General features: G+C 41.4%; 1 protein-coding gene and 1 pseudogene across 1 annotated transcript; both read right to left on the reverse strand.

The window, feature by feature from the left end:
* Positions 1-593: 593 nt before the first annotated feature.
* On the reverse strand, positions 594-102,500 carry PSME4 (proteasome activator subunit 4). Its single transcript, XM_075536006.1, has 47 exons — positions 102,237-102,500; positions 86,566-86,706; positions 82,189-82,305; positions 70,514-70,558; positions 69,402-69,551; positions 68,331-68,394; positions 67,651-67,725; positions 65,936-66,058; positions 64,458-64,550; positions 63,729-63,994; positions 60,908-61,094; positions 59,900-59,989; positions 59,092-59,156; positions 58,687-58,837; positions 57,264-57,362; positions 56,981-57,050; positions 56,551-56,618; positions 55,745-55,960; positions 54,038-54,195; positions 52,000-52,095; positions 44,969-45,024; positions 42,006-42,062; positions 41,769-41,824; positions 41,583-41,681; positions 40,260-40,322; positions 40,024-40,119; positions 38,846-38,977; positions 34,120-34,329; positions 32,765-32,901; positions 32,081-32,134; positions 31,660-31,789; positions 30,664-30,745; positions 23,837-23,990; positions 23,114-23,183; positions 22,021-22,146; positions 21,355-21,507; positions 16,797-16,901; positions 16,180-16,271; positions 15,416-15,547; positions 14,521-14,729; positions 14,053-14,138; positions 8,790-8,918; positions 7,562-7,717; positions 4,456-4,618; positions 2,567-2,700; positions 1,672-1,811; positions 594-1,239 (listed from the first exon to the last, which is right to left on the reverse strand). The coding sequence occupies exons 1-46, from the start codon at positions 102,476-102,478 to the stop codon at positions 1,677-1,679; spliced, it is 5,532 nt and encodes a 1,843-aa protein (XP_075392121.1). The 5' UTR covers positions 102,479-102,500; the 3' UTR covers positions 594-1,239; positions 1,672-1,676.
* On the reverse strand, positions 31,258-31,431 carry LOC142431270 (U1 spliceosomal RNA; annotated as a pseudogene).
* Positions 102,501-144,179: the final 41,679 nt, after the last annotated feature.

Raw genomic sequence — 144,179 nt, forward strand, 5'->3', positions numbered from 1 at the left:
GGCAGGATGACATTCATCAACTTGTGAATTACCCCAACCTAGGAGATACTTTGCATAAACTTGTCACAGGCAAACATAGTGCTACCAGTTAAGATGCATGTAACAAACCAACAAAAACCACATAAAACCCAACACATTCCAACAACAAACGAAACAAAGTCTAACAAAACCTCAACCTCAGCTTTTGTAACATGATATCAAGAAAATAATTAAAACAACACACACGCATACACAAATGGCATCTATTTGGTACAAAAGCCCAAATCACTATTAATAAAGAGCTACAGGTGTATCTCAGCGATGAATGGCATGAGGGTATGTGAAGGGTTGCAATCTGTACACAGGCTGCCAGTGCTGCTGCTAGTTTATACAGTCCTGCACATCTATGTGACATGTTACACACGTCAATTAAATAGCAAAACACACCATCTCTTTAACGATTGATTCTGCAGGCAAGGGGGTAAAAAGAAAAAGAAAACAAATGAAGCATTTCCACAAATACAGCAGTCTTCCATTCAGGTAAATTAGAACGGTTTCAAACAGGGTTAAATAATATTCGTAAAGAATACAGGTAAAAACCAACCAGTCAGTCCTTTAATGTTGTTGTTTATTTTCAAAATCAGACACTGTTTACACACACATCAACCAACCAAAGATTATTCACCATGCCCCGATCTTTCAGCAACCGGCTCTACTAAGCACCAAAAACTCCAGTCTGTGGGAAGCGTGTAGACACAGACTTCAAGCCTGTGCCTTGGTCTAGCAATCTATCAGGCCCTGGGTGAGCTCGGAGACATGCCCTGTTCTCCTCCTCTCTTCATGGCTCTCCAACAAAGGCTCTTCGGGCTTCGGGTGTATGGGCCACAGCCTGACCACCATCTAAACCCAAGAGCCATTTGCAGAAGAAAAAAAATCAAAATAGTCTGAGAAGAATGAAATGACAAGACCTGTTTTACAGATGGAAACTCTCCATTCCAAATCAATGGTTTCTTACTGAGTTCTTAGACTCGGTCTGGTCTAGTCTAAGACTTTGCCTGATGCTCAAAGAAAAAGTCATCAATCTTCTGGACACACAAGTGAGGAAATGGAACGGCAGCGGGGAATCTGTGGAACGCAGAGCAACGAGACCAGACACCAAGGCCACAACGATGCGCGCTCGACGGGCAGGGAGCCGCCGCCACTGATGGAACCTGAGGATCTGGGAGTGCTGATGGGGTGCGCCACTTGAGGACCACTCGTCTGCATCCAAAAGGGAGAGAGACACTGCAGTTAGGCAACACGATAGCCAACTGAGAGGCCAAGAAATGGTATTCTTTGATTGCAGTAAAAATGCTTCCTCATTATTCCCGATGGAATGTTCTCACACATTTGTACAATCCAGACACCTCAGGGCAACTGAAAATGCCCAGAAGTTACCCATGAGGCAAATGAGAGTAAACCTTCTTGTTTTCTTTGACCCAAGTATGGCCAGGCTGCTGAGCCTCCCCGCCCCCCTTTATAAAGCCCTTGAGCACTGCAGCACACAGGAACCTCCCAATGAGCAGAGCGAAAGCCTTGGCCTTCAGAGGCATGTGCGACAGAGAGAGGCAGAGAGAGAAAGAGATCTCTGAGTTACGACATTTGCCTGAGGTGGTCAGATTTTTTTTCGCCTCAGAACTCTTGACGACTTGCCTGTTCTAAGCATAATAGCATGGGGACACCAGGAGATCGGTCAGAACAAGCAGCTGGTCGTCTGTGAACTGCTGTTTGTGTTCTTGCCAGTTGTCATGGTGCGTCCTTCGGAAATTAGATAAGGTCTTTTTTACAGTCATCTGTGGAGTAGACAACCCATATACATTTTACTTACGATATGGCCAGTGAGCCTCTGGGACGTAGATCTCACCCATTCCTGAGTGTTACAAAACTACCCTGCCTTCCCAAAGCTCACTTTTCTGAAGTACTAGCAGCCAAGTACGGCCACATGATTAAACCAGTTTCAATACAAATTGAGTTTACTGAAGCAAAGAAGGACAAAGTTAGTGCTATGTAGATGACTGCAAACAGTAACAATTTCCTGTTGAGTACTTGCTTCTAATTAAACCCATCAAGTCCACTTCAACCGACATAGCGCCACTGCCCTGGAGGGCTGACAGAGCTGGCACCTCAACCGAAGCCGCTGGCCACGTCTTGCTCACAGAGCACCTGGTGGGCTCACAGCACTTTGGTTAGCAGGTGCACACGTGTAGCACTGTGCCGGCGGATAAAACACTTTACTTCCATTCGGCTGTGAGAAGGAAGGTACAATACGGTCCTGTCTACCACAAGACCTCCAAAACACACTGTAGCAAGGTCTGTGCAGGATTTTACTACCCGGTGGGCATATAGTGGACTCCAGGTATTGGGCTGCTAACCACAAAGTCAGCGGTTCGAACCCACGAGTCAGTTCATGGGAACAAGATGAAGCTTTTACGCCCCGTCAGAGGCAATAGCTTCGTTATCGGAGGTTTAGAATGTACAGAAAATGAATAAGCATGATTTCTCAAGCACTGACATTCAAGCCATAAACAAAAACACGTCACCGTTTTACCTCAATGGGCTGCGGGTCATTGAGATGTGCGCTGAGATTCATGAGGAGCTGGGGCATCCAGGTGGGCACGTCGTATGGGCTAGAAAGAACGCAGGCACCAAGTCCAAGCACTCCAGCATGGCGCCTGACCAAGTCTGCACAGAACACAGCAACACGCATGCCAGGCTCTTTAGTATGTGCTACAGCAAAAACACAAAGCTCATTTTCAACTATGCCGCCAGCTGTGTCCCGTGTGCGAACTTCTCCATTTAAAATGGGAGGGGGAATGAGTCGGGGAGGCAGATACGACTCAAAAGGACGGTGAAAATGGCCACACAAGCCACAGGATGTCATTAATGCCACCAAGAGGTACATGTCGAAACCGCTGAACCACCTGCTGCCTTTAGAACCAAATAATGAAAAATATCTGCAAAAATAAGTGAACAGATCCACATGCCCACACAGGATTTTGATGAATTCAAAATAACCCACCATTTCAGAGTTTGTCAAGACAACGGGCAGCTGCCGTTCAGTGCCACCACCGCTGTACGTAGGCCCAGAGAGAGGTTCTTGATGTGCTAAGACTGGTCAACAATGGCTCCTCTGGCTAACGCCTGTCACTTGGCATCTCCAGAAACAAAAGCAATCTTTCGTTTTTTCTCCCATCAATCCTCGACAGCACCTCTGAAAGGGCCTCCTGCACATAGTGAGTCCTTTCTGAGGCGAGCAGATCACACCTGAGGCATGTTTGTGTTTCTCAAGCCACGGGACTCCCTGTCTGCGTGTCCTCCACTCATCTTCAGCACTACAACTAGCTGACCCGGGTTTGCAGTCTCACTGCTGCTTCATAAAGATGTTCCGGGAAATGTATTCCGTGTGTACAGCTAACACGCCGAGAACCAGACGGAATTTGGAATGGTAAAAATGGTGAACAATGTCACGTGGTTACACAGAACCAAAATACTAGAGCGGTTAATCACTTAAAAGCACAATTCTCACACACAGAACCGAGGCAGCACAGCCAGGGTCGGGCTAGAGTAGGCCAGATGTGAGGTCTTCGGCAGCAGAGTGGGCGTTTTCTGGTCAGGGTACTTAGCACTCCTGCATCATGATTTCTTCCCCGGGCCACCAGATGTGCGGGTACAGTTTCAAGGACTATGTAAAGCAGGCAGGCTTTGAGCACCCTAAACACCTGCTTGTTTTGTTATTTTACAAACAGTTGGGTGTGTACAGATTCAGGTTTGGCATTGGCAGACTTTTTCGATTTTGCGGAGTTGTGCATTTAACAAGCTCTGAAGTGCCTTACACGAGAAGTCTTAATTATGCCATGTAATTGACCAAACTCACTCCTGCCAAACGGATCGAGACGTACAGCAACCCTGCACAACAGAGTGGAGCCACTCTGAATCTTCCTGGGAGCAGCAAGGCTCCTTTCTTCCCAGGAACGGCTGATGGGTTTGAACCACTTACCCTGCTGCGCCACGGGACTCCCTGGCTGACGGACAGTGAGCGGGTCGCTATGAGTCAGCACTGACTCAATGGTAGTGAGTGTGGTGTGGTCCCTTTGTAAAGCGATCTGGATGTGAGTGCGTGGACTTAGCTTATTACACTAGTTAGCTGTACGCAACAATTAAAATGAGCCATGGTGGTAGCTCTGCCTAAACAAAAGGTCTGCAGTGTGTGCCCACAAGCAGTTAGTTCCTCAGGACAAAGATCACAGCTCAGGAAACGTCGGAGCAGCAGTTCTAGTCTGTCCTGGAAAACAACTGATCCGACACAGTAACTTCTCGCGGCTGTACAAGTTCGCTTGCACCCATCTCACTCTTAGCGTTGATGTAACAACAGAGCTTGTCTTCACAGCCCTGGCTACTTCCCCAAAGGGTGAGGCTGCCTCCTACCAACAACGTTACCTGCAGAAGGAATGGTGTCTCCCACAGAGCCAGGGTCTCGTTTTCGCTTCTTGGGTAGTTTTGTTTTGCAAAGTTGCTCAAAATGAATCTGCATAGGACCATCCATGGTGAGGAAATTGCACTGCAAGAGACCGCTTAAGGTGGTAGCGGCCATTTCTCGAACCTGTAGAGACAATGGCTTGTTAGCGCCTCAGCCTGGTGGAGGAGCACAGCGGGTGAAGGGTGGTGTGGGGTTTGAGGCAGAATACTCCGAGATTTGTGGGTAACACTTTATGGTGTGCTGATGCGCAAGTTTTCAAAAAGGACTCTGGACTCAACAGGAGGTGGCAGCCGGCGGTTTGGGGCTATAGCGGTGAAGCTGCACTATTACCCACGCTGCTGGCCGACAGTGCTGACCAGGGCTGTCAGTCATCACCACCGTTCCGTTAAAAATGCAGGGAATCCACTCCAAATTTGTGCTTCAACACCTAGAAGCTCTAGAGCTGAAGATATTTTCCCCATAAGATATAATCGAAAACCAAGAATTGGTTGCAAGGCCCCAAAATTACACTTACAAATTCCATTTTCTAGGGCTTTAACTCAACGAACAGCCCCAAGGTGTGGAAATACCCCCTAAACCATCAAAACACAGTAATTACAGGACTTGAGATATCAAAATACAGTACTGTATATTAAGTGTCAAAATGCTAACTATAACACATCGACCTCATCTTTATTTCCCGTGCCCAGCCGCTCGCATTTCCCAGCCTCGAACACTCGGGCCTGGTCCGTGCTTGCTCCCACGTCGGCCATTCACTATGGGGGCTTTTAGCTGGCTTTCTCCCGTCACGGTCTTGGATTTGCTAATGCCACTGGTTTGTTTCTGAGTCATCGAAATTCACAGTGACCTTCCAACCTCTTCGATGATCTGGGTGCTTGGTTTCATGGTTAACAATGTCGCACCTTTGGCTCCATTCACCGCTTAAGCACCACCCCCTCCCCAAATGTTGATCACATCCAGTTAGCCATGTTGTATTCGGCTGCGCAATCAGACAAGCAGTGACAACCTGATTCAAATCTCGCAACGATTTCTTTCTTTAACTCTGTCCTGATTCTTGGTTTTCCCCTAGGAAAACGGCTGCTGTCACTACACTACCTTTCTTTCGAGCCATGGTTACAATATTTTACGCAACAGAAGCGCAATGGTGGATATTTTCATGCACTAAGCACTCGGCACCCCTTTGTGTCCGGGGCCAGGCTCAAGTCAGATGGTTGGTTTGACTGTGAGCAAAGTTATACACACCGAGCTGATTTTTTTTTTGCGCTTTGCCGTGCGAGCAGTTCAAACTTGGAGCTGTTGGACACCAAGGTGAAGTGCAGAGGACAGTGCAGTTTCTACTCTGATACACCTTGATGACTTCAAGCCCAAAATGGAGAAGCACTTATGCCAAGTTCTGCATGATCACGCTGAAATCTAGCTTGTTTCTAAGTCTTGTGAAGACCCGACCCTTCCCCAAGATGAATGGATGCTCAGTTCGACCTGTTCACATGTCCCATGATGTCAAATATGGAAAGAACTGCCCACCAGCCACGCCCTTCCCTCTGACCCACTCTCGGGGCTTGTGACATCGAGACAGGATAGGTCCCCTATTTATGAATCGAAAGATAAAGCATGTAAACTACTACGTGAACTTTACCTATGGTGGAAATTGAACAGATCCATCTCCAGTGGTCAGACTAGAGATACTGTTTTACACAAGTACAAAATGAAGAGTTGTAATACTCAATCTCCTACAACAGAACAAGAACTTAAGGTTTAAAAACATGTTCTTATATAAATATCCAAATTTACTTTCTCCTAAAGTTTCGCTGTAAGTCTTTCCTAAGTATATCTGAAATACATTTGAGTTTGAAAATGGGATTTTTCTCCAGATATTAACTGCTCCAACACCTCCAACTGGATGACTGTCCTCACAGTGGAGTTTACTTCTGGGACATGTTGCAGGGTTGGCCTGCACACACCTGCAGTTGATTTTACAAGGGGATGGGTTAGCTTAGCTACTTCTATCCACTTCTGTCTATATATCCACGTCTACATTTTCACTTAAATTCAAGAAAACTTTCTATAAATGCTAATAATGTAGACTGCACATGGTGTTAAAAAGTGCTATCTGAAACAGGGCTCAGCTGATGACTACAGTTACTCTCTACCACAATGAGCCCTGCAGGTGGGTTGCTGAATGCACCTGCCGCTACCTCAACGGTCAGCTGGTGGAGTCTGCTGGCTGAGCACCATGTGACTGTCAACCTAGTGCCGCGTGGCCCCAGAAGCCCCGTGGAGCAGTATGATAGGTCTGCTAAGAACTAGAATGGCTCCAGCAATGGGTTTGGTTTGGGGATTACAGAATATCACATGTCCTTTAAACAGACAATGGCATTTTCAGAAACTGAATTTATTATTAAAGCATTCACAAACATACTACTTGTGGAGAAATTTGCATTATTCCCTTTTCCTTTGGGCACAATCTGTTTTCTGTGCCTTTAAAAGTAAAAATCTCACAAATACAGTGTTTTCTTTACTAAGACTAATTTAACTGGCATCTTATTCCGTGCAATATGCTATTTTCTTAATTAGGTTGTTTGAATTAATAAATTACCTTTTGCACAAAATCATAGTGTCAATCTCAGCATCAGATGACCTTTATCTACACTCCAAAACCAGAAGAGGACAACACCGCTATCTTTACGTTTTTCCTGAATAAGAGTATCTAGCATTTATATGTAGAATTTCATTCTATTCAAAGTGTCTTTATGTATATTCTCAGTAGTCACAAAGGCAGGAAGCATACCGATTCACAGATAAAACATTTTGGTTCACTAAAGGTAACTTGTCAAACTAAACATAAGTCAGAACAAGCATGTGCCAAATGTTTTTTCCTAGTCACACTATAGGTAATCATGTTGGGCATATTAACACTACTCTCCTCAGGCTCTGTTCAAATTAGAGCAGTTTTTTTGTGACTTAGACTTCAATAGAATACATCGCTTATCAGTGTGCAAACACTTTCAAACGGGTACAATATGCTGTTTTAAAATTTAATTTCTATTTGTTAAAACAAAATTTTACCTCTAGCTGTTCATCCTCCAAAAGACTTATAACCAGCCACCTGATATCTTTAACTGCATCTTCATTATTTAGGAAAATAAAGAGGTTATAAAATACCATGGTCTGGAGGTAGGTCAGGACTGTATATCTAGCATGCCAAGAACTGCTTCTTGCGGTCTGTGAATTAGAAATAAGATGGACAGGTGAGACATGTCGAAGAGCACACGAGATGATGGACAAGGGCAAGGGCGCACCGACACTGGAATGTTCTGATTTAATCTGCTGTCACAGGTGCAGTTCTAGCAGGCTCACCTTCTCTTCCTGCCTACATCAAATGCTATGAGCTCTGTCCGGTGACGTGAGCTCTTCAGAACGTTTAAATGGGTGAAGGTAAGAATGACTCATCATGAATTGACTACACGGTCTTCACTAACATTGTATCAAAGTGAGCATTTCGGTGGTCCCAAGGATGCGCACATTATATTTCACTGTGTACAGCAACAGGAAGGGTTCTGAAGGCAAACAAGATTGAGAGCTACTACCCTTTACCACGAAAAACCACCATTTTTTCAGTGGTGGCCAAAATGAATGATTATCACCAATAGCCATAAATCATGGTCATTTCGGTATTATATAACCCATATTTATGCTAATCATGCATCCAGAAAACATATGACTCCTGAAGATCTCCCTAGGAGCTCTGGTGACGTAGATTAGGTGCTAAGCTACTAAGTGGTCATCAGTTCAAGACCACCAGCCTGTCTGCTCTTGTGAAGATGTACAGTCTTGGGAACTCAGGAGGCATTCTCTCACTATGAGTGGGAACTGATTCAAGGGTGCTGGGTTGGTTTGGTGCTTTTAGGGGTTTTCTTGGTTGTTGTAGGTCTTTCTAGCAGGCTGTGGTGACTAGGGGAAAAAAAAGGAGATGGTAAAAAGAAATCACCACCATCTTTCCTTATAAGCACTTATTCTTAAGAAGCTTAAACAATTAGCTCTTAGCACATTCAGAGAACATTTTTGGCTTGCGACACTGTGTCCACCATGGTCACAGAAGTCAGTGGCAGAGCCAGGGACACAATCTAGGTCTGTTTCTTTGATCTTTTTTCTCACACTAAATAGAATTGAAACAAATAAACAAACACCCAGATGATGTGCTGTGCACTGCAGTTGGCTTTGTGGAATTCTTAGGCTGGTAACCCAAAATCCCAACTGAAAAAACTTCTGTATTTTAACAGATGGCCATTCTTACTTGTTTTAGCACCTGAAGTACCAAAGGCACTTGATGTGGATAAAGCAGCCCCTGAGACATCAGTGACAAACATAACTTGGCATCTCTTTTCAGCTCATCGTAGCTGTTGTCATTTTCCACCGGGGCAATCTAGAAAACAATCAGACCAAAGATGTAGATGGAAATCATTTTATTTTAACAACTTCTATGAAAAATTCTATACAAATAGTTTAAAAAATATTAGTATATGGAATAGTTAATAATAACAACAATAAAATAAACTCCTGAGTCAAACTCCTCCTTTAAAAGGAAAATCATCTGGATAATCTTAATTTTTGGCTCACCATTGGCTCTAATAAAATTTATGAAACTGTGAATTTTCCTAACATGTGGTGGTTTAAATTCACTGAAAGTACTCTTCTATGGCTCCTCAAATTTCCTCTTTGCCGGGTAGGAGCCTCTCAGCCCCAGCTCCTATGATCGCTCGGCTGGCTGGCCCACATCACCCTGAACACACCGGGCTCCCACTTGGGAACACCATTTCTCCAGCAAACCTGCTTCCCCAGGAAGACTGCGAGCGGCTTACAGATCTTCATGGCGGAGAAAGCTAGGGAATAGCACAGCTTTCTAAAGAGGCCCAAGCTCAGATTCAGTTTTTATTCCAAACTTATATTTCTAAGGTTTTACCAAGGGTTTCAGAATTTTTTAAAGCAAAAACAAAAACATGGAGGTAATGAAAAACTTCCATAAACTTTTGAAGTACTTCATACTGTATTTCTAGTAACTCATGATAAACTTTTTGTGTTACTATTAACAGTTACTATCTGTCATTTTATTATATAACACACAAGACACTACCAAAGCAATATATTACTATCAACAGCGTATTACACATGACAGGTATGAATTTGTTTTACAAGTCACTGTTCTGGTATTTGTCCCCTAGACAAGATACATAGTGAGGTTCGTGTATTTCATTTTGTAGCTTCTTTCTGTTAAAGAAGTTAAATTTGTCATTTAACTTTGTTTGATGGTTATGTAAAATACTTAAACTATTTATGTGGGTCCCCAAACAAGCCCACAGGACAAGACATCAGATAATCTTTACCTTCCACGACTCCCATTTTATAGCTTCCATTTTATTGATTAAATGGGAGCAAATGGAATACACTTCTAACTGCTTTTGTCAAGTAACAATGTATCTTGAAGAACATGCCATATCAGTATGTACAGAATGTAGCATAATTTATCCAGAGTCCTTCCTGACACAATACTTTGTTTCTACTTTTTTTGCTTTTGCAACAGTGCTACAATTAATAGCTTAGTGTACAGTCATACACACTCAACTGTAATTCTGATGGATAAATAGCTTTGATGGTAGTAATTTCACTAATCAACATTTGCTAAAATGAGGCTTTCCCTCAATTGGTTACAACCAAACAGAAGTACAAGGCCATTTAGTACACATTCTTATTCAATGTATGTTAATCACCCAACATACCAGATTTCTTCATATTTACTATTCTCTATTCCTGAATAAATTGTTACTTCTGCCATGCTATTAAAAACTCATAAATTTAACTCCATCCCAATGAAAAACCACCAATGGGAATTTTGATTTCATTTGTGACAAGGAGACCCCTGGACAAGGAGAATGAGTGAAAATGGTGTCACCGCCCCTCTCTATGGCAGATCAACCCCGTTAATGGAGTCTACAAAGCAAAGGAGCGCAACAAGGGTCAAGCAGCCCGGTGGGTACACACTAGGCTGCGAACTGCACGGCCAACCGTCTGGAACCACTGGCTAGTTAGTGGGAGAGAGAGGAGGCTTTTCATTCTATGAAGATTTTACAAACTTGAAAACCCATGGGGACAGTTCCACTCTGAGAGATGGAAAAAACAAGATGCTCCCTTTAAGTAATTTTTTCCCCTTCACTATTTATATTTTAGCTACAGGTAGGCATTGTGTACAATACATTGCTTCAACTTCAGTATCAATTTTTTCCAACTACATGAGAAAAATGGAAGCTTCAACTGAAACGTAGTTTATCCTTTATATGCAAGTTGCTGTTAGGTATTTTTTTTAAAACACATTAAGTGGAAACAGAAAAACAGGGAAGAGGTATTTATGCATGCTATCTGGTGGGGTAGTGGTTTTAAGCTATGTATGTATGTACCAGAATCAACCTATTGCCATTGTTACAAGTTTATAATGCATTTTCTATCCTATTTTGTGTGTGTGTAGGAAACACTCAAAAAAATTTTTTCTTGATAAGGTGTCTCGTCTTACTTGGGCTTTTAGCTAATTTTTGGATTTTAGTTGGGAATTTACATAGCCTCTATTTTAGCTCTTTGATTCTTAAAACAAAACAACTGACTTGAGACCGACTGGTTTGATGTGCCTGACACGGCTGTAAAAACTTTGCATGTGTCTCATTTGGTGATCCAATTCAGGCTTATGATTTTAAATGTATTTGTTCGTTGATAAGCTCCATGATCCAAGTTTACATTGCGCCAAACTGGTCAACTCCAATCCACACTCATGAGGAACACTGGGGATTTTTCATCCAGGAGGGTTTGCACCCAGCTCTGGCACCCTCACACACTGCCGGCCTAATGCAATGACCTGGAGACACTTCTTCCTCTTTGGTTTGGGAAACTGAGGGGAAGCGCTGTCGTCAACTCTTCTCTCAAGTCCTGGGTAAAATTCTCCAAAAGTTATTTTATGTTTTAGTTTATAGTTCAATCACATCAAGGAGAACTGTACAATTGCTACCACAATCAGTTTCCAAACATTCTTTTTCTACATGGACTCCTTGATGTCTTCTCCCCTCCACCTCAACACCATCGCCCTCACTCCCCCACCAAAAAAAGCCCAAACCCTTAGTCTACTTGCTTTCTCTAGAGGTCTGCCTTCCATCACTTCTGTTCTGGGCTTTGTTTTTCCTTTGTACTCATTTTAGGTAGATTGTGTTTCTTGGAATTTGTCCGTTTCCAACTTCTGCAGTATTGTTTAGCTCTTATCTCACTTGGATGTTATAATGTCTAAAATGGCATTTATATAACCAACTGTCTGATACAGCCAGCTGTTTGCAGCTTCTCATGTTCCTCCGACAGTCTTGACAATTCAAGTCTACCTTATCGAACCTTTTAAAAACACTGCTTTCTGGTCTTCCCAATTGGCTTTTATGGTTTCCTTTCTTCCAGGAGTTTTGCTTTTCTATTTGAACAAGTTGTTGACTGTGTGTCCGGCTTTTAGGCATTTGCTATGAAGGATACCCTCAGACCACCATATTTGCTGTGTCCCGTGTATTTTGGCATATTGTTAATTTTTGTTTAATTCTATGTATCCCCCCCCACTTAATCATTATTTAAGTGGGTTTCCATGTATTTATTTTTGTTTCTTAAATTCCCTGTTACTGTTTTCTAATAATTTATAATTATTAGATTTATAAATCTAATCATTTATAATTATTGTAAGTCTACTTCACCTCTCATCATTTTATGCCATCTCCCAGCTCTTCCAGCAGTTTTTGGCTTAGATAGTAAAATGGCCTCTTCCTGCTCCCTTTCAGTAATTGTTTGCTGGGTAGGGTTTTTTCCTTCCATTTTTTAAATCTTTAACCAGCTTATGTTTATGTATCTAAGGTCCTGCACCCCCATCTCCCACTTCTGTCTCATGACTGGGTTATTTAGTCCAAATAAGATTCAAGGGAAGTTTTTTTTTAATCTTTTTATTGGGGCTCATAAGGCTCTTATCACAGTCTGTACATATATCAATTGAGCAAAGCACCCTTGTACATTCGTTGCACTCGTCATTCTCATAATTCACCTTCCATTGGGTTCCTGGAATCAGCTCAGTTTTCCTATTTTTCCCCGACCCCCTCCCTCCCCGATCCCACCCCTGGTCCCTTGATAGTTTATAAATAATTATTAGATCTTATCTTACACTCCCCGGCATCTCCCCTCACCCACCTCCCCCTTGACAATCTCCCAGAGAAGAGGTTACACATAGATCTCCGAGATCTGTTCTCCCTTTCTACACTCCCTTCCCTCCTGGTGTCGCCACTCCCACCGCTGGTGTTGAGGGGTTCGTCTGTCCTAGATTCCCTGTGCCTCCAGATCCCCACTGCACCGCTGTACATCCTCTGGTGTAACCAGGTCCGCAAGGCAAGGTAGAATTGGGGTCATGATGATTGGGAGGAGAGGAAGCATTCAGGAACTAGAGGAAGATTTTGAGTTTCATTGTTGCTACACTGAACCCTGAGTGGCCCATCTCCTCCACACTATCCCTCTGGAAGGGGTGTCCAGCTGTCTACAGATGGGCATTGGGTCCCCATCACGCACTCCCCCTCTTTCACGGTGATGTGATTCTCACAACCACCCCACCTTTGTTGTTGGAGACCTGGTCTCCTCTGCCCTTCACGGTCACCTATGTTGGTATGCTGCTTCCGTGTCAAGGGAAGTTTTAATGCAGGCACACTGTCATACTTGTGCACCATTTTAAAACATCCCCCAAACCAATACACATTTCAGTGTACCATATATGACAATAATAATGACCTACATTTCTTAATTGATAGTAATTAGGTAAAATATATCACTGTTTTCCAAGTCAAGTCAATGATACCATGATTGGAAACTACGATGTTGGATGAGTCAGCCTGGAACTTCAGTTTTACTTATTGCCATCACGCCGATACAGACTCATCATGACCCTATGGGACAGGACATGGGTCCACCAATTAGTTTCCGAGGCAGTAAACTTTCTATGGGTGTAGAAAGCTTCACCTTTCTCCTGAGCAGCAGCTGAAGTTTTGAGCAGCTGACCTTGTAGTTTGTCGAAGAAGTCCAACATGCAACCACTACAGCACGGGGCTCCTCTAGGTTCTGACTAATGAATGGTTGAAGCACCCCAGGTCACGCCTTTTATTCAGTAACATTCTAATGTTACTAAATGATTAACACAGACAAGCTGATTCCTGCAGGCATTTGTTAGGACCAATTATATAGAGCTACTTGATCTGATGATTACACATTGAGGAAAAATGTCAGAAATGATCCTATATTTTAAAAACTCATTGTGACTTATCAATTTTTTCTCTACTCACAAAAATATCTATCAGTGAAACAATATTCTGCAAGATTTTCATGTATTAAACCACTGATTCATCTGTGACTACTTACAGTACCATGGAAATTCGGTGTCTTTAAATTTACTAGCCACAGGCAAGAGACATTCTTTATGAAGAGCAGAAGCATTTTTATTTCCCTCATAATCATACCTTAAAAAACAAAGGTAAAAGTTGGAGTTGTTCCGTGACTGCTGTCGAGAAGGCTCTTCCTGCACTTGCCATCAGCCATTTCAAGACTATGTGGAAACAAACAGAGAGCACAAATCACACTACGCACTCTTCAATAGTAAACACAACACAAATGACCCTCCAGCTTAGGCTTTAGAACAGCGGTTCTCAACGTGTGTGTGTGTGTGTGTGTGTCTGGAACGACCCTTTCACAGGGGTTTCCCGATTCACAACAGTAGCAAAATTACAGTTATGAACTAGCAATGAAAATAATTTTATGGTTGGGGGGCTCACCATAGCATGAGGAACTTTATGAAAGGGTTGTGGCATTAGGAATGCCGAGAACCACTGCTTTAGCACCTCAATTTTTTTAAAAAATAAAAAATACAACAGGACAATACAAAGGTCTGTTTTCAAGTGAGCGAATGAGTGCTAACTTTAGTCACTCACTAGTCTTTAAGAGTTTGATGCCTTGAGTCCGTTCATCTTCTTCCCCAGCGCCATTCTCTTCCATCACATGGTTTTGAATTTCTTCGTCCACATCCATGAGCGGTTTCAGCTTCTCTAGGATCCGAGCAGTAAACTCTGGGACACGAGGGGATGTCGTTGGTGCAGTGTTTGGCAAAGAAACATCTATCATGAATATGTAGGTCAACACACTATAAATAAAATAGCACATAATAGTAAGAACAGATCCTACACTAGAAATAAATTTTCTCCCCTACATTAGAAATATTATGAAGGTTCAAAAATTATGGCTCCCTAAGAAGAGGGGGGGGAGAGTTATGCCTCAACTAAAACAAATTTCCCTGAGATTATTCCTAGGAGAAGGGGGCTTCAATGACGCCTATTTTACAGTCTTTAAGAACTGGCTGGTGAAGCACACTGATGCCCTAAGTCCACACGTACTGTTTCTTTTCCGATTTCAAAGTAAAACAAAAATCTTATGAATAGGGGATCACAAAAAATTCAATGGCAACATAACGAATGAGCACTATGCTAGGTGTCAGGAGCCATGGTGGCATAGCGGATTATATGCTGGGCTGCTAAGCACAAGCTCAGCAGTTCGAAACCACTAGGAGCTCAGGAGAAAGGTGAGATCTTCTATACCTGTAGAGTCACAGACTCTGAAACCCATTTCCTATAGAGTTGCTGTCAGTCAAAACTGACTTGATGGCAGTGAGTTTATGCTAGATAAGTTTCATTAAAAAAGAAGCATACTCTGTATGGATTGTGCTAAGAGTTGTACGAGCCCCCAATAAAATTATTAAAATAATCAACCAAAAACAAACGAACGAGGGGAAAAAAAAAAGGATAACCAACCACCACAGGCAATAATCCTCACCTCCCTATTCGTTCCCTGACATTTTTGTAAACTTGGGTGAGCTTGGGTTCCAAGTATTTCAGTAGTCTGTGCAACAGCTCAGGCACCCTCCACTCCTGCTGGGCGAGGCCACCTTGGAGAACGTAAAGGCGGCTAAAATGAAAGTACACAGGTGTTGGTATATTTAAGTACGAAAAGTAGAGACTAATGAGACTGGAATTTCACTCAATATTTTTTCATTTTTTCACTCAAAAAGCAAAGTAACAATAATCCAAAAATATATCCACAAAGCTTTCTGTTTTTATGTCATTTTCCTGTGCATCTCCAAGTTCTCCCACTGAGATGCAATCAACGAAGTAATACTGGCTCAAGAGCATACACTAGGCAAGAGCTAGTACGCAAGCATCAGATTTCAGAATTCTCCCTAATCAACATAGCATGTGTTCTCCTCAACAAGCTATCTAGGTTTTTCCATTGCTCATTACCTTTCCTCAGCTTCTCATGCCACAGCAAGTGCATTTCTCAAGAGAGTGTTTATTAGAGAAGTCAGTGATAGCATTTGATAAAGTCATCATTAGCGCCCAGAGAAGACCAACTCTAACTTAAGCACGAAGTGCTGAGGTCCCATGCACTTCTCCTCATCCCCAAGTGAGACGCACTCCACTTAATGAGATACGAGGGACTGAACACGATCACGCTGCCGTCAGAGAAAGCGTTTACTTCATCGAGCCTTAGGAGTGCAGACAAATACACTTCCATTTATTGGTTTCCTATGACTGAGTTACCATGCGTCTACGAAGGACCCGCCTTCACCACTCAATGGGGACTCCAACAGAAGTTCAAAAAGCCAGTGGAGTTTTCGAGGATCTCTGCTTTCCTGTGTTGGAGACAAGGAGGAACAATTAGATAGGAGCAGATCTACACCGATGTACTTAATTAGGCAAAGAATCCACATCTAGCTACTTTACAAACATTAAAGCCACATATTTATATATGAGGGGTGAAAATAAAAGTACAACTGATAGGCAAGTCAGATCAAAATGCAGTAATTCCACAGTGTGTTGTAGGAGGAGTGTCACTGGACTTCTCTTAGCTCGCGACGGATGCGGTATCAGAAACGACACCTACAACTGCACCATGTGCCTCTCAGGTCTTTCATGAGATTCCCAGGTACACAAAATGCCTTGTATCTTAGTAAAGAATGCATCGTCACCACAGAAAGGGCCCAGTAGTGATGCACAACTCTCACTCAGGGCATCTGAAAGTCTGCACGAACACTGCGTAAGGTGACAAAGCCACGGACAAAAGTCAAGATTCAACAGGTGAGGCTTCAGACGTCGAGAGATGACGACAGTTTCAATAGACGAGTCAGACACAGAATTACACAGGAAAAGTGACTCACGCAGGACGTTGCTATGCAAGTTCCCCAGTCGTTGTAAGTCTCGACTGTAATGTTGGACAAGGCGATTCTAAGCAGAGGGCACAGAAGTTCCCAAAGTTTCTCCACCTACTCAAAACAAAACACATGGGCTAAAGTTAGGAACACTCACAACACCTTTCTTTGAAGTATTTTGTCAAAATGACTTTTTGGGGCACTCTGACAAATTGCGTGATTCTTACAACACCACATCCGGAGGCACGGCATGCTGCCCCCACATTTGAAAAACCAAAGAATGACAAGGCTCCTGCTCTTCAGTCTCTCATACTATGGCGACATGCTCTTTAAAGGTTTCCGTCAGGTTACATTTTGGGCAGGAAGACGACCTCGGTTTTCTGTGATTATTTATTTCATGGAGACTGATGTCATGCATCTTAAGTTATTCTCCATCTCTATCAAAGCCAGCGGGGCAGGGTCACCTCTGACTCGGGCACTGCTAGGGCAGACCTGGCCCGGGGGACAGCCATGCTGGCAAAGGGCCACTCCATGCCTCCCGTGGAGTGCTTGGTGGGTTTAAACTGTGGCCCAACTGCACGACCAGGCCCACAGGTGACTATACGCGGTATCATAGGGGACTGTGACATTACGTCAACAGATACTTCTCGAAAGAAATGGGAACACAAGTCAGCTTGGGGTCTGGAGAAAACACAGATTTTGATTCATGAGAGCCTATCTTTAATCAGTTTCCCAAAGCTACCCACTTGCTGCTCCTCCATGGAAGACATACTAAAGGGTTTCCATAGGACAAATGGGGTCGGGTTGGAGATAAACTTGCCAGTGGAAACACCTGACATGGGTTTGGGGGTGGGCATGGCAGGCAGCTGTCTTCTCTAATAGCTTATTTAGGAACAGAGTCTTCTGGACTCTACAACAGGCAACCCAAAAGTGGCGCTAGTCATGACGGTGACAAAATGTCAGGGATAGTGGCATGATGAGTGGTTTAAACTGTCGAATACAAAGTTGACGACCTGAACTATAAGCCTTCACCCAATTTACAATTTAAAAAGAGAAAGAGATCAGCAATCACAGAAGAAAAAAATAATATATGCAATTAAAAAAGAGTATTGATCAAAATGGTTTCATAAAATGAGCAGGAAAAACGCAATAATGTCATTTAATAAATGACTTAAGTATGTAAAACTAAATCAGTGTATTTAAAAATCTATGAAGCCCTTATTAAAATATAATGAAGTTAATCTGGCAGAATATTTCCTTGTCTTCTAGTGAATGCCCCCCTTAGATTCAGGCATTCCCAACACATTACCAGGTTTTATTCATGTTGCTAACACGCTAGCCTTGTTCAACAGACATGCCTGCATTATTAAGGCTGATGAGACCATTGACATCATCCTACAATGAAACCAGAGAAACCAGAGAGTGCTGGTCGGAGCACTCAAGACCTCACTGTCAATACCGACGAGGCACTAGGCCATCACCTAGCAGGTGCATCGGGAAACCAGCCCAATTCCCTGCTGTCAAGTCAGTCCCAATTCACAGCACACTTACACAACAGGACCGAACTGCCCGCTTTGAGATTCCCAAGACTTTACAACTTTGTAGGAGCAGACAGCCTCATTTTCCTCCTGCTGAGCAGTGGGTGGGTTAGAACCGCCTACCTTGCAGTTAGCAGCTCAGTGCACAGCCCAATATGTCACCAGAAGCAGAGAATCTATAAACTATAAACAAACTGAACTTAACAGGCATATATAGACCATTCTATGTGTACAGTAACAGAATTACACAACTTTCTCTAGTGGGCTTCAATTATTGCCCAGGTCAGAGCCTATGCTATCTTACAAAGCAATCTTACTAAACGTTGAAAGACTGATATTATACAGAAAATCTTTTCCAAATAGATGAATCTAGAAATAACAAAAGAAAACAGGAATTTTCATGTGTATGAAAAGCTAGTAACACGTAAGTACAACACAAACATGTCAAAGATGAGGAAATGAGAAAGATTTAGAGGAAGATGTAAAAGAAAGATCATCATACCAGAATGAGATGCGGCAAAGGCAACGCAAAGTTATAGTATCTATAGTTAAAAAGATCCTAAATTAAGAGCTTCTCTACGCTGTGGAGTTAACTACAAAAAGAAGGGCAATGTTAGAGGAGAGAGAATGAAACTGGAAACAGAACCATAATCAAAGGAATGGAACTTCTGCCACACAACATAATAGACAACATGTCGCTAGATTGACAAAGTAAAAAGATAAGATGAAAGTAATAAAAATGAGAAATGGAAATGGAGACAATATTACTGACCCTATGAAATAATAAGCAGAATTCTAAGGCAACATGATGAACAATTCTTACCTAAATTAACTCAAGAAGAAATCGAAAATCTCAGAACATCTGTAACAAGCATGTAAGATCATCCATAAAATAAAGCACATTAGGGAGGAGGGAGCGGTGAGGGAGGGGTAAAAAATGAGGAGCTGATGCCAGGGGCTTAGGTGCAAAGCAAATGTTTTGAGAATGATGAGGCAACAAAAGTACAAATGTGTTTTATACAATTGATGTATGCATGGATTGTAATACGTTATATGAGCCCCCAATAAAATGATTTTAAAAAAGTAAAGCACATTAGTAAAGACAAGGAAAGAACTACATACTTCAAACGATGCACAAAATGCATTCTACAAAAACGTCACCCTTCATGATGAAAACGAGGACTAGAGGGGACATTTCTCAGCAAGATAAAAAACATTTGTGAAAAACTGCCAACATTGCAATCAATGGTGAAAGTCTGAAAGCTTTACCACTAAGATCAGAAACAAGACAAGAGTACTATTCTACATTGTACTAGAAGTTTTACCAGAAAAATTGGGTAAGAAAAATAAAAGGCATTAAAAGGAAAAGGTAAAGCCATCTCCATGGGCAGGTGACTCCTACAGTGGACACAAGCCAGTTACAAGAGCCAGTAAAAGCAAAGGTACAGGGTAAATCCCCACACTCATTACTTCTGAGCACCAGTAATAAACCATCTAAAAATAAAGCTAAGAAATCACGACGCTTTACAATTATATTGCAAAAAATAAAATAAGTAGGAATCGATGTAACCAGGGAGATGAAACTCGTGTACACTGAAAACTAGAAAACAATACTAAGATTTTTGGGGTAAAGATTTAGATAAACAGAAAGGCATTCCATGTCCATGGCTCAGAAGACATATTGCTAAGATGATTAGATGACATGGAGCAATTTTTCCATGCAATTCCCATCAACATTTTACTAGCCTGCTTTGGGGGCAGAAATGCTAATACTAATCCTATTTACATGGAATTGCAAGAGGTCTAAATAACCAAAAGGAACAATGCACACAAACCATACAGTTGGAAGAGTCACACTTCCAAATTTTAAGACACACTAGGAAAACCACTTAAACCAGAATAGGCATCAACCTCGGTGACGGGGAGGACAATATCCAAAGTGGGGATTGAGGGAAAAGGAGGGGAGGGTGCAGAACAGGGCAAGCCACTGGGAAGTATGATACATTGTTTTATGAATGCAAAATGATGATCTTATAAAAACATGTAAGTAACCACCACCTAATTTACAATAAAAAGTTTGAAAGCAAAAAATATTCTGCTACTGGAACCCAAATTCAAAGGACATAAATTACAAAACTAAACCCATAGAACTCTTAGAAGAAAACGATACAGCACAAGATCTTGCTTTTAGTAATGCCTTCTTACAAAGGACCGAGAAAGTAAAAAGAAAGCCTTCAGAAAGGGAATGCGAGAGACCATCTGGAACTTAAAATGCAAATTACGAGTCCTACAGCTTTAGAATAAAAAGGTCAGCAACTCAAACAGTGGGCAATGAATTTGAAGGACAGCTTTCTTGAGATGATAAATTGAAAAAGTGCATGGAGAAAGGAGGAACCAACTGCAATGATTGATGTATAGACCCGCCCCCCCAACCCAGGGTGAAGAGCAACAAAAAAATGAATGGAGACAGTGGATGGTGTAAAATATGAAAATTATTATAATTTATAATTTATCAAAGTTTCATGAGGGTGGAAGGGAGGGGGGTAAAATGAGGAGTTGACACCAAGGGCTGAAGTAGAAAGAAAATGTTTTGAAAAGGATGATGGCAACAAATGCACAAATGTGCTTAACACAATGGATGATTGTTAGAAAGCTGCAAGAGGCCCTAATAAAATGACCTTTTTTAATTGAAAATACTTGAGACATAAGGGGTTAAAATCTTTGTGCCCACTTACATGAAATGCTTAAAACACGCAAATGCTGAGTCCAACTTACTTGGTGGATACCACGGGCAGGAGGGGAGATGTGGGAAGTTATTGCTCGGGGGGGGGGGGGGGGGGGTGGTATTTGGGATGTCGCCTATTGTGTCCTACTCGGGATAGGAAAACCTCTGCGACCTCTACTCAAAAGCAGCATAAGAACATTGGCCACGTTTTATGAAACTGAACATTCCCTACGTATGGGCTGGGAAATGATTCACAAATGGATTACACTGTTTTGTCAGGAAAAGTGCTGCACAAACACATCACCTTTTCAAATGTCCAATGCTTAGAACCTCTGATTAAACCAGCAATAATTTCTGCAACACATCGCTGCGTGCTTTCATGTGAATCTGCAACCAGGCGTTCCAAATGGGGCTTCAGAACTGGCAGGAAGGCATCATCAAAATTCCTGAACACACCCTACATACGAGAGAGGGAGTCTTTCAGCATCCAAAGGACCATCAGCCCAACATTTCTAATACACTTGTCATTCTCTGCTTAACAACTGAAACCTTCTCTTTAGAATTGCTTTTACCTTATCAATTAAAATGATGAAAATGCTATCTACACTCACTGTAAAATTTAACCAATAAAGTAAATGCTTTTTTATGACGTTTGAAATCTTGCGGTTTGAAAAGTCCCGCTGCATAGTCTTCTCATTTTCTCCCTCGGGTGTTAAACACAGGCATTCAGATAAACACTAACCAGCTGACTTTTTGCTTTGGTTTGAGACGTAGACTCTAAAGCCAAGATTAAAATAACTGACATTAATTAGAGGCACCACAGCAAACTGAAAAATGGCTCAACTCAAATGTTAAACTTTTGGAACTTAGGGACCCACACTACAGCCCCTCTACTTCATGGAGACACGTAATTCTCAACAAAGAAAACCAAGTATATGCAGAGAAATGATCAATAACACAGTTACCTTACCTTAAAGAGGCAAAAACGTCGGGGATTAAATTTATCTTTTCCTTTTCGGTCTTCTAAAGACAGAAAACTAATTAACTGCTCAATAAATTTAGGATCAGAAAAATGATCAAAAATAATCTTTTCTGCCTGTGAAGTTAAAAAAGAAGAAAAGCATTCAGGGTTTAAGATCTACTTCAAGCCAACATTCTGAAATAGTTAAAATTCAATTCTGGGTGTATTGCTGTTTCAATGACTTTTAGTTCCCATAGAGTCTGCATTGTAGAATCATATACTCATTAAAAGGACTAAAAATTCAAGTTATCATTCAATCATATTAAGTAGAGTTGTACAGTCACCACCATAACCAATTTCAAAACCTTTTCTTCTCAAATTCACTGTTGCTAGCTCCCCATTGCATCCTCCGCTGCCATGCCACTAGGTGATTACTTATCCTGTCATTGTCTCTATACATTTACCTATCCAGGAAAAGCAGACAAAACAACAACACAATCCCATAGCGTTCAAGTCGATCCCTGAGAGGCTACCTGGAACTAATACAGCACACGGGGAACGAAGCCCATGTGGGGTTCGCTTGGGCCCATGTGGTGTGTTTGGAATTTCATAGCATGCATTTAGAATGCCCAACTAACCTCCACCTCTTAGTTTCCTTTCACCCCTGTGTTCTTGATCATTTTAAAAGGAGTTTAAATTTCTATATTGAATATTTTATAAAGCATGGTTTGAATACAGTGTATGTTTTTGTTTTCAATGTGGAAGGGTAAATCTGTTAATACAAAATGAGATAAAGTAAAACGTAAAAAGACCACTAAATTTTAAATAATTAAGAATAGCTAAGTTTCCCTTCTGACCTTCAAGTTTGGGTCTTATTTTGCCTATTTTGTGAATTAAAGCCGATACTGTTCTGCTTAGGGAAATGTATTTATAGGCTCTTTAAACAAGTGAAGAAGGGAGATCTACGAAGACTTAGGAGTTTCAACTTAAATAATCCGAACACATGTATTTACTGAGTACCCATTATTAATGTGCAATCAACAAAGATTCCTTTGAAAGAAGCCAGACCAGTGTTTGCACATAGTGAAAATGGACTTCTCACCTCTGTCAGATCCTCTCTGCTTCTGCCAAGCTTAGGTTGTTCTTCTACATCAGCATAAACCACCATATTCCTATCCAATCAGAATTTATTGGTGATAACAGAAAAAAAAATAGTCTTAACAGGAAACATGGAAAAGTATTTTAATGAATTGCTCTACTGCTAAGATTGGGGAGACAAGAGTATTAGTTACTGTCTTAGTCCTAAAAGCTGTAATTTCACTGTCTTGATGTCAGATTACAAAGCTAAGCATTAAGAGATGAGTAAATTATTTTTAATGCTGATTTTTAAGCATGTATACCATTCATAGGGAGGTTGGAGCAGAGAATTAACTCTTCCCCCTTTTGAACACGGTAACCCAGGGGCACTCCAGGGTGAGCATCAGCTGCTATCCTGCAGGTCAGCAGTTGAAACCTACTAGCCACTCCACAGGAGAAATGGAGGCTAACAGGCCTGGCAACACTCCATACGGTTGCTAGGGGTGGCAGTGACTAGATGGCAGTGGTCTGGGAAAGGCCCTGTAAGGGCAAGATTAAGGAAAGAGGTAGAACAAGACAACACAGCTCAGATCAAAGGAAAATGAAAAGGGAGAAGGATGACAAAGTGTATGTATGTGCATCTTGAGTATCAGAGCACCGCTAAATGCCTCCTGGCTTTGAGTCTCCCCAGCAAATCCAAAGATGACGATAAAGCAAATTACCAATATGCTGTAAAGGTACAACTCACCGTGGCCAGGTGGAGTATCCCCAGTGAGTTTTCTCAACAAAGCAACTGGACTCCCATTCCCTTTCAGTTCTAGGCACACTTTTGCTGTCGTAATGCAACCAATGGTTATCAGGCCTGTCACCAGCAAGGATTTGGGGAGGTTTGGGACATCCACCTACCAAAAAGATAACCACACCCAAGGAATTTAAAAGCAGACCTAAGCAAACGTTCTTCTCAACGTTTAACCACTAATACAGTGTAACTTTGTCTTCATTAAAAAGGGCACAATTAAAATCCCCTGAAACAACTCACATATGCAGAGCAACCAAGGGAACATTTGAAACCAGACAGGAAACAACACCGTCTACTAAATGCTGTTGAATACTTATCTGAGAAAGGGGTGGGGGTGGGGAGAGGAATCAAGGCAGATTTCTTTTCAGTATTTTCTTCAAAATTAACTCCAAAAAGATTTCATTTTGAAATAATTTTAGATTGAGTAGTTACCAAGATTGCAGAGTTCTCATACACCCTAAACTTTGTGTGTGTGTGTGTGTGTGTGTGTACATAAACTTTGAACCACTTGAGTAAATGTCTCAACAGCTGAAAACTGCCCCAAAAGAATTCACTTACAAAATAACAAATGTAATTTCCATAAAGAAAATTATTACCATTATCTTAGCAAGATTTTATCCAAATTCTCAATTGTCTCGCTAATGTCCCTCATTGCAAAAGGAATAAACTAAAGCTATTTTTCTGTATGTACAAGTCAATGCAAATCAAACTTTGCATTTAGCGTAAGCATGTTTAATGTCTTTTAAGCTGGACTAATTCCTCGCATTGTCCTTTGTGACTTGGACGTTGAGCTCATGGAAAAGGAAAGGCCATTGACTGTTCTTTTATTCTGGTTGGTCTCCTGTTTCTTTCTGATTACCTTCAGGTTCTGAGCTTTCCTCTCTATCAGCAACATGTGCAACACTGCAGTTCTCTGCACACTGCACTGGGGGGTGTGGGTGGGGTGGCTGGTGTGTCCATTCTTCAGTGGTTCCAGACCACCTCTGACTTATCAGTTGCCACTCTGAAAACAAGAGGCTTTTCCTTTACCTCTATCCTAATTTAGTCATTTACATATCAGGATCAAATGGCTCGTTCCTTATTTCACAGTAATGGTTATAACGTACTGCTGTCACCGTTTATTTTGATATTAAAATTATCCATGATTTGACAGTGGAAAGTTCTCCGAGCTGCCTGTCCTGTCACGTGTCCTCATCATTTTCAGAGCATTTTCTTCATTTTCTAGTGCAAGATGACCCTGTGCTCTTTCCAGTGACATCTGTGAAGTCTTGTTTCTCCAAGAAGCACTGGTTTCTTTGACGGTGGTGACTCCCTGCCCTCACTCTGACTCCTGAGGGGCCCTGTGGGGCAGGGTGGGACTGCTGCTGGGGGATTCCGAGGCTGTCAGTCTTTAAGGAGCAGAAAACCTTTCTACCAAGGAGTAGTTGGCAGAGTCCACCTTCTGACAGGACGGTCAGTAACCCACTGTGCCACCAGGTCTCGTTTTCTGGAGATTCGGGTTTAGAAAACAAGATCCAGGCACTCGGCATACTATTTAAATTTCTGAGTGTAAAAGCTAACTCAATATATTCTTAAGACAAATTTAGAGAAAAATATATGTAAGAAGTAAAATTGAGCAAGACAAGGAAGGAGGAATGAGAGATAATGGAATGGAGGGAAGAGGAAGCATTCAATGAGAGGATTATGGCAGTAACCTGGATGACAGGGTAACGGAACTGGACAAGAGGGAAGACAGGGCAAACTCCTGGGGGAAGTTGATAAGCAGCTTAATCCACTGTGCACAACACTGATGACCCAAAACGTAAACTCTGACCTAATTCATAATTTCAAACATTGTTTTAAAAAAAGATAATGGAATTTCCCCACACATTTTTGAAGCCTCATTTTGTGCCATAAGAAAACTCCATCATTTTGAGGTCAGGCCTTACACCAAACTTTTATCAAAACCCAAGTGCTCCATAAAAAAGAAGAGGGTTTGAATTGCACCTGACCTGATCCCACCACACCGAGGCAAATCACTGGGGGAGTGCAGCGGAACAGCAAGGGAATGGAGTGGCAAGGTCCCCAGGGAATGCTGAAAGTGGACTTTGGGGCCAGGGCGTGGTGCCCCAACAGACTGGACTGGAAAACGCTCATAAGGGCCAGCAAACGATCCCTGAACTAACTACAAGCTTTTCTCTTGTGAACTGTTTTGTTCTGTTCTTTGTCAGTGGTTTGTTTTTGTTGTTTTGTTGTCTGGTTGTATACTGTTGCTTTGTTTTCCTCTGTCTAGTTTTCGTGCATGTTAGTGACTCCACAGGTCTGTCTGAATAGGACAGGCTGGATGAACTATCTGGAGGAAAAACAACGGGACCTACAGTTCTGGGGGGACTTGGGGTGGGGGGGGTAAGGGGGGGTAAGGAAGTGGTGTTAACAAACCCAGGGACAAGGGAAAAACATGGGACCCCAAATGGTAGAGAAGGGGGAGTGGCAGGCCTGGTGGGAAATGATCAAGGGTAAGGTTGCTTAGAGAAGAGGTATACTCTAGCCCAGGTGGCGATGAAGCATGGTAGTAGGGCAGGAGGAAAGTCAAGGGAGATGGAGGAAAGAGCTAGGAGTCAAAGGGCATTCATGGAGGTCTAGACAAAGACATGTACATGCAAATATATATAGGAGGATGGGGAAATAGATCTATGTGTCTATATTTATAGGTTAAGTATTAAGGGGGAGGAAGGACCTTGGGCCTCTACTCAAACACTCCCTCAATGCATGAATACCTTCTTTTATTAAATTGGAACTCTATGATGCTCACTCTCCTGACACAACGGCTGGAGCCAAAGTGGGTGAACAAGTAAATGTGGTGAAGAAAGCTGATGGTGCCCGGCTATCAAAAGAGATAGTGACTGGGGTCTTAAAGGCTTGAAGATAAACAAGCGGCCATCTAGCTCAGAAGCAACAAAGTCCACATGGAAGAACACACCAGCCTGTGTGATTGAGTGGTCCCAAAGGGATCAGTTACCAGGCATCAAAGAACAAAAAATCATATCATTGACTGCACACCTCCATGATAGGATCGCTGAAGACAAATGGGTGCATAAGCAAATGTGGTGAAGAAAGCTGATGGTGCCCGGCTATCAAAAGAGATAGTGTCTGGGGTCTTAAAGGCTTGAAGGTGAACAAGCGGCCATCTAGCTCAGAAGCAAATAAGCCCACATAGAAGAAGCACACCGGCCAGTGCGATCACGAGGTGCCCAAGGGACCAGGTACAAGGCATCATGCAAAAAAAAAAAAAAAGATATAAGTGTGTGTATGTACGTGTATATATGTGTATATGTATATATGTATGTGTATATATGTATATATATCATATTAAATGAAGGGGGAAGTGCAGAGTGGAGACCCAAGGCCCAAGTGTCGACCAATGGAGATCCCCTCATAGAGGGGTTTAGGAGAGGAGATGGGTTAATTAGGGTGTGAGGTAGTATCGATGAAGAACACAGCTTTCCCCCAGATCCTGGATGCTTCCTCCCCCCAACTACCATGATCCGAATTCTACCTTGCAGGGCTGGATAGGACAGAGGCTGTACACTGGTGCATATGAGGGTTGGAGGTACAGGGAATCCAGGGTGGATGATACCTTCAGGACCAAGGGTGTGAGGGACGATGCTGGGAGAGTGGAGGGTGAGTGGGTTGGAAAGGGGGAACTGATTACAAGGATCCACATGTGACCTCTTCCCTGGGAGAGGGACAGCAGAGAAGGGGGGAAGGGAGACTCCGGATAGGGCAAGATATGACAAAACAACGATGTATAAATTACCAAGGGCATATGAGGGAGGGGGGAATGGGGAGGGAGGGGAAAAAAAAAAGAGGACCTGATGCAAGGGGCTTAAGTGGAGAGCAAATGCCTTGAGAATGATTGGGGCAGAGAATGTATGGATGTGCTTTATACAATTGATGTATGTATATGTATGGATTGTGGTAAGAGTTGTATGAGTCCCTAATAAAATGTAAAAGAAGAAAAGAGAAAAAAATGATTAGGGCAAAGACTGTACAGATGTGCTTTATACAATTGATGTATGTATATGTATGAACTGTGAAAAGAATTGTATGAGCCCCAATAAATTGTTTAAAAAAAAAAGGAAAAAAAAAAAGAAGAGGGTTTAAACAGATCAAACATTTTCAGGGAGGCTGGGAAGGCCTCACAGAAGCCAGGAAAGGGCAGGAGACCCAGGGGAGGGGGCACGGCTGAGTGCAGGCTCCAGGCGGCAGCACTGTGCCCAGTGCCCATGCCACCTACTCACGGCCTTCCCTGGCTCAGCACTTTCCTCTCCAAGTGCTTGGCAATTTTAAGGGACAAACTGTAACTGGGGTCAAGCCTTCACTAATAATTACTGAAATAAAAATTCAGTCAGGAAATAATTTTTCACCATTACATAAGCTAACATTATCCATGTAGAGAAATCAGGCTGAGGATCACTCCAGCCACATCGTGTACAATGACCCAAGAAACGGCCCCACCACGATACCTGCTATAATGCTGGTTAAGTGAGGCCTAGGGAGCCCTGGAGGCAGTGTCCTTACAAATTAGTCTGAGATGCACACAGTTGAAAGTTCGAAACCACTCAGCTGCTTCTTGGGAGAAAGATGGGGCTTTCTTTCTTTCTTTTTTTTTTTTTTTACAAAGAGAACTTTATTCTGTCTTCCTTGAGGTACAGGACAAAGAAATGTAGACATGGCTGTTTAAAAAAAATAAGGTTCTCAACAGGTTGGCTATAGAAAGTACTGGTCTCTTTTCAACATCTGAGGTGCCTGCATTCCTCGGAGATCTCTGTGTCTGGGCATTCATGTTTTACTGAGTCAAGAATGTTTCCAGGGCAGGAATCTTGGCTTCAAAGGAAATGATTGTCTCCTAGGAGCCTGGTGGCGTAGTGGTTATGTATTGGGTGAAATCTGCATGGCGGGCAGTTTGAAACCAGCAGCAGCTCCACACGAGAAAGACTGGGCCTTTTACTCCCTTAAACAGTCTCAGAAATTGCTAAGAGCAATGGCAGTGAATTTGGGTTCCTTGTTTGCTGATGGGAGTCAGCATCCTCTCTGCCTGCTGGCTTTGCTCTCCTTTGATGTCTTGTAGAGGACAGACGGGAAGCAAGCAGGAGTAAGATGGGGCTTTCTACTCTCATTGTCAGTAACCCTCTCGGAAACCCACCAGAGGGGTTGCTGTGATTTGACATTGACTTGATGGCATGGAGCTCGGTTTCTAAGTGATACCTGCTTGACTATGTTTTTACTACATGGCTATGGTATTCATTTTTCTTTAATTTTATGGTTTTTTGGCAAAGCATGGTTTGACTCTTCAGAAATTTCCCTTTTGAATATAAACTCTTTAAATATAACACAACGCAGACACTCTATGTTAAATGTAAAATGGGCTGCTTTATTGCCACCTGACTTAGTATTAAAAATTATTCTTGTGTGGGGGAGGGGAGAGGAGCTGGTGTCAAGGAGCTCAAGAAGGAAGAGAATGTTTTGGAAACGACCAGGAGCAACTGTACAAGACAGATGTGACTGAAGTGTGGTATCTGCATTAGCTTGCAAGAAAATGGCTTTGGGGGGGAAATATTAATTGTATTTCAAGTGAAGTTAAAGATGAACAGCCAAGAGACCGATAACCTAAGCCCTTCCTCCACACTAAACTCGCACCATTCCTGTAACGCTGCAAAAGAAAGCTGGAGCACATGCACCCCCCAGCCCTCTGCACGAGATAAAGACAGTGTTATCAAGAGAAACAAATATTGTAGCCAAATACTTATTTTTTACTATTAATAGTTCTGTAAGATTCCTTACTACTAATATGGTTCTGACAGTGAAGTAAAAAGGAAAAAAACTGAACTTTTCAATAATCCTACCACTGAGAATCACTTACTGTAACTATCTGATAAAACACTCAGTAAAATCTCAGTAACTGAGATCATGAGATAATTATGAAGTATATGAACTATATGCCAAAAGGTATTATGAGCATACAGACGCAATCTATTTCTGGGAATACTCATGATTAGGTTTTTTTTGTATCAACATATTATCTCACGCTTTCTATTAATATTCATATTATATTTGAGATCAAGGAACTACTGTTGAAAGCAGATGACTTATTATCTCCCAAACTCTTTAAAGCAAACACTAGTTCAGCTTAATGAGCAGAGACTACCGGCCTAGAGCACTGCTCTATCTACATGGGATCACACGGACAAGATCCACTGGAAAGACTGGACAGAAACTGTGGAAGAGATACTATTCAAGCTGTCAATCAGGTGACAGCGAGATGCCGCCTCCTTGTGGGTATGGTCTTCTCATAAGGAGGCCCCTGGGAACCTCCCCTCCCCCAGCCCACCCCGTTTCACCTTCCTGCTGGCAGACCCTGGTTGCTGCCCGAGCTGTGACACGAACACCGCCACTGGACCCACTGAGCTTGTGCTCTTCCTGGACGCTGCATCATGGCTTGTGACTGTGTGAGACTGAAGGGAGGCTTATGGACTAGGATCGGACTTATTATACAATTACTTCTTGATATAAAGCTCTTTATTACACATCTATGGGTGTCTCTGGATTTGTTTCTCTAGTCCACCTGGCCTAATGCAGACCTGAGTGGATAGGAGAGGCTGGTTTCACATCTAGAAGAACATGACCAATGCCAGGGCCTTCTGCAGGGAGAAGCTACTGCACTAGCATCCTCTCCTTTGTGTGCACTTTATGTGTCCAGACTTTCCCTGCCACGGACCACTTTCAGGAGCACTTACTGATTTCATAGGGGTTGATGGTCAGCTTTTTGTGGGTTCTTTTTAGCTGCTTGAGAATACCAGCCACAGCTGAGATGGCCATCTAAAGAAAAAAAGCAAAAAACAAATGAGGTACAAGAACCGAAGTTTTCAAGCTTCGTAGAAGAGTCGCCTTGCTGAAAGCAGAAGCTGAATTCTTCTCTCAAAACAGAACCACCTCACCTGTTGCACATCTGGTGGCACAGCCACGTGTGCCCAATGCAGCAGGAAACGCGCCTCCACAGTCCTCACTACTGAACCTTCACCCATGCTATTCTCTCTTCCGGAAACTTAGACCTAGGTTCCCAAACTTGGCTGGCCATTCTAATAACCTGGGGGTCAGAGGAAATACAAATTGCTGGGCTCCCCTCCCTAGATTCTGACTCATTAAGGTGTGAACAGGATCCAGATGACTACAGATCAGCTAGGTTTGAGAGCCTAAGACTTAGATCTTTACTAAACGATACTTGCTCCTCATTACAATCTCAGCTAACCTCTCTTCTTAAAGGTCTTTCTCCTTCAAAGCCACAGGCAAGGCCAGCCTCCCTTGCATCTCACCTCCTTTTTTTTTTTTAAGAGGGGAGAACGCAAACGCAGTCCCCACTACCACAAATGATGCAGTCGAGTTTCCCACATTTGGGGAAGTCCAGTCGAGTTTCCCACATTTGGGGAAGTCGCAGGGGTCAGCACATCCAGAGTGCAACGGATAAGCCTCGCCCTGGGAAAATCACCTTCCTGCCTGGTAAGTATGTGTTCTCTTTTTTTAGTTTTTGCATGTTTCTTGCACTTGTAACACCTCAAACTCCAGGATGTTTTTTCAGAGTCAAAATTTTCATATCCTCCCTTCTGACTGACTCCACTGAGCTCACATGCACAGGACCTGGCCATAGCTGTTGGATTCGCTGTTCTCTGACCCAACAGTTAGGTTGCAAATCAACACAACGAGAGATCACTGTTAACTTTAATAAATCTCTTTACCTTCCGTACTACGATGGCATCATGGTTGAGGTTCTCAACAAAGAACTGTATAGCTCGAAGAGGCAACACCCGGTCATCTCTCAAGAGCAGAGACAGAAGGCCAATGCCTATATGTTCAAATTTCCAAGGTCTTGTAAGAGGGAAACGGGGGAAAATAATCTGTAAGATCGTTTTTCCAGACCCTTGTATCTGGATCACATTAAATGAGTAAGTTTCACAAGTATCGAAATAGGTTTAATGAAGAAAACTCCAAATGATTTAACCCCAAGCTTCCCGTCCACATATTTCCCCTTAATTTGTAAATTCATGAATTAGGTGAGAATTTTTTAATGAAACAAGCCATTTAGGTCCTTCAAATGTAGAGAACACGTTGGTATTTAAGACAAAGGCTGTAAGAATTAAGGAAAAAAATAAAACTTACAAGTTTCTTTGCTCCACGCCATCTAGCAAAGTGCTTACTAAATTTTCATAGTTTCTTGAAAAGAAAAAAATTCGGTTTTAAGTGTGGCTTTAATGCAATGAGAGGTATACAAATTAGGCAAAGTTCACATCCATGTGCAATTCACCCTCCATTTATCTCCAGATCGCTAACAGCCTTGCTGAAATGTGTACCCGAGGGAAAATAGTTGGGTTCACAGAGGCTGGTAAAGGAGTATAAAGGAGTATAAGGGGAGTGGAAAACGAGAGCATACGGAGCAACCCACTTGTTTCTGAGAGAACACTGCAAGTTCAGACCTTCAAGCAGTGATTGTTATGTGTCTACATTCCAGAGAGATGCAGAGCCCACTATGCCAAGACCCATGGCGGTGCAGTGGCTAAGCAGCTAACCCAAAGGTTACGCTAATCCACTACCTACTTCTCAAGAGAACGGTGTGGAAGTCTGCTTGCCCTATGAAGTCGCTGGGACCTTAGTGCACAGCCCCTGGTTTTATGTGTATCGCTGTCATCCAAGGAGCCCTGGGAGTGCTGTGGGTTCGGCAGTGAGTGGCTCAAGCTCATTAGGTGCTAAGGAGAAAGATGGACCTGTCCCCGAAACCCAGCTCCCCAATGCCCCTGGGATTGGTTTGGACACTGCCTTCTATCTCAGTAGAGGATCATAAGTCACCTGAGGGACTCGGCATTCTTTTCTTGCTGGCGTTTAAGTCCTTCTTTGATTTCTTCTGAGCTAAGCAGCATCTGGCCGGCAGAAGGGTTTTTTGACTGTTGAAGTAACTCCGCTATGGCTGTACATGACTTTGGAATCTTAGTAAAAAGAAAAGCCAATTAAAAATGAACATAGATGAACCCTAAAATCATGATGTTAGGTCAGACAGAGAGATGGACATATTACATGAAATATCCAGAATAGCAAAGGCACAGATACACAAAGTGTGTAAGTGTCTTCCAGCTGGGGCTAAGGAGATCAGAAAGGACCCGAAATGAAGATGCTGGTGATGGTTGCCTGAAGCTCTGGCAGATATGAAAATATCAAGGGGGCTGCAGAGTTTGTGTAACTACTGACTTAAAAGGTAATGGAATTTTCCATGAACATTTGAAGCCCTCTAATATACAATTACACATGCTAAAGGGTCAATTTCATGGTATGTGCATTACACTTAATTTTTTTAAATGAAAAACAATCTGATAGTCCAATGAGAGCTACACATAACCAAGAATGTGCTTTAGCAAAACAAGGGGCACACTTCAGACTGCTGGCTTTCCCACAGAGGAGGGACGGAAAGCATCACGAAGGAGAGAGAAAGATGCCCCCCCACCCCCCTCTCTCCTCTCCCTCCTTTCACCCACTGCTAGGTTCTGAGGGGTGTGTGAGCACACATGAGATGCTTCGAGGGCCAGAAAGCAGGGGGCCTCAAACTACGGCCCACGGGCCACACGTAGCCTGTCTAGGACATTTATCTGGCCCGCCAGCTGTTTTTGCCGTTTGTCTTTTTACTTAAAAATAAGATATGTGCAGTGTGCATAGGAATTTGTTAAGTTTTTTGTTGTTGTTTTTTAACTATAGTCCGGCCCTCCAATGGGTCTGAGGGACAGTAAACTTGCCCCTGTTTTAAAAGTCTGAGGACTCCTGGTCTAGGCTATCTCTTCCTTCTGAGCAATACTGACTTTGACATCCCCTTACGTTGACATGCGTCACACCATTCAACTTTGTCTTTGCCATGTAGGCTATTGTTAGTGATCACCTAAGGTACAATGGACCTTGGAAAAATGAGAACAAAACTTGGGGAGGTAACTCCAAGAGGAGTAATTTAAACCCCCATTGATATCTCTTGGTAGAAAACCACTTAACTCTGTCCCAGCGGTTACAACTTGCTATCTCCACTTGGTTCATAACGTCGTGATCACGAAAAGGATAGAAAGGAGAAAACAAATGCTTCTTTGCAGATGTTGATTAGAAAAAGACAAGAAGCTACCAAGGCATATTTCACCTAATATCTGAATGAAAAAAAATAGTTTGCTTACTGTGAAGTCCAACCCAATTGTTTCATATTGTCTATGAATTTTCTCTGCGAGATCATCGAAGAGTCTCACTATTGAGGGTTTTTCCAAAGACATTGCTTTGCTAAGTCCGGAAGAAACGATTGCTGGCCATGTCTGCACAATACAGTCCCAGTCGTGAAGGTTTGCCAAACACACACCACTGTGATTCCCAAGGAGACAATACAAGGCGCCCTGCAGAAATATTCACATGGGAGTAAGAGAGCGTCGCCAAGTTGAAATTGCCTGAGTCACAGCTCTTTAAATTGACTAAAGATTGATTAGTTACATGTATGATAATGGTTAGTAAAAGAGGTTCACGTAGTTATTTTTAAAAATCATTGTACTGGGGGCTCTTATAACAATCCATACATCCACTGTCTCAAGCACATTTGTACATGGTGCCGTCATCCTTTTCAAAATATTTTCTTTCTACTTGAGCTCTTGGGATCAGCTCCTCTCCCCTCCACCTGAACCCTTGATAATTTATAAATTATCATATCTTAACCTACTACCTACTGTGTCTCTTCACCCACTTTCTGTTGTTTGTCCCTGTGGTGGTACTGGGGCGGGGGGAGGGGTGGGCAGCGGTTTTACAACAATCACTGTGATTGGTTCCCCCTTTCAACCCCTACATTCATGGTGTTGCTACTCTAATTGTTCCTGAGGGGCTTATCTCTCCTGGATTCCACATGTCGAGATCTCTTATCTGTACCGGTGTACATGTTCTCGTCTAGTCGGATTTGTAAGGTAGAATTGGGGTCATGATAGTGGACGGGGGGAGAGGAAAGCAATAAAGAACTAGAGAAATGTTGTATGTTTCATCAGTGCTATCCTGCAGCCTGGCTGGCTCTTCCTTTTCTTGTGTCCCTTTTGTGAGGGGATATCCAATTATCTACAGATGGGCTTTGAGTCTCCACTGTCCCCACCCCTTGTGTGCACTGATATGATAGTTTGTTCTAGGTCTTCTGAGGCCTGATACCTGATCTCATTGACCCCTCATGATCACACAGGCTGGTGTGCTTCTTCCACATGGGCTTTGTTACTTCCCAGCTAGACTGCTGTTTGTTTAACTTCCACCCTTTAAGGCCCCAGGTGCTGTATCTTCTGATAGCTGAGCACCATCAGCATTCTTCACCACATTTGCTACGTACCCATTTTGTCCTTAGCAATTGTGTCAGGAAGGTGAGCATCACAAAATGCCAGGTTATTAGGACAAGTGTTCTTGCACTGAGGGAGTACTTGAGTAGAGGCCCAATGTCTGCTTGCTACCTTAATATTTAACACATACATACATAGATCTATGTCCCTACTATTATATATAATTTACATATGTATGTGCCTATATTTATGAGGTTCACATATTTAAAATACTACGTTTAGAAATCAAAATTTGACATTTAATTAAGTAGTATACAGTGATATTTCCTCTAAAGGGAAGTCATTTGATGTAGGGTTTGCTCAAAGAATTAATAAGGTAGTATAGGAAACAGATATTGTGTATGAAAATGTAGTTTCCATTCCAATTCTCTTCTGCTGAAATGACTTCATAAAGGCCATAAAATGTTCTACACTTTCTATTTTAGAGCCTGTGAGGTAATTTATAAAACCTGTTAATATTCAGTAATTAAATATTTCTTAAGTGTATAAAAAGTAGGTTGCTTAATTATCCTGTTCATTAAAAGTCCAATTAATCAAAATTATTCTAATGACAGTAGGTACTAAGTTCTAATCTCTCTCTCTCTGTTACACACTCACTCTTAACTCGATTACAAGCTGGCTTCTTACCCTTCATTCAACTCTCCCGTGTCAGTTCTCCCTAAGGTTGCTGGTAATTTCCATTTTACTGACATTCACGAACATCTCTCAATTTTGACTTTATTCATTTAAATAACTGATTCGTAACTAGGTCAATGACGTACTAACTAATGCTTTAGATCTTCTCTAACAAACTTCATTGCTATACTTACACACGAGGTGATCAGCAAGCCGTTTTAGTGAACTAACAGCCCCTGTCAGAAGATGGCTACGTTCCACTGCAAGGCTACTTCCAAAGCAGGCAGCAGGAACTGGCCAGCCTGCTGACCTCTGTCCTAGGGGCTCCTGGCAAAGAGCACACTTAAAGCTCATATGCTCTCTAGAAAGCAAACAGCACTGCAGGCCAAGAAATCCTGGAAGTCTCTTGATTTCCTCTTACCTTTCTAACCTTCACTGTCTCCATAATGATTCCACTTCAATTTCTCAGCACCTGTTTGTTCCTCCTACTTCTCCGTCTTCACTGAAGACTCTTAGCAGGCATCATCAACATACTCATGCAGCATCTCAGGCTCCAAACTCACAGATGTAAATGCCCAATGGACACAGAGCCACTCTCTCCCTCATTTCAAATTACAGGTATCCCAACAAGCAGTACCCATGGCACCATTCCCTCCAGAGGCCCAACAACTCATTGTAATCCTAAATTCCATCACTGTTATCTCTGTCTTTTTCAGCCCTTTACCTTTGGCTACAAAGTTCTGTGAACTATCATCATCCCTCCCCTCAGTTAATAGAAGCATTTGCCGTATCTCTTCTCTTCTCTTTCTGCTCTGTCCAAACAAGCTTTCACTCAGCTGTTCCAACGTTTCCTGCTTCAGACCCTGTCCCTTAGCGTGGATCGCTCTACTCCCAACCTGCTGATCACCCACAGCCTCTTTCTGTTCGATGTCTATCAGGCTTCAGTCAAGGACAGTCAGCTCAATTCACTCTATTCCTCAGAGAAATATTCCCAAACCTCCCAGACCAATACAGCATCCTATATTCTTCTCCATTATCGCCATGTTTACAAGCATAGGTAGTTAATAGTAAGGGAGAAGAATATATCTGGTTAAAAGTGAAATGCATGGATAACTTCAATGTGCTTTGAAATAACTTAAAATATAAGCTGCACGGGCAGATATGTGACAAAGCAGATATAAAAAAACAAACACACTGCCATCAAGTCAAAACTGACTCATCGTGACCCTACACAGGGCAGGGGAGAGCTGCCCGGGTGGTTCCCGAGACTCTCTCTTCATGGCAGTGGAGTGTCTCTCTTACTCTGAAAGCAAATAGAGCAAGAGTTAAAAGTAGACTCTGATTCATGGCTATGTTGACATCCACTGCGAAACTCTGTCAATTTGTCTGTAGGCTTGAAAAAAATTTACACTTAAAAAGCTACCCCCATTCAAAACCAGTGGAGGGAGGGGATGGGAGGACTGGTAGGGAGTGACCAAGGGCAAGGTAACTGAGAGGAATTACTGAAACCAGAATGAAGGCTGAACATGGTAGTGGGACAGGAGGAAAGCATAAGGAAATAGAGGAAAGGAGTGGGAGGCAGAGTACATACATAGAAGCCTAAATACAGACATGTACATATGTAAATATATTTATGATTATGGGGGAAATAGACCTATGTGCATATATTTATAGGTTCAGTAGTAAGGTAGCAGGTGGACATTAGGCCTCGTCGCACGCACTTCCTCCATACAATAGCACCTTGCTCAGCTAAACGGTCATTCCATGATACCCACCTTACCAACATGATCTCTGAAGACAGACGTGTGCATAAGCAAACGTGGTGAAGAAAGCTGATGGTGTCCGGCTATCAAAAAGATATAGCGTCTGAGGTCTTAAAGGCTTGAAGGCAAACAAGCGGCCATCTAGCTCGGAAGCAACAAAGCCCACAGAGAAGCACACAAGCCGAAGTGAATACGAGGTGTTGAAGGGATCAGGTAGCAGACACCAAAGAACAAAAACCATCATGGTGTAATCACCTTCCCTACATAAACGCTGAAGATGAATGTGTGCATAAGTAAGTGTGGTGAAGAAGGCTGATGGTGCCTGGCTATCAAAAAGACATAGCGTCTGGGGACTTAAAGGCTTGAAAGTAAACAAGCAGCCATCTAGCCCAGAAGCAACAAAGCCCACATGGAGGCAGCACACCAATATGTGTGATCATGAAGGGCCGAGAAGACCAGGTTACAAACACCAAAGGTGGGGGGAAAAAATCATATCATTGTGAATGAGGGGAGTGCGTGATGGGGAGCCAATGCCCATCTGTAGACAGCTGGACATCCCTTGAAGAAGGGTAGTGGGGAGGAGATGAGTCACTCAGGGTTCAGTGTAGCAACAATGAAACTCAAAACCTTCCTCTAGTTCTTGAATGCTTCCTCTCCCCCGCCCAATTATCATGATCCCAATCCTACCTTGAGGACCTGATTAGACCAGAGGATGCACAGTGGTGCAGTAGGGATCTGGAAACACAAGGAATCTAGGATGGATGAACCCCTCAGGACCAGCGGTGAGAGTGGCGACACTGGGAGGTAAAGGGGTATAGAAAGGGGGAACCGATCTCGGGGATCTACATGTAACCTCCTCTCTGGGGGATGGGCAACAGGAAAGTGGGTGAGGGGAGACGCTGGGCAGTGTAAGATAAGATAAAATAATAATTTATAAGTTATTAAGGGTTGATGAGGGAGAGGGGAGTGGGGAGTGAGGGGGAGGGGAAAAAAAAGGAAAATGAGCTGATTCCAGGAACGCAAGTGGAAGGCGTATTTTGAGAATGATGAGGGCAACGAATGTATAAGGGTGCTTTACTCAATTGATGTAAGTATGGATTGTGATAAGAGTTGTATGAGCCCCAATAAAATGATTTATTAAAAAAAAAAAAAAGCTGCCCCCAAACCTGTACCTTGAACTGCTGCTGTGTCACGTCTTGTCTCTCAGGCCGCAAGAACTCCAAAACCACAGGGATCACATCTCTGCAGCAGAAATTGTACGCTCCCAGGGCAGCAAAAAATGTCTGCTGAGCCTTATTCCTGACCTGCAGAAATATTAGTATTGGCAAAGAACTTTTACTAAAAGACAGACAGGCTGAAAAAATTATATAAATAAGCTATCAAAAGCAAGGTGATAGTTTAAATGCTTACCTAGTAAGAGAAAAAGATTATCAAAGCACACACATCATTAATAAAACCCAGTAAATTTTTATCACACGCAAGAACATCACCAAACCACATTCATTGTTGAGATTACAAAAGTTAAAAAATAAGTTTATTTCTGATAAAACAGAGATTGAGTGGCACATAAATGGATGTTTTTAATCACATAGCTAAAAAAAAGTAAAGGGAAGACAATTACAACTAATTTCTGAGTTAGACTACACTTCTGGTGAAAAGCGGCGGATTTTCTCTTCTGTCATACAGGAAAATCAACGATTTTCCACAAGGAACTTAAGAACCATGTACAATATAACAATTTCAATGCAAACTTTTAGCACACCGCCACTTAGTTTAAACACAAACCAGAGATCTGGTATAGCTTAGGAATTAGTTAAACAGGAATGGACAATAATGAATTATAGTTAAAGCTACACACTATATATATTTCAAGTCCTTTTAACTACTGCTTTAGACAGAATCTCTGTATTAAAGAGCCATTGCTAAATCTTTATTATTTTATTAAGACAGGATAATTATTTGCACACAAATCTCTTACTTTTTCTGGTTCTCTGTATTTGAAGGTACTCCTCCCTAGCCTTATGCTATCCCTTACAGGATGAGCCCCACAGTTCGATGATAGCAGCTTCCTTCCACTCAATCATAATGTCTACAAGTATGGCCTTTCCAGACCAAATCTGACTTCATTAAATGGTAACAACCTCACATTTACACCATCAATCTTAAATTAGGGAGAAAAAAATTGGAGAGGCAATAAAACCCTAACAAAATTAGCTTGCATATGTTTGCAATCTAAAAGGTGTTTTCTCTGCAAACGTGAGATAAGTGTTTAGTTCTGGTTCTCCTCCTGGCTATCCTAAACAGTAATGCTCAGACTGCACGGACGTGGGGTTGTCCGGATAAGCCTTACCTGACTGTATGAACTTGTAGACAAACGAAGAAGATCTCTGATCATATCTTGGTGTACTTTTTTATATTCACAACCCTCAACAGTTAGTGTTCGTAGCTAAAAAAAAAAAAAGTAATAAAATAAAATTTTAAAATGTTTACCCAAATATTCATATAATTATGAAACAAAGACACAATTTAAGTGTTCATCTGGAAAAGTGGCGTTTAAGCATCATCATGACTGAGAGAGAGATGTACCTCATGCTGCAACATTACTCTGTCAATCAGCAGTGCTCTGATGTGCTGTTTTTCCCCATGGAGCTGGAAAACAGTTGTGAACATTTCAATACGCTCTCTAATGACCTCAACGAGAGTTCTCGGCTGACGTTCTCCCTTCACAACAGTCTCGTGCTCAGTGGGGTTGTGAAGGCAGGTACAGCAGAGGAGTGGCAGTGGCAGTTTACTCACTCTAAAACCATTAACCAGGCTCATATTACAATCTACTACAATTAATCTGTTGGCTAATAAATAGTAGAAACATTGCTGTTTAAACAGCCATCCCAATGAAGTGTTGTTTTTCTCTGGCAGTTTCTATTCACGGATCTATATGGGGTAGAGGAAGAGGTTTTTTGGTTTTTAAAGGACAAAAACAGCTGACTAGGAAAATGACTAGGGTTCTGTCACATTTTCTGCTTGGACACTCTTTCAAGGTTATTCTACGTTTATAAAACATTAAAGACTTTTCCTCCTTCATATCCTCTCTTTAGTGCCTTGCTTCCCCAAAGGGACAGTGGCACCCTAGGCTAGACACGACGCTGCTTACTGCCACATCAGTTCCTCAAACCCACCGATCCTGCAGCAGAAAGAGGAGCCTCTCTCTGCCGGTATCAAGACTGGAAGTCTTGGAAACCCAAAGGGGCAGTTCTACACTGTCCTGTAGGGTCACTGAGTTGGAATCAACTTGATTTTCAGTGGGTTCCCCCTCTCAATACTAAAACATTGTTCTGTTTGCACATCTATCTTTTTAAATCAAGTCCTCATAATCCTGTCTTTTAAAAACACTTTCTTATGAACCCCATCCCAAAGCTGTGTTTTCACCTCAAATGTTGGCCCACGCTCCCTGCGCGCTTCTAGTTGCAGGCTCTTAGAAAGTTACAGGGAGGGTGGCAGACCTTTTCAGTGCTCACCTGGCCCTTTAAATATTCAAATCAGACCAACATAAGACTCTTTCCTGGCTGTCTCGGTATTGATTATAAACTGAATCAATTTCTCCTGACAGACAAAACTACACACAGCCTAGTCTGCACTTCCTGCCACTCTTCCACCCAGCTTGCATCCCGATGCCAAGTTCTTACCACGCCACAGCCCGCCACCATGAGGTGAGCCGACTGTGAAAAGTGACACGAGAAGACAGACTCATGATTGTAAGGACCAACTTCTTTCCTAGGGCCCCTTTGATCACACCCTGCTTTCATTTTCACGTTCAGGTCTACTATGCTGAGCAAGCTCTAAACCAGGTGTCACTATTATGGAAATTCTCAACCAAAAATTGATGTGGAATTTTTCAAATGAATGACTCACCCTATTTTCCATGGACTTCTTTACTAGGTTAAAGCTCTTCCACCGGGAGTCAAACTCATGCTTGTGAGATCCTTGGAACTGCAAAAGGTCTCCAATAATCTGCCGTTACAAAGTATGCAAATTTTATTGACAAGTCATGCTAAAACACATTCAAAATGGCACACAACCCTTAAATGTCCAGTGTACCTTTATGATAAGGAACAAGGACTTGGTGTCGTCTTCTGAGTGATCCAGTATGTGATCTGCAATAGGAGAAAGAACTTTGGTTAAAATAGTTTTTGAACTGCTAAAACAATGGTGATTACCATTAGTTTAAAAACAAAATCCCCACTACCTGTTATCAATTAAAATATAAAAGGTTGCCGGGTAAAAAGCACACACAGAAATACTTGTCATAAAAATGTGACGTGCATGTGTACTTACTGAGGAGCTTTCTTACGACCCTAGCAATTGCTTCTCGATGGTTCTCTCTGGATAGATCTTTTTAAACGGAGAGAAAAAAGGCATTTTAGACACTCTGAAAATCCTTCAGATTTGTGACGTTCCTATCAGAAAGAGATGAAGTGTAGGGTGGAGGAGGGTCCCAGGGGGGTGACCCACACTCATCAGAGTTGAATGTCTCAAGACAAGGAATGATTAAACTTGTAGAACCTTTACATTTACGATGACCTACTTACAAAGCAGAATTGGGCAGGAAGGTGAAGCAGTAAGGGTTAGTAAGAAAAATTAATATGTACTATGTACATATTAATAATGTAAAATTACAATACACATTAATGTATTAATAATACCTCATTATTAATATGCACTACATATAATGTTGAAGTGCATAATCTGCATGTTATCATACTCAATTGTTCACACTCAGGTGATCAAAGAATAAAGTTTAGGTTTATAAAGATATTGATAATGAAAGACAGTAATAATGAGTTTTTTATAAAAAGTATTCCATTTACATCTGAGTTTCCTTCCTAGCGTCATTGTTAGGTGGAGTCCCAGGGTGACTGAAATAGTACTGAGCTGGACTGCTAGCACAGAAGTATACAGGCTGGAACCCACCCAAAAATGTTGAAGAAAAGTTCAGCAATCTACTTGCAAAAAATCTAAAACACCCAATGAAACTCTGCTCTATTCTGATGCAAAGGAACTTATTACGAATGGGATTCTACTCAGCAGAGAAGGGGTTAAAAAAATCATTAGACATCACAATGCACAAGATTCCCTAATTAGTTATGGGCCAACCAAATCAAAGGGCAAAAAAAAAATACACCACAGTTTATGTATGGTATTAAGTCAAGGATTAATTCATCAACAAGGAGATGTGCTAGGCTTGGAACATTAATGCAAAAAATGTTTTGAATATTAATAGAACATAGAATTTAGTGTCTATCAGAACAAAGACAGTCAAAATATAAAATTGTCTTAAAAGTGCCATATCAGTCCTAAAAGAATTCTAAACATAAATGGAAATTACAATATGCACAACACATTTTCTCTATAAAGTCGATGCAATTCTGATTCAAGTTCCAGCACACTTCTTCAAATAAAAGGGAAAATTATACCATCAAGTTCATAAACCCAGGATAAATAAAACACTATTAAAAAACAAACAGAAAGCTGGAGGCCTCTTCTTCCAATTTCAAGCCCATGACACACCAAAACCCAACTTTGTCACTGACCCTTACGGACTGGTTAGAATTGCCCCTGGGGGTTTCCAAAACTGAGACTCTTTATGGGAGTAGAAAGCCCCATCAACATAAGTGAAATACCAATTAAAACAAAGAGCTGTCACCTCACACCAACAGTGATAGCTTCCCCATTCCCCTCCTGCCCCTCACCAAAAAAGAAAAAGCCTGAGACGATGTGGTGAGGTTGGAACACTCCGATGCCGCTGCAGGCACTGGAGAATTGTACAGCCACCACGGAAGGCAAACACTCCGGTGCTTCTCTACACTAGGCTATGAGCCTGCAATCTCTCTACTCGGTATATTCATCAAGGAAATAAACAACAAAATGTGCACACCCACAGTGCATTCTGAAATGGGAAAAAGGTGGAAATAACTGATAATCCAGGCTGAAGGAATGGAAAACTGGTACATATACACAGTGAAATGTTATGGTTCTCTAAAACACAATAAACGGTCAACCATCACCCTGACACGGTCAGATTTGGAAAACATTACAATTGGCAAAGTTAGTCAATCTCATAAAGACAATTCATCAGACCATTACTATAAAGGAGGTCAAACAAAACCTAAGAAAAATGATTCACACACCAAAGATATCAGATTTTGAATGTTCTGCGGAAGGGGGCACAAAGGAGAAAAAAGATTGTGTGTGTGTGGGGGGGGGGGGGACAGGCAGACAGACACAGACGAGAGAGAGAGAGAGACAGAGACAGAGACAGAGACAGAGAGACAGGCAGACACAGGGGGGGGGTAGAGGGGCAGGCAGACAGACAGACACAGACTAGACCCTGTCCCGTTCTGATGAGAGGTGGTGCCAGCTGCTGTATGGGGTTCCCTAGGTGTTAAGGTGGGGGTGTGGTATGGTGTGTGTATGTGTGTGTGTGTGTGTATGTGTATGTGTGCGTGCGCGCGTTTCTATAAAGAGGAAATGTAACATTGAAACTGACTTCAAAGATTTTGTAGGACGCAGGCTAATTTCAAACAAATAACCTTTACAGGGTAGAATGCATTAAAATATTTACTGACTCAATTTCTATCTTTTACAAGCTATTCTTTTTTGGTAAACCGTTTTATTGGCACTTAATCCATTTATCACATAATTCAATAGTTCAACCGTATCAAGAAGAGTTGTACAATGATTACCACAATCAATTTTAAAACACTTTCTCCCCGCCCCCTCCCATGGTGAAATCACTTTTGAAATGAATTGTGTAACCACTGTCTCAGTGCTCCCTCCTCCCTCCCACATAGTTTGCTCACCCCAACCTCTCCCCTTCCCCATCTATCCTGGTCCCTGCTTCCCCTCTTATCTTTGAGCATGGACTTCTGTGCTTTTAAACTCAACAATAAAAAACAGAAACAAAATAAAGTGATAAAATAATCGTAATGCAAAGATAAAAATACGAATAGTGAGTAAGAAAACAAAGACCACTGTGAATATTTAAAAGGTCGGGGAAGAAATTTTTGTCATGGAACTAGCAAAAAATACTTCCATTTAGAATTTCAAATTGCGTCAATAGAGAGGTGTATAGGCCATTCTTCACATAATTGTTTGGCTTCGAAAAAGCAAGCATGACAGCTGATGAATTTCATAGATAAAAATGAGACTAGGAAAATCATGACTATAAATCATATTTGAACATGTGGAGAAACTGACAAAAATGACCCCACGTATTTGTACAGAAAGAATTCACATACCATATTCCAGTCCGGTATACATTTTTGTCTCTTTCAGCGACACCATAGTTGGTACTCTGTATAAAAACAAAAGTGCTTGCATTTATTAATAATATTAATAAAAAGGATTAAGGGGGAAAGTCTCATTGTTAAAATATTTAAATGAAAATAAAGATGATCTTCTTTAACAGTTTCTATCTTCAATTCTTTACTCTCTATCCATTTGAAGATTAATGCTGTCTGGTTCAATAAAATCAGTATTATCCATGACAAATAAAGAAAATGTCGATTTAATTCTAATAGCATTAGGGGAAAAAATTCACCTACAAAGGAGCATAATATCAAATATTCAAACACAGGCTCTTGATAAACATGTACTCAAGAAAAAAGGCAGGCTTTATCATGACATGGTATTTTTCACTGCAACTAGACACCAGAGGTTCAGTCAAGGCTGACTGACGCATATTAAGCAGATCATCTTCTTTTGATGGTGCAATCCTCCCTCTCACGTCCAGATAATAGCTCTCTTTGCACCTGCCCCGAATAATCCTTTTGAAAACATTCAGATATGAAAACACTATATTTCTTGAAGATCACCCACACAGAATTGTTACCAAGACCTGATCCAGCTAGTAAATCTCATTACAAAGTTAAGGTCAGTTTTTAGGTAAATAAGAATAGGTTTTATAGACTACAAACCTAACATACACTTCAAATTTCAAAATATGAGATTCAAGTCAGTAACTTTTCTTTAAACAAAATAGTGACACCTTTAAAGGTGTGAAATATGGGCACAAAGGTCAAGGAAACACGGAGTTAGCTTTATCAGATACAGGGCTCGTTGACTTAGCACTCATGAACTGCACAATGCATGTAATGAAACATTAAACCAATACCTTTCCCATCTTTGTTTTATATATATTTATATAGTTTTTAAAACTAGCTGAATTAATTGGGTTATTTTACCTTAAAATTTGACTCTACGGATTCTGGAATTTATCGAAATAGGCAATATACATTAGGACTACTAAAATGCCAACAATTTAATTACCCTATATACTCGAGTATAGGCTGACCTGAATGTCAGCCGAGGCACCTAGTTTTACCACAAAAAAATGCATTAAAAGTGTGCTGAAAAACTCGGCGTCTACTCAAGTATATACACGATATTTCTTGCATTACCCTAGGGCTACTGAAAGAATACTACATTTGTGTTTCAAAAATTTGTTTTTCTTCTGATTTTCAGGTTTTTATTTTATATAAAGCAGAGCTAACTTGTTTCTTTCAGATATTTTTTAGTTCAACTTTCAGTTCAAACGTGAGCATCCAATAAAAGTGTGTAACTGAAAAGATTAGATTCCTTTATAATCAAGTTCGACGGCGGTCATCAATTGCTACTGAAGTTAGATTTAACTACAAAAGCTTAAGAGTGTTACTGTTCTCCCTGGTAGACCATGGGAAATTAGTTATTTGTCCTGGCCTGTCCCACGAAAACGCGTCTCTACCTGCCCCTATAAACAGACAGACAGGTTTTTAGCGTCAAAGTGCGATGGCAGTCCACACCTCTGAAACAAAACCCATGGCCCCTGCGCTGGTTCGGACACGGTGACACAGTCCCTGGTGACTCTGAACAACACACCTTGCAGCTGGCAGCCTTACCCACGACACTGTGGTTTGTCCACATTCAATCCTGAATCAGTGATTTTAAATTATTGTCACATTTTACAAGTAACAGAAAAAAATTACTTTCTACAATAAACAAAACATCTATCAAACAAAAAGGATCACCAACCGGGGAGCTGAAATGTTTTTTGCTCTGTGCTTTTCTGGCTCTAACTGCACTCGAATCTTAAGCTAATCATGTTTGAAACAAGTTTTAGCTAAGAGTCTTTAAGCAAAAAATGAATTGCTTTTTGATTAGAAAGTTTAAGAAATATGATCACTTATCACCGATATAAAACAAAGTTCATTGCCTTTAACGTCAATTGCAATTCACAGCAACCCTCTAGGTCGGAGCAGGTGGAGGGCTTTCAAAGGAGCACTCCCAGGCTAACCTGCCAGTGCCGTAAAGCTCCTCACCAATCTGGGTAGACCTTAAAAATCTTAAGTCATGCATTTAGACTTTTAAAAGCCTGAATAAATACATGCTCCTCTGTCTTTGAAGTCGTGAGATGAGCATATTTCCCCTTCCCCCGACTCCACATGCACACCAGCTCCATCCTGCTGCTCTGTGGGCTCCACACGCCTCCCGGCACCCCGCCTGCCCACTGAGTCGGCTCTTGTTTGATCTCTTCTCAACACTATCAAACTAACTGGTTTACACCAAGCTGCTTTAGTAGAAACAGAGCATGACATTTCTTTTGCTGTTTACAAAAACGGTTTTCCCAAAGAATTCTGTGTGATTCGAAATAAGTAATCATTCCACTGCTTGACTGTGCTATAGGTCTGTGTGTGTCCAAGTGCTCTTCTAGTTACCAGGGATGGACACAATCTTAGTTGGACAGATTTAAGGGGTTTATCAAACACTGGCAGAGAGGCATTCTTGTTAACAGCTCTAGTAGGTGTATCTATAATTTAAACTAAATACCACTTTACACCAAATCAAACTCTTTCTGCTCAAATCACTCATCTATTCTACAATTAATATGATTTAACCTCAAAACTAAATAAAATTCTTTAAAAAAAGCCACCACAACACATACGTACCACCACCGACACGATTTTGGTTAGTCAAATCTTTTTTATAATGTCACTGCTGTTATCACTGAGTGTGTCTGACTTGTGGCAACCTTGTGTGTGCAGAGAACTACTCTCCATGAGTTACAAGGCATCTTCAGTCACATTTGCTGCGGTGCCTGTGGCTGTATTTGAACTGGCAACTGCTGAGCTCTCTCTAAACAGAGTGCTCAACCTCTGCCCTATCCAGGGACTCAAGACCATGTGACTTGTCCCCCTAGCGGATAGCCTTGGACTGTGTCTGTCAGCAGTGTGAGACTCAAAACTAACAGGGAAGCATGGCAGAAGAGAACAATGACTAATACCCTTAAGGGAGGAAATGAGAAGATACATAATACAGATTGAAATATGCACATAAAGGTAACTGAATTGTTATGAAACAGCTGCACACAATACATACAAAATTATTTTCGCTGTACATTAAAAGAACCTCCTAACCAGCCCAACGGTCCTTCCCTGACAAATAAAAGCACACATAAAAGTGTCATAAATCCAAGCCACGAAGAGAGTTAGCTTTTACCTTCAGGAGCATAAGCTTTTCACAAGAGACAATTACTCAGTTCAAATCTAGGCATCAATCACGGCATGAACACACGTGAAGGGCCGCTTGGTTCTTACTCTGCTGCCAAGGGAAATCTCACACACCGCTCGGTTTACAGTGAACTCGGCACAGAAATGCCGTCGGTGTAAGGCTCAGTGAAAACAGTGAGGGGGAAAAAGGAGAAAACAGGGTTACTCACCGTGGAGTAGTAACCGTTTCCTTTTCTGTGTGCAGCTCCCCCAGCAGAGCTGGGAAGTTCCCTGGAGGTGCCAAGAGAGGTTAGCTAGCCCCGCCCCTCATCGCATAGCAACACATCCTGTCACATATCAATGAAATGGTCTCTCCCTTAGACCTAAGTATGAATTTTTTGCATGTGAAAAGTTAATAAAAGCTGAAATCCTAAGAATGAGTTAACTAAGAATGGCTTAATAGATCTATCAGAAGAATGGGGGCACAAAGTAAAGAAATATTTGAGATGAAAACATGACAACCCGTCTACCTTGAGTAACCCTGCTTTGGATGCTTGTTTCAGTTGCATCTGAAATAGCTGGTTAAACCTAGGAGAGCGCGTTACGGTGATTGCAAAAGGAGAAGTGGATGGTGACTTTTGGGTAAGGAAAGGCAAGTGTACAAACTTCCGGTTTGACCGTAGAAAGACATTAACCCAACTTCCACAGGTTTAAAGGTAAAACTGAGAATAAGCTATATCACAAACACAATTAGTAAGAATAAAGCAAAGTAATAAGTTTCATTTTAACTTTTTATACTTAAGACAAGCAACTGATCTGAGCTTCCTACTTTTTGTCAGTCTCTAATCACAGCTCAGAAAATTGGTTTAGACATTTAGTTGTCATTTCTCTGAAAAATAGAATTTTAGGGCCTAATATATTCTGTTAAGAATTTAGATCTTCTTATAAGAAAACTCAGACATAAACCAAGCCTCTAACTCTAATTTTCTTCAAAACACAAATTTTCTAGGAGGCAGACACTATTAATACATACACAGGCAAACTTTATATAAGTAATCAAACAAAAACATTTTTACTACTTGACTGTTTCACCTAGTTGAAATGATCAGATAATTTCAATTTTAAAGATAGCTTCAGTTACTGTTTAATTCTAAAACCTGGTCTGAATATTTCAGAAGATGTTAATGTCCTATAATACCAATGCTAATTAACAGCTGAACTGTTATGAACAAGAAAAAAATTTCTCAGGTCTTAAGCAGACACTAAAAAGCATTCATCTTAATGATGTGCTTTCTTTTCTGAGAGTTAAAAAAAAAAAAAAGCCAAACTATTTGCCCTTGAGTCAAATCTTGCTCACTGCTACTGCCAGTAGAGACATAAGTACAGAGTTTCCAACGACTATGAGCTTCGGGAAGACCTTGAGGGTCTTTGTGCCGCCTAAGTTTTACTTAATTTTCCAATGTCCTAAGAATGTTCTTTCTTGTACTAGTTTCAAAATGGACATAAACAGAAAGGTTGAGGAAAAATAGAACAGAAAGATAAGGGATTTTCCCCCACCAACTTTTGGAAACCCTCTCTCCCCCAATATATACTTTCCAATCAATGTCATCAAGCTGATTCCGACTAATAGCTACCCAAAAGAGAGTACAAGTGCCCTGTGGATTTTCGAAATGGTAAGTAGAAAACCTCGATTCTCCCTCATAGTAGCTAGTGGTTTCACAGTGCTCAGAGTTTGCAGCTCAATGTGTGGGCAAGCTCACAAGGCCAAAACCAGAACAATGGGACCACCACTTCAAGTGACTGGTTTCATCAAATTCAGATTTAGAAGATTTGTTGCAATTATTGATTTATATTAGAATACATTTTATAAATTTAAGAGTAGCATTTGCTATACTTAAAAATGATTATCACAGAAGTCACAGTGTTATACATTTTTTTAAATGTGCGGAAATTCAGCATTTCCAAATGAAATTAAAATATCAGATGAAAGTGATACCACATTACATCGCTTTTAAGGGCAGAATTCTGGTAAAGCCTGAGGGAAATGTTGTAAATTTTTGTTCATCTACTTGACTTTGTATCATTGTAATGTTACACATATGAAATAACTATAAAGAATCCTAAACATATGTATGCTCCATGATTAAATTGAGATTAAACATGGTCAATGTCATCTATTTTATTTTAATAAATTACCAACTACATTCTCAAACACATAAGCATATAGTTACATGGATATATCTTTGTTTACAATTCATATACATATATGGATATTTATAGTGTTGAAATTTTCATGCTAAAATTATCTTTTTCGGCATTTTTCTGGTAAAAGCTTACAAAGGATACTCAGGGTAATTTTATAGCTTATAACAAGGAGTAATTTTAAAGCTCATATTAAGCAGAGATGTAGGCTGACAATCTGTCTGTGTTTATAGACCATAGCACTCTTACATTCTCATAAGTCCCCATACTGAAAGACACACTTCTTATAAAAAGCGAATCGACTTGACCGAATCAAATCCATAGAACTTTCTGCCCCGGTGTATGTCCATCTCCAAGGTCAGTCTTTGCGTCCCCTTCCAGCCCTATTTTAGCCCTGTGGCGCAGAGGGGACCTCGGCACGGGAAACCCCGAGGCCTTAACAGACTCTTCAGCAATAAACTGTAACGAGCTGCCAGTACTTACCAGAGGCTAGTCTACACACATGGGACGCACTTTCCTAAGATCCAATGACCACAATTTTCATCTTCAACCATTTCAGTACAGCTCTAATTACTGATGTAGTAAGGCTATCGTGTATTGAATAGGTTTTCAAAGTGCCAAAAGAGACAAGTTCTCACTGTGGTACAATCTTAAGAACATTGGGAGACTCAAATAACTTCTGTGGCTTTCTTATTTTTAAGCATCAACAGATTTGGGCTAAATTGCCCTCATCAAATTATAAACCAAATGAACCCTGGAAATTCCTACACAAGCTTCAAATGGATTTTCTCACCTGAAGTGATCCTCCTTCCCCACTAATAAACAACCAATGCCTATAAGCTGTTTTAAAAAGGAACTAAGAAAGAATTCTCAAAAAGCACAACTTTAAATAATGATGGAAATTATGAGGAGAGACAAGCAGGCCACATATTTTAACCATTCCGTGAAACTTTTTAAGACTTTTGTTATGTAATTGGCAATTAATTCGCCCTTTTTATTTTCTGAGGGGGCCCAGAAGGGGCGATATTTACATATTTTAATATAATTCTCATTAATTTGCCCAGCGATGAGATGTTCATGTTGAAAGAAAATGATCAAAGATGATATATTGAAACTACTGTCTACACTCATTAAACCAGTGAACAGACTACTCATTTCCCTTCAACTCAACACTGTCAGCATAAATGGCAGCCCTACAAATCAAACCAAGGCCTTCACTCACAAGAACACTCTAAGAGACCTTTACATCCTAATCATTCAATCCCTCTAGAGCTCAAAATCATGATGAACAATCCTCGACATTTTTACTTAAAAAGTCCTGTTTTTTTATTATAAACTTGTATATCAGCACTGGTTATATAGTATTAAAAAGTTATCCTATGCTAATATCACATGAAAACCTGAACAAAGCCTTTGAAAAGTTTATAGCCCTAAATTTAGGTTCCTCGGGTATTTTTGGCCTAATGACGACAAAGAAAAAGGTTACAGTGATTAAAATTAACAAAACAACCCAATAACAAAAGCAATGACTCATTAAGTGACTAACATTTTACATACATGTCCAACAAGCCAGCAAAATACGTGAAGTAGTTATTTTTACTTACAAGTGCGTAACTGGTTCTCCTTTCAATGGCGGTAGGAGGTTTCCAGAGCCAATTAAACAGTTGTGAACTATAGTCAGACTCTGCAGAACATCATCTCTAGAAATGATAAAGTATGTTTTTATATTTTAGAAGACTGCTAATTGTTATTCAACAACTTTCCTAGAATCTAGGATGAAGACTAAAAGCTTACAGTAAATGAGAACATACAAAACAACGTAGAGCAACGACAACTGTATTCAGTTTATCTAATTAATAATGAAAACCAAAGCTCAAGTCAATGCTGACTCCCAGACCCCCTGTAGGTTCCTGGGACTGCACTATTTACAAGAGCAGAAAGCCCAAGCGTACACCCAGGGAGCTGCTGGTGGTTCCCAGGGGCTGAGCTTGCACATCGCCACCCAAGCTTTGACCACTACGTCACCAGGGCTCAGTACTTGCAGTGCAATGTAATGAAGTCACCACATAGACTGAGTTACAAAACACCGAACCGTTTCCCTTAGGGGAACTGTGGGAAACTGTGGTTGCGACATTTTCATTAATCAATAATTTTTTTAATGGAAAAACATTTATCTAATGCATCTATTCCTAACCAACAAGCCATTACATGCTGTCTCACTTATAACAAAGAAAGAGTTTCACCCTTTCCTGACCCAGAGTGACCTGGCTGCGTGTTTCTTTACTTTGCAGCGTCCATGCCGTCTGCTACATTTTTCTCTCGGTTGCCCTGGTAGTTACATTATTTCACCTCAACTTGAGGATACATAAACGTGTATGGGGTCACTGGGAGAGCTGCATGTTTCCAACACCCTCGTTTGTGAGCTTCCATCATTCTGCATCAATGCACGTGGCTTCGCCAGTCTGAAGAGGGACTTAGGGACTAGTGTCAGACTATGGACTTGAGTTGGGCCAGGCTGTCTTCTTGATATAATTACTTCTTGATATGAAGTACTTTATTGCATAAATGAGTATCACTGGATACCTTTCTCTAGTCAACCTGCCCTAGTACAGTCGTCATCTACTTAACAGTATGGGGTAATTAAATAGATATTTACTGGTAATGCTGAGGCAAAAACAAACAAACAGAAAGGCATTGCCACAGAGCCCATTCAGACTCAGTGACCCCAGAGAACAACGCACAAGTGCCCTGTCGGTTAGTTTTCAGAAGCAGACGTCCACATCTTGGAGCAGCTAGCAGGCCCCCCATGCAGACTAGGCCACGAGCAACTCCAAGCACTCAGCATGGATGGCCAGCCCCAGGCTCATCATGTACCAGGTCTGCTTAGATTTGAACAGACTCTGGATTAACGAATCACAATTAATAATAATTTAATGCCGTTTATTTGGCAAATTGGAATCGAAAAGACTCTTTACCATAGATTACCACTATGAAAAAAGGAAAACAGAACTACAGATCTTCCAGCTTATTAGCTTTTAAAGAAGAAAGACCTCGTAAAAAAGATTAGCTAGAAAGCACTTAGCAGTCAGCATTGGCTGAGCACACTCCCTTCTGCACAGTGGTTCCTACAGAATCTGCTTATTAAAATGGACTGCATACTAATTTTCTTTCTATTATTTTAGGAACTTCCAAAAAAAATGCAAACTATGAAAGTCTAACAGTCTCAAACTTTCTTACTTAATCTTCAAGAGGGTTGAGGATGGATGTAGGAAATTCCTCTAAGTAACATTAATACCAAATTGTGGAATTATAAAAAAGAAATTACTTAAGGTTTGCCTGGAAAACCAGTTATTTTCTTTCAAAGGGTATTGGAGTACTACCATGTTTCTCCAAAAGATGTGCATGAGAAACTCCTGAGAATTAGGCACATAAAACAGAGCAGACACGTTTAACTGCTCTGACAAATTCAGAGTCCCTGTCACACACCGTCTTGATTAGTCTTCTAAGTGCATTTATGGCAGGCATTCAAAACACATGTTAAAAATCAACACATCAGATAAGCCATAAATTTAGGGGAATAGTACAAAGAATTATTTTTATTTGTAACTGAATAGCATTAGTTGACTGTAAAGGAACACTAACCTAGACATTTCGAGTTCCCCATTCCCACAGTGCTCGAGTTTGGTGAGCTCAGGCTGAAGGAAGGAATCCAACAGGTAGAAGGCAAAAGCCACTTCTTCTGAAGAAGGCACATGCCACTGGATCCCCAGATTCCACAGGTCCCCTGGTTTACCCCAGTCCTACAAAAGAAAGGCAACTGTTCAGCATGTTAAGACGTTAAAAGTCACACACACACACACACCACCCCCTCCCCCAAAGGCTTTGAAGTGCTGCATACCTGACCCAAACCCAATGGAGCAGTCACCCTGAAGAGCCACTTAAATGTGAGTTTCCCTGAGTGACAGTAAGTTTAATCAATTGAGCCCATTTAGTGTAACAATTAGTTGAGTCTCTTTATTTGCAGTAGCCATGTAATGAAGTCGCCACATATACTGAATTAAAAACACGGAACCATTTCTCTTAGAACTCTGGGGCCAGGGTCCTAGAAGGCTGGTTAGGACATTTCCATCATTGGTCAATAACATTCTAATTAAAAACAACAAAAACTTTTATCTAATGCATCTACCTCTAACCAACACTTTCATTACATGCTGTTTCACTTATAACAACAAACTGGCCACAAGAGTTGAACATCTTCCTGACCGAGAGTAACGTGACTGCGTGCTTCGTTAGTCTCCAGCGTCACACCCATGCTGTCTGCTACAGTTTTCTATTGCTCATCCTCTCAGGCATTCCCAGATTCAGCTGCGTTCCACGGTTTCCAGTTTCACTGTGCACCGAGAGGCTCTCTCAGCACGGTCTACAGTGGCTTCACATACAAACTGACAATTTCCTCTTCCTTTCTGGATAAGTGAAGATTCATGAACACCGAACCCATGGCCAACAGCACTGTAAAACTCAAGCCTGAGCAACACTTGTCTCTACCAAGTACACCACGGCTTTTCTGTTCTTAGAAACACTAAACAACAGTGCTTTCAAAACAAAGCACCTTCAAAAGCACAAAAATGTCAACCAGTACACGAGTAGACCACCTAACGGACACTTGTTTACTGTACAACAGCTACAAGAAGGCCGAGCATCGTCGTGAGCAACCCCGGCTGGGAAGCTGGGACATGCTCGGGACTCCCATTATTCACCAGTCTGTGAGGGTTCAACACGTCACCGGGAACGTGGCAGGAGTACTGATTTGGGCCTTTCAAGTAGATTTTGGCCACTAGATAAATTCAGAAAGATGGAAATGGTGAATAGTGCAGATTGACTGTATTGGGGTGGGGTGGGTGGGTGCTTCAAATATGGAGGTTAGATATGACATACCAAGTCACTGCACATGCAAACAGAGAACTAGACTTTCAGCACCATGCCATGTGCAATAGCACTATGGGAGGGGGGGTGGGGCACATTCCGATCAGTGCTGCAGCACAGTGCTGACCACTCAGGAGTACACGCCTGACTTTCCATGCCCGAATGCTGCTGGCTGGTCATGAGGTCACTCATGTTGACATTTACATTCATATTTGCAGTTAGTTCCTAAACCCTAAGCCTAAAGGAGCTGGCTTCATAGGAGAGCTTTGGCTTGAAATACCTGGCCAGCAAATTAATAAATGATTTTTAAAATAACAAACTTACATTTTTATATGCAAGAAAACCCAGAACAGCAACCCACACTTTAATTCCCTTAGGAAAACAACCCAATAGATCCTGGAATCCTAAGTGATTGAAAATACTTGCCTTAATAGGAAAGTATTCAGAAAGAGGCTTGTCAAAACCACCTGGCACACTGCAGTATTCTGTAGGGTAGATGAGTGTGGTTGAACGAAGAAGATGATGCAAAAGGTTACAAGACAGAGTGTAGCCCTGCTTACAGGTTAAATGGAGGGTTCTTTGGAGAATCTGTACAAGCTGCTCCTTATAAGAAAGCAACTTCTTCCCATCCACACGAGTAATCTAAAATGAAGAAAAAGTTCGAAGAGACTTTGGTTACAACGATCAGAAATCATTAACTATAAAGTCTAATGTTCTGTTACTAAAGTAGCCTAAAAGTCTTTCTAAAAATGACTTTATTTTAGGATTTTCATTTTAACTATACTCTTTATTAAAAACAACACAGCTCCTGAATTTGGACATTTATCTACATATATTTATTTTCCATTGACCCAGCCTTCTTGGGGAGACAAGACTTACTTAAGTGAATTTAAATCATTATTATTGTTGTTGTTTAACTTTGGCTCCAGAACTAGCCACAAAGGAAACTAAAGTGACACTGTCAAACCTAAGAATGTGGACAACAAATGAATTCCCAGATCTACCAAGCATTTAAATTGAGTGATCCAAAAAAGAATTAATCAATCAGGTAGATATTTGAGCATTAAGTAACCATATTCCTTTGCTACTAAGAAGTTCTATCAATAAATCCTCAAAACTATTTATTAGGGCTTTTTATGTCTTAATATCAGTCTGTTAAAAAACAAAACAAACAAAAAACTCAAACGGAGACATTTTCAAGTACATGTTTTTAATCTAAAAATCTACAATACCTCAGACAAAAGTTGAAGATTCCAAAGTAACTCCTTGTCTAGTTCTTCATCATTCAATACATCGTCATCTAAAAATGGCAAAATAGTAATGGGGGAAAATTATGCATGAAACCAAATACATTTAAGAAACCACCCACTGGAACCCCGGGGGCCGCACCACAAGTTAGCAACAACTACGTGCTTGTATCTCACCAAGAGAAGTTGCCTGAGAGAAAGTGGTGTTTTTAAGGCAACCTAGGTGTGGTTCTTATGGGCATAAAAATATTAATCTAGCAAAGTAAAATTTCTAAACTACCTGCAAACCTAGATTAAAGTTGTTTTTTGTGTGCTGAACACCAAACTGTGAAACTGAAATACTGTACAGCCAAAGGACCTATTTTCATCAAAGAGTGCTAATACGGTAAAGACAAATAATACCCTTCTGACTTACTCATCGTAAGCTGTGTTATGACACTGCAGCAGTGGGGAACAAACAGCTTCAAAGACTCCTCTGGGCAGCACTGAAAATATATTTTATAGTTAAGTTTTCTTTTAAAGGCACAACTTTTCAGTTGTTGCAAAATAGACACTAGTTGTAATTTTTGTCACAAACACACCCTCTAAGCAGCTACTGTAAAGAAATCTGCAGTTTACACACAACGAGCACTTCTGAAACAAGGAACCACACACATACTTGGGCGAACTGACTTGTGAACCCACAAGCCTGAGCTCACCTTCACGGCAGCCCGGCACATGTCTGCCACCATGCGGCCTGCCACTCTTGTCTCGAATATGTGAGAGACAGAGAAAGTGAAAACCTTCTGAAGGGCCACCTGGTAAAACAGGTAAGAAAAGAAATATCTAGTCAGCATTCTTTAGAAAATTAAGCATCTTTGGGAACAAAATGGCAAATATATTCAGGATTACACTAAAAATAACCTAAGGCTATTTTTAATCATCTAACTTCATAGGTGGTTTAAAAGAAATCTCACAAGACCCTAACGAGCAAGATTTCAGCTGGTACAGAAAACAGCAGCACACAAAATGACTGCTCATGGAAGCAAAGGTAATTATTAGCATTGTTCTGGCTAACCCAATTTAGAAGGGCTGATGTAGTCTGTCATTCTGACAAGCACAAAGTGTACAGATCTGTCCCATGCCTTGCCAGCAAGTCGATTCAGCTCAGCTCTGCAGGACAGAGGAGGAGGCCGGCACATGATTTCAAGAGCTGTGATCTTGACTGATGCCAGGCTCCTCCCCTTTCTCCGGGTCTGAACAGCTGGTTCTCAGTGGACTGCTTCCCCCTGCGCTTATCTACCCTCACAGGGCAGCAGCATACCACTGAACCAGGAACTTACATTTTCACACGTCACGGAATTTTAACTGAATTGCTGAATGGATATTTTATGGACCTAGATCAACAATCTTAACAATAATAAACGTTAAAATATTTATTATGGTGATCAAGAGATTAGATTCATTTCTTTATATTAATGTAATCTTAGTATCCATCTCAGATGTTGTAAATATTAACTCTTTCAGGAAACAATTAAAACCTAAAATTAATTCACAATTTTAAAAAACTGTTTAAAAAAGGTATAGACCTAAGCTTTTACTCAAATCAAAATAAGAAGTTTAAACAGTGAGTGTGCACGGGGAGAAGGTGTGAAGACCCAGGTGGAGGACATTTTGAGAATCAACAGCTTCACACACATTGATATTTTGGTTAATAAAGGTTTCCATGATTTTGTAGCAATACTTTTTGACTTAAAAATAAAGGCAATTTAGCATTTTGCCATAACCTTACTAAAGAGAGATGAAAAAACAAAAATGCAAATAGTTTTAAAGCTATTATGACAGATTATCAATATCAAATAAATGTTTACAAAATGTTGTACGGGATAATTGTTTCTAATCCCATCATGTTTATCAGTTTGCTATACTTAAGATTTAACTTTTATTAGGTGATAACAAACAAGTTCTAAAACTCTCCCCCAAATAGTTAAATTTAATTGCAAATTAAATACATACACCTTTCCGAACATTGGTATAAACAGAAGATAAGCTGCTGGCATGATGTACAAACTTAAAACTTCAAGTGCAAATTTAAAGTAAAAAAGTTAAAAAATGTGGTTTACTGCAGCAATGCTCTCTTACCATAAATATTTCTTTGGAACACTGTGTGAGGATCGTACTAAATGTAGAAGACAGGCCTAATTCAACTAAACTCTCCAAATGAGTCATTTTCTCAGTTTCTGTCTCTTCTCTTGTTTGTTCCAAGGTGCTACTTTCTATAAGTCCAAAGCATCTAAACAAACAAAGCATAGTATTTTAGCACCTGAAAAAAGGCCCAACCCTTTATAGTGATTTAGATTAAGTTTCTATTGTCATGAACATTCTGTGACAGCCACTAAATCTGTACATGACTCACAAATCAATGGTCTTTCAGTAACTTTCAAAGCACCACCCCCTCACGTTGTAGCTATGAAACAATGGTTTCTGGGACACACCAATGATGTTTTTGAGTGTCAGAAAGAGGGTAGGATTGGGCTACATGCTCACCTGTCCATAAACTGTAAGACAAAATCCTCAAACTCAGCTGTGGCTGAACAAAGCTCTCGTTCCACCTGTAATGTCCCAATGTGGAGAAAAACTTCAAATTACCTTTAATTTTTTTGCCTCTGAACTAACAAAAATCAATTATGGTCTACAAAATACATCTACCATTAAATTACTATACTGAGTACCAAGAGAAATAAATACTGCCACCAAAATCACATACTCAGTTTGGAACAAGTGGATTGCTTCTTTCCAGGAACCACGTCAGAAGTAATTAACATATTTAAGAAGGGCTAACAACAGCCAGCAAGCAGCCGGTAGTGAGGGTGCTCTCTCACTACCGAATGGTACAGGGGTTTTAACATGCCTGCTAAAGAAAACCTAGCTCACAAAGACCAGAGACTAACAGGTGAAGTCTTTCTTCATCAGATACCAATCCCAGGGTAGATTTATTCCAAATAAAAGCACACACACAAAAACACCCAACCACAACTTTGGCGAAAACACTAAGGTGACACAATTGAAACACACCTCTAGCCATCAATCATTTGCCCTGAGTGCCTTGCTTGAGAGAGTGAGGGAGAGAGAGACTCCCCCTTCGCTGCCCCCTCCCAGCTCTCCAAATCCCAGGACAGCACTTTACAGACCATTCTGCGAGTGGTGGCCTGGTCCAATGCATACAGCATTTTAGCCATGTAACAGATATTTTACTTAGCACATATCCAAAGTTGTTTTTGAACTGTCAAATATTACTATACATATTAACATTCAGAACTTCAGTAGCTATTTTACAACCAGAAAGCATCCTTACTTCTGTGAGGTCATTTCTTTCTTGTAGTACAGATGAACAATCTACTAAAGGCACCAAGGTTGAAAATGTTGCTATAAACTGGAATGTGATCTATGGAAAGATGCACAAAATTAAACGCAGTCACTACAGAACTATGTCCTGAATACAAGAATAGAAATGCTCCAGTAAAGCACTCAGGCGTCATTTTAAGGGAAAGTCTCTAACAATCATCCTGGAAAACTTTCCCTTAGAATTGAGCATCTTGGGGAAGGGGCGGTTGGGCAGAGAAAAAAAAAAAAAAAAGAATTGAGCATCTTAACCTTTCTCACTAGCTAAATTTATTTTCATAATTATTAGCGTAATTGTCTTTCTAATAAAATCTTATTGAGGAGTCTAAGAGAACATTCTTCAAACTTTTGTGTGAGAAGTTATTTTGCTTCCAACCTGAAACTAGAGCATTAGTTAAGAGTAAATAAAAATGCTAATACAGAAACTAAGTGATAGAAAAGAAACCTCTTTTCTTTTATATAAGCAAAGCTGTAAGTCAAGAGAGGATGTTTATCTAAGTGGAGTCCAGCACTTCAAACTCTCACCTCTCCTCTCACTCCCTGGCCAACAGTGTCACCGAGGGAAGGTGCAATCAATCAATCAATCATTTGCTATGACTTTAACATTCTCTTTGAGAAAATCAGTAAATATGTCAAACGATCACTAAATGTATTCATGTTATGGCAAAATTCTTAAGAAAAAAAATTTATATACATCAACTGTCCACCGATGTAAACTTAGACATCTACCCTCAAAGGTTTTCACATTGAAGCAAGTTCTAGTGGACAGAGAAAGGGGCCGCGAGGAAAGCCCCCAGAGGAGCAGAGGCAATTCATGTAAAAGCGAGTTGCACGGTTTGCCCCCCCAAAAAAAAAGGCATAGCATACATGCTGTCTATATAAACGATAGTATTAGAGAACATTTCTTAAAAGCGTATTGCACAAATTCTGTTAAATACTTAAGAACCATGCATATGCTCACCATGCATTTACTGAAGTCATTTGGATCCACCCCAGGCAACGCTCTCATCAGCAGAGGTAGCATGTGTGTTGGACCTTCAGGAAACCATCTGCCCCCTGATACCAAGCTTCGGGCTACACCAATCACACAACTTAAAGTAGCTGTGAGTTGGTGAGGCTCTGTTAATGTCTCTAGTGCAGGATATGTTCTACAAATTGAAAAGAGAATTTTAAAAATGTACCTTCACTACAGATAACATACAGAATACATTAAGTATACATGTACCCATTGCATTTGGTCTTCAAGTTTTGTAAGCTACAAAGGACTTGAAGTGAAAAACTGCTGTCAAGATTAATAGAATTATTTAAAGCAGAGACTATGCGGTTTTTGTCGCCCCCAGCCAGTTCCACTCCAGGCAAATTCCAATTTTGCTTTGTCAGCCGTCTGACACCACATTGCACCACCTTAAATCCAGTGATGTTTCCACCTTCCTGAAGGGTTAAATCAATTCTAACGATCATGGTCTATAATAATTTTTAAATAAGAACTTTTCCTTTTTATGGGAGAAGCAAATCTATTAAAATACTGAAACTTTGCTACTTAAAAATAATTTTTTCAAACTTCTAAAATAAAATTTAGGAAGTTATCAGAGACATGAGATTGTTTTTACACTAGAGTGAATTGAGAATACAACACAAATATACTTTTTGATCACTTAAGAGCCAAAAGCAGGATACTCTTGATTTGGCTTTTGAGAATCAGGTCTGGAGTGGGGTGGGACTTATCTAAAATGCGAACGGTTTAATGCATGTATGAGCATTATAAGCCTAAGAGGGAAAACACAGAAACAACTTAAATACTTGGCAATGTTTTCAAAAAATGAACTGGAGCAAATCAGACCATTAAATGCTATGCAACATTTTAAAATTTAAATATATGTATATATATAAATCATTTATTGGGGGGGCGCTTACAAATCTTTTTTTAAACAAACCTTACAACAAGCCATCATTCAATTGTATTAAGCATACTTGTACATATGTTGCCATCAACTTTTCCAAAACATTTTCTATTTGAGCTCACTATGCAATATTTTTAATGCTACTTAGAAAAGGCAAATAATTAGGGAATGTGCATTAATAGTGAGCAAGAAAAAAAAGAGATTATTTTTAAAAAGCCAATTTATGACTATTTTAAAATACAGTGAACACTTTCCATATTTGAAAAGTTGTCTTGCTCCTTCTAAGAACAATGAAACAAGTTGAAGAAATCCCAAAAAATAAAGGTCACCTAGCTAGTGACCTTTACCACTCTCTTGTTAACTGTACAACTCTTGATGATTGAATTATTGAATTTATGGCATGTGGAAGAAGCACTAATACAACTTTTTAAAAAGTCATTGAGCTACCAATTTTGTCAATAAAATATTGAGATCAAACATATGCTGTTAAGGATGCTGATACTAAATTTGTCCCCAAAATGGGGATCAAAAGAAATTTTAATTTTTCCTAAAAATATATCTCTTAATCAGTTGAAATACAGAAAAACAAAGTAAATATACTTTAAGAGCCCCACACTTCAAAATCATAACTATGTAAACAGCTGAAGTGCCTCCTTGAGAATACAGGCGAGACAGGGAGAGCAGTAAGCGATCTGCCCCAACTTTTACCTACTGTTGCCCTGCGTACGCCAGGAGCAAAGTCCACCGAAGTATAGGGACAACCGTCTCCACCCCACTTCTGGTTGAACAGAGTCGATCCTACCTCTGTCTCTTTGTAAATACATTTACACAGAAACCGTACGGCTCTGGTTCAGATAGCAAGGGAAGCGAAGGACTCAGAAGGTGTGACAGAAAGTGAAGGTACTTGTGTGGAGGTAGGGATGGAGAGTACATCCTATGAATCCAGGGCCTCCCTTGTTATAAAAGATACTGAAAACTCTCTCATGCACTTCTTTGCTTTCCTCCTTGCTTGGATTCTGTGTCTCACTCTGGAGGCAGCCGATGTGACCTGCAGTTCCAGGAAGCTGTTGGTGCCTTGCCATGCTCCTGCTGATCCTGGGTCCACACAACTCTGCAGCCCCGCCGGCCTCTGGTCCCCTAGCTTTATCCACTCTGGCAGCTGTGTTGATTCTGAGTCTTCAGCTATCATCTGATCTATGGACTTAAGCTGGACTAGGCCAGGTCGCTTTCTTGATATAAAATCACGCACGTGGATGTGTGCAGGCGGGTGCGCGACACTGGTTTGGTTCCTCTAAAAAACTCTGCCCACCACAGAAAGGTAAGGGATCTGCTATTGAACATTAAAAGAATTGCATCACACTGTTGAGGCGTACGCTGCGATAGTGACTAGACTACTAAAGAGCTCCTGTTCCCAACTACTTCAACGTACAAAATAAAAAACGCAGTAAAATCTAGTCTGCGAAAACAAGCCAGAGATTACACGAGAATAATTTCTCTTTTGTATCACTAATTCCATGAAATTGTTTCAATAAAAAGCCAGTTAGTCACTGCCACGCACTCAGCATTCAGTGATGGATACTTACATTGCGAATTTTTTTAAAACCCCATCTATATCCTAATTTGTAAGCAAAAATCATGGTACATAATCAAAAACACACAATAAGATAGCTACTTTATCTCAAGGTTCTTCCTCCTCTCAACAAATCTTTATTAGGTTTCCTCATCTCCTCACCAGGAACAGAGATAAACACTGAAAAAGCAAAAGGGCTTCCCAAGAAACAAAAAGGGAAGCAAACAGAAATGGATACTCGAAGAAAACAGACAACCAAAATAGCCGAGTCTAAGCTGAGGTGTGAACTACACAGCTAACGCTATACTTACCTTTCAAGGACAGGGGGTATTACTAACTCAGGTCTCATGAGGGCAAGATTCTGCAGGGCCTGGGCTGCTTCCAGACTACCGGTTTTGCTGAACATAGCCAAGAGGACAGGTTGAATAATGCATTGCACAAAGTCTGTAACATCTTGATCAGTAAGCTTATGGCTATCAGGCACAGGAGTTAACCAAGAAGGTTTCTTGTGTCTTTCACGATGCAGTCTTCTAACAACACTGTTTGGCAACCTCTGAAGTAGTTTCATTAACTTGTTCTGAGGACAAGAAGCAAACAAGAAGCAACGTCGGTAGTACCCTTATTCTACTTACGTCACGATATCCAGGTTTTTTATTTAATCTCTTCCCAAGAAAGGCAGGCTGTCCAGCATAACTCAGTATAAAACAAAACACTCCCATCAATTATTGATAAACACCAGTACACAAATGTCAATTTCCATCTTAAAAGTGTTCCTGCACCCTGCACCATACAAACCTGCTATTATATAAGGTTATTTATCTTGATTACTTAAAAAAAAAAAAAAAAAAGCTTACCCTGTAAGACTAAAGACATGTTTTTGCAGGGCTTTTGTTGCCATACTTTTTATTTCTACATTTTCAACTAACATAGTAATTCTAACGTATCACTCACATACACAGGCTTTTATGAAAGACAGAAATATTAGTTTGGAATGACCTTTCACCTTAACTTAAGAATCTTTGTATTAGTAACTTACTTACCAGCCAGCGCCCGTTATTTGAAGGATGGTAAAAAGATGTGATGCTATTAAACAAGCCAGCCAGGTGTTTTTGCACGAGCTTACTTGGCCCGCCCTGTTCAGATAAAAAACATGTGCACATTTTACTAGTTTCCCACTAGATTATAATTTGAAAATAATCAGGAATATGCAAAAATTCTTAAATGACTTGAAAGTTTCTACTGCATGAAGCTGAAAGCAGACACACATAAATACATTCAAATATATTGATTGCTTCGAAATGTTTAAAATGATTAAATAAACACAGCCTGGGGCAGAATGAGGGTGAAAACAAGCTTTAGCTTATCCAGTAAACAAGCCTGGGATGAGGGAGTACATCTATCTCATGATGCTCATATTTCAAGACAGAGTACAGACCAAAGATAGAACGTCAAGTTACACCAGGAACCTGTCCTTCTGCAGAAATGAAGTCCATGGCTCATGATTCCCAATCTGGCAGCTCTACGTGTAAGAGGGCACCCACTCAGAGACCATTACATTGGCATAGCACAACACCAACTCAATTGAGTTTTCTAAAGTGACAATCAGAAGAACTGATTTTATTGTATTCACCTTCACATTTAATACAAAATGACGTGGCTAATGTGAGTCACTGCGTGGAAAGTAGAGCAGAGTTCAACCAAACCACCTTTCCTAGTCTTTATCCAAATCTGTGGCCCCCAAAGAACAAGCTCCACCCCTTGCTTATATAAGGTAGCAAAAACTCTCATATTTCTGATCTTGTTGAATATTAGAAATTGAGATTTTCTTCCTATTCAACAATGAAATGGCAAACATGAGGAAGCTAATTTTTTTGCTTTTGTTTTACAATAAAATTTAAAGGTCACTGTTTACCCATTCTGCCTTTTCACAGAAACAAGCCAATATGAAACACAGAATCATGTGAGAAGAGGCAGCTGTAGAAGCTAAATATTAAAAAACATTAATGAAACTAAAGTTGTTCTATTATTTGTAAGGAAAGATGACACTTCTTGTGGACATATTTTTACATTCCTTTCACAGCAGCAGTAAGAGGATCCTACCTATTTCTCTATTCACTCACATAAGCTTTGTGCTGAGGACAACGCTTTATGTGAATCCTGACACCGATTGGAGTAACAGGGCAACTGAGCACATAAGGATCCTCAAGTTCTACTCTCTCCTTTATCATTATCACCTTGACTCAGGAAAATACATTTTATTGGTGAGCTTGGTTTCTGGTCTATGAAAGTGTTAAAGGTATTTGGAATCTGTTAAAACCCTTAAAATGTTGACCCTCTTTTCAAGGTCCTCTGAGTAACTAACACATTCTGGGTCTGACAAACACCTGCTTACCACATTAGGAAAAGTCAAAAAAAGAAAGGTACATGGGTCATTAGTATGAATTTGGGTGAGCAGACAAAATTTTTTTATGATTAACACAAAATTTAGATGAGCTACATAAAATAGTGCATTACAAACCATCATGGCGGTAATCCATATTACAGCATGTCCTATATCATAAGCATTCGTTAAAAATCTTGGGACTAATACTTGACTGCTTCCCACTGGGAGGTTCAAGCTTCTCAGAATTCTCGTAAATATCTTTAAAAGGGAGGGAAAAGAATTAAGAATAAACCATTACAGATATCAAATAACTGTCAAGTAATTTAATACTGTATTAGTGACAATATAGATTCTCTTTCATACAAATAGTTTTAAGCAAAATTATGTATCATTTAATATCCAGTTTTACTTTCTTAGGAAAACAAATCCACATCGTTGAGCTAATTCCAACTCATCCTGACCCTACAGAGGGTTGCTGGGCAATATACAGGAGAAGCCAGCCTCTCTCCCCCAGGGCTGGTAATGAGTTCACACTGCCAGCCCTGACTCAGCAGTCCACGGTTTCCCCACGCCACCAGGGTCCCGAGTGCACGCCAGTGTCTGTGAACAGGCGTGTTTCAGTGCTCTGAGGTCCCTGCCTTGTCAGTACGGAGCCACTACTTGCATAGCCCACATCAAACCAAATCAAGATTATAACAAAGATTAAGAAGTGCTGAGGAAGAAGACACTATAGGAAACCTGAAAATAGTTGACTACTTTTTGTCTCTCTAAAGCCACCTAAAATCTTTTTTCCCAAGGCACTTTATCAATCCATGCAAAGAATGCATAACACATTATCAAACTAAGTGACAATATCTATTAATGGATTAATTTTTCCTCTCAAAATTTTAATGCCAATTTGATATTCTTCATTAAAATATTTTAATAATTGTATTTTAATATAATCGAATGTATATTTCACATATACATGAAAACTAGGGCCCTATATTCATGGCATAAATACACTTCCAAACATAAAAATGCCAAAATGGGACATCCTAAAAATTAAACATTTGTGGACATAAGACTGTACCTAAGAGTGAAAGATAGAGACAACACACATTGGAAAAGGAATAAGCTCTAAAATTCAGAAAATTTCAACACCCCAACAAGAGAAAATCCCCAACAATTCAATTCCAACTTAAGGAGAGGAGATGACCAGACACTTCACCAAAGGAACGCCCCAGGGGGTCAACAAAGACATGAAGAAAAGCTCATGATCCCAAACTCAAAACCAATCTTGTTGCATCAAATCTATCCCAGCCTTATAGGGACAGAAGACAGAGCTGCCTCCCTCCTTGGTTTCCTAAGACTGAACCCTGTTACAAGAGTAGAGAGCCCGTTTCTCTGGCTGCTCACGATCATCACTACTCACTAAAACCCACGGCCATCAAGTCAATTCCGACTCATGTTGGCCCTGTGGGACAGAGTAGAACTGCTCCGGGGGGGGGGGGGGGTCCATGACTATAAATCTTTGGCAAGCACACCTGTTCTTTTACAAATGAAGAAGCAACTGATGGCCTTGAACAGTCAGCCTTGCTCACAGTTCCTGTCCAACATACTACCTACTGCCATGGAGTCGATTCTCCTTCATAGCGATCCAAACACATTAGACAAACACCAGACTTACAGTGATGTTTCCTAATATGATCCAATTGCCTTTGAAATATAAAGGACCCACCTCTTTAAAAGATTTTTTAATATGGGCTTTGAGTAATGGTCAAATTTTTTTTGCTGGTAGCATTTGAAACCAACATTTAAACACATCTATTTCTCATAACATGAAATTGATATCAGTGCTGTTGTATTACCTTTGGTACATATGGATCCCAATCTATGTACCCTATATTATCTGTTGCCAATCGTGCAAAGAGATTTACTAGTTGCTGAAAGGAGAGAGAGAGAGAAAAAGTTAGGAAAATGTATTTGTTGTTTGATGCTTTGCCATACTTAAGGGTTTTTTCCTTGTTTTTGGTGAAAATATGCACACACAAAAACCAATACCCACTTGCACTTGTCAAAACCATTAGATAGATGCTTCACACTATTAAATGTCACAAAAGTGTTCTAACAGATTTTCTTATCAGTTATCATTTGCAAAGGTTATTTTAATAATGTGGTTTACAACTTAATTTTTAAAAGTCACAAATTTAAATTTTGATAAACACCCTCTTTTCCTACATAACCAACAGCAAAGAAAATGCTTCTAAAAAAGGAAAATGTCCAATAACAAAACAAAAGAACTTCAATGCAAACAGAAAAAGGAGGTGGAAAACCCCGCTGGTATGTAAGAAAACCAGAGCTTCCATTTCAATGCTCCTGGATAGTGACAAAAATAAATGTAAATGAAAATGCCCGCTTATGTTACAATACAGTAAATAAGATGAAAAAGTGGTCGCAATAATGTTTATTAATTTTGGCATCTGAGGTTACTTACCAAATGATTTAGCACACTTACTTCACAACAAAAAAGTGTGAGAGAAATACTCACCCCCTCCCACTGTGGGAGATTTTGCACTGAAACCCAAAGGCCAATCAATTCATCAAACCAAAGTCTAAAGAAGAAAAATGTTGTTATGAATACCAAGTGATTTATAACTAGTGGTTCAAAGCATCTATATTTTTAAAGTCTATGATTTCTACTGATAACTACAGAACCCAGAAAAATAATGAGTTACAAATCCAACAGGCAAAGGAGTACGTTCTGCCCAAATGTCATCTTTTCAGTTGATTGATGCTCAAAGGGTAGTATAGTCTTTTAACTGTCGATCTCACTGTTGAGTAATCACTGCACTGCCTGTATGTCTACCCTGCCTCTCTTCTAGTGTTGTTCTCCTTTTACTGTGTGTTCTCTAATTTTCTCCTGTTATTCCTCTTTTCACAAGCCAATCAGTCATTAACACCATGAACACTTTAACTAATGTTCTACAGAGAAACATAAGCCACAAAGCGTTAGATTCCATTACAGAGAAGAAAATTATTCCAAATTAACAAATACAGATAGCCTCTCCCTACGAAAAACATTAGGCAACAAGAAACATGAAACCACACCACCAATAATCATTTTCTTCAAACCTAATCTTTTTTGTAGAGATCTCTGTTCTAGTTATGTGGATAAGCAGTATCCGATTTTACTACATATGTTTTCTATGGTTGATTACCTGCCTGTCATCAACCCAAGTGGAGAGGAAAATTCTCAGAAACAGTAGAAGAACAGAGTCTAGAAATGTTGTCCTCAAAGCCATGTTTTGGGAAAACAATTCCCTTTCCTAAAGGTTAAGGATTTAACATCTCTATCACTGCCTGTTTACTGATACTGCTTCTTTGGGTTTCGTTTTTTTTTTTTTTTTTTTTCTTTTATCACTCCTGGTTTCTTACATTAAAGCCCCATCTTATCTGGCTTGACATCTAAGTATTCTCTCTTAATTTGCTTAACTTTTCCATAAATTACTATAATAAATAAAACTGGAAGTTAAATTATTGCCTTACTAAGTTGGTGGTCTGTGTATCTGTATTTCGTGCTGTATTTCCTTCTTGAATTCCTTAAGATATATATACTTACTTAAAACCTTTATGATGAAGTTCTGGAGGAAGGGAGGTAGGAAGAAATATTTCAAAGTAAGTGATGGCCTTTTGCATTGTTACATCAAAAGGGCACATTAAAGGCCTCCACTCTTCTAGCATCTCCGCTGTGGCATCTTCTGGAAAATACCTAATGAAGGAGGGCGTCACTGTACCTGATCACTCAGAATACCAACGGAAAAACACAAGATTTCACAAGGCATACCACACACAGAAAATACTAATGCGGAGTAGCCTACCAAAAACCCATTTTTACAACACAGGAATAAATACCTATCACACTTAGAATAAGGTAAAATGCCCCATGAGACTTAAACTTCTTCATATGAAAAATTATATAAAATGCATAAAACTCACATAAAATATAAAATTGCTCAAATCACCTACAACGGTTAAGCTTTGAGGGTTTGGGGGAGAAGAGGGGTGGTGCAAGCACACTGTGTCATGGCAATAAAGAAAAATTCTTGTTATGTGGAAGCCAGCCTAAGAGGGACAGTCGGTTGAGTGAGAAAGAACACCAGGTCAGGAGCCCGTAGCGCAGTGCCTGTGGACAAACCACTTCACTGCAGTGCTCCTGTACTGAAGATTAAGTTGGGCTCACTGCTACCCCGTTGAGACTGCCTCGTAGCTCCCTACAGGACAAAGCAGCAGCCTCTGGGGGTTCTCAGGACTGTCGCTGTTTACTGTGGCACAAAGCCTCCCTCCCTTCCTCTGGTGGAGTGACTGGTGGGTTTGAACCCCAGACTAACAGTCCACCTGGTAACCTACCACCTACACGGCAGCAGGGTCCTCATGTCACAGAAGAGAAAGCAAGCAGTCCACCCACCGTTGTGGTCCTACTCACATTTTCATATACCAACTACGGTGGACGATTTAAGTGTATCACTTGCTGATACCCAGACCACTTAAAATATTCTCAACTGACAAATGAAATCAGCAACAATTTTCAAAGTCTGAAAATGCCTGTGCTCAGTGACTAACATCACAATGTCAGAAACTACGTATACCTTGAATTTCCGTTCCCAAGCACACTACAAAGGAAAGGAGCTCACAAAAACAACAGGGGTCTTTATAAATTGAGAAGCTACTTACGGCCGGCAGCTTTTCACGAGTGTTTTGAGAACATTTTCTACAGAACTGGAGGGAAAAGTCATTTTGATCAATTAGATTTAGTATATTTTAAGAACACATATAATTAATAAATAATAATGATCTGATATATGTTCATATATTGGTATTATCTGTGAACATGAAACTAATCTTTCTCATAGAGACTGAACTGCACGGATTAACTAACTACAATCCTTAATCTTTCCCTCACTTTGGCATATTTCTCGGCTTGCTACAAAATAAAAATAAATGGGGAAGTAATGCTATACTTTAAGGGGAAGCCTTTTTCAATCTTTACAAATAACATCACATTTATCAACACTTCAGTAAGAATATTCGAATATTCAACAGCTTAAAATTTCAACTACGCATTTTGTTAAAGCGCTTCTTAATAAAAATGCAAACAGCAGACAACAAGCAAGGGTGTGCTTTTATTAAGCAACTGTGAGAAGTCAGTTTTCTTTAATCCGTGAGTTCAACAATGCTCCAAGTGCTTTATTTAGTGACACTTTGCATCAAAGAGCAGCAGCAGCCACCATTTTGACTAGCCACGTTAAAAAAATTACTTGAATAGCTCAATATTAAAAACTCTCATTTATTTTCCTGCTTATAAGTACCTCAAATGAATATGAGATGGATATACACTTTACATATAAATTTATAGCTGATTATAAACACGTGTAGTTTGATACTTCTGTTTTAATGAAATAGATTGCAATAATCCAAACACAAATGACTAGAAATGGAATATTTTAAAAATTAGCTAGATTTAGCAAATGTAAACAAAAAAGCATTAAGTAATTCTTATCTGGAATTTTAAAATAAATTTGTCACTATTTACAATGTGGTGTGTATATGTGAAAACAAAACAAAGCCCCAAATCTCAAAAGAAAAAATTATGTAGGGAAGGAGTTATTTCCACCTGGCATTTTTTTACTTAAGTTTCTTGAAATTTGTGAACTCAGACGTCTATTCCACTTCTCTGAAAGCCTAAGAACCATCTGTGAAGAAACCCCAATGCGTCACCAGCAAAGCAAACTCAGCACAAGTCACCAGAGTATTCTATTCTACAGCAAGACAAACACCGAGGCCCAGTCCTCAGAGCACTGGGAACCCTCCCCTCCACACAACTGAACAGGGAAGCATGACTTCGAAAACGCAACAGGATCACCAAGCATTTCCTGTGACTGATAATCAGAGTGAAGTTCCACTTCTACGCTAAAATTGTTAGGCAACTCGGAAACACAGAGTTTAAATAATATCCAAGTTTGTCCTATTAGAAAGCGCAAACTTGTCTCCAACTACATTTACAGGTCCCTGAAAACCACTGCTGTAATGTTTACGCCAGCACTTATAACAACACTATACATCCACATATACATATTTACCCAAGTCTCTTTATTAACAACCATCAACACATTCTAGCAAAGCAACAAAGAACAATCCAACACAGGTTGGTTCTTCTTTAAAAAGCCTCATTTAGAGACAAATCATGTCTGATTAGCTCCCAATAAAACGGTTGGGAAAATGAAACAAATCATAGAATAGGCAGGCTTATAGGCAGCATCTAGTTCAAAAGTAAGCGACAGATCCCCAAAACCAAACCCATGTCACTGATTAATTCCGACTTGAATAGACCCTGCATAAGGCTTCTGAGACTATAAGCAGTTAGGGAGCAAAGAGCCTCATCTTTCTCTCTTGGAGCAGCTGATGGGTTTGAACCAATGGCCTTCGGTAGATTAGCAGCCCAATGCCTAACCCACAGCACTGCCAGGGCTCCTTAAACTAAACAATAGACTGACTTTGATGAACTGTTTTAAAAAGCAATTCTGAAAGGGCCCACTGTCCCAGGGAAGAAGCAGAATATGTACACTTTTTGCCAGGTACTAACACTGTGTTCCCATTTTGCTGGCTCAGTGGCAGAGTGCTGACAGAAATCCTAATGTTTCCACAGAAAGGTTTCCTTTTCGACCATCAATGTTTTAAATAATGCTTCCAGAAAGCAAATCATAAAGATGACATAGCTATATGGTTTCTCTGGTAATCTAGGGCCCTTCACTCTTCAGAAGAACAGGAGGCTTGTTTTGGTACCTGGGAACTATCACGTCACCCACTGGAGGACTCATCTAAATAAAATCGATCATAACTCCAACCTTACATATCAGGCCTGTACCATTGGACTCAGCTCTTTATCCAAAGGGGTACAATCTCTCTAACCTGTGATATCTGTATATTGACCTTTTGTGATTCTTGTCATCTCTCAAGATGAAGGGAACAATGTTTCTGTTTAAAAATAAAATAGAAGGTTAAGACTAGATGCTACTAGACTACATTTCACTAATTTTTAGAGGGAATGAAATAATCACTACATACTTTCCATTTGTTGGAATGTGATTTAACACTTTGAAATAGTTATTTCCGCCCCCCTCTTTTGTCAAAAAGGATTTAAGTGGTTACATCTTTGTGGCTGTGTTGTCTTATATTCTACTTCCTTTTAGAAGAGACATGTTAAGTTGAAAATAAGGCAGAATAGCATGTAAGAGTTTCTGTAGTGTTGCCTTAAAACCAGACAGGTCTGGATTTGAATACCAGAGCTTTTACTAACTCTAAGCCAACTCACCATGGAGTCACTGGGTCATTTCCAACTCAGAGCAAGGCTATGGGTCAGGGGAGAACTGCTCCTGTGGGTTTCCCAAATGGTAACTCTTTAGGGCAGTAGACAGTCTTTTTCCTGAGGAGCGACTAATGGTTTTGAACTGCTGACACTGTCGACTGCAGCCCAACACATCACCACTATGCCACTAGGGCTCTCGTAAAGCAATTATCACGGCCTCAAGTTGTTCCCACTCTAAGAGTAATAATACCTACCTCTCATAGGGCTGTTATCAAAATTGACTGAGATAGTATGTAAAAAAGCAGAGATATCTGGCCCAGAATCAAGCAGACAAAGGTTAACTATAATCACTGTTTCATCAGGCCAAAATAAATACAATTATACTCATGATTGCATTACAAATTAAAATTATGTGCTTACTTTTACAATTAAACTCACAACTATCTCTGAAGAGCTATTACGATTTAGGAATCACATCACAATAGAAAACGCCTCTCACAACTCCCAATGATGGCTGAAAGCATCAGCATGTCACGTCACTGTCTCAGGATTAACCAGGCACCAGGTGGATTTCCCTCTCTGGGCCTCAGTTTCCTTAGGATAACATTAATAAATGCAATGCCAACGGTGCAGGGGCCAGAGGTCTAAGGAAAGCCTTGGGCCCCTGGCTACTGAGAAAATGACTTTATATAAAGTTTTTTAAAACTTAGGTTTCTGTGTCTCCTACTTTCTTGACATAACTAATTTGTCAGGACAAAAGTGAATTTTAGAAATCAGAGAAATGTTCAGCCAATGATATACAGGCAATGCTCTTATTTAGCCTTACTTGAGGGTAGGTGGGGCCCTGGAGGCCAAGCACTGGGCTGCTAATCAAAAGGCTGGTGTAGGAATCCATAGGAGACAGATGAAACTATCTGCTGCTACAAGGATGGACAGCCTCAGTGATCCCAGGGGACAGTCCTATAAGGTCCTATCTGGTCGCTATGAGTTCAGGACCCTAGGAACTGCCTGTATTCAAGACTCGGTTGAAGTGGACTAGAAGTACTTTCAGCTTCCCAACCATGTTTGAGCTGGAATTTTACTTCAGAAGAATTGTTTGCTGAAGACTGAACATGATAGTGGGACAAGAGGAAAGTAAAAGGAAATAAAGTCTAAATACAGGCATGTGCATATGTAAATATATTTATATATGACAATGGGAAAATAGATCTGTGTGCATATTTTTATAAGTTTAGTGTTAAGGTAGCAGATGGACATGGAGCCCCTACTCAAGTACTCCCTCAATGCAAGAACACTTTGTTCTATTAACCTGGTATTCCATGATGCTCACCTTCCCAACATGATCGCTGAAGACAAAATGGGTGCATAAGTAAATGTGATAAACAGAGCTGATGGTGCCTGCCTATCGAAAGATATAGCGTCTGGAGTCTTAAAGACTTGAAGATGAACAAACGACCATCTAGCTGAGAAGCAACAAAGCCCACATGGAATAAGCACCCAGCCTGTGTGCTCATGAAGTGTTGATGGGATCAGGTATCAAAGACCCAGAACAAAAAATCATATCAAAGTGAATGAGGGGGGAGTGCAGAGTGGAGACCCAAAGTCCATCTGTAGACAACTGGACCTCCCCTCACAGAAGGGTCACGGGGAGGAGACAAGCCAGTCAAGGTGCAGTATAGCAACGATGAAACATACAATTATCCTCTACTTCTTTAATGTTGCCCCCCACCCTATTATGACTCCAATTCTACCTTACCAATCCAGCTGGACCAGAGCATGTACACTGGTACAGGTAAGAGCTGAAAACACAGGGAGGTCAGGACAGATAAACCCTTCAGGACCAATAATGAGAGTAGCAATATCAGAAGGGGAAGGTAGGGAGAGAAAGGGGGAACCAATCACAACGATCAACATATAACCCTCTCCCAGGGGGACAAACAACAGAAACGTGGGAGAAGGGAGACAGCGGTCGGTGTAAGACATGAAAAAACAGTATCAATTATCAAGAGTTCATGAGGGAGGGGGTAAATGAGCTGTTACCAAGGGCTCAAGTTGAAAGAAAATGTTTTGAAAAGGATGACGGCAACATAGTACAAATGTGCTTGGCACAATGGATGGATATATGAAATGTGTTAAGAGCTATACAAGCCCCTAATAAAATGATTAAAAAATATATGTGCCAGACATTTCCTCTTCCAGAACTGGTTTACCTGGCTTCTTTAATTCTAAACAAATCCTGCGAAATGTAGTCTAAAATTATCCACCTTATATCTAATCTTTTAAAACACAATATTGCTCAAATTAGCAATGAATTTTAAGTAAATTCTCATAAGATTAGGGTAAAAAAATCTCATAAGAAAGGTACAAGCCTTGACACAATGGTGGATGGATGGATTGTGATAAGAATTGTATGAGTCCCAATAAAAACACTTAAAAAGGAAAAAAAGGGTATAAGTCCTTCAACATTTTTCATCACTGATACAGTACTAATTGTCTTTTCATTACAATTACTTTAAAAAAAAACCCTATACCACTATGATACTGAAAAAGAAATGTCTACTAAGCAGCAGTTAAATAAAAAAATCTTTATCTGTCAAGCAAAATGAGTACACACAGCTGCTTTTTTTTAGGTGATGAATGCCCGATCAACTTGAAGTATTTTTAAAATTGCTTTTTAAAAGGTCAGTTTTTTAAAAGGAAAAATTGCAGCAGAGGGACAACTTTTGAAAGGTTCTCAAAGTAATTAATAAAAATGAACTCATTTTCTAATTTAAGTAAAATACACACAAAAAAACATGAAATCATGTAGAGCACTCCACTAACACTAATTAAGAATCCTTGCCTTGCTTATTAACAAAATGACTATATTAAGTCTTTTAAGTTTTAAAAGTTTCAACAGGTCCCCAAAGAAACTACTTCCATCACTTCATTATTAAGATAAATTATGTAGCTAGAGATCATGAGTTACTGGCAATCATGAACCAGGAGATCTCAAACAAGGTTAAGAACATGCCATTCCCATGGGATGGCGTGTGATGACTGTTGGTGCCACTGAATAGACTCCAACTCACAGCAACCATGAGGGACAGAGTGGAGCTGCCACCCAGGTTGACGGGGTTGAAATACTTACTGATGGGCGCACCGTGCTAGTCTTTGGCAGCAGCCAGTACCCCTTTCCCTAGGAGGAGGGGACTGTAAGCTTAAGGTTTTAAAGACATTTTAAGAATAAACAAATGTTCTCAAAGGCAAATGGGGAAATACTGAACATATGCTAACATCTGCTCTGTATACAGTATAGTATTTTCACAATGTAAGTACCATAGACTTTAAGCAACAAAAAGCTGCATAAAAATAGTAATTCTAAAAATAGTAGGAACACTTCAGAGACATGCTAGTGAGCTGACAAGGCTGTTTCAAAATGTGTCAGCATACAGCCAAGATAAAAATACTCAAAACAGACTACCGATTCAAATGTGTCTGCATACAGCCAAGATAAAAACACTCAAAACAGACCACCGATTCTGAGCATATGCCATATTAAATGTCTCTTTATAAAATTAACTTTCTGAAGTAAAGTGTTGGTAAATTTTCGTAATTTTATCTTTTGACTGCAAAAAATTAAACACCCACCACATTAGCATGCTAAACAGAAATTTAAATAAAAATTTTAATTATTTCCTCTTAAAAATTCAGTGGACAGGAAATAGTTGTAATAAACAAGGAAACTACATTTTGCTTGCTTTCCCAACTGGTTTCTCTTACATTTCTAGGTAAGAAGACTGCTCAATTCCTCTGCTACTTTATTTAGAATAACATCTAAAGTATCTGAAAATAAAATGTGGCCCAACTGTTTTGTTTATATAAAAAGTTTCAGCACCTTTAATACTTTCAGTTACAAAGGCCTACAGTTTTAAAAGGTGTTGTCTTAAATTCCACTGGATGGTGTGATCAAATGAATTTAATTATATATAACTAAATCAAATGATTGGGTGGGGCCATGTGAATAAGGTGACTGGAACTTGTACCTCGGAATGGTCGCCTTTGCCATTCCCCGAGGTGTGAGAGCCACCTCAAAAGAAGAGAGCTCACCTCCGAGAAGGAACCAACACCAGAGGGGCACTTCCCTCTGTGGAATGGCAGGAGCAGCAGAGGCACCACAGGAGGCACGCCACTACGATCAATCACAAGGCAGTGAGGCAGAGAGGTGTTGACCAAGAGAAGAGGTGCTACTCTGGGCCAATGACTAGATCCTTAATGTTTCCTAATCCTGGATTGTGATCATCTGTTCATTTCCCTCATAACCCCTCATACTCAGAAGTGTTGCCTCTGAGTTCTCTGTGACCACTGCATGGGATTGCTGAGCTCATCGCAGAAGTGGTAATGCATAGGAAGAACCGCTGGGCTCACAAATGGGGAGGAGGAATGGAGGATGGAGGCATGTCTGGTGTCTGCCTGCGGCAATTTGCTTAGTAGAACTGGATTCTCCTTTGCCCTTTTGTAGCCAGAGATGGTCAGACACAGCCACCATGCCTCATTTCTGCAAATGGCAATCGTGGCACTTGCTCTGCCGGTGAAATCGCCATGGCTGTCTGGTAGTTGTAAATAGCAGCTATATGCACCTAATACTGAAGACTACTCCAATTATCCTAAGACTCAGACATAAGTGTCGACTGGTGATTAATACACACACGAAACACTGGACCTCCCAGAATTTCCTAAAATGCTTCCTGTTATTGCCACCCTTTTGGGGAGGGTAAGGTGAACCCTGCCATTTATGCTGTGAAACGTACATGCTAACATTACTTTCCATCACTTAGACATCAGTTTGTCAGACTGCAGTGACAAAAGATCTCTCTGAAGGGTGGAGAAGTAATGGCACTTGAGGACGAAGGTGCACCTGGCTTTGGTATTTTCAAAAGCCCCATATATACGCACGTAAAAGCCGGACTATAATTAAAGAAGACCAAAAAAGAACCGGTGCATTTGAGGCATGCTGGCAAAGAATACTGGATGCGCCATGGGCTGCCAAAACAAATGAATCTGTCTTAGGTTGTTCCTGAGAAGGATGGCAGGACTGGTCTCATGTTATTGAGACCAGCTATCGAGGGGAACCAGGAGAGGGAGAAGAAGTTGTGTTTGATGAGAGTATCAGCACAAGAGGGGAAGACCCTTGAGAGGTAGGCTGGCCCAAGTTACAACAATGGCTCCAACACAAGCGCTACTGTGAGGATGCAATGTCAGGCCATATCTTGTTCTGTTGAACACAAGACTGCTAGGAGTTGGAACTAACTAGGCAGCACCCAACAGCATCTCTTTATTTTGGCATTACTGGTTCGTTTAGCTTACTGATAGTCTCCCCAGAATTGATTGCACAATTTCTCTTCCACTTCACGTTCCACTGTCTTTTTTGCTAATTCCCCTTTGCCTCCATTGCTTTCCTGTGTGAAGTTTTTTTTGCTGTAGACATTAACTACTCCGTTACACATTCCTACAAGAGAAATTACTGTGGCAATACAAAGGGACTCTAAAAAGTTCATGGGGAAAAAATGGAAGTAAAAGATGTTAAAAGGAAGCTGGTTCATCTAGCTCATCTTTGCTCAGTCGAGCAGTCTGAAATTAAAGTTATTTTCCTCTTATCGTTTCAATGTTTTAAAAAATATTATTATACAAAGGGATACCCCCCAAAAGACCCCGGAAATGCACTGGACAGAGCAGAGCTTTCATAGTATGCAATTTTCCCACTAGGTGGGCATCCAGCAACTCATTCTGAGTTAGTGCACCCAGTGGTGTTGCCTGGTAGGGTTCTCTCTGGTCACAGCAAATTGTTTTGTTAAGAGCAGTTTCATTAGAACCTCATTTTTTTGTGATGGCCAATTTAAGAGGACAGTGTGCGGCTGTGAAATTTTGTTTCTTGCTCAGTAAAAATGCCTCAGAAACTGTTGTGATGTTAAACATAATTTACAAGAGCAGTGTTATGGGTAAAAGTCAGGGGTCCAAGCAGTTTTCTTGTTTCAAAAAAGGAAAAATGTTGATGACAAAGTTTGTTCTGGATGTTTGTCAACTTCCCCAATGGATGAAAATGTCAACTCGTAGTGCATTTGAAGTTCATTCCCATAGGTCAGACTGTTAATCAAGCTTTCTGTTAAGAGGTTCTGAAGATTGCTTAACAGGGTAGGCAAAAAAAAGGCCTGATTTGTGGCAGATGGGGAACTGGTTTTGCCACCACAACAATGCACCTGCTAGCACAGCCATCTCAGCCAGTTTTTGGTGAAAAACAGCACGCCTCTCTTGCCCCATGCACCTTACTCTCTTGACCTCGCTCTGGGTGACTTCTTTGTGTTTTCTTGAATGAAGAAGGACATGAAAGGACAGCAATTTGACTGCACAGAAGAAGGGAAGAAGGAAAAAACAACCACCAAAAAACAAGGGAGGTGCTGTCGGCCATCCAAACAAAGGGATTTTAAAAATGTTTCCAAGAATGGAATCACAGATTTGACAAATGTATAAAGTGTAATGGAGAGTACTTTAAATGTCGTAGGGTTGTTTTGTAAAAAGTTCATATACATCGCTTTGGGGAAGGGGCGTGTTCCAGTTTTTTGGTAGTGCTTCCTCGTACCTCCTAGCACTACTTTTTAATTAATACCCACCAACATTCCTGAACTTACATTTATCTGTACTTCTTATACATAATGTTTTCATCCTCTTTTCTCTTAAATCCAAATGTGTTCATTACAGTAGATGCTAATAGCTGAATACCAATGACTACTCTTTTAGTGTAATGATGCCTACAAGTTGGAAACATATAGTTTTATAATAAACAGTTGCTGCTGCTGGTGGTTTTCAAGTAGACTTCTCCTCCATATCGAAAGCATTATTTATCTTAATTGCTATTAAAATCAGGCAATGAGTATAAACTCACTGCCATCGAGTCAATTCTGACTCCCAGGGACAATGTAGGGCAGGGCAGAGAATCACCCCTGTGGGTTTCAGAGACTTTAACTCTGTAAAGGGAGTGGAAAGTCCCATCTTTCTCCTGAGGTGCAGCTGGTGGTTTCAAACTGCTGACTGTGCAGTTCACAGAGTAACCACTCGTAACCACTACACCATCAGGGCTCCTAAATGAGTACTGGTTGGCTATATTATTTGTGAATGTCAATGCAGAACAGCAAAGTACCATCTACAGTACGAGACAATGAGCGTGTTAAGTGTAGAGAGCTGTTGCTTTAAACAGAGCAAAAATTACAGCAAAGGTATAGTCTCTACAAAAGGCCAAAAACAATCAGGATAAAGTCCTAATGAGGAAGGAAGGTTTCCACAAGATGCAAGAATGGTATGAAACTTCAGGAAGAGACCTAGTGAGATGCTAGCAAGAGGCATGGCAGGGGAAATCCAACACAACGAGGAAATGTGATGAGACAACAGTAGGTTTCCCTGCAGAGACCACATGGGACTTAGAAAGAAGTGGCTGAGCTTGCAGAGGTTATGCAGTAGCAAACACAGGACTTACTGAAGAACAAAGATCAAAGCAATTACCTTCCTCCTCCATTTACCAAAGACTTCAGGACTAGCAAAAATACCAGCCAACAAAATTTCAGGAAAAGTACTGGTTTTGAACAGTTCTAAGGGCCCTGAAATCTATACAGTGATCATTTTCCAAGCATTTCCCCATGACAGCTTAATCAACCCAGTCCACCTCATGCTCTCCAGAGGACAACGCAAAAATAACTTATATAATGCTTTTAGATTCTTAATTTCTTTAAAATATATTTTCACTTAACATTATTTAGTTTCGTGATTGATTTTGCTACTTTTATAGTTCAAGTGGTTTACATTTTAACATATGGAATGTCTAACATGTAGGAATTTTAACATGTAACCACTACCCAAAAACCAACTAAGGCTTAGCTTGCAGACCACCTAGGGTCCTATCTTTCACCCTTTCCATTTAAATCATTTCACTATTTACCATGTATCTACAACCTCAAATCTTTTGAAATCTGCCATCTGTAAGCATTTTCAAAAAACCCCATAGTACAAGAATCAAGGAATAGCGAAACTGAAGAGCATACAGCAAGCAGTGTAATGAGGTCAACACACCTAGGACCGAGGAAAAATTAAAGAGCTGAGTCACGGAAACCTTTTAAGTTATAAAAAAGGAAAAATAGAAGGAGAGAGGGGAAGAAAAGTGAGGAGCTGATACCAAGGGCTCAAGTAGAAAGAAAATGTTTTGAAAATGATGATGGCAACAAATGTACAAATGTGCTTGGCACAATAAGGAAAAACAATATAACTATGAAACACAAGTACTCTTTGTAGTACTCTTCGGAATATGAGTACCTACAAATAACCAATGAACGTAATGAGAACAGCTTATTAAAAAATAAGAAAAATAAATCCTCAATCACAAATAATTTAAATGCACTTTAGTCAAACATTCTAATAGATAAGAAAATAGAACCTCTGAATAGAAATGATAAAATACTTTGCAATCTAGTCCAAGGTCATAATTAACCAAAAGTGACAGATGCTAACTTCTCGTCCATCAAATCCAAAGTACAAAACAACAGAGTACAACAAACAAATCCGGTCTTGAAGAGTTGAGATATTGTATGCAAGAAGTCAGTCAGTGACAAGAGAAAGAATCTTAGTCTAAACATCACTCAAACCAAACCAAGGACTGTGCAGTGTCCTATGAACTGGGAAAAGTGTATCCTTTAGAAAATACCCCAACACAATTTACTTTAAGAATTAAAACATGGATATATGATGGAGGAAAGCATGCCAAATGTATTATTATTTCAAATGATAAAATAGAAATTTGAACAAAAACCTCCTTGCCTTGGTGAAACTAGTTGTTGGACATACCCTGGTGGGAATGTCTAAAAAACGTGTACCTTGGGGAAGAAGGAAAAAAGAGGAGCTTATACCAAGGGCTCAAATAGAAAGTAAATGTTAGTTAGGGCATTCAATATTTTAAAATCATGATTCATCTCCTAAAAGCTCCAAGTAGCCCCAAAGAAATAATGTGAATGGAAATGCTTACTTAGGAAACCAATTTAATCCTAGGTGCTCTGTTTTGGAATATAATATTCTTTCCACCATGTCATAAAGTGGTCTCCAAGGTAACTCCAAATCATCTCTTGAAAGAAGTTCTTTTTTCCTAATTAAAAAAAAAAATGCAATGAATTACATGTGTTCATCACAGTGGGCTTTGTTTGATCCCATTCACAGCCACTCCTTGGTATCAGAAAGATAATACATCAGATTCCTGTAATTGCTTAAATCTCAAAGAGCACCAATCAAACACGAGCATGACTATCTATGCTACCATTATTATAGAGGAACTTCTTACTATAATGTCTTATAAGCTACAGAGTATTTCATATATCTAGCATTATGTAGTTTTGAAATAAGGAAAATATATGCTCTCTTGCTTCAAGGGACTTATAATTTGTCGTTGCTGTTGTCGTCAGGTTGATTCCGACCCACAGAGACCTTATTTATGCACAACAGAATGCGGCACTGCCTGTTTCTGCACCACACAACCGCTTACGTCGGAGCCCACTGTTGCAGTCACTGTGTCAATCCATCTTGTTGAGGGACTTTCTCTTTTCACTGCCCCTCCACTTTACCAAGTGTGATGGCTTTCTCCAGTGACTGGTCTCTCCATCCTTGCTTCGAAGGAGTACTCTGGTCATACTTCTATGACAAATTATTTTGGTCTTTTAGCAGGCCAATGTATTTTTCAATATTCGTTGCCAGCACCACAATTTAAAGGTATCTATTTTCTTAAGTCTTCCTCACTCAATGTCCAGCTTTCAAGTGCATATGAGGGAACTGAAAATACCATGGCTTGGGTCAGGTATACCGTTAGTCCTCAAAGTAACATCCCTATTTTGCAATACTCTAAAAAGGTCTTGTGCAGATTTTGCAATACTCTAAAGAGGTCTTGTGCAGCAGATTTACCTAATGCAGCATGTCTTTTGGCCTCTTGACTGCTGCTTCCATGAGCACTGATTATAGATCCAAACAAGACAAACCCTTGACAGCTTCAGCTTTTTCTCCATTTATGATTGGTCCAGTTGTGAAAATTTTGGTCTTCTTTACATTGAGTTGTAATCCATACTGAAGGCGGCGATCTTTGATCCTCATTAGCAAGTGCTTCGAGTCCTCACTATCAGCAAGTAGGGTTGTGTCATCTGCATCTCTTCCAAGCCTGATGCCACATTCTTCATAGAAGTCAGCTTCTCGGAAGATTGGCTCAGCATACATACTTAATAAGCATGGTGAGAGGGTACAACCCTGCATAGCACATCTTTGATTTTATACCATGCAGTATCCCCTTTTTTGGTTCACACAATCTTCTCTTGATCCACGTACAAGTTCCGAAGGAACACAATGAAATGTTGAGGAATTGTCATTCTTCTTGAGGCTATCCATAGCTTGTTATGATCCATACAGTCGAATGCCTTGGCATAGTCAATGAAACGCAAGTAAACATCTTTCTGGTATTCTCTGCTTCGCTCCAGGATCCATCTCACATTAGCAATGATATCCCTTGTTCCACGTCCTCCTTTGACTCTAGCCTGAACCACTCACTGCTCCCTGTCAATATATTGCTGCAACTGATGTTGGATAATCTTTAGCAAAATTGTACTTGCAGGTGACATGGTATTATTCCTTAATGTAAGCATTTTGTTGGGTCACCTTTGGCATGAGGACAAATATGGATCTCTCCCAATCAGTTGGCCAAGTAGCTGCCCTCCAAACTTCCTGTATGCACACATTAAGTGCTTCCAAGTTTTCACTAGCTTGCTGAAACCTTCCATTGGTATTCCACCAATTCCTCCTTGTTTTAGGCTAATGCGTTCAGTACAGCTTAAACCTCTTCCTTCAGCATCACTGGTACTTGCTCAGATGCTATGTCTTGAAACGGTCAGTGTTAACTTCCGTATATACTCCTGTATAAGCCGAGTCCGTTTTTCAGCACAAAAAATGTGCTGAAAAACGGGCTCGGCTTATACACGGGTCAATGGTACCCCTTACCGAGGTATAACATCTTGCTGCCCCCACCCCACCTGGGGTAACGGGACAAGTGCCCGTTATCTTGCAGGTGATTGCTGTTTCTCTGCTGTTCATTCAAAGCTCCGCTGACACTGCAGGGCTTTGAATGTTTGTTTACTCACATCTAACCAATCAGAGCCGTCCTATGACGTGTATCTTTGAATAAGCCTTTTAAAGACCACGTGCGAAGGATGTGGCATGAATGGATGTCATCTGGCCAAGCCTGACTGACAAAAGGAGGAAATCTCATGAAGCTTGACATAGAGTTAATAGCAAAGTGGGTTCGAGATGCATGGGAAGACATTCCAGAAGACATGGTGCGACGTGCCTTCCAGAAATGTAGTCTTAGTCATGCTATGGATGGCAGTGAAGACTGCGCTTTGTATGAAAATGACAGCAGTGATGGTGATGAGGCGATCTCAGTGAGGACAGCGTCTAGGATGACCTCACACCAGCTGAAGCTCTGCATTGGGATATGGCTGATGATGAGGAATCCAGTTTTGAAGGATTTTAACTCTTTACATTTTAGCTTGGTTGCTGCAGGGAATATTACTCTTAAGGTATCATTGTTGATACCTTCTTGTTTTTGTTGAACCTATTTTCCACTTACTGTGCTGGTTTACTAATGTTAAATGACTTGTCCTTTTATGTTTTTTATTTGAAATAAATATTTAAATACATTACCCCACTGATGCCTCAATTTTTAGTAATTTTATTTTCATTTGTTTTGATTATTGAAGCTCAGCAATAGCTTCTGCATTTCCCACCCTAGGCTTGTACTCGAGTCAACCAGTCTTTCTGGTTTCCCAGGTAATAATTAGGTGCCTCGGCTTATACTCGGGCCGGCTTATATTCGAGTGTGTACGGTTCTTTGGGTGCAGTGACTCTGTGTCTTCTTCCCATCTTCTTTTGATGCTTCCTGAATCATTCAACATTATGCCCACAGAAAATTCAAGACTGTAACTCAGGGGTTGAATTTTTCCTTGAGTTTGTTCAGTTTAAGATATGCTATGAAGTGTTCTTCCCTTTTGGTTTTCTAACTTTAGATCTTTGCCCATTTCATTATAGCAGTTGACTCTCTTTTAGAGCTGCCTTTTAAATTTTTCTGTTCAGCTCTGATACCATCCTTTGTCCCATTTGCTGTAGCTATTATAAGATTAACAACGCGTTTCAGAGTCTCTTTTGACATTCACTTTGATCTTCCTCTTTCCTGTCTTTTAAATAAGCTTTTGCTTTCTTCAAAAATGATGTTCTAATTCTTCTTGACCTGGTTTAATTATTGAATTGTATAACATGTGGATTATGTACTAATAAAACTTTTAAAAAAAACAAACGAAAGAGAAGAAATGATGTTCTTGATGTCCTCCAACAGTTCATTCGGTCTTTTATAATTAGCATTCAATGCAGCAAATCTATTCATGAGGTGTTCTCAAAATTCAAGTGGAATAGTTGAATGCCTATAGTCATATTTTGGCTCCCATGGACTTTAAAAGTTTTTCTTCAGTTTCCATGAGGTGAATTGATGGTTTAACTCCACAGTCATCCCCTGACCTGGCTTAGCTGCGGCTATTTAGCTTCTCAATCGTGTCTTCCCACAGATGTAGTCAATTTGATTTGTGTGTGTTGCATCTGGAGAGGTCACCATGCATAGTCGTCTCCTTTTGTGTTGTTGAAAAATGGTATTTACTACAAACAAGTTGTTGTCTTGCAAAATTCTATCATGCGATCTCCAACTTTGTTTTAATCACCCAAACCATATTTCTCAACTACTGTTCCTTCCTGTTTCCAACTTTTGTAATTCCAACCACAATTATCAATGCATCTAGATTATATGTTTGATCAATTTTTGACTGAACAAGCTGGTAGAGTTCTCCAATTTCTCTATCATTAGCTTTTGTGGTTGTGGAAGTTTGAATAGTTACATTAATTGGATTCCCTTGAAGGTAGAGATGAAATCTTATCACAAACAGCATGGTACTTCATGATTGATTTTATAATGTCCTGTTTGACATGAATGCCACGCCATTCTTCCTGATTGTGTTATTCCTGGCAGAGCAAATCACATGATTTATTATAATCTGTAATACATTAAGTAATTAACCAATAAAGAATTCAATGAGAAGGCATTATGGGAAGATACAATTTTAACCACAAGGTTATAAACATGCATGATTAGATCTATCATGATGTTTTCGGTTATCTTTTTAACCAAAGGGCCAACTTGTGACTTGATCTTATTTTTTTTTTTTGACTTGATCTTATTAAAGAACATTTAGTCCTTGTTCCCTAAAGTCTTGAAAGAAAATAAAACATATCCCATAACCATCTTAGCAAAAGTCATAAAACACTGACTTACTTTAACAAGTTGATCAAGAGACGGGCAAATCCCTGCATCATGCTGATTTCCAGTTTGGGAATTGATACCAGTTCATATAATAACTTAATAAAAAGAACATGATCTTCTTTGCTAAATTTTCTCCCATAAAGTCGAATATACCTGCAAGAAAAAAATTACATCTGCCTTTAAAAATATGTTAAAATCTTCATTTCAAAATCCCTTGGAGGGCCAACATTTTATTGTTTCTCATCATTATGCAGCAACATTTTTTCTATCCTTTAATGAGACTTCTTACGATGATAAATGAGCTCTTCTGAGCCAATGAAAACACCACTGTTTCATTGTTGTATGCTCTGAATAGGCCTTTCATCATAAAAAGAGCTCCTTTGCCCCATCCATACTTTATCAATACGGTAATATTCACTCAAATATGGGGTCTACTGAAACTACCCCGAAACACCGTAACAATATAAGTAAAATCAAATAGAGTAAGAGTATATTATACTTTTATTATATTATTATATATATTATACTCTTATTATATTATACTTATTATATTATACTCACAGATCTTTTAAGAACCTATATAGCTTACTTGTAATCCCAAGAGTTAACTCCTAATTATAATAAAAGTTACGTTGCTTCCCAAATGATTACATCTTCAAGTATATATTTTTCATTTCTTTTTAGAAAAACAAAGTTTCCAAAAGTGTCAACTAAAATGAATCCAAAGAAAACGTGTCCACAAGAGTAAGAATGATTTAAAAACAGCATTATTTAAGGATCCAGATTTAACTTTTATAACTTACTAGAAAGTAAAATCATAAACTCTTTTGAGAAAGGTCATTTTATAGACAAATAATAAAAATTAAAAGATAGCATTAATACTCTTTCTACGATCTTTAGCAACTCTCCCCCAACAATAATTAAGATTTGATTAAATTCATGCTTAATTTCAAAAGTTAGGGCACCTAAGATCTACTTTTTATTTTCACAAAAAACCCTCATGCTCCAGTCTACCAAGAGTACTTAAATTTTCCCCCTAAGTGCTCTGTATTCAGCTCCTCTGTGTCCTTTCAAGGCATTTAGACAGTGGACTGCAGGTACAGTTGCTATGAGTGTCAGACGCAACTCAATGGCAGTGGAGGAGGCTAGATGAAGACCAAAAAATTGCTTTTCTGACTAGTCCATATAAAAACTCATGAATGCACCTTAGTCAGGAGGCCAAGCAGTACTAGTACAAAGCAATGAGACCTGATAAAGTGTTCTCATTCTGCAAATAATTATTGTGAAACTAACTACTTTGGATTAAAAAACTAAGTCAAATTCACTGTCATCGTGTCAATTCCAACTCATAGCAACCATATAGTGAAGGATGTAGATACACACATATATATTTATTTCAATGCAATCTTTAAGTGAAACCTATATGCCCCAAACTTGGCACAGATTTTTAAAGATAAAACAGGAGTTGAGGCCATATCCTTGATTTCCAATGGCTTTTGCCAGTACTCTGGATGCCCCCTAGGGTTAGGGACACTGATTTCTGCGCTAAACTGGAGCAGCTCTGCTGCTCTCAGCCACTGGAATGACCAAGACATGCCATGTCTGTGACTGGAGCAGATACACAGATGTGAGCACCAGATTACATCACATGCTACATTCTAGAGGTGCCGGATGGAACACCAAAGTCACAAAGCCCAAAATTTTATACTCTAATAAAAGTGTATTAATTCAGTATCACTCATTCCACCTGGCTAGTGCATTTCTAAATTTATTAAAGATGAAGGACTACTAAAACAATAGTTTCCTGTGTTTATTCAGTCAGGGAAATGAACAAATTCTGTTTGACGGAATTTTCAGAAAGGGACCAAAGAGTTACGGTTCTTCTCAGGACCAGAATACACAGAAGAAATCAGTGATTGTAAGGGAATTACTCAGAAACCTATTTCCCACTGTTTTTTTGTTTGTTTGCTTTTGGCCAAACAGCAAGTGATTTGTCTCAGAATGCAGTCCAGGGCGGCATAACCAAAAAAGAAGAAAAAATTTAATTGATGTCCATTTAAATTAATAACTTTTATAGGGCACTATCTTAAAAGGCCAATCAGATATTTATAACACATAAATCTAACAAAGAACTTGTATCGAAAGTACATAAAGAACTCATACAAATTAAGGCCTACCAATTTTTTTAAGTGGGCAAAATATTCAAACAGGCACTTCTCAAATGATATCCATGTGACTACAAAGAACATAAAAGGGTACTCAACTTCAGCATCCATTAGTAAAATCAAACTAAAATAGCAAGAAAAGACCACTTTCCACCAGTCTGGCTAGTTTTCAGCAACCCTACTACCCAGTGCTGGTGAGGACAGGACAACTCTGGGCCTCTCAGATATTGCTGGTGGGAATGTCAAAGCCACTCTGGAAAACCTGCTGGCTATTGTTAGTAAAGCTAAGCATTATAGCCCACTCTATGGCCCAGCAATCCACTATTCGATATTTATGAGAAAAGTGACTATGTCAAGCAGACATAAGTTTGGATAAATCTCACAGTCATCACATTGAGCAAAATAAAACAAACACAGAAGATATAGGTATGTTCAGGGAGGAGTGTTGACTGGGAAAAGGAAACTTAATTGGGTGGTAGAAATGTCTACACCCTAATCCCAGTGGGGGTTCCACAGGTATAAAACAAACGCAAAAGCTGGACAATTAGAACACTCAGCATACTGAACTGACACTGTGAGTAGCTAGACTGGAGGTCCAAGAGGAGTGGATTCATCCTTAGAGGGGAATGTAGTCCAAGCACAACATACCAACCTCAGAACTGAGTGAAAATACATTAGTATTGTGACCCAACTTCGCCTCAAAAACAAAACAACAACTCCAAGCTCGTTGCCATGGAGCCTATTCTGACTCACAGAGACCCTGCAAGGCAGAGCAGAGCTGCTCCTGGGGACTCTAGGAGCTGTACATCTTTAAGGAAACAGAAAGCCTCATTCGTTTTTTTCTACAGAGCAGCTGGTGTTTTTTGAACTGCTGGCCTTGAGGTCGGAAGCCTAGTCAATGCATGACCCCCTCTACCCGCAAGATTTCCTCTTGGCCTAAACCAAACCACGCTTGCTATCACAGAGTCGATTCTGATTCACAGAGACCTGTGAGCACAGCACAGGACTACCCTATGTGAGTTTCTGAAACTGTAACTCTTGACGAGAGTAGAGAACCCTGTTTTCCTCCCAAGGGACTGGTGGTTTCGAACTGCTGACCTTGTGATTAGCAGTCCAACGCATAACAACCATGCCACCAGGGCTCTTAGCCTAGTCCATCTAAAATAGTGTTATATCGAAATAAAGCTGTAAATAAATTGATATGTAGATGCAGAGGTGGAAGGAATTTTTTAAGAGTTTTTTTCTGTGAGTGAAAACTAGTAATCTACCCTCCCTTTTCTGTTTTTAGAATTTTTCCTTTCTAAAACTCATTTTTGTGCATATTTAAGTTAAAAATGTTATTGTAATAGATCCTATTTAAAAAAAGACCCTATTTGCCAATGTCGTATTCCTTTTTTCCAACTAAAGTTTTTTCCTATTATAGTGTTATTAACATATTATTCATAACTTCCATAGTTCAATCCTATTAAAGAGTTGCATAAGCATCACTACAACCAATTCTCAAACCTTTTCTTCCTCCCTGTCCTCACTGTGAGCTCCTTCTTTCTTTCCAACCTTCCCTCCACACTCCCAGGAAGCCATCAGTCCCGTCACTGTCTCTACAGATAGACCTAAGCTGGATTTCATATACTGGAACACACACACACACACACACACACACACACACACACACACACACACACACCAGCAAAGAATAAAATGGCAAAATAAACCAGAGAAAACCATTTCGATCAAGAAAAAAAGCAGGAAATATTAAAAACTAGAGCAAATCTTATATGGGTCAAGAGCGGTATTGCATTTTAATCAAATTACATCTGCCACAGTGGAATTTACAATATTCTCTGTTTGATAGCAAGACTATTCACATCCCTCAACTATGGTTAGAGAGGATTCACCAGAGCAGTGTTTCTCAATCTGTGGGTTGCGACCCCTTTGGGGGAGGTGGAACAACCCTTCACAGGGGTCGCCTGATTCACAACAGTAGCAAAGTTACAGTTATGAAGTAGCAATGAAATAATTTTATGGTTTAGGGGGGGGTGTCACCACAACCTGAGGAACTTTATTAAAGGGTCACAGCACGAGGAAGGCTGAAAACCACTGTTATTTAAAATCCAGTGGTATAGAATTTAACTCACTGTTGAAAAAGGAAGTTATACTAGTATAGCCTTGCTCTGGATGGCATTCCATGAATCGATAATGTGTTCGGTCAAACTCTTAAATAACTGAGCACTATTTACACTGATGAACAATGGGGATTGACAATAGGACCTTCTAAGTTTTTAAACTAAAAATGACATTAGCAAGCCATGATTAATTTTGCTAATAGATTTCTTAAGCAGTATAGAACATGCAGGTGACAAGTTATATTCCATCCTCTCACAAGGGAGGGGTTAAAAAAAAAAACAGCAAGGCGTGGGGGAGCAGTAAAAGGTAATAGAAAGCTCTTTTCATTCAGTTGCTCTACATATAATTCTGTATTTCTATTATCTCAGTGAAAAGGGCACCTTATAACGTTATTTTAAAAACAAAACAAAAACTCAATGCCAGCAAGTCAATTCCAACCCTGTGGAACATAGAACGGCCTTATGGGTTTCTGAGACTAACTCTTTCAGGGAGTAGAAAGTCTTATCTCTTATCACCCACTAAGCAGGAGAAAGATGAGTTTATCTGCTCTCATGAAGATTTACAGTCTGGGAAGCCCTATGTAATCTGCTACTGAACCAGAACTGACTCACCAAAAGTGAGTTTGATTTGGTTTTTAATTTAGAAATACAAAATACAGCAAAGAAAACTATCATGACCAATAGAATCCCCAAACACCACAAAACCACGGCAGTCACTTCATCTCTTCTCTCCCACCGCCCCACATGCGCTCCATGTGCGCCCTCCAGTGCAGCTGCATCACTTTTCTTCTCTTCCGGATGTGCCACCAAATAGAATGCCAAAAAGGCAAAAGCAGGCCAAAAAAATAAAGTTTAGGAATGACTCATCCTTTTCCACAAGCTCTCTGAAGCCCTCTAGCATACTATTATAAATTTAATTAGCTTTTCATTACAAGGAAATGAGTAAACAAATAAAATTAAATGGCTTTCTCATAAACTCTCCTTTTCATAAATCTCTTATAAACCCTCCTCTTTTCAATCAACCACTTGTTTATTCAAAAAGTATTTCTAGAACAAGGAACATGTTTAAGACACTGAAAAAGGTTAATAGTGTGACTCATACTCCCATGGGCAAGGAACTCAAAATTGGGTGTGAAAACGCCAGCCACGTAGAAAACTAAGTATTACAACTGGGATAAATGAAGTTTCATGAGTGTTTTGTGATTCACTTTTTAATTATGGTTCCATTATGTATCAATGAATAGCCTCCAAAGATTAGAATGCTGCTATCACTTAGGTTATTCTTTGAACAGGCAAACGAACATCAAAATAACTGGAATGTTTAGAATAAAAGACAAGCAGCAGCAGCAGAAAGCACAGCTCTGAGTGCAATCGAGTCTAGGGCATCAGTACACATGTGTAGTCAGGAGTCAAAGCTATCAAAATGTCCCTTATTCCCCCATTTCTCCTCCAAGCAGCACAGGCTATGAAGTGAGAGGGGCTATCACTCTCTCACAGACAACACACACTGTAAAAGATAAATTCAAAGTCAATGCTGGTATGGAACAAGGACAAATCAACTGCTGTCAAGTTCACAGGAGCATTACACAAGACAGAATAGAAATGTTCCCTAGGGGTCCACGGATGGTACCTGTGAAAGCATCAGGACTATTTCTCCCTTGTCTTAAACTGCCAACCTTTCAATTAGCAATAGACTCATTTAGCAACTAGGTTAACAAGGCATGCTATCCCACCCCCGTCCCACCATCAAGTTGATTCCAACTCACTGTAATGCTAAAGGACAGAGAAGAACGGCATTTTCAGGTTTCAGAAGCTACAAATCTTTTTTTTTTTAAATCTTTACAGAAGCAGAAAGTGTTTTTCCCCCCTCATGGAATAACTGGTGGATTTGAACTACTCAACTTGTAGTTAATAGTCCAAAGCACAGCCCACTACACCCCAGGACACTTTCAGAAGCATGCTAGGTGCATCAAAGTTAAGATATCTTGCTCTCACACTGGAATGCTTTGCAATCACCCATGTGCGCAACAGGGGCTGCGGTAATGGACTCCAGCACACTGAACCACGGTGAGGGTAATACGGGACTGGCACAGGGTCGCTATGATTCCCTGGCACCTAACAACATCCCACATGTCTCGAGAGAGAGTGATGTTAAAAATAGAAGCATCATTAACAGGTGTTAATAATGGATGACTATTACTCCGAAGTGTGTAAGGCTTAGTTACGTTGGGCACGCTGTAGACATCAAAATGACATGTTTTGCTCTTGAACACTTTGAAGAGCTCTTGTGCAGTAGATATGCCTAGGGCAATAGTTTGATTTCCTGACTACTAGTTTCATGAGCATTGATTGTGGAACTGAGTAAAATGAAGTCCTTGAATATGTTAATCTTTTCTCCATTTATCATGAATCAATTGTGAGGAAAGAAATAGTGCGTAGTTCAAGGGGACAAAGTTATTAAAATGAACTGTGCAAGGACCTGGAGTTCTTATGCAAAAGCATTTCTCAAATTGTATGAAGAAAAAATTTAAGCCACAAGTTGCAGAATTGATTCTGCAAACAAAATATTGAACAATAAAGTAAGCATCAGGAAAATATATAAGGATTCATGTCACAAAACAGAAAATTAATGAATCATTACATGGAAAACCAATTTATGCTATAAGCTTTTACCCACATCACTAGTTATAGTTAAAAAAAAGAATGTGGAAATACACAGAATCGGTGTGCCAAAAAGAAATGGTTAACATTCACCTATTTCAAGAGGTATCATATGATCAAGAATCAATGATACTGAAAGACATGGTTCACGCTTCACTGAAGCTTTACACTGAAGTAGAAAACCAAGGCTTAAGGAACTGATGTAATATCAATTACAATGTTTCAACAATCTGATGAAGCACTGTAAAAACATCTAGCCAACCAACTGAAAGAGATCCATATTTGTGCCCATTCAAAAAGAAAAGGTGATACAACAGAATGTAGAAATTATTGAACTGGTAATACCATTAACATCACATGAAAGTCTACTTTTGCTGAAGATAAATGTAAAACATCTGCAAACAGTACATTAACAGCAGGGAGCTTCCAGAAATTTGAGCCAGATGCAGAAGACGATGACATACATGGCAGGAGGGATATCATTGCTCAGGCCAGAGGGATCTTGGCTGAAAACAGAGAATACCAGAAGATGTTTACTTGTATAAACTCTACATTTGACTGAGTGGGTCAGAATTATGGATAACATTAAGAATGGGAATTCCAGAACACTTAATTGTGCTCATGTAGAACATGTACACAGAAGGAGGTACCACATGACTTTATAACAGGGTTGTATCCTTTCACCAGAAGCTGAGCAAATAATCGAATAAGCTAGACTCTATGAAGAAGGTGGCATCAGGATTGGAGGAACAATTATTAATAATCTGGGATAGGTAGAAGATACTCCTTACTTGTTGAAAGCCAGGGAGGACTTGAGGCACTAATAGACAATGATTACAGTTTTCAAGAGGAATTACACCTCAGCATAAAGAAAACAAAAATTCTCATGATAAATGGAGTAAAGATGGATGTTGAAAAAGATTTCATTTACTTAGATGTGCATTTATACAAATAGAAGTCAAGAAATCAAACGACAATGAATGCATTAGGCAACCCTACTGCAAAAGACCTGTAACGAAGTGTTAAATGCAAGGATATCACTTTGAGGATTGAGGACTTATTTATGAGACACCTGTACAATGAATTAAAAAGGACAAAAGAGAATAGATAAATTTGAATTACAGTGTTGGTAAATAATAAGGAATAAACCATGGACTGCAGGAGAATAAATCTATTTTAAAAGTACGTTGAGGCTCCTTAAAATCATGGGTGGGAAGACTTCATTTAACATACACTTCGGACAAGTGACCAGCAGAGGTTCATCCTTGAGAGGGACGGACATCAGGCTTGGTATAGTACTGCACAGGTTTCCAAAGTGATTCAGGAAGAAAAAAAATTACTCAGCATGCCACTGGCAATTCAAAACTTTTGTTCTATGACCCGTAATTGATGATAAAGTGCAGGTAACTAATTTGGAGCAGGTGTACCCCCCCTCCCCCCACCTCCCAGGGTGCAGCATTGCCCACTTTGGGAAATGCAGATGCAGACGGCCAGGATAAAGAAAAAAGATGCGCAATGAGATAGACATTAGTGGCTACAATCCTGTGCTCAAACACAGCAACAACTGTTAAGGATAGTGCAGAGCCTGGCAATCTTTGGTTCTGCATTAGGGTGTTAAGAGTTGGAACCAACAATAAATGGCCAATTTAAGAAGCCTTCTTAGTGCAGTGGTTAAAGCACTTAGTCACTATTCCAAAGTCAGCTGCCTGCTCCCATCAGCTAGTGGTAGTCTGCCCCCATGAAGATTAGTCTCGGAACCCATATGGGACAGTTTTGTTGGATGAGTGGGTGGGATGACCAATTCACCAGGTTTTTATCTGTGTTCTTCCAATATTAAATGGTTCCCCACAATTCTTCCTTACGTATTCAAATCCTACCTCAAGGCACAGCTGTGGTTCTCCTCCTGAACGGAATTGCTAAGGCTTAAATCCAGGGAGCTTTCTTCCTCTGGACACAGTCTGGCATAATGATTAAGAGCAAGAACTCTGATCGTCAGGCAAATTAGCTGCCTATAACCTAATAAAGCTTTGTCTCTTCAAGAGCAATACTGGGATAATTAGTGTATTTATATTCCAGAGTTCTGAGGAATTACTGAATATAATGGTGCAAAGCACACTATTTTTAGGAATTTGTACTAAATCCCTATGTCTATTAAAAATCTGTTTGAATAAGAGAAATAAGAAAAAGAGTATCTGCCTGAAAACACACATTCACATGCAAAAGACTATGGCCCTAAAATTTCTTACTCTGAAAACTTCCCCTTCATCCTAAGCTTAAAAAGAAAATTTCCAGAAAACGAAATAAAACACCCACACCTTAACAGTTCCAAAATTACCAACACATCCCATTTATTATGTCTAATATAAGATTAGATAGCGTTTTTAATAACTGTTAAGCAGTCATCAACGTGTTCAAACTACAGTACTGTTTTTACACCATTTCATAGCTGTAATGTTATTAAGTGTTTCCTTGGGAATTACAAAAAGATTTTATTTTATTTTTAAGCTCAAATTTTAGGAGCTAGATATCGTGGGGGCAATTTTTTCTTAATTTCACCATTAGCCAAATTATCATTACAAAGGCAAAAGCCACCACAAGGTTATGGGTCAACTACTGACCATTAAATAATTATACTCTAAATTGTATAATACCAAATACTTAACCATAACAACATTATATTTTAAAAATGAAAAACCATTTACCATATTTAAAATGAGAATCTCAAACTCCTGATGCCAACCCATACTACTTTACTTTGCAAAGCTCTGCACGGCACACTCACTTCAGGTTCTAAGTAACACTGCTTCCTTCCTGGGCCCCAAATATTCCTTCTCGTGGCTTCTTTGGTTCAATATTTACTTTTCTTGAGCCGAATATTAATAAGAATTTCACCCCAAATCAGTTTCCTCCATTGCTGGTAAAAGTTAACAATTTCTTAGGTTTGCATTTTTTTAGGTTACAAAACTCAAGTCAATTCTACTATGAACAAGTAACTGGGAATGTACCCAGCACGGTATACATCCTGGGGATGAAGGAAAGAAGTAAACATTGATGACACTCCCATCGTGGAGGTGGAGAAATGCGTAAACAAAGAACACAAACCAGGACAGGCTGCTCTGGAAAGGGAAGGCTGAGTACTGGAGTAGCCAACCTCAGATTTCAAAGGAACCCGTCCAAGGCAAGTGCTGCTTTTAACACTGCAGGGGACATTCTCAATGAATGTAGGGTTTGTTTGCATGGTTGAGCCATGCTCTTAATTCACCATCGACACACAATGAATGAAACAGATCTAATTTTCTACAACAAAATTCAGAGCCATCAAGTCAATTCTGACTCATAGCAAACCCATACAGGGTTCCTGGGGTTGTAATCTTTACGGGAGCAAACAGCTTCATTTTCCATCTTTCCTTTTATCTGTTTGAGAAGGGAGCAGCTGACTTAATGGCTAGCTTGCCTAATCCACACTGAAAGGTAAGTGGAATGAATCTCAAGAAATAGGAAAAAAGTGAATTTCCAACTCCTACCCTGAGAAAAAATGGCTCATAAACTGTGTGCTTTTACTAAGAAGCGTGCATGGAAAACATTCATAAAACTAAAGCCAATAAAACCTTTAACACCACAGCAAGAACACTTAGCCCACCTATGGAGAAGGACACATGTGGATCTCAGAAGAAAAGGGTTAGAGGTGTGTTTATCTTGAACTGCCTTCCGCAGTGCCAGACTGTGAGGCATTAAAATACACTTGGCTTCAAGTAAATGCACTTAGATCTTTTTTTTTTCCCTTTCTCTAAACTTGTTTAATATTGCTACCACCTTGCTTGGTCTGTTCTAAACGAACAACAATGTACACTAAAAGAGAACATAGGGAAACTTCCAGAAATCTTCCACTGATGTAAAACTGCACCCCAAAATACCCTGCCAATATAAAACATTAAAATAATTACATTTTGCTAAAAGACTGTCTCCTGCCTGAACTATGTTGTCAAACTATGTCTTAGTCGTTATTGAACTATGTTGTCAAGCTATGTATTATCTGTCACATCTCAGGATGTTTTTTCAATGAAGCTATCCCAGGGTTACTGCAAATTCTCCAAAGGTAAGAGGATGAAAGAGTGAATTAATAAATTATTTTAACCTTTCCATGAGGTCTTTGAATATAACCAAAACAATGCAAATGAAACTATGTTAACTTAGAAGTTAAATAATGTTGCAAAAGAAGTAAGATTTGGTGGCTTGATCAAAATACCAGACTATTGTTAATTTTTTTTAGGTGACTGGGTTTTTGCTTTGCTTTTTCCTTTAAAAAAAAAAAAAAGTCCTTTGACCTGCCCACAAGGTGGGCATTCAGACCCACTGGACACCACAAAGGGTGAGAGCAAAGGCTAAGGCTGTCTGCTCGCAACAAGATTTACAGCCTTGGATTCACTCAAAACCAGAAGGTTTGGTTTTCCTTCAGTGATACAAAGTAGAAACATATAAGAGTAAAGTAAGCACAATGCTCCATATATGGAGGGATGTGATAGAAGGAAAGTGAATTTAGAACTGATGGTGGGTTTACGTCTTTTGTATCTGTTTGATAAGGAACCTCCATATTTTTATAATTACAATGCTATCTAAAAAATCTGTTGTTTAGAAAGCTTTATTTATTGTGCCATTAAAAAACTGTTAGAAAAATGTATGTCCCTCCGACAGACACACACACACAGCCAGTTCTACCCTGTCTTATTAGGGTCACTATCAATCAGAATTGACTCAATGGCAGTGAGGTTGCGTTTTTGAGTAGCTAAGAAATACTTTGTACTATCGAAAGGTCAGTATATTTTGACAGTTTTACAATCCAAAGGTCAAATACATTGGACAGTTGGCACCATGATTGTTTCAGTAGCAGAAATCTTGGGTTTCCACCCAGGGTTCAATTACTAACCAAAACACCTCATGTGTAGTCTTCCCCCCTCCCCATCCATACCCAGAGGCTGGAAGGTTACTCTGATGCTGAACAGCTTTGAAGGGAGCTTCCATCAGGACAGACTAGGATGGAGCCTGACAATCTGAAAATTAGCCAATGACAGCTTTATGAACCACACTTGTCCACTCTGCAACCCACCATGGAATGGCATGTGCCAATCCCCGTTTCACTCCATTGTGCACTTGTGCCCCTCAATTGAGGGCAGACTAGACAGCAGCTAAGAGCAACCTTGACTAAACTTTTGTTTCTGGCAGTGATATAATCCACTTAAATCCATTACGTGGTTTCAACTGGGATAATCCAATTCGTATGCAGGATATCTACATAAATGTTCTTCACAATGTGCAACTGCAGTTTCACTCTACAAAGGGCACCAGTTTTAATTAGCTAATGAAGTGATTCTTCAATATAAAGTCACTTCGTTATAAAATAGCATAGAATGGAGCATTTCATTGTAACAAAAAAGTACTTAAATCTGCTTCATGTTACACTTGATTCACCTATAGGCTTACTAAAATCAAAACTGTATTTTAAATAGAATGAAAAAGGAAACGAACATGGGCAGGGTTCCCACCCAGAAACAGTAGCCCATCCACCTGTGCTCCTTTCCTACCCTCACCTTCCTGCAAACCAAATGACAAGAACCACATTTGAGAGGCCCAGGCAGACGTTGAGCCCAGTGTGTTATCTGTTACAACGAAATATAAACAATTAAAAAATAAATCACCGTGGCTTTCATCTGTCTGAAGATGAAATGTGTTTAATATTTTGTTCGTATAGGCAGGCTGCTGCTAAATCTGAGTCTGAAAAACAGAGTAACAGTCTCACTTTCTAAATAAAAGATCCAAGACTAAAAGAGGTTAATGACTACCAGGTGACATCACTGGCAAAAAGCCATGCGACTACAGTTAGACAGGTCTCCGGCCTCAGGTAAATCCAGGAGAGCAGTGGAAATGGAGGTTCAAGATGATCTTTCTTCCACTCCTGTCTTTCATACAGGAGCCATATACACGACCATCCAAGAGCTGCTTTCACCGCCTGTCATTCTCCAAAGGCCAGCTCCCTCGGGCGTCCCTTCTCCAATTTGTCTGCTCAATTTCTCTCTTTAAAAAGTGGCCCATGTTACATCACACAATATACACAGAAATAACTTCTCGGAATAGAGACACTAAACAGACTTCAAGTATCAAGACGGATTGAAATACCTACAGTAACTACTAAAATGAGGGAAGAGTCAGAAAGGGAGGGTGAAATGCAGAGCCTGATTATCTCCCCAATTCAGAACGCGGTACCACACCCTCTAACACCCAGATGAAGGGGGCACACTTCTGGGTGTAGATCCATTCCGAGTCTCTCCGCAAGCACTCCACCCTGATCTTCCTCAGCAAAGTACTCCATCTGCAAAAGTATTTCAGAACCTCACTAAAGACTCAACCAATTCTGACAGAAAAATACATTGGATTATATGGGGTTATACAGGATATAAAAGTAAAATTGAAGATTATGAGAACAGGAAGGGTTCTCAGGGATTATTTAGTCAAACCCTGTATTTCAGGTACAAGAATACTGTAACACATGATTAAGTAACTTTATTACAGAAACTAAATTTTTATTTACATTACCATCTTCTGATTTTTCTGCCAAGTCCTAAACATTACCCCTGCTTAGGTTAGTGACAGCTACTGTCAGATTTTTGGCATTAGCTAGATATTAACTTGTGCAGCATGCAAGATTTACAGAATAGTAAGCCCATCCATAAGTAGCTCCCCCCTTCACATATGACATAGAAAGGGGAAAAACACAGTCAAGGTCACAAGCCCCATCAAGTTAAAAATGTCACAAGGTGCAGTCACAGGAGTCAGGCGGCAGCATTTAACTGCTGTTCCAAAATGAAATTCGACCTGACAGCATTTCTTAATGGTTAATTTGCCATAAATGATTACAAAGGGCTGGTAGTTGCTGAGCCGTTTAATTACAACTCTGCCCTAAACACCAAAAGGTGTTCCCCTGTAGCCTTTTCTAGTAAAAGCTGTTCTTATCAAATAAGACCAACACAGCCTTATGTGCTAATTTACCAAACCTGATCATAAGCATTTCAGAAAATGTCTTTGTAGACTGTTTGTAAATACAAGCCATACACGCTACACACATTGGCATAGATTGTGCATCTAAAGGGAGCTGTTTGTATACACAAAAATGGTATTCTCTGACCCAAGTGATTAAAATAGGGATTTACTGGAACTGACAAATGATTTTCACTGTGCCTGAGGATCACAAACACCTGGGAGGCTCACCTGAAGAAAACACTTACGTTTCAAACATTTGTTAAAAAGTTCTTCCCATTGACTAAAAGCGGCTGTCTTTCCCCATGTTTTCTATGGATCCACCCTAACGCCCAAACTTGCTACGAGTCAGAACTGAGACGACAGCTGAGTATGGTTTGGGAGTTTAGTTTTAAAAGGATTGTAGAAGGGGGTAGGTGGGTGAGTATGTTTAACCCTGTCATCTTATGGTCCCTTTTGGAACAAGATAAAATTGGTGTTCTCACCTCGCTTCTTTCTATTTAACAAGTATTCTCATTCTCCCCACCGAAAGACAAGCAATTTGTCAAAGGGGCCTTTAATAAACCGGCAGATAAAAATCATTCCATGTGAGGAAACACAGAGAGGACTTATTGCATTGCAAAATCATGAGTCATCACCCAGTTCACTCAGCAGATTTGGTTAAACCTTGTCCAAGTGACTTATGTCTTGTGTGCTCACCCATCCATAGCCATTTGTATTAACCTACAATGTTACTGGATTTTAAATAGTTAATCCAATAGGCTACAGCAAAATTCTGTTTTAGAAATGTTTAGAAGCACTTAAGCTAAATAAAGGTTGTAACCTCCCCCTGCCCTCCCTTCTGTTTAACTCCATTTTCGGTGACACTCCACTCTGGTTGGCACCTATGCAAAGAGGCCAGAACTCCTGAAACCGACTTGGGTAATGCACGTTCTTCAGAGCTACTCAAAACCTGGCACAAGCCAGGTACTAATAACCCTCTGGAGCGCATGACAGCCCTATCCCTGTCTTCTTAGCACCCACCGTGGACGCCTTTCCAAAGGCACTATCACAACTCGAGCAACACAGTGTCCCCAGGTTCCACGCTCGACGTTCATGTCTAGGCTTCTCAGCGCACTTCCCAAGGATGTGCTGGGACACGGTTTCAATCTATCTTTTCAATCAACCCACAAAAACTAGGCAGGTCCAAAAAAGCAGAACCCAGAAGTTTCCTTCCGGCCTCCTTCACAGTCAGCAACTGAGGACAGAAAAGTTGCTAGGTGCGCACTGAGGGCGCTGGGGAGGCGGACGCTATCGGGAAAACAAAATCCGAGCAAGTACCAGCGTGGAGAGCTCCTGTGTGTGCACTATCGATCCCGCGACCGGAAAAGGTCAGAGGACCCTGGGGGGGGGGGGGCAGCTCATCCTTACCCCTTGGGGGTCCCTCCAGCTCCCCGGAGCCTGTGGGTCGGAAGCCAACAGCCCAAATCCTGGGGGGAGAGGCAACCGGGGGAGACGCGGAGGGCTGGTGAGCCCCGGGGAAGTCCCGCGGCAAAGTGGCGTTGAGTGCCTCCCGGGCTTCCGAAGCGACCTGGGCGGGGGCTTCGGCTCTGGGACCACCGGCCGGAGCCGGCCCTCCGGGACAAAGGGCTGCCCGGACGACGCCCGCCGAGCCTCCGCGCTCTGGCTACGGCCCCCGGGGCGGCCCGTCGGTCGGGGCACTTACGTGGAGAGCTTCCTGGTCCAGAAGAGACCTCCGGGCCACAGCTCCTGGAGCTGCACGGCCCGGCCCAGGTTGTTTTTGATCTGGGCCAGCTGCAGGTCGGACTCGGCGTCCAGCCGCTCGGCGTAGGGTAGCAGCTTGTTGTAGACGATCTCCTTCTGCGGGACGAAGCCCCGCGGACCCGGCCCGGGGAGCCCGCCCGGCTCCGGGGGGTCCCCGCCGCCCGCCAGCTCGGCCGGCTCCATGAGCCCAGGGACACCCCTCCCACCCACTCCCACCCTCGCCCTCCCCGGCCCCCACCCCTCTCCGGGCTCCGCCTCCTCCGCGTCGTCGTCGCCCCACGGCCGCCGGCGGCCCGTCGCCCTCGGCCTGACCGCTGGGCCCCCTCCCCTGGCCGGCGCGCTGACCTCCGCGCGGGCCCCGGCTCGTTGGCGGAGGCAGCGGCCACTCCGCCCGCCCCGCACTAGCTGGGCTAGTGACGCTGCAGCCGCTGGGCCCGGAGGTTCCGGACGGGCCTCAAGTCACTTCCGGGGCGGGGCGCCGGTAGCGGGGGCGGGGCGCCGGAGTGGGCGGCGGCGGCGGAGGGCGGATCCCAGAGGGCCGTCTGACTGGCGGCGGGCTGGCCTCGAGACCCCACCGGCCGTACGCGAGGCCCGCCCACCGGAAACACAAGCCGGGCTTCCAAGCCATTGTCCTGCCTCCACTGGGGTCGCGAGCTCTTGGCGGCAGACTTGGGCTACCGGATTTCGCGTGGCCTCTGGCCAGGGAGTCGACTTGATTTTCGATCACCACCACCCTTTTTGGCTAACTCCCGATTCTGGGCTACGGGGATTTATGCGGAAGCCGACGGACTCTATAGCGGTTCCACCTGCAAAATAGAGATTTTACTCCGTCCCTACTACGCTACGCCAGCTGTCCAAAGAAGGGAATAGAAACGCACTCAACAGACATGGGGTGAACTGTATTGTGTCAAGTGTTCGTTTTAGGTCCTAGAGATGGAAAATGTAAGAGCATCTTTTTCTGTCCTCCAGGGATTTATGGGCAAGCGTATGTAGACACTAGTGAAAAGACAATAACAGGACAGTGCTTTTGATTGCTGTGTAAGTGCAGGGTACCAGGTGAGCGCCTAGAAGTCAGATTTATGATTTAAGGGTCGAGTACTCAGGTAGGAGCGCCGAGGTGCCCACAACCTGCATTCTAAGAATTCAAATAAGTTCCAGATGGCTGAAGATTGCTTTCAAGAGAATGGAGAAATGGGGTAGGAAAGTGCTAGGGAGTTTTAGGCTTTATCCTAAAGGCAACAAGAAATTGTTGGAAGATTATTAAACCTGGGAGCAGCACAATAGGGTTTGCGTTTCAGAAGTCACTGCTCTGCTTGGAGAATGGATTGGAATGGGCAGTAGTGGACACTGGCACTGCCCAGGCTTGGTTTTCAGGTGAAATTCTTTGTGTGGTTAAAACTTGGTAGTTGATTGAATGTGAAGAATGAATGAAGGGAAGAGACAGGATGAGATCACCTCTTTGGTTTGGGAAACTGGGTAGACAGTGAAGCCCCTCACTAAGATAGATAACCAATGGCCAGAACAGATTTGGAAGTAGAAATGGCAAAATCCTTTGGGGGATATGAATCAGGAAGGTGCTCTAAATTGGCATGTGATTTAGCATACAAGTGGGTATTTGAGGATGAAGTATATGGAAACAACAAGGTCCTTGTCTGATTAGAAGAACGCCAACACTGAAGAGAGGGCAGAGAAAGAGATTTCATCTACTATGCTTTGGACATGGTATCAGATAGGACCAGCCCCTGGAGAAGGACATGGTGCTTGGTAAAGAGTTAACGAAAAAGAAGGAAAACCTTCCATAAAATGGATGGACACAGTGGCTGCAACAGTAGGCTCAGTGATTGCTGTGCGCTGACACCGGACAGGTCAGGGATTTGCTCTCTTGTGCACAGCGCTGTAAGTTGGAACCAACTTGATGGCACCCAAGAACAACAAGATAAATTACTTAGCACAGGTGGGAGCCTAGTAAATATAGGAGCACAACTTTACTATTAGCTGCACAATTTGGTGATTTTCTCCAATAATCCTTGTCTGACACAATTGCCTAGTATTACTTGACTACCAGATAAAAGGTTGGCAGATCAAGCTTATCCAGAAGAGAAAGGCCTGGCTGTCTAAAGGTCACAGCTTAAAAACAAAATGGCAAAGTTCTACTCTGCCCACATGGGGTAGCCATAAATCAGAATCTGCTTGATGACAACTAACAACAACAACAGAATGACAACAGACTTCCATGAATGTTTGTGGAAAACCAGAAACGCTACTCACTGCCATGGAGTTGATTCTGACTCACAGTGACCTTGTAGAACAGAGTAGAGCTGCTCCTTGAGATTTCTGAGACTAAATCTTTACCAGAGCCAACAACCTCATGTTTCTCCTATGGAGTGGCTGGTAAGTTTGAACTGCTGACCTTTTGATTAGTAGCCCCATGTGTAACCCATTACACTACTAAGGCTCAGTAATAATGATAACCCAGTGCCATCAAATTAATTCTGACATATAGCAACCCTATACGACAGAGCAGAGGGGCCCTTTTGGGTTTGCAAGGCAGAAGCACATTTTTCTCACATGGAATGACTGCTGGGTTCACACTGCCAACTTTTCAATCAACGGCTAAGCTATTAAACACTGTGCAACCAAGCTTTACTGAGTAAGGTTTACTGCCAGTGCTTTATCTGCATGGCCTCCCTGAATTCTCAATGTATCAACTTTGCAAAAGCAACTAACTGTTGATCATTAAAAACTATGGGTAACAATGATAAGACGGAAATCCACATGGAACCCATACATGGACCAAAAGGAAGCCATTCCAATAGAAAAGAGGAATGTTTCATGGTTTAAAATCAGAAAGGTGTACATCAGTGTTGTGTCCTTTCACACAATTTATTCAGCCTGTCTACTGAGCAAATAATCCTAAAAACTGGACTACATGAAGAAGAGTGTAGCATCAGGATTGGAAGACATTAATAATCTCTTATGCAGATAACACAATCTTGCTCACTTAAAGCAAGGAAGACTTGAAGCACATGCTGATAAAAATCAAAGACGTCGGGAGGGAGCGGGGCTGGAAAAAAAAATCAAAGACATCAGCCTTCCATGTGGAGTGCAACTCTGTAAAGAAAACCAAAATCCTCACTCTTGGACCGATAGACAACATCATGATAAGTGGAGAAAAGATTGGCGTGCCAAGGATTTCATTTTCCTTGGATCCACACTCAATTCTAATGGAAGCACCAATCAAGAAATAGAAGAACTTGCTGCATTGGGGAAATTTCCTGAGCAAGATGTCTTTAAAGAGTCAAATAGCAAGGGTGTCACTTTGAGGACTAAGATGTGGATGGCCCAACTCATGGTATTTTCAGTTTCCTCATATGCACGTGAAATTTGAGCAGTGAATATAGAATTGATGCATTTGAAATATAGTGTTGGGGAAGAAGATCAAAACTGTGGACTGCCAGAACAAACAAATCATTTTTGGAAGAAATGCAGCCAGAATGTTTCTCAGAAGCAAGGATGGCTAGACTTCATCTCACGTATTTTGGACATGTTATCAGGAGAGCCCAGTCCCTGGAAAAGAAAACCATGCTTGGTGAAAAGACAAAGAGCCTGACTAGATAGACTGACACAGTGTCTTCAACAAAGAGCTCAAACATAACAATCGTGAGGGTAGCACAGGCCAGGCAGTGTTTTATGTGTTGTGCATAGATAGGATAACTATGGGTCAGAACTGATGCAATGGCACCTCACAAAAACAGAGAGAGGTCATTGAAAGAGAGTTAAGCTAAGTAAGGGAAGAAGAGAGTCTTTAGGAATAGAATGGAGTCCTGGTGGCTTAGTCTGTGCATCAGTCTGTGGTCTACTAGGTCAGCTGTTCAAAACCACCAACCGCTCTTCAGGAGAAAGAAAGGTGGGGCTTTCTACTCCCGTAAGTTTACAGTCATGAAAACAGGCAGTTCCACCTTGTCCTACAGGCTCGCTACGAGATGGCATCGACTTGATGGCAGGGAGAGAATAGAGGGGTCAAGGTACAATAATATACAAGATTATAATGAGCAAGGGATCTAGAAGAACAGAAATGTTTGGATTTAATTTAATTCTCAAAAAATTTAGGTGATGTCAGGCTCCTTGGAAATGAATGTCTAAACTGGAAAGCTGGGAAACAGTAACATTGGAGTTAACTCTTCCAGTTCTTCTAACTGACCTACAATGGCCAAGGTCATTGAGACCCTTGCTGGTGAGAAAATGGGCAGACCGAAAGTTTCTTGGTAGGATGTAGTCTACCCATCCCTGAGGACAAGTTTGTTTGTTTGTTTTAACAAGTTTGTTTTTTAAATTAATTAGTTGTATTATTTTTAATGGTTTCATAACATTAATTTCATATATTATACATTCATTAGTCAATCACATTCACAAGAGTTGTGCAACCATCACCACTATCAATTCCAGAATATTTCTTCTTTGTTATACTCGTTGTTAGCTCTCGATTTCCCACCACCTCTCCTGTCATGTCCCTTTGAAACTATTAATCTAGTTGTTGCCTGTAAAGACTGACTAGCCTGGGTTTCATACACAGGAAAACATACAAAATCAAAGCAAAACACCAACAAAGGGCCCATCAACAAAGACCATGAAACATAAAAACCTCTATCAAAAACAAAGTAGAAAATAATAGAAATTAGAACAATTATACATTAGATCAAGATAAAATGACAAGGTGTCACATTTGGATCTAACTAAAACTGCATTAATCTGCCCTACCATGTACTCTGTCTGATAACAAAGCTTTTCCCATAGTCAGAGGTGATTCACCTGAGGCTTAATCCTCATAGGACACCCTATGAATGGGTCTTGGGCTTTCACTGTCATCCGTAGCCTTTTGCAAACCAGGTGTTCAGAATTTACACTCTAATACGGCATCCTCTTCCAGGTTTGTTTTTATTCTTTGTAATACTTGTATCACAAAGGCTGGTGTGCTTCTTATGTGCAGATTTAGCTGACAACTCAGATTGATGGCTGTGTGTCAAGACAAGCCTTCAACACCCAAAAAAGCAATTCTTTTTGTTAGCCACGCATCACCAGCTTTCTGCATCACACTTTGCTATAGCACCCATAGCTTCAGTGACCACTTATTGGGGGCAGGCATTGAGTAGGGCCATATTATGAGAACTAATTGTTCTTACATTAGGGCTACAATTAAGTGTGAGCTCAAAATTGATTCATACATCTATGATCAATATATGTCTCTGGTGCACTTTAAAGAACATTATTTCTTTGTTTAAGGGCAAGTTTGGGGGTTGAGTTTTACTTCTTAGTCTGCTTCCCACCCCCCTCTGTAAATCTCTTGGCGCTCAGGATACTCTACCAAAGGATCTCAGTCCATTACCCTTCAGGCACACCCTAGGAGAGATATTGCTACTTTAAGAGACCCCAGGAAGCAGACTATAATCACTCTTCTTGGGAAATCCAGCAAGGCAAGAACCTTCTTTAAAAATATCCTAAAGCAGAGAGGTTCCTCCTCCAACAAGAGAAATTGGCAGAGGTAATTATCAATTGTATATTCGCTCATTGATAACAAAGCCTTTCCCATCCCTGGTCCACAGTCAGAGGTGATTCACCTAAGGCTTAATACTCATGGGGCACTACTACTTGGTCTACTACTTCATCCATTTATTTGAAATGAATAGAATAAAGACATATTGTTAGTTTTTTTCCTTCTACCTCAGTCTTCCTTGTATATTATGTACTTGGGGCTGGGAATATATTAGCATGTGAGTAAATCATTGTTGCCAAGAACACAATCTTTAGCAATTTAAAAATTTTACTAGAAGATTCACTTGCTCAAATCAAATATCCAGACTCTTACTGGCTCTTGGGATTAGGAATTTTAATTTTTCTCATTTTTGTATTGTTTGTAGGAGCCCTGGTGGCACTGCAGGTTAAGTGTTGGTCAGTGATTCAAAGGCACCAGCTGCTTTGAAAGAGAAGGATAAAGGCTACCTACCTTAAAAGATTTAGAGTCCCAGAAGCCCTAGAGCGCAGGTCTCTTCTGCCCTATGGAGGGTCACAACTTGATGGCAGTGTGTTTGGTATGTAGTTTTGGAGGGGCCCTGGTAGCACAGTGGTTAAAGTGCCAATTGCTAACCAAAAGGTTAGTGGTTCAAGTCCACTAGCCTACTACATGGGAGAAAGATGTAGCAATCTGTTACCTTAAAGATTTATAGTTTAAAAAACAAAAAATTTTAAAAATAAATAAATTTTAAAAAAAGATTTATAGTCATGGAAATCCTTTGGGTCAATTTTACTCTGTCTGAGAGTGTCACTATGTGTCAAAATTTGCCTAACAGCAGTTGGTTTAGTTTGGGTATGTAGGTTTAAATTTTTTAATATTTCATCTAAATATCCTCCCTCCACCCCAGCATCATCCTCATCCAGCCATAGTACCTCATCACTCCAACTAGTGTTTTTAGAGTTCAACTTTTTATAAAGAGGAAATGAGACCTGAAGGAATGAACTTTTCTACAATTATTTTATAGTTTTTGTCTGTGTTGGGCATTTTGCCATTTTACTACAGTGTATCTAGGTATGAGTTGTTTTTATTTATCTTGCATGATATTTATTTCTTGAATCAAAGGTTCATCAGTTCTATATATTCTCCAGTTATTACTTCCTCAAAGGTATTTTGTTTGTGGTAGTTACATAATTTTTTGGCAACTTGATAGAGTGTAAGGATGGAGTCTAGTCTGTCAATCAGGTCACAGCCTGATGATGTCTCCTGGTGGGCATGGCCTTTTCATAAGGAGGATCCTGGGAACTCCCTCCCTCTCTCTCTCTGCCTTCACCTTCCTGTTGAACAGCCACACTGGGATCTTCCAGAGCCCTGTGATGCCACCACCGCCATTGGACCCACAAGACTTTTCACCCACAGGCTAGTGCTGTTCCTGCATTGGGCATCATTCCATGTGGCTGCGTGAGTCTGAAGAGGGACTTATGGACTAGCATTGGACTTGATCTGGACTGGGCTGGGGGGTTGCTTGATATAGAATTACTTCTTAATATAAACTTTCTCTTATACATATGAGTGTCACTGGATTTGTTTCTCTAGCCAACCTGGCCTAACACATTGTTTGATCTAGAATTCCTATTGCACATATGTTGTTCCTTCTCATTCTAATCTCCGTATTTCTTATGTTTTGCATGACTCTCTACTATATTCTGGATAATTTTATTGACTAGTCCCAGTTCTTGAATTTTTTGTTCACTTCAGTCTGATTGACTGCTTAACTTTTCCATTGAGATTTTAATTTCAATGATGTGTGTGTGTGTGTGTGTGTGTGTGTAGTTAAAATCACATGCATTTTTAATTACCTTTCAGTGTTTACACACAAGTCTCAAGGTGTTGGCAGGGCAGGTTTCTTTTGGAAGAGCCTAAGAAGAGTCAGTTCTCTTGCCTCTTCCAGTTTCTCGAGACTGCCTGTATCCCTTCTTCCATCTTCAAAGTCAGCAATGTAAGATCACTTTGACTTTACTGGTATCACCTTGTTCCATCCCATTGCTCACTAGCTATATTTTTAATTTTAGAAGTTCTTTCCATTTTCCAGATCTACCTATTCTATTTGTTCATTGCATAAAGGATGTGGAGGCCCCATCTGACCTCCTTCGGCTACACAGAGAGAAGGAGCATCCATCGCCACACAAATCCAAAGCCAGTTGCCAGGAACAAAACTCTCAATCACGGTGGGGAGGGGGGGGGTTGTTAAGAAAATGAACAAGTGACCATAAGTCAGGACCAAGAAAGCGTTTAAGGACATGGTCACTGGTTCATAGCAGCACCTCTCTTCAGCCAGCAGCCAAATCTCTCTGCAGTCTTAGCTCCTCAGCCATGTGGTCCCCACTCTGCTGCCTCACAGTCTCATAGTCTTGGCCCTGCTCCTCTGCTCTGTCTCTTGGCCTTTTTGCCTTGGCCTCTGGTCTTGGCCTCTGCCACTTTGGGCATCAATCTCTAACCAGTGCCACTGGTGGCTCTCCTTCCTTTATCATCTTTGTGTGCGTCCGAGATGCCTCTTAGACACAGAGGAATGGCTTTGAGGGAGGTGGGGCTTTTGTCTTTCAGCTGACCCTATCCCCAAGGAAACAAAGGGTGGAGACTTGGTTCGCCCCATCCAGTAAGGTAGACACTCGGAATATATCCCACTTTAATGGGTCAGAACAAAGGAGCCAGGGGGAGACCAGTGGCCAAAGCAAGGAAACCATGAGACAGATGGGACAGTGCTGAGACAGACAGTGAGGCAGAGTGTTAGGGGGCTTCCTGGTCTACAGAGGCAGAGGCCGTGGGACCTCGTGGCTGAGGACTAGAGAAGGGCGTGACTGCTAGCTGAGAAAAGGTGTTCCCATGGACCACTTTCTGTAACCTCACTGTTTACTGATCCTGACTTGGGGGGTAACCTGTTAAATGCCCTAGTAAGCCCTCATAATTGTGAATTTTGTTTGTGAATTCTGTGTGGCCTTTGCAGTGAATTATGGGACCCAGCAGAGAGGTACCATGTTTGGGAGGAATGGCAATTTTCTGATTAGGTGAAAGAAGATGGAGGATGAAGGCATATCTGACCTCTACCTCATAGTAGGAGGGAAGCCAGAGGAGGTCAGATATGAGTTCTGCACCACTTTTGTTCCCACTATCTAAATTTAAGTTCATTTTCAACTGGTAAATTTAGATTTTTATATCCTATGCAAATGTAGGCATGGGAGGGTCTGCTTTCATGCAGTGTTTTACTTTTAATTCCTCTGAATCCAAGCCTTTAACTTCTAACCCCCGGGGAGCATTTCCCAAGTGACTTGCTATTTTCAGGCCCCACAGAAACTCTCCCCTCCTGTCCGGCAGTGAACTCAGGCACTTGCCACTCTGGTTTCCTTTTCTCGTTTTTTCTGACATCATGAGGTTTTCCTTTCATGAGCTCGTGTCTAGGTGCCATGTGTTGCTTTTGTTACTGTATTTCCAAATAACAGGTTTTCTTCATTAGCTCTGGCTGCCATTGCTGCTAGATTTAGGGAAGAAGTTTCTAAGCCTAAAATATCATATATGACTGGGATCAGAAAGCAATTATGGACAGGTTAAGCAGAATTTCCATACCTTCTCCCTGGGGGACAGACAACAGAAAAGTGTGTAAAGGGAGACATTGGACAGTGTAAGATATGGCAAAATAATGATTTATAAATTATCAAGGGTTCATGAGGGAGGGTGTTACAAGGAGGGAGGGGGGAAAATGAGGAGCTGCTACCAAGTGCTCAAGCAGAAAGCAAATGTTTTGAGAATCATGATGACAACAAATGTACAAATGTACTTGACACAATGGATGTACCTATGGATTGTGATAAAAGAACTGTCCATAAAACTTACTCTTCATTCTTGAGAGCTTTTTTATTTTTATGAAACTATTATGAGCAAATGGTCTCAATAGACTGATTCTGGCTTGACAGTCTCTTCATTGTATGTTTGCATAAAGATAGAAAATAAATGTTGGATGTTTTTTTAAAAACATTTTATTTGGGGCTCATACAACTCTTACCACAATCCATACATACATCAATTGTGGAAAGCACATTTGCACATTCATTGCCCTCATCATTCTCAAAATATTTGCTCTCCACTTAAACCCCTGGCATCAGCTCATTTTCCCCCTCCCTACCCCCTCCCTCTGCCTCATGAATCCTTGATAATTTATAATTTTTTATTTTGTCACATCTTACACTGTCCAATGTCTGTCCCCCAGGGAGAAGGTATTATGTAGATCCCTGTAATTGGTTCTCCCTTTCCATCCTCCCCTCCCTCCACCCTCCCGGTATTGCCATTCTCATCACAGGTCCTGAAGGGATCATTTGTCCTAGATTCCCCGTTTTCATGTCCTATCGGTACCAGTATACAGCCTCTGGTGTAGCTAGATTTGTAAGGTAGAATTGGGATCATGATAGTGAGTGGGGGTGGGTGGGGATGAGGAAGCATTTAGGAACTAGAGGAAAGTTGTATGTTTCATCATTGCTACACTGCACCCTGACTGGCTCATCTCCTCCCCATGACCCTTCTGTAAGGGGATGTCCAGTTGTCTACAGATGGGTCTTGGGTCCCCAATCTGCACTCCCCCTCAATCACGAGATTTGATTTTTGTTCTTTGATGCCTGATACCTGATCCCTTTGACAGCTTGTGATCGCACAGGCTGGTGTGCTTCTTTCACGTGGGCTTTGTTACTTCTGAGCTAGATGGCCACTTGTTTACTTTCAAGCCTTTAAGACCCCAGATGCTATATCCTTTGATAGCCAGGCACCATCAGCTTTCTTCATCACCTTTCCTTATGCACTCATTTGTCTTCAGCGATCATATTAGGAAGGTGAACACACAATGGTATGATTTTCTTGTTCTTTGATGTCTAATACATGATCCCTTCAACACTTCATGCTCACATAGGCTGGTGTGCTTCTTCCATGTGGGCTTTGTTGCTTCTGAGCTAGATGACCTCTTGTTTCCCTTCTTATGGACAGTGCCTAAATAGAGATAGAACCAATTTATTTAATCCTGCTACAGCATAGTCCTGATAGAAATGTACCTAGTTTACTTTATTCAGTAAAGTATTTAGCAGTCATGGGCATATGCAGTTCTTTGTGATTGTTCAACATCTGAGCCAACTTACTGGATCCTGGAGTCTTCTGCCAACTAGGTGTTGGTGGGTCGAATGCCTTTGATTAGTCAATAAAACACAAGTAAATATCTTCCTGGTATTCTCTGCTTTTAGCCAAGATCATCTGCCATCAGCAATAATAGTCTCCATTCCATGTCCTGTTCTGAATCTGAATCTCTGGTAGCTCCTTGTTAATGTACTTGCATATGATGTGGTTCTGTAATTTGTGCATACTGTTCAGTCACCTTTCTTTGCAAATAATGTATGGAGGACTCTAACTTGGGGAATCCAGCTCAGAGATTGGTTGGTTTTGTTATTCTTCTAGGTATAAATGAGCCGTCTGAGAAGTAGAAAGGAGAGAATTCCACAACCATCAGGAGGAGAAGCCATGCTTGTCTGGAACCCTTTGAGAAGTGACTGGAGGAAAGATCATGAAGAAGGAGCTATGGTGGCAACAGAGATGGGCGCAGGGCCTCCGACCTCCTGGATGCTGAATTAAGAAAGATGGTTGGCTTGCAGAGTAGGGCGCATTTATTAGCACACGAGGAGCTTTGTAAGGCTTGCTTGAGCAGGGCAGAGGCCCAGGAGCCTCTGGAGGTTGAGGGCCAGAAAGAGAGAGGGGGATTGAGCAGGAAGGGGAGAGAGAGGGAGAGATATGCCATCATGGATGAAAAGAGGGTTTGTGGACAAAATATCTGTGTCCTTAATGTTTCCTAATCCTGACTTCATCTACTCTGCTAACTTCTCTAATAAACCCTCATGATGAGTATTATTTTCTGTGTGGCTGTTGAAACGGATTCTTGAACTCAACAGAGGAGTACAATGTTGTATGTGCAGCAGTAGAAATCAAATAATTAAACAACCAGCTCACTGCTTGAATTACCATCTTAAATATTAAAAAGATAAACCAAAAGGCAGTTTATTACTTCATACAGTTAATAAACAAGAATAATAAGAGGTACAGAAAACTAGGATATAAGAGTTTTAAAACATGAAAAATATCTGACAAACAGCAGTACAACTGTGACTGAAGGCATCTCCATGTTGCGTCTTCATTTGCCCCCTCACTTGCAATAATCTTCGCTTTTATCTGTGCTTCATCAGCTGTGTGGTTTATCCTTCGCCATCTAGTCATTGCAGGAGTAGGATCCCATTCCTTTAGAGGTGGACTAACCAGACAATAGTCACTGTGCTTGAAACATTAAAAACATCCACACCGAGGCAAAGCACAAAGGGGGTGCAACAGAACAGCAAGGGAACGGAGCGGTGAGGTCCCCAGGAAATGCCAAAGCTGGACTTTGGGGCTAGGGCTTGGTGCCCCAACAGACTGAACTGGAAAACACTCCTAAAGGCCAACAAACAGTTCTTGAACTAACTACAAGCATTTCTTTCTTGTGGTTTTTTTTTTTTTTTTGTCATTGGCTTGTTGGTGTTGTTTTATTTTGTTGCTCAGTTTTGCTCTGCCTTGTTTTTGTGCATGTTATTATCTCTGCAGGTCTGTCTAAATAAGATAGGCTGGATGAACAATCTGGAGGAGAAAACGGGACCAACAGTTTTGGGGGGACATGGGAGACGAGGAGGTGGGAGAAAGGTACTGGTGTTAACAAACCCAGGGACAAGAGAACAAGTGATCCAAACTGGTGGTGAGGAGGGTATAGGAGGCCTGGAAGGGCATGAACAAGGGAAATGTAACCAAGAGGAATTACTGAAACCCAAATGAACACTGAGCATGATACTGGGAAAAGAGAAAAGTCAAAGGAAATAGAGGAAAGAGCTAGGAGGCAAAGGGCATTTACAGAGGTTTAAATAAAGGCATGTATATCTGTAAATATATATATATATATATATATATATATATATATATATATATATATATATATATATGGATGTGGAAATAGATCTATGTGCGTATATGTATAGGTTTAGTGTTAAGGTAGCAGATGGACATTGGGCCTCCACTTAAGTACTCCCTCAATGCAAGAATACTTTCTTCTATTAAGTTGGCATTCCATGATGCTCACCTTCCCAACACAATCGCTGAAGACAAAGTGGGTGAATAAGCAAATATGGTGAAGAAAGCTGATGGTGCCCAGATATGAAAAGATATAGTGTCTGGGCTCTTTAAGGCTTGAAGTTAAACAAGCGGCCATCTAGCTCAGAAGCAACAAAGCCCACGTGGAAGAAGCACACCAGCCTGTGCGATCACAAGGTGTCGAAGGGATCAGGTATCAGAAATCATCAGAACAAAAAAAATCTTATCATTGTGAATGAGGGGGGGAGTGTGGAGTGGAGACCCAAAGCCCATCTGTAGACAACTGGACATTCCCTTACAGAAGGGTCATGGGAAGGTGATGAGCCACTCAGGGTGCAGTATAGCAATGATGAAACATACAACTTTCCTCAAGTTCCTAAATGCTTCCCCTACCCACCCACTCCCACCCCCGCCACTACCATGATCCCAAATCTACCTTTCAAACCTGGCTAGACCAGAGGATGTACACTGGTACAGAGAGGAACTGGAAATACAGGGAATCCAGGGCGGATGATCCCTTTAGGACCAGTGGTGTGAGTGGTGATACTGGGAAGATGGAGGGAGGGTAGGTTGGAAAGGGGGAACCAATTACAAGGATCTACATATAATCTCCTCCCTGGGGGATAGATAACAGAAGTGTGGGTGAGGGGAGACATTGGATGGTGCAAGATATGACAAAATAATAATTTATAAAGTATCAAGGGTTCACGAGGGAGAGGTGAGCGGGGAGGGAGGGGAAAAATGAGGAGCTGATGCCAGGGGCTTAGGTGGAGAGCAAATGCTTTGAGAATGATGAGGGCAATGAATGTACAAATGTACTTTACACAATTGATGTGTGTATGGATTATGATAAGAGTTGTATGAGCCCCTAATAAAATGATTTTTAAAATGTTAAAAACATGCACCTTTTCTTCTCTGAACATGTTGTGTTCATCTTCGAAAAACCCCTTTCCACTTTTGCTGAACTTATGGCCATCTTTCTGATAATATTTTTAGCTCTTTGAACACTTCCAGGAAATGCATAATTCACTCATAATTTCTCATGGGAACTTGGGTGTGACATAGAGCTGAAATGAGTGACAGGGTGCCACCCTATGGTTGTTTGGCACTTTTTCTCTTTGCAGATTTGTTTACTTAAGTAACAAATGCTAGGCAATAAAAATGGATTTCATCAAAAGTATAATGAGTTTTATGAAGTGAATAAATATCACCAGTATAGTGGCCCCTAATTTTTTATAGAATGGACATTACTATGGGTGCTTAGAATACATTCTTGCACAATGTTCAATGAAAATTGAGGGGGGAAAGCAAAGAATGTCCGTTTGTGATTTCTCCTTGGGCAGCTGACGCACCCACCTTTGAGGGACCTGTGATTACAAGTGCTATTTCAACAACCAGTTCACTAAACTCAACAGAAAGTTGAGTATTGGTTCTGCTGAGTCTGTATGAATCAGCTAAATCCCGCCACTGGTGTTGTGGGAGGGACAATTGGTGTTCAAACAGGGTACAGGACATTGACTGTGGCAGTGGGGGTGGGGTCGGGTGGAGGGGCATATCTGACCTCAGCCTACTACGGATCATCCAACCCAGACAGGAAGTTTCTTTCTCCCCACCCCCCACCCCTCGAGTGATCTCCAGAAGGAGGTCACACATCACCCCTTAACATTTATTCCCCAAGGGAGGAGAGTCACCCTCTACTCATTCCTTTGACCACCCCGATTTGGCCACCATGTGCTTTGGGGCTCTAAGAAGTGCCATGAAGATCAATGGATGGCACTGGACAGGCCGTGTTATGATGGGACAGCAAGCCAGCATCTGCGGCCATGCTCATGGCTGTGCCAATAGCAATGATGGCCTATGGGGCAGCAATATCTTTCTTTGCCAGCTTGTTGCTGTTACCCTGACTTCCTGGCTTTCTGCACATTACTCAACATTTTTGTAAGTTACCTGGTACTTTCCTGTGAGGGGAAACCAGCCACTAACAACTACCACGGGTTCACAGGTGCAACTGTATGGTTATGATATATAAAGATTATAGTAAAGTCATAGTGAATAAAAGATATGGGAGAGAGTAAAATAAAGGAGTCAGACACATCATGGTGGCATACTCATCTGAGCCCTTTTTTGGTGGTCCACGTGGAGGTGCAGGAGAAGAGGGCAGGAGAGGGAGAGGGAGTGGGGAAGGAGGGAAGGAGGGAGAGGAAGAAGAACCAGAGGAGGGAGTGTCTTTATTGTTTTGGGGCTTTTATAGGTAGGCATTAGTCATGCATACTCATACATCATCAGGTGGGTGGTAACTACAGTAAAGTCCCTGAGCTCACAGGTGAGGAAACCTAATACCTGTATTCAGGGGAAGGCAGTGAGGGGGATGGGTGCCTGGGTAAGAGGAGATAACCAAAGAATGTCTGCTTCTACAGGGAGACAGAATCAACCATGTGCTCACTTTAAGACAGCAGAGCTGTTAGGGGAGAATGTGGGAATGACATTTGTTAGTTTCCCACACTTTCCAATAAACACCCATTCCATTTAATTTGGCCAGAGTTGGTGCTGACTGCTGATCATCTCTCAGCCCTCACGGACACTTTCAGTACAGGAGGCTATAATCAGTGGTGTAGAGTTTCGGATGCAGTAGGTTTGAGTCAGTATTTTCATTCTTTTAAATTTCCAAGTGATGCTGCTGATGTTGGTGAAGGAACCACACTTAATCTTTGTGAAGGCTGGTATGATTTGATAGTTTTCCCACAAACCAGTAAGTAAGTACTTGATAATTGGAGTTGGATTATACAGAGGCTCATTCTAGTTATTTCCCTAAAACAATCTATTCCAAAGGAAAGCTGAGTTCTCCATCTATAAAAATTAAAAAAAAACCCAACAAGCCCAAACCTGTAAACCAAAAAAGGATACATTTTCAGCTTCCAAAAAATTAGAGACTTTGCAAGAGTCTCAGTGGCAGTGGTTAAAGTGTTTGGTTGTTAACCAAAAGGTCTGTGGTTCAAACCTGCTCTGAGATAGAAAGATGTAGCCATCAGTTTATTCAAAGATTTATAGCTATGGAAACCCTAAGAAAGTAATTCTGCTCTGTCCTATAGGAATTAACTAGATGGCAGTGGATTTCGGGACCTTGATGATAAAAAGAGCAGTCAGCTGGGAGAGATCATGTGACATACAGAGCACTAATAAAACTAAATCCAAACTCATCGCAATCAAGTTGATTCTGACACACATCAACTGCATAGGACACAGTAGAACTGCCCTCACAGGTTTCTAAGGCATTTGCTGTTAATGGGAGTTGAAAGCCTCATCTTTCTCCCATGAGGTGGCTTATGGTTTCCAACTACTGCCCTTGCACTTGTCAGCTGATATATCCCATCACACCACCAGGAATCCTTAGGGGTAGAAAGCATAGGTGTATAGAGAGTTAATGTTATTAGGTTTGCCACAAAGATAAACTGAGGCCTGGCCAGAGAGAAGGAAAAGGAGTTTATTCTGGGCTTCTGGGTGAGATTCAAGGAGTCAGTGAAGTCCAGCTGCCCAGGAGAGACGGGTGGGGTGGGGGGTGGGGGGGAGAGAGGCAACCCTGAACTCCCAGTCAAGTTCCCTGGACCCTCAGCGGGGGGCACAAGAAGTTGTGTTTATCTGTGGTGGAGAGCACTCCCATGTCACATTTGTAGGGTCAGGTCCTACCTGACCCTACAAATGTGACATGGGAGTGGCGGCTGACCTCCTCCAACACAGGAAGGGAGAAAATCAAACTCCAAATCAGAATCGTCCACAGCAGATTCTTATGAGGCTGCTCTCAGATGTGCTTCCACCCTACAACATCCGCCCAAGGCCCAGTGCTTCTGGTTGCGTTTATTGCAATGCCCTTGCAGAACTCAGGCAATGCTCATGACTTGGGCTTATTAGGGACATTAACATCTTACAATTCAGGTGAGACCTGCTCAGGATACAGAGGGTCAGTCAGGACAGTTTCTTCTCTATCATACCACAGGCAGGCCTCTCTTGGGCCCTCAGCCTGCTAACCTGGCGCTGCCCTGATTGAGCAATGATACAAAGCTCTCTTAGGGCTGCCAACAAATGCACAAGGTTCACCCCACCCCCTCCACTAGAAATCTCAACGCAAAGGCGCTCGTTCCAGCTCTGCAGGTTAGCAAACCCAGCTCCCCAATCAGGGGCCTGGAAGGAGCCCACGCTGAGTGTCAAAGCTGTCTTCTGAATCAAGGAGCTCCAGTGTGCAAGGATCTTGAGGTTCAAAGGATTTGATCCACTCCTGGCTCTTCTCTCTTGCTGGTAGTGCCACCCCCTCACCCCACAATCCCTCCCGCTTCTGAGATGGCTGAGTATCTTCTGAGATGGCTGAGTATATCCAGCAGAAGGGCATCACAATTAGCCAGTGACAATCACTCACAGATGAATCATACAATCAAATTAGCATCTCAAATTGGGGCCTCCCCTGCACCCCACTTCTTACAAAGAACCTTCAGGAAAAGGAAAGTCCTCTGAAAGGAAAGGAAAGTTGGTGGGACAAACAAAGGCTGTCATTAGAGGAATTATTAAACAGTTCATGGCATTGCAAAGTGTTAAGCTATAGGAGGGATTTCTCATTCTATGGTAGGAGGGGGGCTGGTTGCTTTAGAAGCTCATTCAGGTTTGATCAGGGTTGCCGATTTTGCTTATGAAAATCTCAAAGTTTGGAATTGGGGTTAAGGATCTCTTTTAATAGAATTCCAGGGAATGTGCGGATGTGCTTTATACAATTGATGTATGTATATGTATGGATTGTGATAAGAGTTGTATGAGCCCTTAATAAAATGTTTTTAAAAAAATAGAATTCCAGACAAGATAGCCTGGGAAAAGTCAAAACACTTTCACTTTTACAGTTTGGGAAGGATTTTTTGTGGGACTGTGAGGTCAGAAGTTCACACCCACCAGCCTCTCTCCTTAAGAGAAAGATGAGGCTCCCATCGAGATAAGCCTCAGATGTCACTAGGAGTTGGAATCGACTTTATATAATGTCACCTTAAATTGGAATTGACTCGATAACAGGTTTTTTTTCTATATTCAAAGTATTTTATCTTTTAAAATCAAAGTATATATGAACCTATTGTCTGCTGTATGCTATATTCCTTTCACATCCGAAACAAAAACAAACTCATTGCCTGTGAGTCTATGCCAATTCACAGTGATCCCATAAACAGGGGAGAACTGCTCCCGCGATGAGTTTCTGGGACTGTAACTGTTTAGGGAAGTAGAAAGCCCACTCTTTCTCCCACTGAGCGGTTGGTGGTTTACAACTGTGGGCCTTGCAGATTGCAGCCTAACGCACACCCCCTGCGCCCCCCAGAGCCCCGTTCCTTCCCCATCAGCAGGAAAAGAGAATGCAAATGGAACAAAGTCATAGGCTTGAGACACACAGAAAGTTAGAATAGTACCGATATTTGCACTGTTTCAATCATCAGACCAAGTTTCTTTTTTAAAAAAACGTTTTATTAGGGGCTCATACAAATCCTATCACAATCCATACATACATCAATTGTGTAAAGCACATCTGTACATTCATTGCCCTCATCATTTTCAAAGCATTTGCTCTCCACTTAAGCCCTTGGCATCAGGTTCTCTTTTTTTCCCCTCCCTCCCCGTTTCCCCCTCCCTCATGAGCCCTTGATAATTTATAAATTATTATTTTGTCATATCTTGCCATATCCAACATCTCCCTTCATCCCCCTTTCTGTTGTCCATCCCCCAGGGAGGAGGTCACATGTGGATCCTTTTAATTGGTTCTCTCTTTCCAACCCACTCTCCCTCTACCCTCCCAGAATCGCCACTCACACCCCTGGTCCTGAAGGTATCATCCGCCCTGGATTCCCTGTGCCTCCAGCTCCTATCTGCACCAGTGTACATGCTCTGGTCTAGCCAGACTTGCAAGGTAGAATTTTGATCATGATAGTGTGGGGGTAGGGGAGCAGGAACCCTTTAGGAAGTAGAGGAAAACTGTATTCTTCATCGGTGCTACATCGCACCCTGACTGACTCATCTCCTCCCCTAGAACCCTCTACAAGGAGATCTCCAGTGGCCGACAAATGGGCTTTGGGTCTCCACTCTGCACTTCCCCTTTCATTCACTAATGGTCAGATTTTTGTTCTGATGATGCCTTATACCTGATCCCTTTGACACCTCGTGATTGCATAGGCTGGTATGCTTCTTCCATGTGAGCTTTTTTGCTTCTGAGCTAGATGGCCGTTTGTTTACCTTCAAACTTTAAGACCCCCATCAGTTTCCTTTGCCACATTTGCTTATGCACCCGTTAGTCCTAAGAGATCATATCATGGAGGTGTACACCCAATGATATGATTTTTTGTTGATGACTGATAACTGATCCCTTCAGAAGCTTGTGATCACACAGGCTGGTGTGCTTCTTCCATATGGGCTTTGTTGCTTTTGAGCTAGATGGCCGCTTGTTTAGCTTCAAGCCTTTAAGAGCCCAGATGCTATATCTTTTGATAGCCAGGCACCATCAGCGTTCTTCACCACATTTGCTTATTCACTTGCTTTGTCTTTAGCGGTTGTGTCTGGAGGGTGAGCATCATGGGATACCAATTTAATAGAAGAAAGTATTCTTGCATTGAGGGAGTACTTGAGTGGAGGTACATAGATCTATTTCCCCATCCTCATATATAAATATATTTGCATATGTACATATCTTTGTCTAGACCTCTATACATGCCCTTTGCCTCCCAGCTCTTTCCTCTATTTCCCTTGACTTTCCTCCTGTCCCACTATCATGCTCCATCCCCACCTATGTTTCAGCAATACCTCTTCATTACATTACCCTTGATCATGCCCTTCCAGGCCTCCCACACCTACCTCACCACCGATTTGGATCACTTGTTGCCTTGTCCCTGGGTTTGTTAACAACACTTCCTTTCCCCACACTTCCCCCTTCCCATGTCCCCACAGAAATGTCGGTCCCGTTGTTTTCTCCTCCAGATTGTTCATCCAGCCTATATTATTTAGACAGACCTATGGAGATAATAACATGCACAAATACAAGACAGAGCAAAACCAAGCAACAATATACAACAACAACAAACCACTGACAAAGAACAAAACAAAGCACAACAAGAAAGAAAAGCTTGTAGTTAGTTCAAGGATCATTAGTTGGCCTTTAGGAGTGTTTTCCAGTCCAGTCTGTTGGGGCACCACGCCCTGGCCCCAAAGTCCACCTTCAGCATTCCCTGGGGACCTTGCCACTCCATTCCCTTGCTGTTCCACTGCACTCCCCCAGTGCTGTGTCTCTGGTGTTGTCCCCATCAGGCCATGGGTCAGTGAGGGGCATCATGTCTCATAGTGGGGCTGGCCATGTGGTCCTCTCTGTGGACTGGCTGCTCTAATTGCAGACCACTTTTCTTTTGAGTATTTGAAAAGGCAAACAAAAAAAAAAAAGGAAAGAAAATCAAGAAACATAAATCACACACAGAAAAAAAAACAACAATCTGTAGGATATTGAGAAAGTGACTGCTTTATTTCTCCTGGAATGTAGATTTCTGGGTCCATGGACTGGTGATCTCCTAGAGTATCTGCCTGTAGGTGTCCTTTCATCTCTGGGGTCTTTATGAAATTGCTTTCCTGAAGTTCCCTGAAAGTCAAACAATAGCCCACCAGGCAGCACAGCAGGAATAATTAATTGCCTTAAAGCATTACTAACTTTTAAGGAATGGCAATGACCTTCAGGGGCCTACCCTGCCACCAACCCACTTGTACAACCTGTTTTCAACATTCCATTTTATTATCATTAAAAACAGTGTCATTGACATTTTAAAAATCATTTTATTAGGGGCTCATACAACTCTTATCACAATCCATACATACATCAATTGTGTAAAGCACATTTGTACATTCATTGTCCTCATTATTCTCAAAACATTGCTCTCCACCTAAGCCCCTGGCATCCGCTCCTCATTTTTTCCCCTCCTTCCACGCGCCCCCCACTTCATTGTCATTTAATTCACATATCACACACCAGCATTCCATTTTCCATTTGCTTTCCCAATGCCTTTGGGAAATGCCCAATTGGAATCATACCTAATTTTTGGCATTTGTCTGCACTTTTAGGTTTCTGACCACATATAAAAATCTTTCCTAACTAACCTGTACAAGAGAATGAGTAAATGAATTTAAAATTTTAAAGCATTCATGGAAAGTAAACTGCGGCCCAGGGAGGAGGTCATGGAACTATAGTAGGCTCTATTTGGTCAACAACTGGGTTTCTGTTTTGGCGCCTGCACAATATAGGCTGTTTAAGCAGTTGAGGCTATATTAGAGATTCTGAAAACAAAGTTAACTGGAGGGAGGAAGGCAGAATTAGGGAGCCACAACCCAAGAACTGCGAAGAGAGTTTGAGAGAGGTTCAAGGCATGGAATTGCCATGTGTCACATCAAGTGCCATTTCCTCCGCCGGGTCCCTGAAGGATTCTTTAGAAAGCATCAATTTCCAACTCAATCTTCATGTAGTTGGCTCTTATTTTTAGAAGCATTGACACCACGAGTCTTGCTTTGAGGGCGGCAAGGAGAGAGAGCAGAGCCTGCCAGAGACAGTGCAGACACATGTGTTTAATAGCTTCAGGATGTGCTCCCTACTCACGGATACTTTGTTCAAGGGAGTGTCTATGGAAGGCGACTCCACTTAAAATGGGAAATTCAATTTTATTCTAAATAGTAAGCAGGCAAAAAATAGGCAAAGGGCTTGAATAGGATTTTTTTGGAAAATAAAATTATTCACGTTTCTTTGATCATAACTAATTATAATTCTAAATACTGTATAAGAGCTTAAATTCTGAGCACCTGGTTTGCAGGAGGCTATGGATGACAGTAAGAGCCCTAAACCCATCTGGGGAGACCCCATAGGGGTTAAGCCTGCACTGAACTCTTCTGACCATTAACTAGGAATGGGAAGAGTGTTGCCCTCGGGCAGTGTGCACTGGAAAGTAGATTACCTCTACCTCTCTCCAGACAGCCCAGGGAGGGTCAGTTTCCCTCAGGGACTTCAGGGGGTGACCTTGATGGAGATCACCTTGAAGGGGAGGAAGACTCATGATAAAGGGTATGGCCTCCACAGAATGTGCATGCTAAAGGAAAATTAGCTGGCCAGGCCACAGTAAAGGGGTTTGAAAGAAATCAGGTCCACATTAGACACCTATGGGGACAATCTAAAGGTGAGCATGCTCAGACCAAGGTCACCTAGGTGCGCGTGAAGGTCAGCCTGGGCATATATACACACTAGGCACCAGCGACATCAGACATCACATCGGAGGGGCATCTCTCCCGTGTGCACACGTGGCCCTCTCAGGGCTCACACTCTCCTCTCCCCTTTTGAGTTCTGGGACCCCTGTTTTGGTCCTGTGGACTCCATTTCCAGCCATTTTCCACTCTCCCCTGAAGCAGCAATCTTCAGTGGTGACCTACATCCCCCTTCAGGCAGCCTTGCACACTTTCCAGAGAGAACGTGTGCTATCTGAGACCACACTACCCGAAACGTCCCTTTCCCTTATAAAATCACTTGGATTTACAGAAGTGCATTCTTTCAATGTTGAGAAGCAAGAACTGAGGAACCCATCCCAGAAACCTCACCACCTCCCTGGGGGTTATGTAGACCTGAGTTGTGCCCAGACTGCCTTGACTGAAAGGCCCATCTTGTAAACTCTTCTCAAAGAATGCACATGTCTCAGTCGTGGTCCTCTTCCCACTTCTACAGTCCCCCCTGCAATGGCGATGTACTGATCTGCCACCAATCATGCTTTTGTGCGGGTTCTTTTACCCTCCCGTGCCCTTTTCTAAAGCGCTGATCTCAGCAAACTCTTGGATGCCACTCTGACCTTGTGCTAATGGTCTCCCTCATTTGCATTAAATAGCTTTTGCCGTCTTGTCCCTGCCCTGTTTAAGACTTAATAAATGTTCTCTTAAATTATATTTCAGATCTGGGCTCTCTTTTGTACCTTGGTGCAGGACGTTCTTAGGATTGTCATTTGCTGGCTCCCCAAAGTACAGTACTAAGGGAATCCTGTTCATCAAGCAAAGTTGAGTTTGTAAAATTTACAGCAGCAAAGGAGAGTATGCTTTTGACAAGTCTTAGCTGCGCCTCAAAAAGGGAAAGTTATTTACAGCGTTTTAGGATCTGGCCTTAAAGCTTCTTTTGTCTTTGAAAGCAAGGAACTAATTTGAATTGAGCAAAATTTTAAAACTAATAGTTTGGGATTGTGGACATAGCTAGGGAGAGACATGAAGCTAGTCTTGACAAGTGAATCGATGGAAAAGTAAGCTATTTGCCCTGATAAGGAGCCCTGGTGATGTAGCGGTAAAATGCTTGGCTACTAACCACAAGATCACAGCTGGAACCCGCCAGTTTGGTTTTGTTCTTTGTCAGTGGTTTGTTGTTGTTGTTTTGTTGTATACTGTTGCTTGGTTTTGCTCTGTCTTGTTTTTGTGCATGTTATTATCTCCACAGGTCTGTCTAAATAAGATAGGCTGGATGAACAATCTGGAGGAGAAAACAACGGGACCGACATTTCCGCGGGGACATGGGAGAGGGGAAGGTGGGGGGAAAGGAAGTGGTGTTAACAAACCCAGGGACAAGGGAAAAATAAGTGTTCCAAATCAGTGGTGGGGAGGGTGTAGGAGGCCTGGTAGGGCATGATCAAGGGTAACGTAACCAAGAAGAATTACTGAAACCCAAATGAACACTGAGCATGATAGTGGGACAAGAGGAAAATCAAAGGAAATAGCTAGGAGGCAAAGGGCATTTACAGAGGTCTAAATCAGGCATGTATATATGTAAATATATATATGTGGGAATAGATTTATGTGCATATATGTATAGGTTTAGTATTAAGGTAGCAGATGGACATTGGGCCTCCACTTAAGTACTGCCTCAATGCAAGAATACTTTGTTCTATTAAACTGGCATTCCATGATATTAACCTTCCCGACACAATCATTGAAGACAAAGCAGGTGAATAAGCAAATGTGGTGAAGAAAGCTGATGGTGCCTGGCTATCAAAAGATATAGTATCTGGGTTCTTAAAGGCTTGAAGATAAACAAGCGGCCATCTAGCTCAGAAGCAACAAAGCCCACATGGAAGAAGCACACCAACCTGTGTGATCATGAGCTTCCGAAGGATCAGTTATCAGGCATCAAAGAACAAAAGCTTATATTATTGCGTGCTCACCTCCCCGATACAATTGCTGAAGACAAATGGGTGTAAAAGAAAATGTGGTGAAGAAAGCTGATAGTGTCTGGCTATCAAAAGAGATAGCATCTGGAGTCTTAAAGGCTTGAAGGTAAACAAGCGGCCATCTAGCTGAGAAGCAACAAAACCCACATGGACGGACACCAGCCTGTGCGTTCATGAGATGTCAAAGGGATCAGGGATCAGGCATCATCAGAAAAAAATATCCTATCACTGTGAATGAAGGGGAGTTTGGAGTGGAGACCCAAAGCCCATTTGTAGGCAACTGGACATCCTCTTATGGAAGGGTTGCGGTGAGCAGATAAGCCAGTCAGGGTGCAGTGTAGCAACCATGAAACATACAACTTTTCTCTAGTTCCTAAATTTCTTCCTCCCCACACTATCATGATCCCAATTCTACCTTACAAATCTGGCTAGACCAGAGAATGTACACTGATACAGATAGGAACTGGAAACACAGGGAATCCAGGGCGGATGATCCCTTCAGGACTAGTGGTGAGACTAGTGATACTGGGAGGGATGAAGGAGGGTGGGGTGGAAAGGGGGAACTGATTAGAAGGATCTACATATAACCTCCTCCCTCGGGGATGGCAACAGAGCAGTGGGTAAAGGGAGACGTCAGACAGTGCAAGATATGACAAAATAATAATTTATAAATTATCAAGGGTTCAGGAGGGAGGGGGCAGCTGGAAGGGAGGGGGAAATGAGGAGCTGATGCCAGGGGCTTAAGTGGAGAGCAAATATTTTGAGAATGATGAGGGCAGTGAATGTACAAATGTGCTTTACACAATTGATGTATGCATGGATTTTGATGAGTTGTGTGAACCCTTAATAAAATGATTTAAAAAAAGTTAATTGGGAATTAAAAAAAACTAGACCAATGATAAATAGAGAAAAGGTTGAAGTTGTCAAGGGTTTTGTCTTGATTGGATCTACAATCAACGATCATAGAAGTAGCAAGATATGACAAAATAATAATTTCTAAATTATCAAGGGCTCGTGAGGAAGGGGGAGCGGGGAGGGAGGGGAAAAAAGAGGACCTGATGCAAAGGGCTTAAGTGGAGAGCAAATGCTTTGAAAATGATTAGGGCAAAGAATGTACAGATGTGCTTTATACAATTGATGTATGTATATGTATGGATTGTGATAAGAGTTGTATGAGTCCCTAATAAAATGTTTTTTTTAAAAAAGAAGAAGTAGCAGTCCAGAGATCAAAAGACACATTGCACTGGGTAAATCTGTACAAGACCTCTTTAGAGTATTGAAAAGTAAGAGCATTACTTTGAGGACCAAGCCGTGGTATTTTCAATGGCCTCATGTGAGTGTGAAAGTTGGACACTGAAATAAACAAGACAGAAGAAGAATAATGCCTTTGAATTGCGGTGCTGGAGAAGAATATTAAAAGTACTATGGACTGCCAAAATAACAAACACATCTGTCTTTGAAGAAGAGTGGTCAGAGTATTACTTAAGAGACAAGGACTGTGAGACATCCTTTGGACATATTGTCAGGAGAGACCAGTCCCTGGAGAAAGACATCATGTTTGGTGAGTAGAGGGGCAGTGTGTGAAGAAGAGGAAGACCCTCAATTCGATGGGCTGTGCCAGTGGCTGTCATGATGTGCGCAAGCATCGGAATCCCTGTGAGGATGGCATTGTACTGGGCAGTGTTTTGTTCTGTTGTTTCTATGGGTTGGAACCAACTGGATGGCGCACAATGAGGATGATGATGAAAACAAGTCCCTGTGGTTGGAATCCACTCAAAACAATGGGTTGACCAAACAAAAAAATCAAACTCACTGCCATCGAGTCCATGCCAACTCATCGTGACCATATAGGACAGGGTCAAGCTGCCCCTTGTGAGTTTCTGAGAGTCATGTTTTATTTTATTTTAATAAATAATTTTATCAAGGGCTTTTATAACAATCCATAATCAATAGTATCAAGCACATTTGTACATATGTTGCCATCATTTTCAAAACATTTTCTTTCTACTTGAGTCTTTGGTATCAGCTCCTCTTTTTCCTCGTCTTCCCCCACCCTCATGAACCCTTGATAATTTATAAATTGTTTTTATTTTCATGTTTTACAATGTCTGCTGTCACCCTTTACCCACATTTCTATTGTTCATCCCCCTGGGGCGGAGGGTGGTGGTGTTTGTATGTCTATAATTGTTATCCGTTCCTCCTTTCTCCCTCTTCTTTCCCCACTTTCTCCCTAACCTCCTGGTATCACTACTTTCATTATTGGTCCTGAGGGGTTTATCTGTCCTGGATTCTGTTTGTCAAGAGCTCTGATCTGTACCTGTGTACATGTTCTGGTCTAGCCAGAACATTTGTAAGATAGAACTGGGGTCGCAATAGAGTAAGGGAGGAAGCATTAAAGAACTAGAGGAATGAGTGTGTTTTGTCAGTGCTATACTGCACCTGGCTGGCTCATCTCTTCCTTGTGACCCTTTTGTGAGGGGAGATCCAATTGTCCATAGATGGGCTTTGAGTCTTAATGCCGACCATCCTCGTTTGCTTCAAAACAATTGTTTGTTTTGGGTCTGAGACTAATTGTTTACAGGAGTAGAAAGACCCATCTTTCTCCCACCGGGTGGCTGGTGCTTTTGAACTGTGGGCCACGAATTGCAATCAAAGCCCAACTCATAACCACTGTGCCACCAGGGCTCCAGTGGGCTTGAGCCATTGCAGACAGATGCAAACTGTCTCCAGAAATGGCTTGAAATATTTCCTGAAAAACCCAGTGGTCATATTTATTGTTATCTGTGTATGTTCTTGAGCAAGAACTTCCAGAGACAGATCATGACGGCATACGGAACTCACAAACAATCCTAATGATTGTAGCACTTATTGTGGAAGTTAGCAGGATGGAATGCCGGGAAAATGCTGCTCGGGACACAGGTGTCACTGAGGACATGTTTTGAAGTTCTTTGAGGGTTGCTATGAATAAATGTCCAAAGGGCAAGCCACTCTGCTGGAAGCCTCAGCTGAGGGCACTCAGCTCAAGCCCCTTAGGTCAGTGAGCCCAGCTCCCCCAGTGAAGTGCCAGCCTCCAGTACTCAGCTTTCCTTGCTCTGGGAACTGCTAAGCCCACCACTGTTTCCTGCTGGGACTCCTGGTTCTGCTGCTGCTCCTACAGATGTCAAAGCTGCCCTGTGGATCAAAGAGGTTTATTGGACAGGAATCTCAGGACCCAGAGGAGAGGATTCCTCCCAAGTCTTACTGGTGGTTCAATCCCCCTCCTGCTTCACAGAAGAGTCATTTCATAGCCTGCTGATAGCAGTTACAAAGAATTACTGTCAACAATGACTCAGGCGACTCTTATGGATGTCTCCCCCTCACATATTACCCAGACGCATACAGGCAAAGGTAATTTCGTGGCAATTGCAGAAACTTTGGCTGGAAGAGTCACATTGAAAAATTCACTGTCTCTGCACGAACACATGCTTATTTGGGAACAGAAACATTCATTAGGAAAGGGAAGCTGATGTGGAGCAACACGGATCGATGCAGGGTTGAAATGAAACGCCGAGGAGGCGAGGAGGAGGAGGAAGGAGGGAGCAAGGGGTGAAGATCGATGGAGTTTTCTTCTAAATGTTTCATTTCTAAGAGTAACCTATCAAGATCTGCTTTCAATGAAAAATATGATGCAGTAGAATCCCAGTGTGGTAGTGAACTAATCTGGTGTCAATTTAAGGATTAAGGGTGTAGGGTGGAGTCTAGGCTGTCAATCTGGAGACAGCCAGTGAAACTTCTGCGTGGGTATGGCCTTCTCCTGAGAATTCTGGGAAATCTGGGGCTTCCTCTTTGGAGGCAGAAGACACCTCTCTCCCTGGGAGACATTGCAGAAGACAACCAGACCTTGGAAGCCTGGGAAGCCACAGAGAGACCCCTGCCAGTGCTGAGATCCCTACAACGTGACTGGATCCAAAGACTTTGTACCCTCTGGCTTGTGATCATCCTGCATTTGGCTTCATTGCATGTGTTTTGTGAGTCAGAAGAGGACTTTATAGTTTGGCATCAGACATATGGGCTAATATACTTATGGCCTTGGACTGGACTGGGTTGGGATGTTTTCTCAATGTTCAATTCCTCTTGTATATAAACCTCTCCCTTATACACATATGTGTGTTTATGAATTTGTTTCTCTAGTTTACCCAGACTAACACACCCAGTACTGACGGCATCAGTACTCGGCATAATTGGATTTTAATGTGAAATGTTGAGAAAATTTTGCATCGGAGCTCGAACAAAACATTGGAATCTGACCCGATGCATGTGATTTTGTTAAACAAAAGTGACTTGCATTTTGGTCACTTGGCGTTAGTTGGCATTGTTAGGAAGCTTATTTAAACCTTTTGTGGCTGTGTTCCAAGCGTTTTGCCATAATTTTCTTAGTTTATGTGGCTTTTTGTACTGTTTTTAGGTAAAAAACATGGGTCCTTAGAGTTTTTTGAAAAGAATCATCACACTAAGGAACTGGTTAATCTTGTTATCAAAATTGTTGATGATAATTTAGTAAACCTTTTTAGAAAACAGTTAAGGAAAATGCCAACAGCAGACCACATTAGCCAGATATATATATATCTATATTTTTAGAGAAAGCCAGCCAGGTCCTAGTGAAAATGGCAAAGAAGAGAAGAAACTCCTGAAAAGCCGCTACCAGCTGATTTGATGGCAGGGGATTCCCCTTCCAAACAATGGCTCTCTCTCCACATGTGAGTCCACAGATCCAGCTCCTCATCAATCTCAAGGTCTGGGCCATAGTGTATTGTTAGCAACTTTTAAAATGTGTTTCTTATTTATATTATTTAACTCTGAACATATGTGCTTTGAAATTTCTGTGTGATGTTTTGTATAAAAAGGCAAGGTTAGCGTAAAAACTTGGTGGTCAAGAATGGATTAATGTTTTCAGTAATTTCTTATGGGTCAACTGTATCACATCCTAACAGCATCGCATCTGGAAGTTCCTTCTAGAATGGATTAGTGTCCAAAGCAAGCAGGTGAAACTCCCCTTTTCACTTTTGAGAAGCATTCTGGTTCAGTCTAGCACTCACATGCACACATCTCTCGCGCGCCATGCAACGGCCCCAACTCATAACGCAGGATGAGCAGTTAAGCTTAGCTGATGGGCTAGATGGCCTGTTATGTATCATTTCTGCGACATTCTGAATATCAAGCTGGTGTACTATGTGATGGTTCCTTACGTGTCTGCTTCTACCACTGCCATGGCAGGAACATCTTTACCATGTTCCCAGAAGTGTCACTGAAGCAAGGCATAGAATGTATTTAAAAAGAAGTCCCCTAATCCTTGCAATCAGAAGGACATATTTTTAGACTCATATTTGCTGAGATCTAGCTGCAGTACTTTTCTCTGAGAACTACTCTGCCCCGCCCACGGATCCCATTATTACTTCCAGTTGTGAGATGAAATGTTCTCTTAAAAAAAAAGTGCTCTTCTAAATAAAGAAATGTCCAAATAGCTACTCTTATCTTATTTAATCTCAAATTAAATCAGGGAAAAAGATTTTCACAACTAAAAACTCGTTCCAAGGTGCAGTGCCCATGCTGTTTTTCTCAGTGCATAAATCATTATGATCACATTTTTTAGTTTTTCTGGAGCATGGAGTCATTAAAGCTAACATGTGCCCTTCCTAGACACAATTACAGGAACCCTGGTGGTGCCCCAGTTAAGGTCGTTCGAATCCTCCAGCTATCCCACAGGAGGAAGACGAGGCTGTTTCTATAAATGCTCAGGACTGGAAACTCGATGAAAAAGTCCCACTTTTGTAGTTCAGGGGTGCTATGAATTGGAACCAATAGGATGGCAATGGGTGTAGACACTATTAATCAATTGCTATGAATTTAATTTTCAGTTTTATGAATTTACATTGTATGACTTTTCATTTATTTCTGAAGCATTTTTGTATTGATCTTTTAGCATATATTTAAGGCCTAATATATGTAAAAGTCATCAGACTTTGGCAATTTTGTTATGCAGTTTACTGAAAACTCTGTGGTTGGGATTTTATATCCCAACAGGGTCCTTGAGGGTGGATTGGTTTCAGCTGGGCTTCCAGATTACGACTAAGAAGAAATGCCTGGTGACCTACTTCCCAAAATTAGCTTATATATCATAGCAGAAAGTTGGAAGACACTGTTCAATAAAGGAAGACCTTTGATTAAATATATCAATAAATACAATACAGTGGCTGTAACAGTGAGCTCAAACATAACAACCATTGTGAGGCTGGCACAGGCCTGGGCACTGTTCGGTTCTGCTGTTCATCGGGTCACTATGAGTCAGAGCTGGCTCGACTGTGTCTCACAACAGCAGCACTCAACAGCCACCATAATGTAACAAAAGGCACCAATGACCATGCAGGTGCTGTGAAGAGCGGGCCATGTGTCTTTCTGTCAGATGTACAGTTGTCATCCTGCTACAGGGAAGGAGACAACTGCCTCGAAGCTAGCAACCAATGTGCAAAAGGCTGCTGCACTGTGGGTTCTCAGGGGACCCGATGAATTTGTTTATCTTACTATTTCAATCCGTAAACAGTGACAGTCTCAGACACTCACAGAGGCAGTTCTGCTCTGTCCTATCGGATGGCTGGGAGTTGGCACGACTCCAAGGCAGGGAGTTTGTTTGGGGTGTGGTTCTGTTTACAGGCACACCAGTCTGAGCACTCTAGGAAGCCACCACTAGAAGAGGAAGAGGGTCATCAGAGGCAGTGCCCTCATAGTCCCTACATGGGGTTGATGACTGTGAGCCAGAATCTACTTGATGGCACTGTTAGTCAACCTCAACAGGCGTTACAAGAAAAAACTCCCATAAACCAAGGGCTCAATTCTGATTCACAGTGACCCTGTAGGACAGAGTAGAACTCCCCACCTTGGGTTTCCAAGGCTGTAAATCTGTACAGGAACAGACAGCCTCATGTTTCTCCTTTGGAATGACTGGTGGGTTTGAACCACCTACCTGACAGCCTAAGAAGGCTAATAAGTCACAGTGTCACCAGGATTCCTTCTCTCAAAGGGTGGTGGGAAAGAAGGAGACCTGGGGAGGGAGAGCCTGGACTTTGATGCAGCTCTAACAGTATCTTAGCTGCCACAGCAGGGGGCGCTGGAGCAAACACGGCCGCTTGAGGGGTCCTGCCCTGGGTAAAAATGGAGAGGCCAGAAGCCAGCCATGTTCACTTATCATCTGAGGAGGCCCCGCCACAGGATGGCCTCTGCTTGAACGCTTTGGTGGGAGATCCCAAAAGTGCCTTCGTGGAGGTAATGCCCCACGTGCTTTATTTCCCCTGAATGGAGATCCGGGGAGTGCGTCTCATGACTGTTACAAGCACTGCACCCGGTTCTCATGCTGGCCTCCTCCAGTAGTTCAGTGTTGGAGTTCACAAATTCAGCATCTCCTAACATGTCTTTTGACCAATTTCTTGTCTCTCTACTAAACACTGCTGCTAAAATATCATTTTTATCATGTCAATCTGTTTTTCAAAATCTCAGCCTGGATTATCTCATTTTCAAAGCAGTCTGTAATCATAAAAAGACTAAAATTTACTTGATGAGAGTTTGGGGTCCTGGTAGAAATGAGCTTGAATGGACTGAAGCTCCTTTAGCAAGGAGTCAGTTAGTGGAGCCCTGGTGGTGTAGTGGTTACACGTTGGGCTGTGATCTGCACGGACAGTCATTCAAAACCCCCAGCAGCTCCTGGGGAGAAAGACTGGGCTTTCTATTCGTAAACAGTTACCGTCTCGGAAACCCACAGGGGGTCACTATGAGTAGCATTATCTTAATGGTAGCCAGTTTGGTTTCTGAGGTTATTGGTAGGAGCCTGGTGGCATAGTGGTTACTTGTTAGGCTGTTAACCGTAAGGTCAGCAGTTTAAAACCACCAGTGGCTCTTTGAGAGAAAAGCTTTTCTACTCCTGTAAAGAGTTGCTGTCTCAGAAACTCACAGAAACTCTGCGTCGGGATGGACTTGACAGCAGTGAGAATGGGCGAGGTTATTGGTAGGAGGACCCATGACTGTTACCCACGAGGTCAGCCATTTGAAGCACTAGCTGCTCTGCTGAAGAACAAGGCGGTTCCCACTCCTGTAGAGATTGACAGCTTTGGAAACCCACTAGGACAGCTAGAGTGTGTCCCATAGGGCCACCACGCATCAGAATCAACTCAATGGCAGTGAGAAGCTTTGGAGGTTATTGGTAGTCTTTAAGAAAATAATGCTGAAGAATGAGAAAAGCAGAAGCCAGATCCCCAGGAGTAAAGAAATGAGTGGGTGCTGGTAAGGAAGTGGGGGCAGCAAATAGCAGACATTTCCTTCCAGACAAGTGGCAGTGAATCGAGAGAGAGCTAATGTAACTTGAGGAACAGGATTGGGGGAAGTCTGTTGGGGGGACAGGAAATACTTGACCATATTTAAAAAGAAGGGGTGAGAAGAGGGATGAATAGAAGAGTAGGCCGGAAGTGTCTGGGTTTGTACCATGGTATCAATCTCAAAAGAAGATGACTTAAAATGGAAATATGTCTTGCTAATGCAATGTGGGCTGTAGATTGTTGCCCTCTACACCAAGAGCCCTTCACGCAGGCTGCTCCAATCTGAGGGCTCCATGTTCACATCCAAAGGGTATTTTTGTGACCCCACCTCAAATAGAATTTAAGGAGAACATTTAATAAGTCTTAAAAGAGGCAGAAAACAGACACTGTGGAGGGAGGTCAGATGCTCACAGGCATCCTCCCTGAGGGCGATCAGTTGCCAGACAGCAGTGGGCCCCACTCCCTGCTGTTAAGGACAATGGACGCCTACAGTCATCTATTTGGTTCCTGTAGGTGGGGTTTACACCCTACTGATAATGGTTCCTATGGAGATCTAGAGAATAGGTCAAAGTTAAGCTGCCATCTTAAACCTAGGATCTGTCACATGTATACCCCCACTCCCTCCTCTTCCTATTGCATGTATGTCCCTAGACCACTCCCTCATTACTGTATTACCCGTAAGACAGCCCCTTCCTGTGACGTATGTCCTCACCTGTAATTAGGAAGCTTGCACATCCCCAGAGAATATAAAAAGCCTGGACTAGCATTAAAGATCTGTCTCCCTCCACGTGGACCATCAGGCGGGGCTGAGGTCAGCATGCTACTATGAAACGTGTCTGACTCCATTTATTTCAGGACTTCACTTCTATCTCTCATGCTCTCAATAACTTTACTATGATCTTTACCTATTATGGCTGTACAATTGCGCCTATCGGACCCGTAATGATGTGTTAGGGGCTGGTTTCCCCTGACAAGACACAGACCCATCATTCAGACAAGGGAGGCTATTAGCATAAAGTCAAATGGGCACCGTCTAAGTCACAGTTGGGAAAACAGATGAATGCGGCATGGAACAATGGACACTGTCACAAATTCATGACTGATGGCAGCGTTTGAACATGTACATCATTAGATAGAAGGGCTCACAAGATTGGTCCAACACCCTCCAACCAATGTAGTCAGGTTGAGACTGATAGGGCAGGACTCAGGACTATACAATCCCCTGTACTGTCCCCAAGAAAAGACTCACATTAAGAGTTACAACTTTGGAAACTCACAGGGCAGTTTGTGTGGGATTATAAAGAGACTTCCCCAGCTTTGTCTCCCCAGAGATATGTCAAACATTAGAGGCTGTTTGCCAGCATATGGTGGCAGGTCAGATGCTTAGAGACATCCTCCCTGAAGGCAGTCAGTTACCAGACTACTGTCTGTTCCCAACACAGGTAGGCCCTGCTTTCTGGTGTTAAGGAAAATGGACTACTCCCTAAAGGCTTGGGACCATTAGCTTGGTTCCTGTAGGTGGGTTTACACCCTACTGATAATGGTTTCTATAGTGAACCAGAGAACAGGTCAAACCGGCTCAGAGACATCCAAAGTTAAGCTGCCATCTTGAATCTAGGATCCGCCCATCTTGTCATATGTATATCCCCAATCCCTCCTCTTCCTTTTGCGTGTATGTCCCTAGATTGTCCCCCTCTCACTGCTGTATAAGCTACAGTGCAACCCCTTCCTGTGACAGAGGCCTTTACCTGTAATTAGTGGGCTTGCACTACCCCAAAGGTATATAGGCCTGGGTTAGCAATAAAGATCCCTCTTGGCTCTCATCGGCTCCCCCTTCCTCTCTCCCCTGGTCCTTGCTCCCCTGTTCCCTTTCCCTTTGTCCTCCTTCCTGCTTTCTCTCTCCACATGAACCACCAAGTGAGGCTGAGGTGAGCATGCTACCATGAAATGTGTCTGACTCCATTATTTCAATCTCTCTTCTATCTCTTATGCTCTCTACAACTTTATTAGTATCTTTACTTATTATCGCTATATAATTGCACCTACCAGACCCATGATGATGTGTTAGGGGCTTGTTTACCCTGACAAATTCGTACAGCGTCTATGAGTCGGTGTATGAACTTGATGGTAATGAGTGAGTACTGTTCTCCCTACAGTGACCTCCATCAAGGACTCACCCAGGCAAGCCCCTAAAAAAGATTTCCCCTCTTGGCCTGGCTGAAGAGGACTGAAGAAGTACACTCTGCTTGGAGGTAAGATTATCTACATTGTTGGCTAATAGCAGAAGTGCTTAGAATTTAAGTGCTAATACAATGTAAAGAAAATAAAACTCTCCACAAATGGACCAAAAAACAATATCATGATAAATGGAAAAGAAGATTGAAGTTGTCAAGGATTTCATTTTACTTGGGAAATGGACTGACCTACCATTAAGGTCATGTCTAATCAAATCCAAAAAGCTATATAAGGTTTATTCTTCTTGTTATACAGATGTGGTACTAGTTTGGGTCTTTCAACAGCTGAGACAAAGAGTTACTTCTGCCAAACCTTTGGCAAAGGCTTTATTTATGATAAAGACAGTCAGGAGGTGTCTTTGTGAAACCATCAGGCAAGAATCGAGAGGACAAAGGAGATGGCTCTCTTCTATTTACTTATCTTGGTTTTAAGGGGAAGCTTCCTTATATGCACCCCCATCCTTTGTATATGTTCCCCCTTCACTGTCTATCCTTTGTCTAGGTTCCGGTCTACTGCATGTGTATCTTGCTTCTTTGTCTATCTTTCCATTAAATAACCTGCTCCCAGGGTTAACAAGGACATTGCTCAGGGCTCCTGCCCTTTCTTGTCTCCTTGGACTTCACCTTGGCAACTTGGTGTCAGAAAATGAAGGTGGGAACTCAATAAGGCATTTGAACTAATTTTAAGTTTTAGGATGAAACCAGGACTCTATTGGGAGTGCCTTTGCTTTTAGGTACTAGTTGAAGATAGCAGAATTGATGCCTTTAAATTATGGGGTTAAACCAAACAACCTACACTCTCTGCTACCAAGTCCATGTTGACTCATAGCAACCCTATTGGGTAGGATAGAACTAGCCCTGTGAGTTTCTGAGGCTGTAACTGTTTATGGGATTAGAAAGCCCTGTCTTCCTCCCAAGAAGTGGCTTGTGGCTTTGAACTGCTGAACTTGGTGATCAAAATGTGTAATATTATGCCACCAGGGCTCCTAAAATTTTGATGTTAGCAAAGAATATTTAAATTACCATACACAGTCAGAAGAACAAATAAATCTGTCTCAGAAGAAGTACAACCAGAATGCCCCTTATAAGATAGGTTAGGAAAGAGACTGGATTCTTACAGATCCATTTTTCAAGTTTTGATGATTTTGAGGATTTTCCCTAAATGTGTAGTTATGACTCTATTGCACCCCACATCCAGTTAACATTTTAATTTGTGGCATATTACAATAGCCATTATCATTTTCAATTTCCTTCACACCTAAAAGAATGAGGCATTTTTCCTCTAAGCACTGGATGCACTTAGTTGGCTATGCCAGAAAATTTGGAAAACAGCTACTTGGCCAACTGACTCCAGTAGATCCATATTAGTACCAGCAGAATGCACAAAGTATAGAACAATATCATTGATATCACATGTACATCAAATGTTGCTGAAGATCACCCAACAACAGTTGTAGCAGGACATTGACAGGGAGCTCTTTGGGTCAGATTCACAAGAGGATATGAAACAGGAATATCATTTCTGATATCAGATAGATCTTGGCTGAAAGCAGAGAATACCAGAAAGATGTTTACTTTTTAAAATTATGCCAAAATATTTGCCTGTGTGGATCGTAGCAAACTATAGCTAACCTTGAGAAGAATGGGAATTCCAGAACACTTCTCTGTGCTCGTGCGGAACATGTGCACAGACCGTGAGGCAATCATTCAAAGGGGACAAGGCAAGACTACACAGTTAAAAATCAGGAAGAGTGTGTGTCAGGATTCTATCCTCTCACCACACTTATTCAGTCTGTACCTTTGGCAAATAATCAGAGACACTGGCTTAGAAGAAGGCTTATTAAAACAAACTGCATTATGCAGGTGACAGAACCTTGCTTGCTGAAAGTGAGGAGAACTTGAAGCACTTGCTGATGAAGATCAGGGTTTACAGCCTTCAATACGGATCATGAATCAATTTGAAGAAGACCAAAGTCCTCACACCTGGACCATTAGGTACCAAACAGCATGGTAAATGGAGGAAAAGTTGAAGTTGGCAAGAGTTTGGTCATGCTTGGATCCACAATCAATGCTCATGGAAGCAGCAGTCAAAAGATCAAAAGACAAGTTGCCTTGGGTAAATCTGCGGCAGTAGACTGCTTTAGATATTGAAAAGCAAGGGTGTTGAGAGCGTGGCCAGGAGACTCGGACCGAGCAGGGCTTTTCTTCCAGTGGGTTGTGTAGTGTACGCTACCAGTCTCTGGTCTTCTGTTCACCATGGCTTCTGATATCCAGAGGAAAGAACAGAAGGCCCCCATTCAGAAGAGGCTGTCCCAGAATTCCCTCTTTCTCCTTCAAAGAAGAAGGACCTTTCCCTGGAGGAAATTCAGAAGAAATTAGAAGCTGCAGAAGCAAAACGCAAGTCCCTAGAAGCTGAGGTCCTGAAGCAGCTGCTGAGAAGAGGAGCACAAGAAGGAAGTACTGCGGAAAGCAATGGGGGAGAACAGCAGCTTCAGGAAGAGGGTCAAGGAGGGGCTGCCCACAAAATGGAAGCCATCACAGAGAACCGAGAAGCACAAAGGGCGGTCTGGCGGGAGCGCTTGCGGAGCAAAGGACAAGCACGTGGAAGAAGTGCAGAAGGACAAAGATTCCAAAGACCCCGCCAATGAGACTAAGCCGACTAGCTTGTTCTGAGAACTGACTTCTTCCCCTCCCCTTCCTACATATCCACAGACACGTACCTTAGATAGGGAGTCCCAGTCCCTGAAAAGGGACCTCACGCTTGGTAAAGTGAAAGGTCTGTGAAAAAGAGGAAGACACTTAGGGAGGTGTCTTGATCTAGTGGCTTCAACAATGGTCTCAAACAGGAAATTATAAGAATGTTGTAGAACTGGTCAGTGGTTCACTCTGTGGTATATGAGGTTTGGAAGCAACTTGACACCACAGGACAAGGACATCCTGACGCCTTTTGCAGACTAATGATACTCAGTGACATTGCTCAAGTTCACTTGCCAGCCGGCTTGAAATGAGACTACATGGCTCTGTAAATACTCTTTATCTGTGCAGTCAACACAGCGACACTTCCAATTGGAAGATAAATACTCCCATTATCAGATTTCTAGGGAAAATTAAAGTCCAAAAATTAAAAACCCTTTGCAATTTAAAGTCTGAAGGACTTATTGTCTAAAGTAAAATTTTCTTTTCCTTAAAATTTAAACTTCAAGAAATTCACATCCAGAATCCATCCTCTGTGCTTTGTATTTAGTTCAGTCTTAATCAGGGTTTGTTTGAAAGCTTGATTAGAGTCAGGAATTTGCAGCACAGACATGAATTGCTTAGTTGAATATCAAGTCTCTTACTGGGTTTGCGAGTCCAAAAAGTTAATAAGTCATGTGCCTTCATACCCCATACCCATAAAACGCAGGAAACCCTTCAGCCTGTAGTGTTATCAGGAGCCCTTGTAGCACTGTTGGGTGAGTGCTGAAGGCTGGCTGTTCAAAACCAGCAGCCATTTTGAGGCTGTTTGTTCCAGTAAAGACTGGCAGAGCCTTGAATACCTTCTATAGAGTTGCCGCAGCTGGGAAGCAATTTGATGGCAGTGAGCTTTAGGGTGCTTATCTTCTGATATGCTATGCTTTTGGGTCCTAACAGAAAGGTTGTGTGTTTGAACCCGCAGTTCAATTCCTCCAGGGGAGAAAGTTGGGGCAGTCGGCTTTGTAAAGATTGCAGCCCTGGAAGCTCTCTGGGGGCACTTCTACTCTGTTGTATAAAGTCGAGACGAGTCAGAATGAACTAGATAGCAAAGGACTCTTGGTTTATTGAAACCCCGGTGGTGCCGTGGGTTAAACACTGAGCAGCTAACTATAAATTCGGTGGTTCCAAGTCATGCGATTCCAAGGGAGAAAGATGAGGCTCTGCTCATGTAAAGAATTACAATTGCAGACACCCACAGGAACAACTCTACTTTGCCCTACCAGCTGGTGATGAGTCAGAGTTGACTTGACAGGATCAGGTTTAGGCTTATTAGTTAGTAGTGTTAAATAATAAGGCAGAGACTCAAGGGCTTTATCATGAGAGTTAATTGATGTAGCATATGGTTCTGGAATCTGTGTCCTATGAGCATAAATTTATTTAGGATATTTTAATCTCTATTACCTCCTGGATACAGTAAATTTACTTTGTATGGCTATTCCAACCATACTTTTTGTAATGTCCATGAGATGATTGGGTGAGACCATATGAATAAGGTGTTTGAAACTCTAACATGATGATTCTCAGTTTTGCCATCAGTGAACCAGGAATGGGAAAACTCATGAATATCTACAAAGAGGCAGGAATGGACCACAACATCCTTTGGACTTGGTCAATGGCATGCTAATTAGAGCACTGACCCAACTGGATCCTGGAGACAGAGATTAAGTAACACCAGAGAGGCAGCAGTAAAGTGATAGAGAAGTGGTGGTCGCAGAGGCAGCAGCATCAAGAACACTAGATGTTGGAGCTAGTAAAGCTGAGTGCCTTTGTGCTGTCTGGCGGAGTGGGATGCCTTCCGGCACTTAATCAGGGGAGCTGGGTTTGTTGACTATCAGAGAGAGAGAGAGAGCCCTTTCAGCAGAGGTTTACGGCTGAGTGGTGTCTTTGGGGCACCCTTACGGGCAATACTAAAGGAGCTTTGTGACACTTGCCTGAACAGGTAGAGGCAAAGGGACTGTCAAGGGTCTAAGGTCCAGAGAGAGGCATGCCTATGAGGCATTTCTGATTGAAGAAGTACTGTACCTTGAGCATTTCTGGTCCCGAATTGTAACCTGCTAACTTCCCTAATAAATCCCATAATCCTGAAATTGATCTGTGAGCCCTGTGTGGCCATTGCAATGAATGATCAAACTCAGCAGAGAAGTGGGGGCCTTTGGGGGTGGGGAATGGCTGCTGTCAGAACAGGCTAAGGAAGGCTGGAGGTATAGACATATCTCCCCTTGGCCTCATAGGACTAGCCTTGGGTTGGTGTGGACTTGGGTTCACTGTTGTAAGTTGCCTCTGAGGTAAGTCAAATCTCTCTTTTGTTTTAGTTTTCATTATTATTGTCCTGTATTAGCAGTGTCTTTACCTATGGGAGATGGAACCTTATATATAAATGTATGACTTCAACATGAGTGCCTCCAGCTTCTCTAGTCCTGTCATAGTGTCTTTTCTGTTTCACCCCATTGACTTTCTGTGCACGACTTTTCTCATCCTTTCGAGTTTGTAATCACCTGTGTACTGAGGAATTCCCTGACGTCTGGCTCTAGCCCTCACTTCGCTTTGTACCCCCGGGGCTCTTCCCCAGTTTCCCACTAGCTGTTCCACAGATAGGAGCCCTGGTGGCACAGGGAGTTGCTAATTGCAAGGTCAGAAGTTTGAAACATCAGTTGCTCCCTGGGAGAAAAATCGGATGCTCTATATTGATAGAGAGTTAGTCTCAAACCCACAGGACAGAGATTTGACTTACGTGAGAGGCGACTTACAAACGATTCACTGGAAGGACATCCCATTGTAAATTGAGCAATACCTGTAGTTTCATAGCAACAGGTACCTGACAAGATCCAATCCTGCCAGCAGCTAGCCTACATGTCATACGAAGCTACAGCTTTTTGGCCCAGCCTTCCAGTCTGCAGAGGCCACTCACAGGGTATGTGCTGAAGCCATGGGTCTGGTGGCTCCTCTCTATAAAAATATCCCATCAAAAAAAATATCCCATCACTATAAACTGCTGTCCCTCCCTAACAGCAGTATCCTATATACTCTAAGATGTGAAGTCTCTTTTCTAGACTTCAGGCATTGAAAGCCTATGTTAATCACCAAGGTCAAACATCCTGCCCACACATAATTCTAAGTTTCCGTGTGGTCACTGTTGTTAGCTGCCATTCAGTTGGCCTCGATGCCCGTCCACAACAGAGCTAAGTGCTTCCTACTCCTACGCCATCCCCATGTGCCTTTGTGGATCACACCATTCTCAGCCACAGTGTTTTTATTGGCTGATTTTTGAACGTAGACTGCCAGACTTGTCTTCCTAGGGAGAGCAGGCAAGGGAGCAAAGGTGGAGGTTTGGACGGAGCAGATGCACAGTCTGTGGCAGTAGCTGGGACTACACTTGTCAGAACTCCTGCTTCCCCCACTGGTGAAAGTTCTCAAGAATCTCACACACATGGGAACTTTTAAAGGCTGAGTCTCATGTGAGAAGTAAGAAACATGGAGACCGGCCATGTTGGCTGCGAAAGATCTCTTCCTCTTAGGAATTTTTAAATAAAGTTCTCTTATGATGCCCTGTCTTCCAAAAGTAAGCCTTTCTCTTGGTGAGGCAAGAGCCTAAATTCCAGTTACCCTGGGAACCAGTGACTGTATCTTTACTGTTTATTGATACAGAGTTGTTGTAACCTGTTAACTCCCTGAATAACACCTCCCCCCCGCCACACTAATCTTGAAGTAGGGTCTGCCAATTCTGTGTGGCTATAAAAATGAATCATTGAGTCCAGCATAAATGTAGAGTGGTATGGTAGGAACAGTTGGGGTCAGAACAAGGAAGGAAGGAAGGATGGAGCATGGAGACATGCCCGACCCAGCCGAATGGCAATAGGGAAACCAGAGGAGGTCAGATATGTCTCCCATCCCATTTACTGCAGGAGGTGATAACTGCAGGAGGTGATAACTGTTTCTTTATGATGTACTGAAATGTTCTAAAACAGACTGCGTGATGAATACACAACTATGGATATACTAATAGCTATTTAATTGTACACTTAGAAATATTCCCTCATATTCCTCATGTTCTAGCATTAGTTTCCAGGATATAACCAAGGTGAGGAATAAGCAGGAGCTGGATGAAAACTGAACAATGGAAGGGACTCAAGCAGAGTGGGAACAAACCAGGGTGATTATGGCAACCAGGCTACACAGAGGACAAAGGGAGCCAACTGGATGATGAATGAGCATAAACAGGATACTGATAGTAATAGCTAACGATCACTGTGTAATTAATATGTGCTAGAGTTACGTCGATGCACTAGAAACCTGTGAGAAAATTAAGGCATAGGGAGATTCCATCAAATGCCTTTTAGTCTTTCAGCTGGTGAAGGGGAGGGTCTGGGTTAGCGCCCAGTTTGAACTTGCTGCATTACACTGACTGAAGGCGGAATGAGAGAAATGACAGATTATGGCCAGGAATGGTCATTTAACTTTAAGATTTTGCAGCTAGAGCAGATATTCCACCCAAGGTCTTTGGGTGGCAAGAAATCAAGGAGGCAGAGAAAATTAAGCCATGCTGTTGAAAGATCATGAACGTGGCCCTTGAGTTCTCTAGGATGATGGTGGTGGGAGAGAAAGGATGGAATACATCGTTGGTGACAAAGTCAAATGAAAAAAATATCAATA

Source organism: Tenrec ecaudatus, chromosome 17 (assembly GCF_050624435.1).
Source record: "Tenrec ecaudatus isolate mTenEca1 chromosome 17, mTenEca1.hap1, whole genome shotgun sequence".
NCBI classification, from domain to species: domain Eukaryota; kingdom Metazoa; phylum Chordata; class Mammalia; order Afrosoricida; family Tenrecidae; genus Tenrec; species Tenrec ecaudatus.

Excerpts from the sequence above, each read along its gene's own strand:
- PSME4 (XM_075536006.1), bottom strand. The coding sequence starts at position 102,478 with ATGGAGCCGGCCGAGCTGGCGGGCGGCGGGGACCCCCCGGAGCCGGGC. Across the intron at positions 56,619-56,980 it reads CATAACACAGCTTACGATGA|ATGACGATGTATTGAATGAT; the intron begins GTAAGTCAGAAG and ends TGCCATTTTTAG. Across the intron at positions 55,961-56,550 it reads ATCTTCAACTTTTGTCTGAG|ATTACTCGTGTGGATGGGAA; the intron begins GTATTGTAGATT and ends TCTTCATTTTAG.